General features: G+C 37.8%; 9 protein-coding genes, 1 long non-coding RNA gene, 9 other non-coding genes and 1 pseudogene across 24 annotated transcripts; 15 read left to right on the forward strand and 5 right to left on the reverse strand.

The window, feature by feature from the left end:
- The first annotated feature begins 25,519 nt into the window (after positions 1–25,519).
- On the forward strand, positions 25,520–28,817 carry LOC103933696 (3-phosphoshikimate 1-carboxyvinyltransferase 2-like). 2 transcript variants are annotated; one of them, XM_048575576.1, is made up of 8 exons: positions 25,520–25,894; positions 26,406–26,650; positions 26,774–26,927; positions 27,028–27,242; positions 27,325–27,442; positions 27,641–27,851; positions 28,212–28,273; positions 28,364–28,817. In XM_048575576.1, exons 1-8 carry the CDS (start codon positions 25,541–25,543, stop codon positions 28,580–28,582), a joined length of 1,578 nt encoding a protein of 525 aa, XP_048431533.1. In that variant the 5' UTR covers positions 25,520–25,540; the 3' UTR covers positions 28,583–28,817. The 2 variants fall into 2 exon arrangements, with proteins under 2 accessions (XP_048431533.1, XP_048431532.1); XM_048575575.1 differs by having other exon boundaries at positions 28,212–28,817.
- Positions 28,818–29,781: 964 nt separating this feature from the next.
- LOC125473156 lies at positions 29,782–32,342 on the forward strand (annotated as a pseudogene).
- Positions 32,343–36,796: 4,454 nt separating this feature from the next.
- On the reverse strand, positions 36,797–37,417 carry LOC125473141 (defensin-like protein 2). Its single transcript, XM_048575547.1, has 2 exons — positions 37,270–37,417; positions 36,797–37,186 (listed from the first exon to the last, which is right to left on the reverse strand). Exons 1-2 carry the CDS (start codon positions 37,331–37,333, stop codon positions 36,987–36,989), a joined length of 264 nt encoding a protein of 87 aa, XP_048431504.1. The 5' UTR covers positions 37,334–37,417; the 3' UTR covers positions 36,797–36,986.
- Positions 37,418–38,921: 1,504 nt separating this feature from the next.
- LOC103934729 (UDP-glucuronate 4-epimerase 3) lies at positions 38,922–41,276 on the forward strand. The gene has a single exon (XM_009344477.3). It carries the CDS (start codon positions 39,605–39,607, stop codon positions 40,901–40,903), a length of 1,299 nt encoding a protein of 432 aa, XP_009342752.2. The 5' UTR covers positions 38,922–39,604; the 3' UTR covers positions 40,904–41,276.
- Positions 41,277–45,916: 4,640 nt separating this feature from the next.
- LOC125473252 lies at positions 45,917–46,034 on the forward strand. Its single transcript, XR_007255131.1, has one exon. It is a non-coding gene; the product is annotated as a U5 spliceosomal RNA (small nuclear RNA).
- A 2,579-nt stretch (positions 46,035–48,613) lies between these two features.
- On the forward strand, positions 48,614–48,732 carry LOC125473249. The gene has a single exon (XR_007255128.1). It is a non-coding gene; the product is annotated as a U5 spliceosomal RNA (small nuclear RNA).
- Positions 48,733–49,963: 1,231 nt separating this feature from the next.
- On the forward strand, positions 49,964–50,080 carry LOC125473247. The gene has a single exon (XR_007255126.1). It is a non-coding gene; the product is annotated as a U5 spliceosomal RNA (small nuclear RNA).
- A 151-nt stretch (positions 50,081–50,231) lies between these two features.
- On the reverse strand, positions 50,232–79,076 carry LOC125473093 (tRNA 2'-phosphotransferase 1-like). 4 transcript variants are annotated; one of them, XM_048575413.1, is made up of 8 exons: positions 68,173–68,400; positions 67,770–67,886; positions 67,543–67,690; positions 67,369–67,458; positions 66,758–66,812; positions 66,499–66,621; positions 50,628–50,684; positions 50,232–50,529 (listed from the first exon to the last, which is right to left on the reverse strand). In XM_048575413.1, the coding sequence occupies exons 1-8, from the start codon at positions 68,217–68,219 to the stop codon at positions 50,399–50,401; spliced, it is 768 nt and encodes a 255-aa protein (XP_048431370.1). In that variant the 5' UTR covers positions 68,220–68,400; the 3' UTR covers positions 50,232–50,398. The 4 variants fall into 4 exon arrangements, with proteins under 4 accessions (XP_048431370.1, XP_048431369.1, XP_048431367.1 ...); XM_048575412.1 differs by lacking the exons at positions 50,232–50,529; positions 50,628–50,684; positions 68,173–68,400 and adding exons at positions 65,478–65,775; positions 65,874–65,930; positions 78,851–79,076; XM_048575410.1 differs by lacking the exons at positions 50,232–50,529; positions 50,628–50,684 and adding exons at positions 65,478–65,775; positions 65,874–65,930 and having other exon boundaries at positions 68,173–68,395.
- On the forward strand, positions 50,877–50,990 carry LOC125473254. The gene has a single exon (XR_007255133.1). It is a non-coding gene; the product is annotated as a U5 spliceosomal RNA (small nuclear RNA).
- Positions 59,013–59,130, forward strand: LOC125473253. Its single transcript, XR_007255132.1, has one exon. It is a non-coding gene; the product is annotated as a U5 spliceosomal RNA (small nuclear RNA).
- On the forward strand, positions 61,551–61,669 carry LOC125473250. The gene has a single exon (XR_007255129.1). It is a non-coding gene; the product is annotated as a U5 spliceosomal RNA (small nuclear RNA).
- Positions 61,564–63,341, forward strand: LOC125473096. The gene is made up of 4 exons (XR_007255013.1): positions 61,564–62,120; positions 62,535–62,642; positions 62,753–62,866; positions 62,964–63,341. It is a non-coding gene; the product is annotated as an uncharacterized LOC125473096 (long non-coding RNA).
- On the forward strand, positions 65,214–65,331 carry LOC125473246. The gene has a single exon (XR_007255125.1). It is a non-coding gene; the product is annotated as a U5 spliceosomal RNA (small nuclear RNA).
- On the reverse strand, positions 69,561–71,104 carry LOC125473101 (eukaryotic translation initiation factor 3 subunit I-like). Its single transcript, XM_048575423.1, has 6 exons — positions 70,705–71,104; positions 70,415–70,542; positions 70,200–70,319; positions 70,010–70,099; positions 69,739–69,825; positions 69,561–69,641 (listed from the first exon to the last, which is right to left on the reverse strand). Exons 1-6 carry the CDS (start codon positions 71,102–71,104, stop codon positions 69,561–69,563), a joined length of 906 nt encoding a protein of 301 aa, XP_048431380.1.
- LOC125473095 (40S ribosomal protein S13-like) lies at positions 72,122–106,595 on the reverse strand. Of its 2 annotated transcripts, none has more exons than XM_048575415.1 (5): positions 106,442–106,595; positions 106,243–106,315; positions 73,189–73,327; positions 72,909–73,095; positions 72,122–72,330 (listed from the first exon to the last, which is right to left on the reverse strand). In XM_048575415.1, the coding sequence occupies exons 1-5, from the start codon at positions 106,462–106,464 to the stop codon at positions 72,297–72,299; spliced, it is 456 nt and encodes a 151-aa protein (XP_048431372.1). In that variant the 5' UTR covers positions 106,465–106,595; the 3' UTR covers positions 72,122–72,296. The 2 variants fall into 2 exon arrangements, with proteins under 2 accessions (XP_048431372.1, XP_048431371.1); XM_048575414.1 differs by lacking the exons at positions 72,122–72,330; positions 72,909–73,095; positions 73,189–73,327 and adding exons at positions 104,191–104,437; positions 105,016–105,202; positions 105,296–105,434.
- On the forward strand, positions 74,336–74,454 carry LOC125473251. The gene has a single exon (XR_007255130.1). It is a non-coding gene; the product is annotated as a U5 spliceosomal RNA (small nuclear RNA).
- Positions 75,835–75,951, forward strand: LOC125473248. The gene has a single exon (XR_007255127.1). It is a non-coding gene; the product is annotated as a U5 spliceosomal RNA (small nuclear RNA).
- LOC125473130 (eukaryotic translation initiation factor 3 subunit I-like) lies at positions 101,694–103,231 on the reverse strand. Its single transcript, XM_048575528.1, has 6 exons — positions 102,838–103,231; positions 102,548–102,675; positions 102,333–102,452; positions 102,143–102,232; positions 101,872–101,958; positions 101,694–101,774 (listed from the first exon to the last, which is right to left on the reverse strand). The coding sequence occupies exons 1-6, from the start codon at positions 103,220–103,222 to the stop codon at positions 101,694–101,696; spliced, it is 891 nt and encodes a 296-aa protein (XP_048431485.1). The 5' UTR covers positions 103,223–103,231.
- A 13,535-nt stretch (positions 106,596–120,130) lies between the features above and the next one.
- On the forward strand, positions 120,131–123,940 carry LOC103930486 (LRR receptor-like serine/threonine-protein kinase RGI5). The gene is made up of 4 exons (XM_048575578.1): positions 120,131–121,006; positions 121,613–121,873; positions 121,969–122,853; positions 123,052–123,940. Exons 1-4 carry the CDS (start codon positions 120,586–120,588, stop codon positions 123,528–123,530), a joined length of 2,046 nt encoding a protein of 681 aa, XP_048431535.1. The 5' UTR covers positions 120,131–120,585; the 3' UTR covers positions 123,531–123,940.
- Positions 123,941–136,286: 12,346 nt separating this feature from the next.
- LOC125473074 (60S ribosomal protein L22-3) lies at positions 136,287–138,061 on the forward strand. Its single transcript, XM_048575352.1, has 3 exons — positions 136,287–136,444; positions 137,013–137,255; positions 137,687–138,061. The coding sequence occupies exons 2-3, from the start codon at positions 137,026–137,028 to the stop codon at positions 137,829–137,831; spliced, it is 375 nt and encodes a 124-aa protein (XP_048431309.1). The 5' UTR covers positions 136,287–136,444; positions 137,013–137,025; the 3' UTR covers positions 137,832–138,061.
- Positions 138,062–143,099: the final 5,038 nt, after the last annotated feature.

Genomic DNA, 143,099 nt, shown 5'->3' on the forward strand with positions numbered 1-143,099 from the left:
TCTTTGTTTTGTACGCATAAGGAATGGAAGAGAAGAGTGCTTAAACGTTCATACAATTCAAGTTTTGAGTTGTTGGAATGTTTAGGTGTTTCTTTGATTTCAAAGTTATGAGGAACTAAACCCCCTTTAGCTAGGGGGTGATTCGAAACTATGTTTATATTTGCAATATGAATTTATTAACTTTCGTTGGAATTTCATAAGTTGTGGATTCAATTTGTTTAACCGTTTGATTGATAACTTATTTATGAATGTTTATTAAGAATGCGCGCTTAATTTTCATGCATAAATATGACGCTAGAATATAAGTGAATTTCACCGAATCGTTATGAACTTATATTCACAAGTAGTGGAGGTTGCTTATAAACAATCGCGTTAAATGAATTCTTGGCACGAGTTTCATGCTCATCATAGTAACGAATGCCTCGTCAACACTTATAGTTTTCATAATGCTTAATGATCTTTGATTGTATCTTTATTGTGCTGTTCACGTAAAGGACTTTTGGAGAATGTTGTGAATTGCGTTGCGCAAACCCATCCAATTCATTAACTTAAGGAAAACTTGACGGTTAATTTAAGCGGACCTAATTAATCCGGAGTGTTGAGTTTCATAATTTATCGAAAGACCAACTGAGAATCAATCTTGTATGCAAGTATAACATGTGTGAAGAAGAACCCCTTAGCTAGCCTTCATCCCATTCATTCCATCACAAATTCATATTTACATTCCGCTTAGTTTATTAACTTGTTTTGTTATTTCAATTTTCGTCAAATCAAAACTTTCCCCCCCCCCCCTTTACTTTCTTGTTCTTTAGTGCTTAGAATCTGTTTAGTTTATGTTTTAAAGTATTTTGAATCAAGCCATAATCTTAAATTCGTCCAAAATTAGTTTTGAGTCTTTTGGTTTGTCTTAATGTTTTAAATTTTAGTTTTGCATTCTTTGAGTCTAGTTTAGTGTTTTATATTGTTTTTACGTTCTTAAGTCAATTTAGAAGGTTTTAGCAAGCCCTCCTAATCCCCGGTCTAGAACGATCCCTCACTTATCCATTCTACTACAATTGTCAAACGAGGGTTTAATTTGAGTGTCAAGTAATTCTCGCATCACATATTGTTCAACAACATTGTGGTCGCATACTAGTGCATATTAATACTCGGGTTAGATAGATCAAATTTTTAAACTAAATTTTGTAAATCAAATGACGTGGATTTGATGATTAAATTATTACTTAAGTATTAATTAACGGATTTATTTCATATTGGTTGACACATCATTTGGTTTAAAAATTTAATCTCTCTCGCATTATCCTTAATATTTAATTATTCAACAGTAGGCGGTAAGTATCCTTGTCACATTGCAAAGGCCTCAACAATATCTACTCTCTTTGTTTCAATGCTATGAGGAATCTCTAATTTGAATATCCTTTGAAAAATGGAAAGAAAAAAAAAATACTAGTATTACGATTTAGTAGTATTACTAAATTCGACTTCAATGAATGAGGAGTTTGATATCAAATTAAGATTGACCTATTAGAATGTCACGTGATCCTTCATGAAGTTGATACCAAATTATGATCAATCTATCATGTTTTTTTTTTTTTTTTGGTTAACAATGGTAAATAAGCGCTAAAGAGAATAAAAGATTATTTAAGAATATCACGTGACCAGGAGATATTAGCTATATCTATTACTAACATCCAACTAGAAGGAGGAACTTGCTCAAAATAGACTGGACCTAAACTGCATGACATATCCAAACGAGCCAAATCATCAACAACAAAATTCCACAAGGCCTACTTTGAGCACGACAATTCAATACTAAACTTACCAAAAGGTGATTATCCATTTTTGCATTTAAAATCAATTGAACTGTAAGTGCAAAATTTGGTTCCACCGTAAGCTTCTTAATTCCATGCCTATCTATCATGTTTTTTAAGCTCAATTCTTAGTCTCAATATCGTTTTTTTTTTTTTTGAACAAACGATATTATCTACACTAAGGAGGTGGTGGAGTGGGTTAAGCCTTACAATTAGCTAACAATAATGTGGTTCAAATTCGCATTCAACAAGAATCAAACCTAAAACATCTCACGTACAAATTAAGAAGAATGCCAGTAAACTGTCATACTAAGTAATGTCTCAATATCGTCATTGTATATGAAAGAAAAATTATGAAGTGAAACTCTTATAATCCCCCGCTAATAAAAGGGGTCGGTGAGAATGGTAAGGATTTCGGTCATACGAGTGAGAAAAGTGTTCTTTAGGAGAGAGATGAGAGTCGAGAGGGGGAAAGGGGAAAAGGGGAAAAGGGGGAAAATTTTCCATGGTTAGGGTTTTTACCCAATTATTTCAATTAGTTTTGCTAATTGGTGGTTGCAGGCATGTTTTATCTCTTTAATTGGAGTTAATTTAACTAGTTTGCTAATTAAATGGCTGAAAATTCCTCTAAGTGACAATTGCAGTAAGAAATTAGGGCTTGAAGGTGACTTGAGTGTTTGCTTTAGGGTGATACTTAGAGTAAGCAATCATCATCGTTGCAGAATAAGTGATTATATGTGCGTGAAGGAACGGATCACGAGTATGCCGAGGCTGAGGAAGTGTCCAAGAAGTTATTTATGGTGGGTGACGCCATTTTTTGACAGCTGCTGCAAGGTGGGGGGTTTCCCAGGATAGGCGTGCGAGATAACCTTTCTCTTTGGGTTTCTTGTGGCGGCAGTAATTATTGTGCTAAGGGGAAGCTAAAGGGTTGCTATTACTTGTCTAAATTTTCGATTGCTAGCTCAAATCATGATTTCTTGGAGTTAATTAATAGGGTTAACGTTTTTGTAAGATTTGCTTTTATGATTTTTAAGGTCGAGCATGCTAAGTTTGTTGGTTGGATTGGCTTAATACGATACCTGTTAATTATGTTGTCTTGGTGTTTGTGTGAGTCTGTTGATCTTCAACCTTTGGTTGGCCCTTTGTATTAGGATTGCTTGAACAACTTGTGTTCTAGTATTTATAAACAGTGGATTTTGTGTGTTAAATCTATTTATAAACAGTGGATTTTGTGTGTTAAATCTATCCAAACTTCTGACCTCCTCTGCCTGAATTTCTCCACTTCAAGAATGATGGTCATTTCCCAACTAGAAGCATCTTCCTCTAAGTAAGCCCATATCCCCACCAGCCTAATAATTCATTCTTAGGCAAACAAATTTGCTAACCCTTTCCTTGGTCATCCCCCGATGATGGTGGAAGGTGCTCGTGGCACCTTCACTCTGGAAAATGGGGTTACTAGGGTTTCTACCAACCTCTACTCTAACCTTAATGTTGAGTGCATAGAGAGCAAGGTCCTTATGGGCAAGCTTGTGGGTAAACAGCTTGATGCTAGGACGATTAAGTGAAAGCTTGGTTTAACATAGGGTGATAGAGTTAAGAACTTGTTTTAACTTGATCATTTTAGGCATATGTGGTATGCAATTGAGTTTATTGATGAGAAGGAATTTGAGTTTACGCTGTATAATAGGCCTAGGTATATCAGAGGGCAAATCTTTCATATGGAGATGTGGAATGTCCATTTTTGTGACATTAATTTTATTTCCAATCTTAGAGTGTGGATAAGGATTCCAAGAATGCTGGTACAATATAGGGATGTTGAGATTCTTGAAGTGATCACCCAACTTGTGGGTAGTTTTATTAGAGCGGGTGAAACCACTATCTATGGTCTGAATGGTTTATTTGTTAGAGTTTTACTTGAAGTGTATTTGAGGTTGCCACTTAAGAGGCTTTCTGATAGTGAATGATGATGAGGAGTGTCCCCTCTTGTGGAGTTATGAAAAGCTACTTGAAGTATGTTTTTATTGTGGAAGAAAGCGCATTGAGAGGCACTTTTGCCCAACGGATTTTGATAATGATGGATGTGTTCTAGTTGATAGGATTTTTGAGGATAGGCCATTGGTATGTCTTGTTGATTTCCCAATTAGTGAGGAGACTAAGGAGGAGCTTCATGATGAAGTTATGTTGTTGTTCCCACAGCCCACTTTAGTTGATGAGTTTAGCTCCGCTGAAGGAAAGGTTCATGCTCGTGGTGATAGCACTCAGGAGCAACTTAAGGAAGAGAAAGGATGGACTTCGGTGCTTGTGAGGAGAGGTAGAAATGCAAACATGGGAAGAAATTCAGCTAGCAGAGATGGTTGAAACTATAATAATGTGGTTAGAGGTAATAGAATTTGGGTGTTGCGTTCTGATCTTGTGTCTAAATGGTGTCTTACAACTTACGAAAGTTCTGATACTGGGATTGCCGGTATGAAGAATGGTGTTACTGATCAAGCTAATGTGAGTGAAAGTAAGGGTAAAGGTATTAAGGAGGTAATGGATCTTGAAATTGGAGAAGAAATGTTCATGGAAACTAAAGAGGGAGTGATTAAACAAGTGCAGATTGGAGGTAATAAAGAGAGGATAAGAAGTGAGGCTAAAGGAGAAGCGGGTCCGAGTTGTTCACTAATGAAGTTGATGCTTTGGAGCTGTAGGGGTTGGGGTAAACTTGATTTTGCCAATCAGTTTAATTTTCTTCATTGTTTAAATGCTTTAGATGTTTTTTGATTATTGAACCAAAGTTTGAACTGGATAGTGGTCTAGGTGCGTTTTTGTCTAAGCGGTTCTCTAAAATGTTTTTTTTGCTATAGGTGATGGTAGGGTTGGAGGCCTTTGTTTGTGCTGGAATTATCTTAATATTAATTTAAATGTGCTTGCCCATTGTTCTAGATTTATTCATTGTGAAGTCATGGAAAAAAGTTATGAGAATCATTTCTTGTTTACTTGTGTGTATGCTTGTTCGCAAAAGAATCTTTGTGACAGCCCGTCCCGAAAATATCAAAACGTACGCGTAAAAAGACAGTTTTGCCCCTACTTTGTTTTCTTTACGTTTGTTGGTTGTTTTGTGTGGTGTTGGCATGTTTTGGGCCACACACACACTTCCCACACACCACAGCCCTTCTGCCCCTTTCCCTGTCTCTGTCCCGAGCCCCATTCCTTCCCTTTTTCTTTGAAAACGTACGGACACACACACAGGCACACTAAACACCCACAGATCGAAGGAACTGAGTACATATTCCAGCTTGTGAGGCTCGTGGGAGCCCAACCGTACCATTTTCAGGTGAGAACTCCATCGTTTTCATGTCGATTCGACGATGTCCGATTTGGGTACTATTCATGCAAACGTAATTTCTCACGTTTTAGGGAAAATGAAGCTTGTAGGTAGCTTGGTGAGGTCCCAAGGAGTCTCGGAGTAGTTCGTTTGAAGGAATTGGACGTCGGGATCACCGTATTCGAAGTTGGCCGGAATTGGATTGTGTGGACAAGTGAGATCTCGTGGTTCCTAACCCTTAAAAGTGGTATATTGGTGTTCTCCTAGGTCTAAGCTTCAATTTGGTAGTAATTTTATGAAATTTGGACGAAAAACGAACGAGATATCGAAGTTTGAAAATTTTCCAGTTTTCCAGCGTCGGCGACGTCGCTGGAGGTTAGCCGGGGAAGAAGACGGAATATTCCGTCAAATCTGACGGAATATTCCTGACGCCGTTGACGGAATCCGTTAGAACTAACGGAATATTCCCTACTGCGTCAGTTGACGCCGTCAGCGTGCCAGGCACGTGCCTGCGCGTGGTCGGCGCGTGTGGCCGTGCCTTGGCCGGTGCGTGGGGGCGCGTGAGGCGGTGGAAAATTTTTCTAAAAATTTGGGTGTGATCCTGAGGTTGTGTAGAGCACGTTGGTATATTCAATTGTCCAATTTGAGCAATGTATGAGAAGTTATTACGAAGGGAAAGTTATGTACTTTAAAATTAACGTTTTTATAGTATTTTCGCATATAGGTGAGACGTATCCCGAGGACGAGCGTGGTCACTCGAGGCAGGGGGGCTACGACCCTTCCACTTATCAGTGAGTGGGCTTTTGGTTTTCCGTATATACCGATATACTTATATTTTCCCATAAATTGATTTAAATACTTATTAGTTATATGCCATGTGTTATATTATCGTTACTTATGCATCATTAGTTGCTTTATTAGTCATATATATATACGTATGCATAATGGGTGCTGTGGACGCACAGGTAAGTGCCAGGTAAGTGTTATTTGTGTTTATATTCAGTAGTGATTCGAGATGCTTAGAGAGCTCATAACCTGCACCCCCGGTGTTAGTGCTCCCGCCCAGAGTAGGGCACAGTCCTTCATGTGTTGTTCACCTCCCGCACCACACGCTCAGCTTGGATCCAAGTTAGGTGCACAGTCCTGTCGTACAGACCACTTTAGGTGGTTCCAACTAGTAGGTGACCCGCGATTATTCGCACAGCCTTCACGTGATCGTAGCACTAGAGCGTTTATATGTATTACACCCAGGCCTGTCGTACAGACCACTTTAGGTAGTTCCGACTCGTGGGCAGGTTTAGTTATTGAGATTGAGATTTGAGCTCTAGATGCAGCTGTACAGGTCACGTTAGGTGACTCCGGCTGCCAGACTATATGTTATTGATGTGATTTATACCTGAGCACTTGCATTTCATTCTGAGGTTCCGACATGGCATATTCTTGAGCATGATTGGCATATCTATATATACGTACATATGTTTACTTTCTGGGAAGTATACAGGTTTTACGGCAAGAGGTTAGAACTTGTTTATTAAATGGTTTTCGAAAAGCTTTGTTTTTGCCCACTCATGCTTTTGTTTTGCGCCCCTCCAGGTTCTAGCTAGCTAGCAGTTTTGGTGGTTCCCCAGAGGGCTTTCCCGGCATTTCTGACAGACGATCACCAGCGTAGGGCCACCTTCGGGTGTATTATTGTCACATCTTTTCCTTTTGGACTGCTTTAGACGTTTTGGCTCTGAACTTAGCGTCTCACTTACGCTAGCACTTATTACTATTACCTTGTATGCTAGTTTTTATTTATTCGTACTTTTACGTTACTACTTTATTAGCTTCCGCACCGTGCACATGGCTACGTCACTTCCACGTGATGGCCAGCACGCCCTGGCCTCGGTCGGGGTGTGTCAATCTTCAACCTCAACCGTGGAATGAAATTATTAATCTAATTTCAAGTAATGATTTTAACTAGTCTTGGATGCTTCTTGGTGCTTTCAATAATATTATGAATATTGGAGAAAAGGTGGGAGGTGACAAAAATGCCAATAATCACATGATAAATTTCAATAGCTTCCTTAGTGATGGAAATTTAATCTTTATCCCTGCCTCTGGTGTGCCATTTACTTGGTACAATGGTCATAAGAATAGTACTATTATCTTCAAGCGGCTTGATAGGGTGGTTGCTAATATGAGCTGGCTTAACTTGTTCCCTAATAACTATCATGTTTTTTGGGTCTGATCATAGTCCAATCTTACTTGACACCAATAACTATAGTAGTGTTAATAACCTGGGTATTAGTACCTTTAAGTTTAAAGCTATGTGGCTCTTCCATCCGAATTTTAAAACCATTGTAAGTAAAGCTTGAGAGTCAAAACATCTCTGGTAATCCTTGTGATAAGATTATAGGATATTTTGGGACTTATAAATTTCTGGTTAGAAATTGGAATAAGAAAGTGTTTGGGAATTTATTTGAAAAGAAGAAAGGTCTCATTTGGGACCTGAATAAGGTTTAGCATGAAATTATGAATGTTTCTTATCTGAGTAATCTTTTTGATAAAGGGCTTGCAACAAAAAATTAGCTTAGTGAAGTTTTAAAGAATGAGGAGATTTTTTGGGCACAAAAAGCTAAAACTAATTGACTACAACTTGGTGACAAGACTAAGTATTTCCAAACGGTGGCCAACATAAGAAGGAAAAGAAATGAAATTAATAAAATAAAGGATAACCTAGGAATTTGGTGGTGGAAAGGAGATGGTTTAGAGAGAGCATTTGTTGATGATTTTAAAAATAGGTTATCTGCTTCTAACATGCCTTCCCCAATAGTGCTAGATAATTTTGTTGATATCATTGAATCTTGTATAAGTGCTAAACAAAATAGTTATTTAAATAGCCCTATCCTTGAAAGTGAGGTTTTTGATGCTGTTAAAAGCATTGGTGCTTTGAAAGAGTCGAGACCAGATGGAATTCATGCTCCCTTCTATCAAACTATTGGGATCTTGTTGGGTCCTTGGTGTTTAACTTAGTTAAGGATTTTTTCGACAATGGATCAAGTCTTAGGTTGTTTAAGTCTAACTTTAGACCAATTAGCCTTTGTAATGTCACATACAAGATTATCACTGAAATATTGGTGAATAGACTTAAACCTTTATTAAATAGTAACATCTCCAGAAACTAGGGAGCTTTTGCTTCAGGAAGATCCATCCAGGATAATATTTTCATTGCTCATGAGATGTTTTCCTCTTTCAAAGGCAAAAAGGGTAAAAAGTGGTGCAATGGCTATTAAACTTGACCTTGAAAAGGCCTATGATTTTCTCAACTGGGGTTATATCAAAGTTGTGCTTATTGAATATGGTTTTAATGTTCATTGGATCAAGCTTATCATGGAGTATTACTTTTACATCATTTTCTATACTTATTAATGATAAGTCTTATCTTTAGTTCTATCCTTTAGAGGTATCAGGCAAGGAGATCCTCAATCTCCATATATCTTCATCCTTTGTATGGAACCCTTGATTAAACATTTAGATAAGATGGGAGAATGTTCTAGAAGTAATGTTGGCTTGTTAACTGCCCTAGAGGTTTTAGAATCACAAATCTTATGTTTGCAAAAGATTGTCTTATTTTTGTAGATGATTGCTAATGTGTTAGATAAGTTTTCTCATGCTTCAAGTCAAAAGCTAAATTTTCATAAATCTTCTATATATTTCACAAATAACACACTTAATCATATTATAAATGAAATTGTTAATATTCTTCAGATTCAACATAAAACCACCATTGGTAGGTATCTAGGTATTCACAATGTCATATTCTGGAAAGACCAGGTTAATGCTAAGGAGCTTATAATCAAGATTAAAAATAAACTTTCTGGCTGGAAGGCAAATACCCTCTCTAAAGTCGGAAAGCTAACTCTTATAAAAGCTAATTTGTTAGGTGTTCCCAACCATACTATGTCATGTTTTAAATATCCTGAGAAGATTACTAATGCTATAGATAAGGAAAGTAGGGAGTTTTTTTGGGGAAAAAAATTGCAAGTTGGTCCCTGTGACTTGTAATAAAGTTTGTTGTCCCAAGGAGAATGGGAGTTTAAGTGTTACGAAAAGTATTCATTTTAACAATGCTTGTTTAGCAATGTTAGGTTGGAAAGTCCTTACTGATAACCAGAATTTGAGGGTTCAAATTGTCAAGAACAAATACTTAAATCAGGAGGATATCCTTCACACCAAGATAAGACAGAACCATTCATGTCCCTGGAAAGGTATACTTAAAGCTAGAGATGTCATTAAACTGGGTTGATGTGAGTTGTGGGTGATAGGAGCAAATTTAGCCAACTTAGTTGGCTTGTTCTTGTGCATTTACGTTGTTATTTCTTAGTTCTTTAAGTCTTTTAAGTTATTTTCGCATGTTTTCAGGTTCTAAGGGCTAAAAGAGCAAAGAAGTGCATTTTGGAGCCTTTTGGAGCACTTTTGGGCTAAGGATGGATAGCTTATGCTTGGAGCCAAAGTGTTGGACGAAATTGAAGGCCTTGTATGCACTTTAGAACATAAAACAAAGGGCCTAGCCCATTCTAACACCATTGCCATGCATTCCCCTTCCAATTACAGCTTTCCCATTTCAATCATTCACCCTAGTTGGCAGCCACATGCTTTCCCATTTCAATATCATTCTTCCAAAAACAATCAGCCACATTCTCTCTTAAATCTATCATTTGCCGTGCATTCCCCTTGCATTTCCAGCTTTCCCACTTCATCATTGCAGCACATTCTCTTCCATATTCCCTCTTTAATCCATTGTAGCCACCAATCACCTTAGCTGTCACTCACATGCTTTCCCATTCTATAATTCAGCCACATGCACCCATAATCATTCACTCCCCTAGCCGTGACACTCTTCATCATTCAGCAACTTTTCCTAGCTGCTTTTCCATTCATTCCCTTCATTATTTCAGCCACATGCACTCTTAATCATTCAGCCACATATTCTCCCATTCTCCCTATAAAACCCGTGCATAACCCTCCATTCCATTCACTTCCCTGGTGTGCCGTGCATTCCCCTACCATTCCACACATCCACATACCTTTCCACCACCTTCCAACCATCAAACACTCATCCACACCGAACCTACACCCCTTGCCGTGCCTCTACACCCCCCAAAACCCATTCTACATCATCAAAACAGCCCAGAAACCATCACAACCCAATCTGCCGCAAGCAATGGAAAGGAGACAGTTTCACACAATTGTTTGGCTCTTCATTCTGAGTTGTTGAACAATTTTAGGTGTATTCTATCTTATATTTCAATGTCAAATTCATGTAATCTTTGTTTTGCCTTAAGAATGATTGGCTAAATTCGTTTTGGCTAAGGGTGTATTCGAAACCATGATTATATATGTGAAATAAGTTGATTACTTTCAGTTATCGTTGCATAAGTCGTGAATACAATTTGCTTAACCGTTTGATTTAGAACTTATTCTTGTATGTTGATTGAGAGTGCACGCTTAATTTGCATGCTTGAATTTGGTGCTAGGATATAAGTTTGTTTCACCTAATCATTATGAATTTATATTCACAAGTAGTGAAGGTCGCTAGTCACGATCATGTTAAGTAGATTCCTGGCAAGAGTATCATGCTTTTCATAGTTACAAATGCCTTGTCGATGCTTATGATTTCCAAAGAACGTAATGATTCTAACTTGTATCTTTATCATGATGTTCATATAGAGAACTTGTTAGGAATAATTTGTTTGCGATGCATATTCATCCAATTCAATGATTCTAGGGAAATCTGAAGGTTAATTTAAGCGGACCTAATTAACTTGGAGTGTCGAGGTTCATAACTTATTGAATTGATAACTGGAAATTGATTTACGTTGCATATATTTCATGTGTGGAGAAGAACCCCTTAGTTATTCCATCATCCTTTGGTCTATCACAATTTGTCTTACAATCTGTTTTCTTTACAATCTGTCCATTTAATTTAATTTCGTCCAAACACAATCCCCCCATATTTTGTTAAGTCTTAGTTATTACAATCTATCTTATTTTGTGTTTTTAAGTATTTGGAGTCTTGTGGACTTGTTTTGAGTTTTTGTTAAGTGAGTTAAGTGTTTTAAAGGTTAGTTTTATTTATTTGAGTCAGTTTAAAGTGTTTAGCACCCCTAGTTAATCCCCGGTTAGAACGATCCCTACTTACATCATTACTACAATTGTCACAAATAGGGTTTAATTTGTGTGTCACATTCGTAACGCATCAAATTTTGGCGCCGTTGCCGGGGATTAGCAAAGTTGCTAATCCCTTGTCTTGAGTCTTGTTTAAATTGTTTGGTTTCTGTTTCGTTTTAATTTTTGCACCGTGTGTATGTGTTTTGTTTTTGTGCCGTGTGTGGCAACTTATTTTCTTACTTGTGCCGAGTCTATTAAGTTGGTTACTTATCTTGTTTGCTCTTGTGTGTAGGTACTAGTTTATGACCCGTAGCTCACAACCTGTTCGTGAGCATATCTCTGACTTTGACGGCGATTTCGAGAGGACTTTGAGAAGGAACAAGAAATTGCAAGAGTCTAATCCTCCTAGTCCCGAACCTGAAGTAGAAAAGCAAGAAGTTGAGGTTGAAGAGGAGGCCACGGCAAGGTGTGAAGAGGAAGTACCAACCATGGCAGCGGACAATCGAACCATTAAGGAGCTTTCTGCCTCGGGTTTGGCCAATGCAGCCCCTATTTGCATCCAATACCCTAAGGCAGCCCCTGAGAAAACCGATGAGTTTGAGTTAAAGTCTAGTTTGCTACATCATATACCCAAGTTCCATGGTTTATCAATGGAGGACCCCAATAAGCATTTAAAGGAGTTCGAAGTAGTATGCTCAAGTATGACACCGATGAATGTGGACAGCAACATATTGAAGATGAAGGCTTTTCCTTTTTCTTTGTTGGAGAAGGCCAAGGATTGGTTGTATGAGTTGGCTCCCGGAACTGTCACATCATGGGAGAGTATGAAGCGAGCCTTCTTGGAGAAGTTCTTTCCGACATCACGAGTCATTCTTCTTCGCAAGAAGATTAGTGGAATTCAACAAAGCCAAGGTGAATCTTTTCCAACTTATTATGAACGTTTTAAAACTCTTGTTGCTTCATGTCCACAACACCAAATGAAGGAGGAGCTACTTCTTCAATATTTTTACGAAGGTCTTTTACCACTTGAACGGCAAATGTTGGATGCATCCGCGGGAGGAGCTCTAGTGGACAAGACACCCAAGGATGCCAAAACTCTCATTGCTAATCGAGCACTCAATGCACAACAATATGAAGGTGTTAGGCAGAGAGACACCCCACGGCCACATCATGTAAATGAGGTAAGTTCTATTTCTGAGTTACAATCCCAAATGGCTAACTTTACGTCTATGTTGTCGCAGTTTGTTGAAGGCCCCAAAGCGCAAGGAGCTACAATCTGTGGTGTATGCTCCATTCAAGGACACCAATCTAATCAATGCCCTCAATTAATTGAGAATGGAGGGTGGGAATCTGCCAATGTCGTGGGTTATGGGAATCAAAACCAACCAAGGGGTGATCCTTTCTCCAATACTTATAATCAAGGATGGCGTGACCACCCAAATTTCAGATGGAGAGATGCACAACAACCTGCCCAACAAAGTGGATTCCGACAACCCCCGGGTTTCTTTCCAAGGCCAATGCACCACAACCACCTCCTCAAGCACAATCATCCCAAACCAACTCAGGTACGTCTATGAATGATGATAAAACATATCAATTATTAGCCACAATGGCACAGGGAATGCAGAACCAAGCAAAGGAGGTTAATGAGCTAAAGAAGCAAATGGGACAAATGGCCGAATTTTTAGGACAATTTCGTGAAAATGGTAAGTTACCAAGCACTATGGTGGTCAATCCAAAGGGTGGCTTTGAAACCACCAATGCAATCACCTTAAGAAGTGGCAAGGAAGTTGGAACCACCTCAGAACCACCAAAATCAATCCTAGACGAGGAGGAAAAGCTGTTGCAAGAGGAAGAGAGGAAGGGCAAAGCCACGGCAAGGGTGGAGCAACCCTTGCCGCAACCACTTCAAGCTCCTAGGCCATCCAACAAATGTAAGGTAGGTCCAAACTCAATTGTTTCTAATGTGATTCCACCAAATGTGCCCTTTCCTAGCAGGTTTATGCAAGCCAAGATAGAGGAGGATGAAAAAGACATCCTGGAGACGTTTAGGAAGGTGCATGTCAATATCCCGCTCCTTGATGCAATAAAGCAAATTCCGAAGTATGCGAAGTTTTTGAAAAAGATTTGTACAACAAGGAAACGGATTCGAGAAAAAGAGGTGGTACATGTAAGTGAGAATGTCTCTGCCATATTGCAAAGAAAGCTGCCACCTAAATGCAAAGATCCAGGTAGTTTCACTATCCCTTGTGTAATTGGTAATACAAAGTTCGAACATGCTATGCTAGATTTAGGTGCATCAATTAATGCCATGTCATACTCTATTTATGCATCTATGAATCCAGGAGAGCTTAAAAATGATGGGGTCATTATACAATTAGCCGATCGATCTAATGCATACCCGAGAGGAGTTTTGGAAGATGTTTTGGTGCAGGTAGACCACTTGATTTTTCCTGCAGATTTCTATGTGCTTGACATGGATGATTCAACCCACTCTCCACCATCGCCACTCTTACTTGTGTTGGAAGTATGCTCACAAAGCCACTTATTTGATGTAATAGCTTTTTGGAATACTTAATGTATTAAACTTTTATATGTTTAATGGAGGGCAAAGCTTATTGTTAATCACTATTTATTGTATCTTGTGTTTAAGCAATAAGGGAATCCAAGGAATGTATTTGATCTAAGAGATAAGTGATCTAAGTAAGTTAGATTTTCGAGACCTTTCTCTTATGTTCATTCCTAAAACGTTCCTAGCCATAGGGTTGCCAATTGGGCATTGACAATCCGCTAAGGTTAGTATGTGTTATGTCGACTCAAGTATGGATATGACAAGTCTCAAGTCATTTAGTGTTGGACACTAAGACAAACACATAGGTGCTCGAAAGAGTAATCGAGTACACTGAACTATGATCAAAAGAGAGTTCAAACATACATGTCATGTAAGAACTCGATGGTTACAATATGCAAAGTAGTCCTTTGACCTGAGGCATCATAGATGTCTAATGGTTAGGTCCTTGATCTTTGATCGTGTCAAATGGCATTCCTTTGGAGTGTCCATGGCATGGTTGGGGTCAAGCTATCTAGTCATGTAGGCATATGAATGCACAACAAGGGATCTCTAACCTTCCATGGTGGAAGGAGAATACTCTAAGATATGATTCGAGAGTCTTTGGCCAAAGCATATGAATATGACTTAGGAAGTTTGTTCCAAATCTTATTCAAGCGAATCATATAGGGAAGTATCACATTGGATAGTAGACATGAAACAAACTATCACTTCAACAATGTGATTAAGAGTATTGTATTAGAAAAGGACCGTATTGCATTGTAGTTGTAACCGGATAGGTTCTCCAACCACTTCTACTTAGCTTGGGTAACCATGACATGGTGCTAGGTGTCACTCATGGTTTGTGGAAGCCCTAAAGATTAGCAAACACTAATCTTAAGGGAGAATTGAAATATGGTTTAAATTCACAATCGATAGTTAAGAGTAACATCGCCCACTGCCTCGCTAATTGGAACCTAATGGATCGTACACCGAGTAAGGATGAAAGTGAGGTAATTAAATGAAATGGATAAGCAATTAAATGGTTAATTGAAGTATGGTCAAAGTTAATTAATTAGTTAATTAATTATACGAAACGTTCGTATTGGACTTCTAAGTTGGTTTTGGGTTTAGGGGCCCTAAAGTGTTTTGGTCCACAAGGCCCATTATGTTTAAGTTGTATGACAACTAAAACAAAATGGGCAATTAGGCCAAACACTTAAGAGAGGCCGGCCATGAATAGTGAGGGATACCAAACTTGTGTTAATTACAAGTTTGCCACTCACAAGAAATGAAGTATAAATTCAAAATTATACCTTTATTTTGTTAAGGGGTTTTTCTTGATGAAATTATTCTCTCTATTTCAACAAGGGAGGCCGGCCACTTAGGGAGGGAGATCTAGCAATTTCCTCTCCCCTAAGTCATCCATTTTTTATCTTCACAATTAATCTTTGGTGTAGAGACTTGGAGACATCAAGCTTTTGGTGTTTTGGAGAACATATCCTCAAATCCTCAAGGAAGCAAAGGAGGTGACTTGAAGGCCCTCCACTTGGGTGAATCCCTTGTGTAATCAAGGATGAGCTACAAGGGTAATGATTCTCTAAATCCTTTCTTCTCTTTAATGTTGTTAAAGAGTTATGGTTCACCATATACTAGGCTTTGAAAGTCATGGGTTTTATGAATTGTTTTTGGATGCATGCCTACTTTAATTTGTTAATAGTTTGCCTATGTATTCAAATGTTCTTTACATGTTCTTAGTAAGGACATAAATTTTCCTTCAACTTGGACGACCTTTCATGAAAACAGCCCACACCAAGATTGATGTGGCCAAGGGAGCCTTAACTATGGAGTTTGGTGGTGATACGATTAACTTTAAAGTTTCTGAATCTATTAAGAATACTAATGCTGTTCATTCTTGTTTTGTCATAGATGTGCATAAGGACATAGGGTCGAAAGGACCCGCACAAATCAAGAAGGATGCATCTAGAATCACCATCGAGGAAAGAATTGGATTGGAGCACAACGAGCATGCCACTACCCTAAAAACATCCAATATGGCCGTGCCGTGTGCTAAAATTGGCAAGAAGGTGGCTGCCCTTGGGGCATTGCCACAACATCCTAGTAAGTCTCCAATCCCAATTCCGATTCCCATTTCAACTAATAGGTTGTTTCCTTCTTTGGTTCAGGTACCCAATCAATTTCAAGGTGGTGGGATCAGTTACAGGGAATTTAGGAATCCAAACGCCAGAATCAGGGAGGATCATTATCCCCGCCCATTCAGTGAGCCATATTATGAAAGTGTTGAAGAACATGATGTGGAGGAGACAACCCACTATGCCGTGGGTTCCCATGAAGGTTGATCAATGTGGCATCGTCCGGCTGCAAGACTTAAAAGAAAGCGCTACTTGGGAGGCAACCCAATACACTGAATAAAACAAAGCATGTTCATTGATCTCCGAGAAATTACAAGTTGATTAAAAAAAAAAAAAAAAAAAAAGAGAAAGATGGAGCCTTCACAAAGGTTGTTTACGTGAAGCCCCACTACTTGGCAAAACTCCAGGAGCGGGAGGCATCGAAGATAGATCATTCGAGGCCTCAATACTTGGTGGAACGCTAGATGACGCAGGAAAAATGTGCCTCTGGAAGAAAGCCGCAAGCCTTTGACGGTCACTTTGAATTCGACCTTCAGATTCTTGCAGCTGATCAAGCTTCCTCTTCATACTTATCGAATAATTATTTGCAAGCACGTGCAAACCTCTATTCTCGTGCTTAAGCTGTTTGATCTCTTGCTTAAGATTTTCCACCTCTACTATCAATGATTTAACTTGACGGGATCGAGCAAGTAGGCGTTGGCCCATGTTGGACACAGAGCCCGCACACTGAACACTGAGAGCTAGGGACTCTTGAACGGCCAACTCATCGGACCATCCTGAAAGCAGCCTACTATCTTTAGGAGTGAGGAGGTTCCTAGCTACTATCGTAGCTGTTGTTGCATCCTTCATCACGCAGTCTTCACCTGTAAGAGGGCCATTAGAAGATAAGAAAGACGGGCACCATACATTACCCTGACGCGGCGCACCCGGATCACTGCTGAGACTCAAATCTAAGCAAATATTAGATGGGTTAACCATTTTCAAAGATGTTAAAAGAGAAGGGTTGGATGGAGTAAAATCTCAAAGGGCCGGAGACGATTTTCACGAATGGGCAATCTTCAAAGTGTGCATGTTAGAGGTGATCGATACCTCTATAAAAGGAGAGGCGACATAACCACCGATTCAAAAAAAAAAAATTGAAGAGACACCACTCTTCAAATCTTAAAAGCCGGATTTTCCTGCGTAAAGTTCGTCAATACTCTTCAGACACAATCTCGGCTTTTCAGATAACGCGTGCAACTTTGTCAAAAGATCTCTGACAAAGTTGAAAACGCGTGGAGGTCATTATCCCAACTACACACTTTTGCCGACAAGCGTGGGTGAAAAAGCCGCAATCTCGGTTTTTCAGATAACGCATGCAACTTTGTCAAAGATCTCACACTTTTGCCGACAAGCGTGGGTGACAAAGCCGCATCCGCACTACTACTTGCCATTACAATTCCTATATACGTCAACATTCATGGCAAGGCATACATCCAAAAATGCATGACTTTTCTTCTCGGCCAAGAATGTAGCTGCAACCAAACCTCTCAACATGCTCAGTTTTCTCCTTCCCTCAAGTACTCATCTTCAACCAATGATGTACCCCCAAAGAAGATACCAGATGCATGGAGTACAGATGAGGCAGGAGGAAAAGGTAGATCGAAGCATGTGGAGACAAGCGCAACAAATATATGTGCTGATTCATTCGCTGCTTCTTCAAAAGCAAAAGTATCTCATATCATCAAGGGCGAAAGCAAAGGTATCTCATATCATGCTCTGTCCCTGTCTTTTCCTTTGTCCTTGTTCTTACTCGCATGTCAAAGTGAAAAAGAGCAATCAGCCGGCACTTGGAGTCAGTCTTCCGATCTGGAACCGACTACCTGGAATCTATTCCCTGGTTGCTTACCTAGCGTTGCTCTCGAGTAGTCATCTTCAACGGTTGATACACTTCCAGAGAAGGGACCACATCTGCTTGGAGAACAGCTAAGACGAGTGACAATGAAACATCAATCTTGTGGATAGTCAGCAAACGCTACAACTGCATATGCTGAGTTATCCTCTAACCCTCTTCAATACGAATTGGAAAGATTAAACAAAGAAACAGGTCATCACCTCCACCTCGTGCTTGCCTGCCATGTGTCTGAATCCTGAAACCGCTCATGGTCCTATTTTCACTCAAGATCAAGCCTCGATGGCCCTTGAAGAAATCACAAGTCCGATTCAAAATCAAGTGTTCACCACCCTTGAATCAAATTCAACTCCAAATAGAAGGAGTAAGTTCAGACCTTCGGGGGAAACCAAAAGAATCCTCCAGCCCAGTTCAAGATTAAGCCTGTGGAAAATCAACGATTTGAGGAAACCAGAAAATCTTCCAGTCAAACTCAAGATCAAGCCTCAATGCAATCACCAAGGAGAAGATGGAATTTACACTCCATAACCAGATTTGCGTCCCTAAACTCTTCTCTTTGTTAGTTACATTCTGCCATGTTTAGGATGTTTAGATGCTGTTTATGTGTTTACTTTTGTTTGGTGTGATTTTAGGCTTAAAACATTGAGGACAATGTTTGATTGAAGTGTGGGGGGGGTAACTAAGTATGTTGAGGCAAATTCGTGGGATTTTATCACCCATAACTTCCAATGGTGTTCCTTGCTGTTTTTAAGTGTTTTTAAGCTATTTTAGAGTGTTTTAGAGTGTGTTGACTTAAAAATCCAAAAATACCGTAAAAATTTGAAAAAATTGTTTTGAAAAACTCAAAAAGAGTTGTTTTTGTGTGTTTGTTTGTGTCGTAGGTCACCTTCCAACACAATGATGAGGATTTGGTTTTTAATTGCATGATGCTGTGAAAGAGAGTTATAAACATGGATGGAAGTTTGATATATTCTTGGTTTATACTTGGTTATAGTTGTTGTTTATGAATTCATGTTTAATCCCAAAGAAAAAAAAAAAAAAAAAAAGAAGTTTTTGTAATATGCTTGAAGGAAGGAACTTAGAATAACATTACAACCCTGAGAGACTTGAGCTTTAAACATTCTTTGGAGAGTATTAATCTGTGATTCTTGTTTTCAAACTCGTTGCATGATCTCATTATTCTTGCTTGGTTGCTAATTAGAAGGCGTTTCATCATTTAGTTCCAAATGCTAGAACTTGCATCCATTCCAGTCAAAGCATGATTGCATAATATATATCAAGATGAAGTGTGTAGTGAAGCCATCAACCAAACAGCCAACCCATGCACTATATATATATTGTAGGTCATAACCCCCATTGAGCCATTGTTAGCCTTTGTTCTTTGTTTACCCATATCATCCCCACCTAGCCTAGATTAGGACCACCCATACCCTTGTTCTTGAAGCATAGTAAGCATGACTTAGAGGGAATCCTTTCGAATATGCAAAACAACAAGTGTGGGGGAATTTGTGTGTGTGTGTTGATATGCCACGAAAAGAAATAAGGCATAAAAAAAAAATTCTTGGAAAAAGAAAAAGAAAAGAAAAAGTTGTGAAAAGAAAGAAAAAGAGGATGAAATAAGTGAAAATAAGCTCACATGTCTGTGGTAGTTGAAGAAAGGTTCCAAAACGTTGAATATGGCCCTAAGAGTTGTGTGAATTTTCCCCTTTTGTGTCTAAGTGAGTTTCTGCAATCATAAGTGATTCTAAGTGTCAAATTTCATTACTTTGCTTGCTATTGCTTAAAGAACGTTTGTTATCCTTACCTTTCATTGTTAGCCAATCACCCTTACCCCGTTACAATCCTTATGCTTCAATCTTGATCATTATGTTTTCAATAATGTGGAGTTTGGAATTGATGTAAGCATATGGTGTCCCTGGTTCTCGCATCTAATTGGTAGCATTCCTTTCATGAGATCTTATTCATATACATTCCAGAAAAATACTTTCCTTGTTATAAACATATGTGAGTGTTTAGTTTCATATTTACATCAATCTTCTCACATATACTTAGTGTAGGGTGTGTAATCAGAAAGTCTGTGTGAAAATAAGAGAGTATCTTGTAAGGAATTAAGTGATTTCTCTAAGGCATGTTACTACATTCAAATGTTGTTTTAAATTGATTAAATGAGAACTAGTAAGGAGTGATTATGATTACGTATGTGCCTAAGCATAAGGATGACTAAAATCTATGTGAGTAATGTTCTTGAACATGTCATGTGCATTAAGAATCCCTGAGACCATTTTTGGAAGGTTTAGGTTTTGTTTTGTTTTTCTGTTTTGCTCGAGGACTAGCAAAAGCTAAGTGTGGGGGAATTTGATAGGAGCATATTTAGGCAACTTAGTTGGCTTGTTCTTGTGCATTTACGTTGTTATTTCTTAGTTCTTTAAGTCTTTTAAGTTATTTTCGCATGTTTTCAGGTTCTAAGGGCTAAAAGAGCAAAGAAGTGCATTTTGGAGCCTTTTGGAGCACTTTTGGGCTAAGGATGGATAGCTTATGCTTGGAGCCAAAGTGTTGGACGAAATTGAAGGCCTTGTATGCACTTTAGAACATAAAACAAAGGGCCTAGCCCATTCTAACACCATTGCCATGCATTCCCCTTCCAATTACAGCTTTCCCATTTCAATCATTCACCCTAGTTGGCAGCCACATGCTTTCCCATTTCAATATCATTCTTCCAAAAACAATCAGCCACATTCTCTCTTAAATCTATCATTTGCCGTGCATTCCCCTTGCATTTCCAGCTTTCCCACTTCATCATTGCAGCCACCAATCACCCTAGCTGTCACTCACATGCTTTCCCATTCTATAATTCAGCCACATGCACCCATAATCATTCACTCCCCTAGCCGTGACACTCTTCATCATTCAGCAACTTTTCCTAGCTGCTTTTCCATTCATTCCCTTCATTATTTCAGCCACATGCACTCTTAATCATTCAGCCACATATTCTCCCATTCTCCCTATAAAACCCGTGCATAACCCTCCATTCCATTCACTTCCCTGGTGTGCCGTGCATTCCCCTACCATTCCACACATCCACATACCTTTCCACCACCTTCCAACCATCAAACACTCATCCACACCGAACCTACACCCCTTGCCGTGCCTCTACACCCCCCAAAACCCATTCTACATCATCAAAACAGCCCAGAAACCATCACAACCCAATCTGCCGCAAGCAATGGAAAGGAGACAGTTTCACACAATTGTTTGGCTCTTCATTCTGAGTTGTTGAACAATTTTAGGTGTATTCTATCTTATATTACAATGTCGAATTCATGTAATCTTTGTTTTGCCTTGAGAATGATTGGCTAAATTCGTTTTGGCTAAGGGTGTATTCGAAACCATGATTATATATGTGAAATAAGTTGATTACTTCCAGTTATCGTTGCATAAGTCGTGAATACAATTTGCTTAACCGTTTGATTTAGAACTTATTCTTGTATGTTGATTGAGAGTGCACGCTTAATTTGCATGCTTGAATTTGGTGCTAGGATATAAGTTTGTTTCACCTAATCGTTATGAATTTATATTCACAAGTAGTGAAGGTCGCTAGTCACGATCATGTTAAGTAGATTCCTGGCAAGAGTATCATGCTTTTCATAGTTACAAATGCCTTGTCGATGCTTATGATTTCCAAAGAACATAATGATTCTAACTTGTATCTTTATCATGATGTTCATATAGAGAACTTGTTAGGAATAATTTGTTTGCGATGCATATTCATCCAATTCAATGATTCTAGGGAAATCTGAAGGTTAATTTAAGCGGACCTAATTAACTTGGAGTGTCGAGGTTCATAACTTATTGAATTGATAACTGGAAATTGATTTACGTTGCATATATTTCATGTGTGGAGAAGAACCCCTTAGTTATTCCATCATCCTTTGGTCTATCACAATTTGTCTTACAATCTGTTTTCTTTACAATCTGTCCATTTAATTTAAATTCGTCCAAACACAATCCCCCCATATTTTGTTAAGTCTTAGTTATTACAATCTATGTTATTTTGTGTTTTTAAGTATTTGGAGTCTTGTGGACTTGTTTTGAGTTTTTGTTAAGTGAGTTAAGTGTTTTAAAGGTTAGTTTTATTTATTTGAGTCAGTTTAAAGTGTTTAGCACCCCTAGTTAATCCCCGGTTAGAACGATCCCTACTTACATCATTACTACAATTGTCACAAATAGGGTTTAATTTGTGTGTCACATTCGTAACGCATCAGTGGGAAATGGAGATAATATCTACTTTTGGACCCATAATTGGGTTTTTCCTTTCCTGCTTTCCAGCCTTGTTGCCACCAATCAAGTTAATGATCTGGATAAGAACTTAAAAGTAAATCAGTTCATTAATAATGGCCAATGGGACAGAGACCAACTACGGTTCATGGTAGAGGAAGACATTGTAAATAAAATATGTAATATCCCTCTCCCCTTGATTCCCTAAGATGATTCTTGTTGTTGGAGGCCAAATGGTAATGGTAAGTTCTTAATTAAGTCGGTAACTTGGATCACAAAATGTGATAATAATAATGTGAATGCTAGAGAGCTTTTAAAGAAAATGTGGAATCTTAAGCTGCCTCATAAAGTCAAAATTTTTAGTTGGCTACTTATCCTAGGAAGGCTCCATATAAAAGACAGATTAACAATAATATTCCAACTATCTGCCCTATGTATGTGTAACTTGGAGCATGAAAGCAAATCCCAATTATTCATAAATTATAGTTTTCTTAGACTTGTTGGAATGGTCAAGCTGTCTCCAATAACTTAAGGCTAAATCAGTCTCTCTTATTTAATGACTGGTTTAATGCTCTAGCTCACAGAACTGACGAAGGATTATGTGATCTCAGTAAAGCTTTACTAATTTGCTGGCAAATTTGGAAAGAGTGGAATCTAGCTGTGTTTCAAAACAAAAATCCAAGCTTTGTAAGGATTGTTAAGGTTGCTCTTAACTTTAAACGAGATTTCATCACTGGCAACGATAATAATCCTGATGATTATGATGGAATAAGGCATCAATCTTCATCTTCTATTCGGTAGTCCCCTCCAAAAGTTGGCGTTGTTAAACTTAATTTTGATGGCTCCGTTGTGAATCAAAGTGCGTCTGCTGGATTTGTGATTAGAAATGAGAAATGGGATCCCATTGTTGCTGGAGCAAGGTTTATTGGTCAGAATACTATCTCTATGGCAGAATGTCTAGCTCTTCGGGATGGCTTGTGGATGGCAAAGTTTAAAGGTTTATCTCGTATTATAGTTGAGGGAGATTCGAAGTTGGTGATTGACTTCATACGTGGCATTTATAACCCCCCTTCAAGACTGAAGCTCATTCTGGAGGATATTCGTTGGTTTGTGGGGTTTTTTTAAGACATTTGTTGGAAGCATGTCTTCAGGGAGGCCAACTTTCTAGCAAGTGCAATAACTAGTGTTGGTTACTCTGTTTTTGATTTTCATGTTTGGGATAGAACTCTTCCTAGGGCTGTTCATTATGCCTTCTTCTTTGATTGTACCCAAATTGATTGCCTTAAGTAGACCTAACATTCGTGTTGTACTTTCCGTGTTCGTGTCATTTTCATGTCATACCCGATATTTTAATGGGTTGTGTTGTGTAACACCCGTTAAAGTAAACGGATATTATGACCTGACACGAAATTGACCCGTTAATATTATCAAGTAATATAAGTTGACCTGTTATTTGTTAACGAAAATATATTTTAAATCAATAAATAATGAAAATATAAAAAATGAAATTCGGTGAGTAGAATAAAACATAAACGACAATCGATGGTTAAATTTTAAATCTAAGGTTTATGGATTATGGTGTCGGATTTCTGAGTTATCCCCTTCACGAAAGTTGTAGAGCTTGTCATTACGTATGATTGTGTGTGTGTGTGTGTGTGTGTGTGTGTATTTTTTTTTCTTTTTTTTTTTTTTTTACATTTTTCACACTCCTACAATAGTTATTATTAAATTTATGAAATTTCACTCATATAAAAATACTATTCATGAGATTTGGAGGGTTTTAAAAATCTAAATGACCGGCGGATATACCACATAAGGGGTTTGTCATGCTCTTAGCGCGAAAGGGCTAGCACTCAAGGTAAGAGTGGGCTAACCACACTTGAAAAAGCGTGTTCCTTCGGCTCAATGTTTGCTTTAGTAGGAGGAAGGGAAGATAGGCGATAGCAAGTCCGTGGTAGGCCGCTTGTTTAAGGAATGCCCAAATAGAGTCTACGGGGAGGGGGTTCGACCTAAATGAGAATGGATACGGCACGAGAGACGATACGGACGAGTTGGCAAAGGTTCAATTTCTGATTCCTTTACAATGGTTAACTCAAGGGATTCGATTCTCTTTTACACTAGATGAGACCGAGATACGGACAAGTTGCCAAGGGTTCAATTTTTTATTCCTTTACAACGGTTAACTCAAGGGATTCGATTCTCTTTTACATTAGTTAATCCATAATGAAAGCACAAGTGCTAAACAATCTGTCGCTAGCTTTACGAATGATGGTATAGGTTACATATTTTATACGATATGCCACTACCCCCTATCCAATCTAGTAATGATAATGCCGTTTTGTGAAATGTATTATTCCATAGTTAAATATCCCTTTGGCGTCTAGATTTCGGTGCCAGACCGACACAGGTGAACTTTCTTGGCAAGAACATATGCTAAACTTTTTGCTTTTACTATTTCACCCAAGAGAGCGCTCCAATCGAGTAATGTAGGACAACCTCTACCCAATGTAACCATCGTCTAAGCGTAGACGATGCAATCACGAGCGTTTGCATATTTTTTTCACATTTTTCATGCTTGTAAATTAATTATTATAATTTTTTTTACTGTGTATTTTATTTTTAAATTATTCGATATTTTTTTATTTTTAATGTGTTTTTATAATTTTTAATCTTACTCTTTGCCTATAATATACTATAAAAATACAATAATACATATTTAACATACAATATGGCTTGTAATTTATAGTAAGTTTCTTTAGTAGTTTAAAAAATTAAAATCATCAAAATAAGTTTTTTTTTTTTTTAATGTGTCGAAACTGGTTATTCACGTGTTACGTTCGTGTAAACTTGTTAATGATCCATTATTAACAGGTTCTTATTGTGCAACCTGATAATGACTTCGATTAATTATCATATTGACCCAAAATTCATTATTTTGTATTATTTACGTATTGTGTTTAACAGATCGGATGAAAAATTACCTGCCATAGCCCTGGAGGCTTTTCTCTTTAACGAAGTTCTTTTCTATGAAAAAAAAAGGGTCCGTGAGTTTCCAAAAAAAAAAAAATAGGGGGTCGGTGAGAGACTCTGACACTATCTATAGCAGCCCCTACCAACCCAACTAGCGTACAAATCCTTTCAAAGCACAACGTACAACCCTTCCAAGCACAAAGGCAAGCACACCTACCACCCTCGTCTCCATCTCCCCATCTCTTTTTCAAACTTCTGGTGGCAGAATTGGTTGGTGAATTGTTAGAGAGCAGAGAGAGAGAGAGTCCATCAATCCCTACCTACGACCATTCTCACCAAAACCCCCAACTTTCCCTTCCGCCAAGCTCCCACAATTGTAGAGACACCAATTTAGACAACTCTCAAACGTGATTTTTTGAGAGAGAGAGAGAGATGGCCCAAGTGAGCAAAATCTGCAGCAATGGAGCTCAAAGCATCAATCTTTTGCCCAATGTTTCCAAACCCCAAATGCCCAGATCATCAAATTTTCTCCCATTGAAGTCCCAGTTTCTGGGTTCCTCAAATTCTTTGAGTTTGAAGCTGAAAAATGGGTTTGTGGGCAGTTGGACCGTCGGTAAAGTCAGGGTCGATCCGCTTACAGTTGCTGCTTCAGTTGCCACGGCAGAGAAGCCGTCCACGGTTCCGGAGATTGTGCTGCAACCCATCCAAGAAATCTCGGGCACCATAAAGTTGCCGGGTTCCAAGTCGTTGTCGAATCGAATTCTGCTGATTGCTGCTCTCTCTGAGGTATGTAAAGATTGTTGCTTTGCAACTAATTGTTGCTTTGCAACTAATTTGGAGTTTTTGTTGTAGTAGTGTGATCAGTAGTAGTTGCTGAAAGTGAAAGGTTTGGGGGAAGAAATTGGAGAGATTTTTGTGGATTTGGGTTCGTGTGTTTGTTTTTCGATTTCGAGGACCCTGAGTGCTTTGGTATCTCAAATTTACTTGAGGAGATCGAATGATCAGGAATGTTTCGTTCACTAATTAGACATGGTTCGATCTCGGGAATGTTTCGTCCGCTAATTAGACATGGTTCTGTTTGGCTGATAAGAAATCTCAAAAGAAAATTCAGTTATTAGGGTGATGTTATCGAAGTTGCATTATTAGAGAGAATGAAATATATTGCTCCTTAGACTGATTGATGATACTTCTTATCACTTCATACATGTGTTTCAAGATTTCCTTATGTATTAAAGCATCCCGGTTACATGATTGTTTTTTTTTTTTTTTTTAATTTTTTTTTTTATGCTATTGTCAGGGAACAACTGTTGTTGACAACTTGTTAGATAGTGAAGATATTCATTATATGCTTGGTGCATTGAAAACCCTTGGGCTGAATGTTGAAGAGGACAAGGAAAACAGGCGAGCAGTCGTGGAGGGTTGTGGTGGTCGGTTTCCTTTGAGTAATGAATCCGTAGATGAAGTGCAACTATTCCTTGGAAATGCTGGAACAGCAATGCGGCCATTGACCGCTGCAGTTGTTGCTGCTGGTGGACATGCTAGGTTTGTCCTATTTCCATATTGACTAGAAGTGTGATGTTAAATGATTTTAGTAACCTTGAATATGGTAGTCCAGACTGATATTGTATTTTAAAAGGTTTTCCTATAATATTGATTCTGTTTCAGGTATGTACTTGATGGGGTGCCCCGAATGAGGGAGAGACCAATCGGAGACTTAGTTGATGGTCTTAAGCAGCTTGGTGTGGATGCTGATTGTTTTCTTGGAACAAACTGCCCTCCTGTCCGTGTGATTGGAAAGGGAGGCCTTCCAGGGGGGAAGGTGTGGTTTGCATTGTCTTGTACATTTATGGTTGTTCTGTAATGCCTGCAGTTTTGATGCACTTAATCAATTCAATCCACACTTTATCTGTTGTTTTCAGGTGAAGCTCTCTGGATCAATTAGTAGTCAGTACTTGACTGCTTTGCTTATGGCAGCTCCTTTGGCCCTTCAAGATGTTGAAATAGAGATTATTGATAAACTAATTTCCATTCCGTATGTGGAAATGACTTTGAAGTTGATGGAACGCTTTGGGGTCTCAGTGGAACACAGTGATAGTTGGGATCGGTTTTTGATCCGAGGAGGTCAAAAGTACAAGTATGTTTTATTCAATGTATTGGTGAACCACTATGTGATATATGATTGCATTGTGTAACAAAATGAAAAATATATCTATCAGGTCTCCTGGAAATGCTTTTGTTGAAGGCGATGCTTCAAGTGCTAGTTACTTTCTAGCTGGTGCTGCTGTCACTGGTGGGACTGTCACTGTTGAAGGCTGTGGGACAAGCAGTTTACAGGTAATTTCTGGGACCAATATCTTTTCTTATTCTGTTCACTTCCCAGTGTATGAATGATAGATTTCCAGATTGATGGGCCAACCTATTTCCCGATCGTAATTACACATTTACAACCATCGCTTGGATGGTTTTTGAAAAAGAGTTATCACTTCGAGAAAATATGACATCTTACAACCTTTTTGGTTTCTCTTAATCAAGGGAGATGTAAAGTTCGCTGAAGTTCTTGAAAAGATGGGTGCTAAAGTTACGTGGACAGAGAATTCTGTCACAGTTACAGGACCTCAACGACTTTCTTCTGGAGGAAAACACTTGAAAGCTGTTGACGTCAACATGAACAAAATGCCAGATGTTGCCATGACTCTTGCTGTAGTTGCTCTTTTTGCTGATGGACCAACTGCCATAAGAGATGGTATGGTCTATGTCTTTTTCCTGTGAATGGCTTGTGCTCACTATTTTCGTTGTTAGTAGACAATAAAGGAAAGGGGTGGGTGGAGTCCGCATAGGTGTTTAGAACTGGTAAATAGACAAGTAACAAATCAATCTCGTGGTTAATGGATCCATGCTAAAAATCTTTTTCTTAACAGTTAGAAGTGAGGATGAATATTTTCCGGGTTGAGGCCTTTGCTGATACATATATCATTCAAGATTAATCTTTTTGCGTATCTGAGCAGAATGCTTATGGTTTTAAAAGTAGTTCATATTATTAAAAAAATAACATGTGAAAACAATTACAAAGGCCTGCTTTGACTTCTTGAGTTCTTATCATCAGTGGCAAGTTGGAGAGTGAAGGAGACAGAAAGGATGATCGCCATATGCACTGAACTAAGAAAGGTTCGTTTTAGTTGGCTGCCCTCACACTTGATATTCCCACACCTTCATATGCTTATTACTTCTCTAACATTTTTCGGACCTAAATTTCAGCTGGGAGCAACTGTTGAAGAGGGACCAGATTACTGCATAATCACACCGCCAGAAAAATTAAACGTGACAGCAATAGACACATATGATGACCACCGAATGGCCATGGCTTTCTCTCTTGCTGCCTGTGGAGACGTTCCAGTTACTATCAAGGATCCCGGTTGTACCAGAAAAACATTCCCCGATTACTTTGAAGTCCTCAGGAAGTTTACCAAGCATTGAACAGCGGTTATAAGATATATTTATCTGTAGATAGGGAGAGAGAGGGATCGTCCTTGTGCCTCTACAGCCAAAGCAGTGCAGATGGAAGCCACACTTGTTTCGGTTTCTCTTTATTCCCCTGTAATTTTGGATGATTTGTATTTGCAAGTTGAGCTCGTTATTGTTTCTAATATTTGTGATGCGATTCTACTCAATAATAGTGATTCATGATTTGGTTCGTGGATCTTCTTTTGTACCTCTCTTTGGGACAAACTGGATGTCAAGAAATGCATACATTGCTAGGTTTGTTAAGTATTTGGTTCAAAGAATTTGCATCACTTGTAAATTTGCGATGCAGTTCTGCTGTTTCCGTTCAAGAGTCTTTCTTTACATAATGCAGTGTCTGCATTTCTTAATCTGAACATTTCGAAATTGAACAACATTCATGGCTGTTCGGTCATCGCTTCCACCCTTCTTATTTTGTTGCGAGATTGTGAAACTATATTGCTGTATCAGATGTACATTTCATTACCTTTTCTGTCACAGAGAGAGAGAGAGAGATGGCCAAATCCTTGTTACTCCCATTGAAGTCAGTTTCTGGGTTGCTCAGGTTCTTTGAGTTTGAAGCTGAAAAACAGGTTGGCGGATAGTTGGATGGTTCGTTCGGTTAGAGCTTCAGCTTGCACAGCAGAGAAGCCGTCAACAGTGACAGATAGTGTTGCAGCCCACCAGAGAAATCTCGGGCACCATAAAGATTGTGGCGGTTTAATTAGCTGATTTTAGTTAATTTAGGGTTGCAAGTTTAAATTCATTTTTTGTTTGTATAATTATTCCATTAGCACCTTTCTTCGAATCCGTATGAGGCAAAATGCCTTCTAATTAGAAGACACAGATACGTAACATTGAGTGGTATGAAAAATTAATGTTTTAAGATTGAAAATTTAATATTTGTGGAAGTCAAATCTAATAGCTAAAACACTCGACACTGAGTGTTACGTAGCATTAAAAGACTCGACATTTCTTTCACTAAGGATGTAGTTGTCAACCATTTCTTTCTTGATGACAACTTAAAAGGAGGCTGAACTAGAAGGGATACAAGGTAAACCGGTATCTTGAGTGTTTTGGCATCTGAAATTACTTAGGGATCAAGTAATTGGACAGAAGACGATATTATCCTGGTAGACATAACTGTTGTTGTATAGTTCAGGGAACAACTTGTTGACAACTTGCTAGATAGTGATGATATTCATTATATGATTGGTGCACTGAAAATCATTGGGATAAATGTGGAAGAAGATAAGGCACACAAACGAGCGTTCGTGGAGGGTTGTGGTGGTCGGTTTCCCTCAGGGAATGAATCAAGAGATTGAGTTCAAGTGTTCAACTTTTTCTTGGAACTGCTGGAACAGCAATCGGTCATTGACTGCTGTACTTGGAAACACAAACTGGAAAAGAAAAAAAACAGTCATCACCCACCTTCGATGCTCGAAAAGAAGGCAGCATATATCCAAACACCACCAATTTGGATCTTCTTGTACCCTGCAAATCGTGCTCAAGCACCAACACTTCAAGCATGCGTTTTCTCTAATCTCAATCTGCTTGCATTTTTTTTTTCATTACCGTTGTTTTTATATCCGGTTTTATAATTCACTACAGACTTTGGATGTTAAACATATTTCAGGCATGTACTTGATAGGGTGCCCCAAATGAGGGAGAGGCCAATTGGATATATGGTCGCTGGTCTTAAGCAGCTTGGTGCGGACGTTGATTGTTTTCTTGGAACAAACTGCCCTCCTGTCCGTGTGATTGGAAAGGGAGGCATTCCAGGGGGAAAGGTGTGGTTTGCTCGTCTTGTATATTAATGGTTGTTGTTTAACTGGTAAGTTTTTGATCGAATGCGATGTAAAACCATAAAAATAAAAATAAAAATTTGCTGCTTGCATGCCAAAATCCTGATTTTCCTATCCGAATCCACTCCTATTTTGGCCTGCAGCCGCGATGAGATTCATCAGTTTAATTCAAACTTTATTATATATTGTTTTCAGGTGAAGCTCTCTGGGTCAGTTAGTAGCGTATACTTCACTTCTTTGCTTATGGCGTCTCCTTTGGCTCTTGGAGACATCGAAATTGACATTGTCGAGAGACTCGTTTCTAGTCCTTTTGTGGAGATGACTTTGAAAGTGATGGAAAACTTTGGTGTCACAGTGCAACATAGTGATATTTTAGATTGATTTTTCGTCCAAGGAGGTCTAAAGTGCAAAGTATTTTTTATTTAGCCGAACGGCCGTGAGAAATATTGTTTAATTGTGCGTAACAAAATGAAAAGAATACATCGGGTCTCCTGGAAATGCTTTTGTCGAAGGTGATGCTTCGAGTGCAAGTTACTTCCCAGCTGGTGCTGCTATCACCAGGGGAACTGTCACAGTTGAGGGCTGTGGTGTTTTGCACACACCAATATATTTTTGTTTAATTCAGCGCATGCATAAAACAAATTTCAGATTGAACATATGTAGTAGTTTTCGGACAATTTATTTCCAAATTCGTAGTTACAAGTATCTATTAGACGATTTGTGAAAATAGTTGTGAATTATGCATACAAAATTCAAGTAATCTTTACAATTTTTTTCGGTCATTTTTACTAATCAAGGGAGATGCATAGTTTGCAGAAGTTCTTGAAAAATGGGTGCTAAAGTTACCTCGGCGACAATCATCTAGAAGAAAACACTTGAAAGCTATTGATGTCAACATGAACAAAATACCAGATGTTGCCATAACTCTCTCTGCAGTTTCTCTTTTCGCCGAAGGACCAACTACCATAAGAGATGGTATGGTCTAGTCCAAGTATTTTTTTTCACAAAGACATGAACCGTGAACGTAATGCACCTAGGTTTAAGCCCTTATTGATGTTTTATGACTAAACTGTTAATATTTTGATTACCAGAACAAAGCATCGCAATTTTTCAAAATTCTGCATGTTTCGGAATTCCCATGTGAAAAATGTCCCTAGAAGGTCTGCCTTGATTTGTTGAGTTTGTATTCTTCAGTGGCAAGCTGCAGAGTGAAGGAAACAGAAAGGATGACTGCCATTTGCACACAACTTAGAAAGGCTAGGGTCTTATCTAATGACTTTCGTTGTACTTGATATTCCTAAACCTTTTCTCTAAAATTTTTGGACGTAAAAATTTCAGCTGGAGCAGCGGTTGAAGAAGAATCAGATTACTGCATGATCATACCGCCGGAAAAACTAAATGCGACATGAATGAACATGTACAACGACCACAGACTGGCCATTCTCTCTTGCTGCCTGTGGAGATGTTCCGGTTACCTTCAAGGATCCCGGGTACCAGTAAAACATTCCCTGGTTGCTTTCAAGTCCTTGGGAAGTTTACCAAGCATTGGACAATGCAATGGAGATGTAATTTTGGATGCTTACATTTTTCAAGTAGAGCACATTAATTAGTTTTTCTAAGATTGTGATCTTATTCTACTCGATATTATTGGATTAGCAAGTGGTTCTTGGATCTGCTGACCCTTTTTTATTTTTTATTTTTTATACAAGTTGACATTAGGGGAAAGCAGAGTTTTTTGTTCAATTCTTGAGTGTATGATGAATGATCATAACTAGTTGAGTTACAAGTTTTTTACAATCTTCAAACTACTCTTTCTTTCTTGTATTTGACTTCCGAACGTATGGATGAATATTCTTGACAAGTTGAGCTAGTAGCTCTTTACAATTTGCAAACCACCATTTCTTTCTTTTTATAAAAAGGTAACTGGAAAAGTGAATCCTGTGTTTGATTATCGAGCACATAATTGAATGCTCTTAATCAATTTAGTTATAAGCTTCTCACGATCTACGAACTACCATTTGTTTTAATACAGGTGCCGAACAAAATCTCGTATTGACTCTCGAGCGTATAAATAAATATTTTTAACCAGTTAAGATACACGTTGGTTATGGATTTGTAAACCCTTTCTTTGGTCTACCTTTACATGTGATAAATGACGGATCAAGATCATCTCCTGAGCAAAGGATGAGGATCCTCCTAACCAAGTTCATCGGACTGTTGAAATTTTATCTAACGGCTACAATTATTATAATTTTTAGAAGAACCTTCTGTTTGTAGTCGTTAAGTAAAATTTCAACGGTTTGATGGGCTTGATCAAGAGTATCTTCATCTTTTGCTTAGGAGGGAATCCTGGTCCATAAATGGCATCAGATTTGTCTTGGGGCAAACTCTAAACCGACAGTCCACCCAAAAGCACATTTTGTTAGGCCGTGCATGGTACAAAGGTTTGTAGGGGCACCGTCCAGGATCCACATATCCACTAAATTACGAGGGTGTATCATTAAACTACAAGTTGGGGCGGGGTAGATTTAATCACGTGTCCGTGTCCGTGTCCGTGTCCGTGTCTGTCCAGCTAGCTGCTGAGATTAAATTGCAGGGCATGGAGCACGATGCCAGCTTATTAAACAAAAAGGACTAACAAGACGTGTTCCTCTGTCTTCTTTTGCATCAGTTTCACATGGAGACGGTGGTGATTGTCAGATGCGGCAAATCATTCTACTGAATTGTTAACGATTATTTGTTAAGATTCGTTTGATTTGATATTATCATAATATAAATGTAAAGTTGGTAATGAAGATGATGGTATAAAATGATATCAAACTAAATAAGTCTTAATAAGTACTCATTAACAATTTAATAAGTTAATTTACCATGATGACCGAGTAACTATTTCACGTTTTTCAATAAAGAAGAGATTCTTTCCGGATCACTTCTATCGAGGTTATCGAATTAAGTGATCCAGACCTTTAAAATTTCATTCAACGGTTCACCTGTTTTGATCTCTTAAAAACTATAATAATTTTTTACCATTTGATGAAATTTTAAAGATCCAGATCAGATGAATCAATGAACTTGATGGAAGAGATCATGAAAGAATCACTTCTCTTTTCAATAATGCACACTGAATCCTGAGGATCAAAAGTACTTCAATTTGCAGTGCTCTTGGCATATTTTGGTTGTTGTGCTACGATTTATGATCGACTCATTCGCATCTTGTTTTACACATTCTTCTTGGTTATACGATGCGACGTGAGATTGATGACAATAGTACTTCGGGTTTACGGATTATTTTACGATTTTAGTGGTTTTGAGTTGTTTGGACTTGACTAATTTTACGATTTAAGTGTTGATATTATATCAAACTTGATCACATGTGCAATTTTATAGGTGTGGAGGGTTTTACAAAAGCCCTCGATTCATTTAGTGGTGATTCAACAGTCTTCCTATGTGCAATTTTAACTTCATGAATTTGTCCGATGTGAGACATATGCTTCAACAGTTTTTCATTTCGAACTTTTTGTTTTTAATATCTGGTTAGACCTGACGGATGATTTAATGTTGAACTTTATCTAATGAAGTTATTTCTTTTGATAAAAAAAAAATTACTCGGAATTATTGTGTAAATGGTGTATGGATAAGTAACGAGGGGTTTATTGAGAAAAAATTGAATGATCCTTTGACATAACACTTGTTAAAGAACTTAGGTGAATCACAAGTAGAAACTTTTAACACGTAATAAATTTCAACTCGACAATGTATGTTGCTCATCTTGTCACGTGACATAGAAGTTTTCACCTAAAAGTTCTTCTCAAGATTTTATTCTTTACATAATGGCTAACAAAGGTATAAAGAAAAGAAGGGAAAAATGTTATTCCCTAGTAGCAAATAGCAATAGCCAAGAAAAAAGGCAGACAAAAAGGGGTTGGAAATGGTTGTTATCTTTTCAAAATGTAAGAGTATGTATGCAATCTATTATCATAATTAAAGAGTATATTGTTGTAGGGAAGGTGGGGCACAAATATAGGTGTGATTTCTTCACCATCACTATTCCTACATTTTGAGTTGAGATTGTTATCAACCCACATGATACATGCTAGCCTTGGCATGCCATAAATTGCACTTTAAGATACCAATAATACTTCTTGGAAAGATGCTTTTGCCTTCATTTCTAAGTAAGTCCTTTCATTACTAGTACTAGTCACATTTTACTCTCTCTCCTTGCATTTTCTCTTCCTACAAGTAAAAAAAAAAAAAAATTCGAGCAAATCGCAGTATCTTATGTACACAAAAACAACTCGTTATAAGCACAAAAGAAAAGGATTGTGCACTGAAACTATTAGGGACGGATGGAAATAGGAACCAAGGTAGTCCCAGGACCACCTGAGTTTGGAAAACATACACGTTTCGGTCTTCCGAGGACCCTCTAAATGTTATATTGAAATTTTTTTGTATTTTTATAAAAACTTGTTGAGAATTTTGAAATTATTTTAACATCTCTTGAAATTTAAAATTGATTTCCCAAAACTCCGTCTTTAAAATTTCATCCAAAAATTTATCATATCATAGAAAGTTATTGACATGATAATTTTACCCTTAGAGGTAATAACACGGCCTACTCAATATTTGATGTAATGTATGTTAGATATATCCCGACATGTTGCTTCAACATCACTCGACAAGTTCTTTGTATATCACTTATTAGATTGCTTCAGCATATTCTAATATTTGTTAACACGTGCACAACAAGCCAACTAAGTGAATAAACTGATTTTTTTCTGTTTGCGTTTTGCGCTTTATTCCTATCTAAAAAACTTGTGTTTAACAATGAGACCCTAAGATTCAAATCTTGGATCCACTTCTGGAACCGTAATGTGTCTTAAAAAGAATGTGTTCGTTTAAGTAAGAGCAAAGTATACTTCGAACAATTTGGCATAAGAATGAAAATGATAAACCTATGACGAGGTTGAAATACGCATCTACCATAATATGTATCATTTGTGTCTATTTCACTTCTCAGTTTTCACGCGAGTCCGTGTGTCATGATAACGATAAGGATAGAAAAGCTTCTTTGCCACATCAATGTGCAATTGCATATAAAAGCGTTGAACAATCACACATGACAATCACAATCTGCTTAAGATTGAATTTTAAGCTCGCCTACCACAAAATCGAAAATTTAAATAAATATGTGAAACAATATATATTTTTTTTCTTTTAACAATCGATATCATCTACACTAAATACAGGGAGTGGGTTTAGCCTCACAATGAGCTAGCAATAATATGGTTCAAATTCGTCTTTGGCGATAATTGAATATAAGACCTCTCACTTATAAGTGAAGAAAAATACCAATAGATTGTAGTACTAAATGATTGTAGAAAAATGCTTTGAAATACAAATTACAATCATTATGTATTTATATGACCCAACACAATTATGATAAACTAAATAATCCAAGGAAAAAAGACATTAAAATTAAAACATTGGACAAGGTTGTAGAGGAACATTAAAATTAAAATATTGGACCACTCTCCCTTTGAAATTCTTTAATTTGTTAGTTTTATTATTTTTGTTTATTTTTGTAATATGTTAATAGAAGATAGATAGAGACCTGATCTTTTTTTTTTTTTTTTTTTTTTTGTTACAAGTGACCACTGACCACATTGGCACATTACATGTACCAATTGCTTTCACTCTTAGGACAAATTTTGGTACATGATGTGATGTAAATGACGCGTGATATGTTGATTTAACTACAATTTTACTCAAATTATAATATATAGAACAAATTTTAGGCTTACAATTCTCTGTGTTTGAAGTTTAATAATTAGTAATTGTATAAATTATATAGTTTGGGTGAAATTTGTAATATCTAGGCAAGAATATGACATAGTGTTAGGAAACTCACGATTTCATTGAAAATTCCGATGGAGTCAATATGAAGAATTGTAGAGAAACTCCCATGGTTGATTCAATTATTGTAGTGATTGATTGCAGATTACTCTATGTAATTGTTACCGTAACTCTCCCTTTTATGAGAAAATTGCAATTTCTCATCCCAAAATTTGCATATTTTAAGCGAAATTTCACACTGTTTTTTTTTTTTGTCGTCATATTATTCTTTAATTTTGTCGTTAAGACATTGTGAGATGTCGAGTGCAATAAAAATAATTTCATTTTTTTTGCTTTTCGGGGCTAGAGCATCTCCTCAATTGAAGATGCAAATTGCCTTGGAATGGCATTTCACATTTTTTGTTGGTGGGAAAGCTCTCTAGTGGGAGATATTTCTCAATTTTCCTTGAACACGGGTGATACACCACGTAAGGTGATTAAAAGAAGAGTTGGTGGCTATTTGGAATGTTAATAATAACCTTGAAGAAAAACATACAGGATAATAGGTGATTAAAAGTACGTGAGGCGTGGTGAAAACACTACACTGGACATATGAATAATGATCCATGCAGGGTCATTCAATTTATTAGCAAAAGCAACCATGTGGATACATGGTCATATCAATCCATCACATTATACAAGCACAGTCTCTACACAGATTACATTTCTTTTTAACAAATTAATTAGCACTTTTTGGTGCACACGCATTTACGGGTGAGGAGACTACATTTACCTCTGGTGAATTGCTCCTTTCTACAGGTGTGTTTACAGTTGTTAGACGAAAAGCACAACCCCTTGAACAGTGTGCTCGGAAACTCACAGATCTTTCCCTCAACTGCCTTGCTTGACTCAGTCCTTGCCTCAACACCCATTGGCCCCATCTCTAAAGATCAAATTTTTTTGTTGAATAAGATGCTTTAATCGAAACATCATAAAAAATTAATTATTAAAAAGAGGTATAATTACCGGTAGCGGCCAAAAGCAGGACAAGAACGAAGGCAGCTGAAACAAGACGCATTGAACGCTCCATTTGAATCTATGTGTATGTGAGTGTGTGCTTGATCTGTGTGTTTCTGTGTGTGTGCTTGTGTATGATAAGAGAGATCTCAGACGCTGATGCAAAGAACAATAACCATGCAAAGCTTATTATATAGGGATCTAGTGCATATTAATGAGAATCAGTCTCCGTAAAGCGGGGTAGCTCCATACCCAAAATATAAAGTTGAAATTTCCAACTTAAGAGACACCATAAACCAAATTCCTATTTTTGTTGACTGAGTTCTCCGCCATACATTTTCTATGCACATTAAGGTTTCTTTTTCAAGCACATTTAATTTTTGCTTTTAAAAGAATATTTAAGTTTTAAGCACATTTGACTTATTATTCATATTTTATATGTAAATGAAGCGGCATGTATATATATCTCACATAAAATACCATAGTTCTTATAACAATATATTACTGCATTAAGATATTGTGAGATGTCGAGTGCAATAAAATTGTTTTTAATTAATTCTATTCAAATCTAGAAAATAAACATAGGCGTCAAAGGATTTGGTTTATTTTGCAGTTAGGAGCCAAGAACATCTCCAATGAAAGATGTAAATTGCTTTGGAACGGGCATTTTACATTTTTTTGTTGGTCGGAAAGCTCTCTAGTGGGAGAGATTTTTTAGTGTACCTAAAATACGAAGTGGTACACTATGTGTTACTATACAACTGGTGAGATACTTGTGTTAAAAAATTAACAACTTGAAAAATAAAACTCCCTCCACTTATAAAATGATACATGGTGTACCACTCGCGTTCTCGACACAACGAAAATTTTCTCTTATAATGGGAGAGGTGGTTAACACCCATCTTGACTAGAAGATGTAAATAAAAATTCATATATCTTTTGGAGGTGAATTCCGCCAAATGAGACCAAATTTGCATATCTCCCGTTAGAGTTTGACAAATGTAAAAATGAAATGTAAGTATAATTTTTACATTTGCATCTTTGATGCCTTAAGGCTCCGTTTGGTAGGCTGGATGGGATAGGTTGTGGCCAATTAAAATGGACTTGAGTTTAGTCCGTTCTTTGTTGTGTCAAAATGTGAGAGGGACAGCCACTTAGTACTACGATATAGTGATATCTTTCTTCACTTCTAAGTGAAAAATCTTAGGTTCGATTATTGCCAAAGGCGACTTTAAACCACACTATTATTAAGTCATTGTGAGGCTAAGCATCCCCTCTCTCTTACTCGAGATAATATTGTTTGTTAAAAAAAAAAAAAAAAACGTGAGATGAACATAATTGAACATGATAAGTTATGAATTCACAATAGAATGGATTGCATAATCCATCTTTATACATAGGTTATAAGTCTCTATTAATCCTACCCTAGCCCTAGCTAAGGCGCAATGCCATCCAACACAACAACCGGACCCTAAAAACCTGTTTATAATTAGCCTCAATGAATCAAAATCCCAAGTGAGCAAACAGAGAGTAAAAAATGTCATCCACACCATCTCCAACCCAAATATAGAGACAACTCCCACACAAAAATGCGCCCCCACCCCCCACAAAAAAATGGGGGCAAAAATTTAGAGGTGTTTCTATCCAATCAAATGTTAAACTTCCATCTTTAAATTTGGGTAAACGACCCTTCTCCTTCCTCCATTAAACTGATCTTTGAATTTTAACAGCCTAAAAACAAACAAACGAACAAACTAAAAAACCATAATGTTTGAAATTTCTTTCTTTTGATTCAAAACAACAAACAATCTCTGAATTGTTTGCAAAAATGAAGCCCCAAAACTATCAACTGAAAAATAAAACCAAAACAAGCTATCTTTTGTAGGAAACCACCATCAGATTAACCGATTTTAATTAAATTTATACACTTGTTTTGTCTTGTTTGATCTCCATTAAATATTGCAGTTCTTTGTCATCTGTTCTCCATCTCTCTCTCTCCTCCCCTCTTTCTCTCTCTAAACCGGGATTAAACAAAAATCATTACCCAAATCAAAATCTTTGAACTTTATTTTTTACTCTTTCTGCATAAAAGAAGAGAAACTGCTGCCACCGCCACCAACCCATCTCTCCAAGAAACCAGAAATTCCTCCTTTACCAAATCACAACATGGAAAGGAGCTGAAAGGAGCTTACTTTTTCTTATCTGCAACCGCCGCCGCCGCCATATTCAGAAGAAATCTCGACGACTCGAGTTCGTCGAACCCTGAAGAGGACCTGAATCCCAAGCTTCCCGGCCGAAATTCAGTAATCCGAGACCTGGGTTTTGCTCGCATTCGCCATTGAAGATGACCCATCTCGACAACAGTCCGCCGACGCCCGGAAAGTTCAAGATGGACAAGTCGCCGTACATTCACCGCCTCCGTTGGCACGGCTCGCTCGCCAAGCTCACGTTCTGGTCCTTCGTCTTCCTCGGCATGATATTGATCTTCTTCTTCCGCTCGCCGTCCTCTAATTCTCTGCCATCCGATCCCTCCCGCCGCTCTCTCAGAACCTACAACTGGGGCGGACCCGCCTGGGAAAAACGGGTTAGGTCATCCGCCAGAGTCCGTTCCCGCCACGGAATCTCGGTCCTCGTCACCGGCGCGGCGGGCTTTGTCGGGACTCACGTGTCGGCGGCGCTCAAACGCCGCGGAGACGGGGTCCTTGGTCTGGATTGCTTCAATGACTACTACGACCCTTCGTTGAAGAGAGCTCGGCAAGCGCTTTTGGAGCGGAGTGGGGTGTTCATTGTGGAAGGCGACATAAACGACGCCACTTTGCTGAGCAAGCTCTTCGAGGTGGTGGCGTTCACCCATGTGATGCATTTGGCAGCCCAAGCCGGTGTGAGGTATGCCATGGAAAACCCAGGCTCATATGTTCATAGTAATATAGCTGGTCTTGTTAATCTTCTTGAAGTTTGTAAAAATGCAAATCCACAACCTGCAATTGTTTGGGCAAGTTCTAGTTCTGTTTATGGTTTGAATACTAAGGTACCCTTTTCGGAAAGAGACCGGACTGACCAGCCGGCTAGTCTCTATGCCGCTACCAAGAAAGCCGGTGAGGAAATTGCGCACACTTACAACCATATCTATGGCCTTTCCCTTACCGGGTTGCGGTTCTTTACTGTTTATGGCCCCTGGGGAAGGCCTGATATGGCATACTTCTTTTTCACGAGGGATATATTGAAGGGGAAAACTATTCCAATCTTTGAGGCGGCTAATCATGGAACCGTTGCGAGGGATTTTACCTACATTGATGATATTGTGAAGGGATGCTTGGCGTCATTGGATACCGCTGAGAAGAGTACTGGGAGTGGGGGAAAGAAGAAGGGGCCTGCCCAATTGCGGGTTTTCAATTTGGGGAACACATCGCCTGTGCCAGTTACAGATCTTGTGACCATTTTGGAGAGGCTTTTGAAGGTAAAGGCTAAGAGAAATATAATGAAGTTGCCGCGTAATGGGGATGTTCAGTTTACGCACGCAAACATCAGTTCGGCTCAGAGGGAACTTGGGTATAAGCCCACAACAGATCTGCAGACAGGGCTGAAGAAATTTGTTCGGTGGTACCTCAGTTACTACTCTGGTGGGAAGAAGGCTTCTGGATGATAAAATTCTTTTGATTGTGTGGTGGACCCCTTTGAATTCTTGTTCATTATAATTCATATGATTGTTTTTAACATTTCTGTCATTGCCCCTGTATCGTTTTTCCATATATCATAATGATGTAATGCCATATGAGGAGGAACCTTGTGAACTACGGTGAAGAAGTTTTGTGGCTAGGGGACATTGTTTTCTAAGCACTCGCATGCTGTATTGAGCGAAAACGAGGACCATCTCTTTATTTTTTTCTTGGAATGTAATTGTTGGAGCTACGGCGTTGTAGAATTCATGACTGATAGAATATATGCTAATTGGTGAACGTGTATTATTGCCATGCAATCAATAAAATACCACAGGATAGTTTGGTTCCTTACTGCTATATGAAGTGAATCACAGTTTGTTTTTGTGTAATAACTTATTAGTATTTCATAAAATGCATTGTGTAGAATTGATATCCGTCAAATTCTTCTGCTGCAGTTTTATGGTTAATTTTGCAGCTCCCTGCCATCTGACCATTTAGAACCAGCTTAAGTGCGTCACGCAGCTCAACGGCAAGACTAACCCTGCATGCCGTTTTGTTGCTTAGAGTCAATGACTGATCATTCTTGCATATCAGGTTCGCTTTTCAGTTTTCTTTGACTTTCTGGTTTATATTGTCATTAATACACATGACAAGCGAGGTGCTCAAGTTATATGTTCTGCCGGGCTTTACATTCCATGTTTGAATCTTCAAGGAATGAATGAAAAATCATAACACAAATTTTTATATGAATCTCTCTAGCATTTTGTTTTCTCCCCTTTTCGGGTCCTTATTAACTGTTTGGTTTTCTTCTTTTGTTGAAAGACGATGAATATAGAAGTACTTAATAAAGCGGAAACTGAAAAACTTGTAGACATGTATTCATATATCTTCCTTTTGTTGTCAATTTCTGTTGTTACAGACTTTACCTGTCCGCTTTTTGCTCCTTCCTCCGATTTTGAAAGACCTGCTTGTCTTTATACGTATTTTAAAACTTAAAACTATCTCAAGTGACTCTTTCATCTTTTATGACACATTTCCTTGTGCATGATATAGTTTTGGAACACTGTAGATTGTCTTTGTTTAGTAAGTGAATTATGACATAGATGACGATTTCATAAGTAGAATTTATTCCGGTATGCAGGTAGCGTAAGTAAAGATTGATAGCATTTGCATAAGTAGAATGTATAACAGCAGTGCTCTGGTAGAAACTAGTTGATTTGCTTTTCATGACAATTCATTTATTTCCTGTAATCATTCTCATGCCCTGCCAAATTAACTTCTACACGAAGGCAAGAATACTCTTTAAATGCTTGGGGAAGAATGCATTCTGTTATAAACTTTTAGTTTGTGTCTTGGCTAATAAGTTGCAGGAACATTGAATCGTTAAGATTATTTTGCAAGAAGTTCGAGAAAGGTAATATTCTTTTCTCAGATATCTGGCACGTTATGTTATCTACACTGTTAATCGGAGCACAAATTCAACAAGAAACTGTAATTCATAGTCCAGATTGACAGTACGGCAACATAACATACGTTAGGTAAGAAAAAAATCATCAAGCTTTGGCGGAGCATGCAGAAAGGAAAAAGTGGGAAAGCGTCAAGCATACAGTTGTCTTCGGTCTTGTCCTGGATCATTTGACAAGTAGAACGGAACAAGCTGGGAAAGCTTCAAAGTGTAAGGAGTTTTCTTCTATGCCGATTTGACGTATGTTTTATTTGTGGTGTTAGTTTGTTTTGCATCTTAGACGTTTATTGCCTGTCATTATGTGTTCTTTGGAGTGGGGCCGTCCTCCTTAACAACTAAATTATTTGATGCGCCTCAATATTGGCTTCCTATTTGGACACTTCTGAGAAATTGTGTTTGGTGTATGCCTGATTTAACTTGTCATAAATGCGTCCGTAGACGGTATTGAATAATTGATTGTTAGGAATAATGTTCTAAAAATCCCTGCCTAGGCGCCAAGCGGCTGGTCATTACCACGATTAATCCCTAGTGTTTGAAAACTAAAAAATGACGTCTAGACCTACTTAGGCGTCCTCTTAGCCCACCTAGGTGCCTGACTAGACTGCCTAGACCCACCTAGGCACTTGTTTAAGTTGTGATTCTCACTTAGGCTCATGCCCGCCTAAGCGCTAGGTTCTAACCCACCATCCGACTAGCGCCTAACGTTTTCTAGAACCTTGGTTAGGAGACAAACAATACTTAAGACGACTGCCGCTAACATAATTCGTGGCATGGCATTAGTCTGTCTTTCTATTTATTCAAAACCAAAAGAAGCCTAGTAATTTCGTGTCCTTTTTCCCGTGGTATGAATTATCAAAACCAGATTGAACTGTACAGTCAATTTTCTCATCAACCAAACAGAAGGTCTCTCTGTTTCCTAAAAAAAAAAAAAAAAAGAAAACTAATGAAAAGGGCTTGAAAACTTTGAGTTTTAACGATAAGGACAAAATAAAGGGTAAAGTGAATAGTATTAAGATTGACTTTTTAGTGTGAAAATATGGTTTTTCGTTAAAGTGAACAGTACCGTTTGCTTTTCGTTAAAACTTCCAAAAAAAAATGGGGAGATAAATGATATCATTGTTTGTTTGTTGACGATGATCTTGCCAAACTGAACTTTGATTTTTCTCACCAAGGAAATCACAGGAGAGCAAATTAGCCGTCTCAATATAGTAAAAGCAATATTATTTTGGGAAATTATTATTGGCACGTCCACTTCTGGTTCAAGATTGCAAGTTAGTGACTCGTTTCTGCTCACTCAACTCAAGCATATGTCATTAAACTAAAAGCCTATTAAGATAGAATTGAATAATATTAGAGACGGTAAATAGAGACACTTTTAGCGATGAATAATATTATTCCAAAATAAAATATGAGAATTCCAGTAGGCATTTGTTAGAGATGACTGCTTGGATAGTATAGCTCCCTAGTTTCAAAGCATACTGAAAAAAATGGATGATAACTCTAAAATATTGTCTAATTGAAAGCATATGATGAAATAGTTAGGAAGAGAAATACTATATCTTCTACTTTCAAACCTATACGGTGCTTGGAACTTATCCTCTATTTCTTTCTTTAATATACATTATTCTATGTTAGTGTAGCAGTGAGTGTGAGTAAAATAATGAGTAAGAGTATGCTAGATTCAGGAAAACCTGTTAATAATAAAAAAAAATTACAGCACAAAAGGATACTAAAAATCAACCAAACCAACACGTGAGCTTGAAAATTACAGTCAAACCAATTAAAAAAAAAAAGCCTTAATTGATTGTTAGTTAAAAATTATTACAATGAACTTAACCAGGCTACTACAAAACAAAAGCAAATGGCAGACTTGCTGATGATGAATGAGTAATCCCACATCGACGAGGAACTGGACGAATCCTCAGAAGAAAGGCGTATAAAACCAGACCCTTTCCGTACGGACAACGCACGCAGCAGCACGGCTGTGTTGCACGCCCGCCTGTGTTGCACGCGCCAACAAAACAGACCGGCTCCTGGGTTTGTTCATTTTGGGCTGGGCTGTTGACTGGCACAGGCTGGGTGCCAGTCAATTGTGCGGGCTGGAGCTCTTTCCTTGCAAGTCGGGCTATTTTCTTCACTAGGTGTCAGTCAAACCCGTTGGGCTGGAGTTGCTCTAAAGAATGCTGTGTGTTCGCCACATTAAGCAGCGTACGCCAATTTTTTTTTTAGGGATTTGTCGTACAAGAGAAGCCCTACGATCTCAGTTCAACTCTATGGTTCTCCTTCACAAGTTTTCGATTCTATCTGCACTATGAAATAATGAAAGTGCCAAGTGTCTTCTTTTTGTTTAACGAATTTAGTGACGTGGATACTAGAAACACCATTAATTTTTCTTATAAGGACTATATAAAATAAAGCTTCTTGATATTGACGAGACTTGTTGGAAACATTTAATAAGTTAGCAATTTGGTTTATTTTTATGTTACGCTATTTTTCATATGTTATGCACGAGCGATTTGTAGTGGGATGGATTAGGGTTATGATTCTTTTTCTATTAGGGCCATAACCCTTAGGTTTTCATAATACTCGTCTCGCGACACATTATAATTAAGTTTGATAAGTTGTAATCTTTTTGAGTTATGTATAGGATGTAGCCTTTTTGAAATTTTGTAGTGTTGTTCTTTATTTTTGTCTATAACTAAGATTTAGAGTTGCAATTTCTATTCAAAGAAGGAATTTCGCACTCAAAATCAAGTATTTAGCGATAAATTGTAGCAAAGTGAAATATTGCTTCATTATGATATGGTCTTTGTCCGGCCAACTTTATGTAAAATAATTAAGAAAGAGTAAATATTACAATTTAGGCGAATGATGTGACTAGTACAAGGGCCGCGTTGAGGGTGTGCAAAGGGTGCACTAACACAGAGCCCCTAATTTACGAGAGTTTCCCAAAACAATTTCATCCTCCCCTATATATTACATTGAGAATTAACTTGGCTTCTCAATGAATTAAGATGAGTTCCTCCTTAATTCACTATGTAGCTAATTCACGGAACTTCATGCTTATGATCAAAACCGTTCACATTATAAATCATTGTGAAGATCATCTTTGCAAAAAAATAAATTAAATATGAAATCGTTTGATCATTGAATTGTATTAAAACAGATAGACGGATTCGTTGAATAAATTACGAACCGTCTATCTATTTGCTACAATTAATTGACTAAGCAACCTTAGTTTTAATTGATTTTTTTTTGTAGAGATGATATTTACATAGAAATTTATAACATGAACGGTTTCAGTTAGAATCTCGAAGTCATGTGATTCTTCATCCTTCAACTTGGCTAGTAGTAATGATATGGCTGTTGAACTTAATGCCCTTTAGCATGTGATGTGATTAAATGGAGAAATGCTACTACCTCAAATCTCAACTTTAAACGTCATTAGTTAGCAAGCAAATCCCAGCATACAAAACAGTCCCTGCGAGAATGCGCCTACAAAAGAAGAGATCGTCGAAATTTGCAAACCAAGCAGCCGGGTGGTGAGTACAGAACGAACTTTTCTTTCACTTTTTACTAAAGAATACCGTGTGCGCACCACATTAAGTGGCATGTGCCAATTTTTTGGAGGGTCTCTCACAAAAGAAGCCCTACAATTTGGTACAACATAATGGTTCTCTTTGCGAAAGCTTAACTACATTTCTAGCAACTTTGCAATATACATATTAACTACATTTGATAACTTAGATTCCTCACCTGAAACAACCATTGAATGGGTCGAAAAGGGAGAGGAAAACTCGAATGCTCGTGCCTTTCTGGATCCATGTTCAAAGAGGTGCCTGCCTTCTGTGAGGCCGTAATTCTATTTCCTCGAAGTACTTGACTGTAACAACGTTGTTGAAACCTACAGTCAAGATCATCTTGTTGTCTACGATGTACATAACTTCATCCCCTCCGTAATGAATGTTAAACAAAAAAGAACCTACCAAAGTAGGCTTAAACAAGTCCTGTGTGTTTCTTGCACTACCATGATATAGAAGTGATAATCCGCACTGCAAGCTTCTAAGAGAGTAGATGTGATTCTTCCACTAAATTCTTCATCTGAAAGGCTATCTATCCAAACAGTAGAGACGCGTAAAGTAGATTCTATTTCCTTTTGATTCCATTCGGATGAGCAACTTGGAGTAACTCAAAGAGATTCTCTGCGTACTCCTTTTCTTGTACACCAAGCGATGCAGGTTTGACATCCGCAAGAATCAAAGAAGCACCAAGATGAGATGAGGTAATGGAGCCTCCAATTTAAACTGATTCATGATCCTGACCAACAACTTTATTTGAAGCACTAAAAAACTTTATGAATGTAGGGGAAACAAAAAAAAAAAAAAGAATATGATCGGGACTACAGAAGGATATGGGAACCAGGTTTAAAGCACGTTGTGTAGAAAAATTCTGCTCATATATTACCTTAATATGATGATAAAATCACAATTGAAATCCAGGAACTGTTCACTGGTTTACTATTTCTGCATATGGAAGTAGAAATCTGTGACATCCTCCAAATCATAAGCAGCATCTCTAATCTCTGCAACCCAAATGCGAATTGTTTCCTCGTCTTGTTGTCTTGCATCTGCATCTCTTCGGGATCCCTGCACTAACTAGAGTTGAGTTTGAGCAATCTTCACTTTATCTCTGATTCCACACGAGAATCTCCCGTCCTGAATGATAAATCCTCCTAAGATTTGCACCGCATAGGACACGACGCCTCAACCATATCTCTCTCTGCCAAAATGTAAACAACTCAAAACGATCGAGTTTCCTTTTTCCTTTTCTCTTCCTTCTACTCGACATTATTGGAATCACACTCAAAACCCCAATGAGGATAAAAACTAAAAGTGAAACGAAACCTAAAAGTTGAGATAAAAACCGCTAAGATCATTACTCATACTCATAACATATGCTTGTTTACTTGCACTTGGTTGATCGTGCGCTTATGTCTAAAACTAAGTTGTCTTTTTTTCTCGATCAAGATTACTTGAAGCTTGATGATCCTAATGTAATTGGCTACTGTTGTCTCCAATTAGATTACACTTTAAGTATGTTTAGTGGTAATGTTTTGAAAGTTGTACTTGAGTCAAGTTTTCTTTCTGAATTGCAAGCAAAACTTCGACAAACTCCTTTCAATTCGTCATGATATCCAGTCTTTGAACTAGAAAGTCATCAAACTGCTTAGTCACCTTGTCTATCTTGGCCTCCAAACCATTGAAATGGCTCAACCAAGAAAGCCACGGGATATATAGTCCCCGATATTGATTATTCCCAGTAACTCTACATACTTCCCCAAAAGCTCCTTAAATGTCCTCCCGCCTTCTCCACCATCGCACTTCCTCTCAAAAGCCGTTCGACATACCACATCATTAGTAAGTCTAATAAACATTTCGCTTAAATTCAAAACTGATTACGACGATTGCTTCATGTTGCTGACCATAGATTTTGTTTCCTCTTCTCTCACAGAACGAAAAGACACATATGCTTTTAATATTCCTCAATTACTCACCATAAGGAGAAATGCAACCCCGGTGCAGTTGTATTTAGTAGTTTCTTTACGATGGTGGACTTTGGTCGACCAGAAAATGTGAGGTCATGGATTTTCATGATCTCACGGGCAGCCTAGCTGAAGAGACAACAAGGATGGGGACACTTCCAAAGTGTAGAAGCATGAGAGGGCCATGACGTTGAAATAAAGCTTGAAACGAGCGGTAAGGGTAAAACCCTAGTTGGTGCAAGTTTCCGATGATAGGGAGCTTGGGTGGAGAAGGCGGTGACGGGGTTTTGTTTGTGGTTGTGGCGGAGGAGTAATCCACATGTATAGAAGGATGAGGAAAATAGCCAGCAGTGTGAAGGCCAAAGGCTGCAGAGAGGAGGAGGTTACATTCACCAGCGTCTATCTAGGAAAAGAAATTGTGTGGTACGTGTGTGCTTCGTTTGTGTGTATATTTGTAAGTTTTCAAATTGGTGACTGCTACACATGACAAGCTAAAATATCTTGGTCTAAAATAATAATGATATGGCTGTTAATCTTGATGTCCTTTAGCATGTGATGTGATTATATGTAAATGGAGAAATGTGAAAACGTCATTAATTAGCAAGGAATCCCACATCGGAGGATGCAAAACAGTCTCTGCGAGAATGCGCATACAAGAGGAGAGAATGTCAACTATGGCAATCACGCAGCCATGCGGTGAGCACAAAGCGAACTATTCTTTCGCCTTTTACTAAAGAATACCGTGTGTGCACCGCATTCAGTGGCATACGCCAATTTTTTAAAGGGATTTCTCTTACAAGGGAAGCCCTGCAAATTTCAGTTACTTAAAGTTTTATGTTCGGAACGTTCCTTGCAGATTACAAATGAAGAGATTCATGGCTTGTTTGATTTGTTTTTGGAGGTTAGACAATCAAATTCTAACGTTGTTCTGCTCGAAATTTAGGGTTAGGTTTCGTTTTTAGTTTTTGCTTTTCAATTTTGTGCTTGAGATACGAGGTAAATGATGTGGGAGAGCAGGGCCAAGCTAGAACGTTAGTTCACGGGGCACAATTAAGTAGATGAGGATGCAGAACTCCATCCTCATTGCATCCAACAATAGTGTGCACAATGCCAAAAAAAAAAAAAAAAAAAATTCCAGTTTTTCGGTGAGACACTTTGTCGAGCACTTAGCCAACCCATATCATTGTATGCTTAAAGTACATCCCTGCTCTTTAATATTCTTTTATTTGTGTCTTTATGTCAATATTGTTATAGTTAATAAAATAACATGCATAGAGCCGTGAGCTCCAATTTATGAGACGATTGGGAGGAGAGAGGATTAATGAGCCTTTATTACCCTTCAGCTTTTTTTCAAAAACAGTGTCGTGAGTTGCAATAATCAACTCTAGTATCCCACCATGTGTCATTCACTCTTTTTCATACCTCATTCCTTTGCGTTCCCTCTATCTATAAAACTAAAAAATTAAAAATAAAAAATGAAATGGTTATCAAGGACATTCAAATACTTATTGGTCATGAAAATAGTTTTTAGTGCTTTTTGGATAAATATTTTATGGTGGAGCACATCTTCATGAAACACTTTCAAGTGTTTTTCATGAAGCGTATTTTTAAGAAAATTTTTAACATGCTACTAATAAAAGTACTTGTCACAAAATGTCTATAGCCAGAAGTGCTTCTTGCATAATCCATTCCAAATGTGGAGTCAATTGTCACCTATTATTTGCTCTGTCGAAACCTTGTTCTTCATGTTCTGTGTTGTTTTGATGTCCACCTATTTACACTTCAAATGAGAACCTTAAAATGTTTAAAGGGTTATCCTAAAATGTTAGTGTGCTATTAAGGTATTGGATAATTGAAGATCCAGTAAAATTTGAAATCATTAGATCTAAAGGGAACGTTAGTAATGGGATTTTGAGGTAAAGCCAAATCGGCAACACTTTGTTGTTGTTTCTCAGAATCCCACATGGGACAGAAGCAAAACCATCACGATGGGAACTGATATAAAAATAGAGGAAATGGAAAATTTAGCATCCATGCAGCCATGCGGTGAGCGCAGAGCGAACTATTCTTTCGCCTTTTACTAAAGAATACCGTGTGCTCGCCTCAAATAATGGCATACACTAATTTTTGGAGGAGTTTCTCTTCACAGAGAAGCCCCTAAAAACTAGTTTTCCATTATATTTCATTGGCTTTTCATGATCTCACGGGGCATTGACACGATGCCCGTGTCCATAAGTCTCTTCACTCCACTTTGATTACATAAGAAAAGCAGTCTTCTAGTTGTGTAGACATACAGACATCAATCTAACATCAAAAACATCAAATTTGATTTCCATTGATAAGAAAATTGCTGACTACAACCGGCTTTACATATGTTCCGAACAACAGAATCGTTGCATCTCATATAGTTGCTACAATCCTCCAACGGGTAGGAAATGAAATAGAGAAATGGAACGATTGCATCCAACCGATTTAGGTTGAGAAAGGTATCGGCTTTCTATCGGGCCATGATTCTATTTTCTCAAAGTACTTGACTGGAATAACACCATCAAAGCCTTCGGTCAAGATCACCTTGTTCTCTGAAATGTAAAACTTCATTCCCTCTGCAATGAAAATTACAAGAAATCATAGGTGCTTGGGTTCATGACAAATGTAAAAGAAAATTCTGAACTTCGATAATGAATGGTTTGTAAAACTATACCTTCTAAGGCTTTTTTAACATCGAGATAGATCAAAACATTAGCATTGCACCTCATACCTACAAGAATACAAATCAAACAAGTTATTACAGTAAGACGAAAAATGTGTCTTGGATTCAAACGAATAACTTTTGTATATTTTCAGAATCATTGCCACTATGGCTCATTAAGTCATGATAGTTATTACCAGTTAAAACACTAGAGAATGTGCCTACAAAAGAAGAGATCGTCGAAATTTGCAAACCAAGCAGCCGGGTGGTGAGTACAGAACGAACTTTTCTTTCACTTTTTACTAAAGAATACCGTGTGCACACAAATTAAAACCCTCTTGTGACAATTGTAGTAAAGATGCAAGTAGGGATCGTTCTAGACCGGGGATTAGGAGGGATTACTAAATCACTTGGACACTGACTCAAAAACGTAAAATAAAGTTTGAAACACTAAACTAGACTCAAAGAATGCAAAACTAACAATAAAAACACTCAAACAAATCAACAGACTCAAAGAATACAAAACGCTTATAAACACAAACTAAGACACTTTCTAACTAAATTGGACACTAAAGTAAAGGGGGATTGAGGTTTTGACGAAATTAAACTAAATGCAACGATTGTAATTTAAAGGCAGAATGTAAATATGAATGTGATGAAAATATGGATGAATGCTAGCTAGAAGGTTCTTCTCCACACATGTCACACTTGCATACAATTTGATTTTCAGTTGGTCTTTCGATAAATTATGAAACTCAACACCCCAAATTAACCGTGAATTGCACTAATTAACCCTCAGTTTTTCCACAAGTTATTAAGTTGGATGATTGCATACGACAACCCAAAACATTCCCTACAAGTTCCCTACATGAATTGCATAATAGAGATACAAGCAAGAATCATTAAGTTCTATGAAAAACATAAGCATTGACGAAGCATTCGTTACTATGAATTGCATGAAACTTATGCTAAGAATTCATTCAACGCGATCGTTTTCAAGCGATCTTCACTACTTGTGATTATAAGATTGTAACTATTAGGTGAAACTCCCTCATAATCTAGCATCATATTCATGCATGAAAACTAAGCGTGCACTCTCAATCAACATACCCAAATAAGTTATCAATCAAATAGATGAACAAATTGAATCCACAACTTATGAAATTCCAACCGAAAGTAATCAATTCATATTGCAAGCATAAACATGGTTTCGAATCACCCCCTAGCTAACTAGGGGGATTTAGCCTCTCATGTTCACAAAAAGAGAATTACAAATGAATTTAAACATAAAGCACAAAGGATTGATTACACCTAGAACGCCCAACGAATCCACGTGAATTGGTGCGCGTCGAAGCTCCTCTTTCCTCTTCTCCTTCTGCGGCAGATTGGTTGTGAATGATTTTTGGATGTGTTTCTGGTTTAGGGATGGTTTAATGGTGGTTTAATGGTGCGGCAAGGTTGTGAGGTGGTGTAGGAAGGTGTGGAAAGTGGCTGGGAAGGTGGAGGAAGCTGCGGCAGAGAAGAAAAACTGGGTGAAGGTGTTGCGGCTGGATGGGGAAAAATGGAATGTCTTGCGGCTATTTTGGAATGTTAGGTTTAGAGTGAATGGGGTGTAAAGGTTAATGGCTGAATAAAATAATGGAAAAATGGGATATGCGGCTGAATGTGTTAGGGTGAAAAATGGAATGCACCGCTTGGGAATTATGGTGAATGTTGATTATGGAATGCACGGCAGGTAAGGAAATAAAAATGGGATGGTGGCTTGCGGCTGCAAGGGTTTTTAGGTTATGGAATGCATGGCTTGGATGAATAATGGGAAAGAATTTGTGAATGAATAAATATATGGAATGGTGGCTCCGCTAAAAGACAAAGAAAAATGGGATTTGCGGCTAGGTTCAAAATCAAAGGATTAATGGCTGAATAATTATGGGATGCACGGCTTTGTTGTACAAATGTAGGGAAATGAATAATGGGATGGTGGATCTAGGGTGAAAATTAGCTATGGCCTTGATTTATTTTTGGTTTATTAAAATTAAGTTAAAAGCTTCCAAAACTAGGAAATAAAATCAGAAAATAAAAGGGATGGCTGCAAGGTATTGCTAGGGTTAGGTTAGGAGGGGAAATAGGGTTTAAGTGAATGACAATGGACCTAAATACCCCCCCTTGCACGGCAAGGGAAGGAAAGAAAGGCTTGGGCACGGCAAAAGGGTTGTGTTTGGGCTAGGGCCTTCGTTTTGTGTCCTAAAGCGCCTACAAGGACTTCAAAGTGGCTAGAAAATATGGACGTTTAAGATTAGGAAAGGTTACCAAAACAGGAAACTTTGGGTTAACTTTCCTAAAGTAGGAAACCTTGTTTGAGTAGGATTCTTCGTTTTGGTAAGAATTCATCGTTGGAGTAGGAATTCGTCGTTTCTTCACGTCTTCAACTCATTCATTCCTCTTTCGCTCCAAAAGGCTCCAATTTGCATCTTCTTGCACACTTTAGCCTTATAATCTGAAAATACACAAAAGTGGCCTTAAACACTAAAACAACTAAGTAAACACAACGTAAATGCACGAGAACAAGCTAATTAAGTCGCATGAATATGCTCCTATCAAATTCCCCCACACTTAACTTTTGCTAGTCCTCGAGCAAAACAAAACAACTGAAGTAAACAAAACACAACAAAACAAACAAAACATAACCTAAACCTTCCAACGTTTGCCTCAGGGATTTCCAATGAAACATGACATGTCAAAAATCATTACTCACATAGCTTTTAGTCTTCCTTCCCCTCGAGCACATACTTAATTATAGTCACCATTCACTAGTTCGCATTTAATCAATTAAAACACATTTTGAATGTAGTAACATGCCTTAGAGAATTCCCTCAATTCCTCACTAGTTATGCACTCAATTTTCACTCAGATTTTCTGACTACACACCTTACACTAGTTATATGTGAGAAGATTGATGTAAACATGAAAGACTAGTACTCACATACGTTATAACAAAGAAAGCAATTTCTGGAGTAATTAAACGTGTTTAGATACGATCTCATGAATGGAATGTTACTACTTAGATGCGAGAACCAGTGACACCATATGCTCATACCAAATTCAAACTCCACAATTGAAATGCACAACACTCAAGATAGAAGTCAAGGGTTGTAACAGGGCTTGGGGTATTGGCTAACAAGGAAAGGTAGGGAAAAACAAAAGTTCTTTAAGCAATAGCAAGTAAAGTAATGAAATTAAGACCTAGAATTCCCTTAGAATGCAGAAATCAACTTTTAGACAAACAGGGGAGATTTAAACAACTCTTGGGGCCTAATTCATTGTTCTGGGCCCTTACTTCAACAACCCCTACTTTTCAACTCTTTTTTTTTTTTTTTTTTTTTTTTTTTTTTCTTTTCTAACCGTGCCTATGGCACATAAACTCACATCCATCATTCTTCCCCCACACTTATTTCCTGCAACACATTAATCAAAAGGAATTCATTGCTTACTATGCTTCAAGAACAAGGGTACGGATGGTCCTAATCTAGGCTAGGTGAGGATGATATGGGTTAACAAAGAACATGGGCTAACATAGATCAATGGGGTTAAACTTAAACACAAAATGAATGAAGGGCACATGGTTGTTTGGCTTTGATGGTGGTCACTACACAACTTCATCTTGAATATGTGTTATGCAAATCAATGACATGCTTTGAATGAAATGGGCATGAGTTCTAGCATTTGGAACTAAGTGATAAAACGCCTTCTAAGTAGTAACCAAGCAAAGAATAATGAGATCATGCAACGACTTAGAAAACATTAATGCACAGATTTTAACTCTCCAAATAACGTTTAGGCTCAAGTCTCACAGGGATGTAGCGTTTGTTTAAGTTCCTTCCTTCAAGCATGTTACAAAAACTAATTTTTTTCTTTTGTGATTACATGTGAATTCGTAAACTATAACTACAACCAAGCATAAACCAGAGAGTATATCAAACGTTCATCCATGTTTGTAACTTTCTTTAACCGTCATGCAATTAAAAACCAAATCCTCATCATTGTGTTGGAAGGTGACCTACGACACAAACAAACACACAAAAACAACTCTTTTTGGGTTTTTAAAAACAATTTTTCAAATTTTTATGGTATTTTCGGATTTTTAAGTCAACACACACTAAAACACTCTAAAATAGCTTAAAAACACTTAAAAACAGCAAAGAACAAGTTTAAACATGTTAGGTGGTAATACCCTACGAATTTCATGCACAAAGTCTCAAAACAGAATGCTACCCCCCCCCCCACACTTAAACTAAACATTGTCCTCAATGTTTTAGACACAATAAAAAAAAAACATTACACAAAACATAAAGTAAGCAACAAAGGAAAGGGTTTAGGGACGCAAATCTGAGTGTGGAGCGATTCCCAAGTTCTTCCTTTGTTGATTGCATGGGTTGCCTCCCACGAAGCGCTTGCTTTAACGTCTTCCAGCCGGACGAAACCTTCTTTTAATCTCCACTAGGGCTCACGGCATAGAATGGATCCTTGAATGGAAGGTGATACTTGAAGTGAACCGGCATTGGTTTGAATTCTAGTGTAGGTGCCTGATTCATCAAAATCAGCCAGTTAGTATAAAATGTAATGGAATTTGGAGAAGATGACTTACTTGTTTTGTCCGACAAGAACTCAATGACAAACACCACTCCTTTGACAGTTTCAGGGATATTGGACTTGGCCAGATTGCATGTGATGGTTGTGACTTGTCCAATGTCATCAAATTCAACTTCTTTGGATTTTGTGGTTTCAAATATGTCCTCTTTGATGCCTTGTACATCTTCTCCCGCCACTACCTTCTCTTGAATCATTCTTCTTGGTGTACAAAGTCCTTTGAAGAATTCAACACCATCTAAAACTTGCTGTGTTGCACCAAGAATTGGAATAGCATTATGCACCTTTGGGAAGGCTTCCACGATGTCCTTTTTACTCTCTTCTTGGTTGGGAATCAAAAACCTGCTAGGAAAATGGACATTGGGTGGAATAACATCAGAATAACATGGAATTGGGACGTCCTTACTTGTGGTGGGTGGTTTAGAGGGCTTAGGGGGCTGCGGCAAAGGTTGTTCTACCCTTGCCGTGTGCATGTCTTCTTCCTCCTCCTCAATTAGCAGCTCCTCATCCACTTCTTGGTCACGAAATTGTCGTACGAATTCCGCTATCTGCCCAATTTGCTTTTCCAAGTGGTTCAACCTTTTGTCTCGATTTTGCATTGCTTTCTTTTGATTTTCTTGCCCCTGAGACAAATTGGTGAGTAACTTAATAAGCATATCATTATACAAAGACGCACCTGAATTTGTTTGGACAGGTTGTATATGAGGTTGTGGTGGCTGCATAGGGCTTGAATAGAACTCCTCATATGGCTGCCAATATCCTTCTTGTTGAGCCTCATTGGCTTGATTTTGTGACCCCTGCACCAAAGAATTTAATTCATTAAGAATTTGATTATAATCTATTGACGAACTTGAATTTAATTGAGCATATTGCATATAAAGTTGTGGTGGCTGCATAGGTCTTGAATAGAACTCCTCATATGGCTGCCAATATGCTTCACGTTGAACTTGTTGAGCTTCCCACCACATAGAGTTTGAATGATCCCTCCAATCTCTTTGTGGACATTGATTGGCTTGAAATCCTTGCCTATATGAAGCACCAAATGTAGGGACACTCTGCATTGTGGTCCTTTCGGCATACGGCGACAATTGAGAAGTAAGATTTGCCAATTGAGCTTGAATGCTAGCAAAATCCATATCTTACTTCTCTAGTACCTAAAATCAAAGAAAGATAACTAAATCAAAAGAAAAAGAAAAATAAACAAAGTCCAAGATATGTTCACGAATCGGATGAGAACTCCGAGTCATAAACTAGTACCTAAAACAAGAAACAAAACAAGATTAAGAATCTGGAATAAAATAAAACAAACGAAAATAAAACAATCCAAGGGATTAGCAAAGTTGCTAATCCCCGGCAACGGCGCCAAAAATTTGATGCGAACTAAGTAAGCACACAAATTAAAACCCTCTTGTGACAATTGTAGTAAAGATGCAAGTAGGGATCGTTCTAGACCGGGGATTAGGAGGGATTACTAAATCACTTGGACACTGACTCAAAAACGTAAAATAAAGTTTGAAACACTAAACTAGACTCAAAGAATGCAAAACTAACAATAAAAACACTCAAACAAATCAACAGACTCAAAGAATACAAAACGCTTATAAACACAAACTAAGACACTTTCTAACTAAATTGGACACTAAAGTAAAGGGGGATTGAGGTTTTGACGAAATTAAACTAAATGCAACGATTGTAATTTAAAGGCAGAATGTAAATATGAATGTGATGAAAATATGGATGAATGCTAGCTAGAAGGTTCTTCTCCACACATGTCACACTTGCATACAATTTGATTTTCAGTTGGTCTTTCGATAAATTATGAAACTCAACACCCCAAATTAACCGTGAATTGCACTAATTAACCCTCAGTTTTTCCACAAGTTATTAAGTTGGATGATTGCATACGACAACCCAAAACATTCCCTACAAGTTCCCTACATGAATTGCATAATAGAGATACAAGCAAGAATCATTAAGTTCTATGAAAAACATAAGCATTGACGAAGCATTCATTACTATGAATTGCATGAAACTTATGCTAAGAATTCATTCAACGCGATCGTTTTCAAGCGATCTTCACTACTTGTGATTATAAGATTGTAACTATTAGGTGAAACTCCCTCATAATCTAGCATCATATTCATGCATGAAAACTAAGCGTGCACTCTCAATCAACATACACAAATAAGTTATCAATCAAATAGATGAACAAATTGAATCCACAACTTATGAAATTCCAACCGAAAGTAATCAATTCATATTGCAAGCATAAACATGGTTTCGAATCACCCCCTAGCTAACTAGGGGGATTTAGCCTCTCATGTTCACAAAAAGAGAATTACAAATGAATTTAAACATAAAGCACAAAGGATTGATTACACCTAGAACGCCCAACGAATCCACGTGAATTGGTGCGCGTCGAAGCTCCTCTTTCCTCTTCTCCTTCTGCGGCAGATTGGTTGTGAATGATTTTTGGATGTGTTTCTGGTTTAGGGATGGTTTAATGGTGGTTTAATGGTGCGGCAAGGTTGTGAGGTGGTGTAGGAAGGTGTGGAAAGTGGCTGGGAAGGTGGAGGAAGCTGCGGCAGAGAAGAAAAACTGGGTGAAGGTGTTGCGGCTGGATGGGGAAAAATGGAATGTCTTGCGGCTATTTTGGAATGTTAGGTTTAGAGTGAATGGGGTGTAAAGGTTAATGGCTGAATAAAATAATGGAAAAATGGGATATGCGGCTGAATGTGTTAGGGTGAAAAATGGAATGCACCGCTTGGGAATTATGGTGAATGTTGATTATGGAATGCACGGCAGGTAAGGAAATAAAAATGGGATGGTGGCTTGCGGCTGCAAGGGTTTTTAGGTTATGGAATGCATGGCTTGGATGAATAATGGGAAAGAATTTGTGAATGAATAAATATATGGAATGGTGGCTCCGCTAAAAGACAAAGAAAAATGGGATTTGCGGCTAGGTTCAAAATCAAAGGATTAATGGCTGAATAATTATGGGATGCACGGCTTTGTTGTACAAATGTAGGGAAATGAATAATGGGATGGTGGATCTAGGGTGAAAATTAGCTATGGCCTTGATTTATTTTTGGTTTATTAAAATTAAGTTAAAAGCTTCCAAAACTAGGAAATAAAATCAGAAAATAAAAGGGATGGCTGCAAGGTATTGCTAGGGTTAGGTTAGGAGGGGAAATAGGGTTTAAGTGAATGACAATGGACCTAAATACCCCCCCTTGCACGGCAAGGGAAGGAAAGAAAGGCTTGGGCACGGCAAAAGGGTTGTGTTTGGGCTAGGGCCTTCGTTTTGTGTCCTAAAGCGCCTACAAGGACTTCAAAGTGGCTAGAAAATATGGACGTTTAAGATTAGGAAAGGTTACCAAAACAGGAAACTTTGGGTTAACTTTCCTAAAGTAGGAAACCTTGTTTGAGTAGGATTCTTCGTTTTGGTAAGAATTCATCGTTGGAGTAGGAATTCGTCGTTTCTTCACGTCTTCAACTCATTCATTCCTCTTTCGCTCCAAAAGGCTCCAATTTGCATCTTCTTGCACACTTTAGCCTTATAATCTGAAAATACACAAAAGTGGCCTTAAACACTAAAACAACTAAGTAAACACAACGTAAATGCACGAGAACAAGCTAATTAAGTCGCATGAATATGCTCCTATCACTCATTAAGTCATGATAGTTATTACCAGTTAAAACACTAGAGAATGTGCCTACAAAAGAAGAGATCGTCGAAATTTGCAAACCAAGCAGCCGGGTGGTGAGTACAGAACGAACTTTTCTTTCACTTTTTACTAAAGAATACCGTGTGCACACCACATAAAGTGGCATGTGCCAATTTTTTCGAGGGTTTTCTCTCACAAAAGAAGCCCTACAATTTGGTACAACATAATGGTTCTCTTTGCCAAAGCTTAACTACATTTCTGGCACCCTTGCAATATACACATTAACTACATTTGATAACTTAGATTCCTCACCTGAAACAACCATTGAATGGGTCGAAAAGGGAAAGGAAAACTCGAATGCTTGTGCCTCTCTGGATCCATGTTCAAAGACGTGCCTGCCTTCTGTGAGGCCGTAATTCTATTTCCTCGAAGTACTTGACTGTAACAACGTTGCTGAAACCTACAGTCAAGATCATCTTGTTGTCTACGATGTACATAACTTCATCCCCTCCGTAATGAATGTTAAACAAAAAAGAACCTACCAAAGTAGGCTTAAACAAGTCCTGTGTGTTTCTTGCACTACCATGATGTAGAAGTGCATTCGGATGAGCAACTTGGAGTAACTCAAAGAGATTCTCTGCATACTCCTTTTCTTGTACACCAAGCGATGCAGGTTTGACATCCGCAAGAATCAAAGAAGCACTAAGATGAGATGAGGTATATGGAGCCTCCAATTTAAACCGATTCATGATCCTGACCAACAACTTTATTTGAAGCACTAAAAAACTTTATGAATGTAGGGGAAAAAAAAGAAAAAAGAATATGATCGGGACTACAGAAGGATATGGGAACCAGGTTTAAAGCACGTTGTGTAGAAAAATTCTGCTCATATATTACCTTAATATGATGATAAAATCACAATTGAAATCCAGGAACTGTTCACTGGTTTACTACTTCTGCATATGGAAGTAGAAATCTGTGACATCCTCCAAATCATAAGCAGCATCTCTAATCTCTGCAACCCAAATGCGAATTGTTTCCTCGTCTTGTTGTCTTGCATCTGCATCTCTTCGGGATCCCCACATTAACTAGAGTTGAGTTTGAGCAATCTTCACTGTATCTCTGATTCCACACGAGAATCTCCCGTCCTGAATGATAAATCCTCCTAAGATTTGCACCGCATAGGACACGACGCCTCAACCATATCTCTCTCTGCCAAAATGTAAACAACTCAAAACGATCGAGTTTCCTTTTTCCTTTTCTCTTCCTTCTACTCGACATTATTGGAATCACACTCAAAACCCCAATGAGGATAAAAACTAAAAGTGAAATGAAACCTAAAAGTTGAGATACAAACCGCTAAGATCATTACTCATAACATATGCTTGTTTACTTGCACTTGGTTGATCGTGCGCTTATGTCTAAAACTAAGTTGTCTTTTTTTTTCTCGATCAAGATTACTTGAAGCTTGATGATCCTAATGTAATTGGCTACTGTTGTCTCCAATTAGATTACACTTTAAGTATGTTTAGTGGTAATGTTTTGAAAGTTGTACTTGAGTCAAGTTTTCTTTCTGAATTGCATGCAAAACTTCGACAAAATCCTTTCAATTCGTCATGATAACCAGTCTTTGAACTATAAAGTCATCAAACTGCTTAGTCACCTTGTCTATCTTGGCCTCCAAACCATTGAAATGGCTCAACCAAGAAAGCCACGGGATATATAGTCCCCGATATTGATTATTCCCAGTAACTCTACATACTTCCCCAAAAGCTCCTTAAACGTCCTCCCGCCTTCTCCACCATTGCACTTCCTCTCAAAAGCCGTTCGACATACCACATCATTAGTAAGTCTAATAAACATTTCGCTTAAATTCAAAACTGATTACGACGATTGCTTCATGTTGCTGACCATAGATTTTGTTTCCTCTTCTCTCACAGAAAGAAAAGACACATATGCTTTTAATATTCCTCAATTGCTCACCATAAGGAGAAATGCAACCCCGGTGCAGTTGTATTTAGTAGTTTCTTTACGATGGTGGACTTTGGTCGACCAGAAAATGTGAGGTCATGGATTTTCATGATCTCACGGGCAGCCTAGCTGAAGAGACAACAAGGATGGGGACACTTCCAAAGTGTAGAAGCATGAGAGGGCCATGACGTTGAAATAAAGCTTGAAACGAGCAATAAGGGTACAACCCTGGTTGGTGCAAGTTTCCGATGATAGGGAGCTTGAGTGGAGAAGGCGGTGACGGGGTTTTGTTTGTGGATGTGGCGGCGGAATAATCCACATGTATAGAAGGATGAGGAAAATAGCCAGCAGTGTGAAGGCCAAAGGCTGCAGAGAGGAGGAGGTTACATTCACCAGCGTCTATCTAGGAAAAGAAAATGTGTGGTACGTGTTGATTGCTACACATGACAAGCTAAAACCTAATATCTTGGTCTAAAATAATAATGATATGGCTGTAAATCTTGATGTCCTTTAGCATGTGATGTGATTATATGTAAATGGAGAAATGTGAAAACGTCATTAATTAGCAAGGAATCCCACATCGGAGGATGCAAAACAGTCTCTGCGAGAATGCGCATACAAGAGGAGAGAATGTCAACTATGGCAATCACGCAGCCATGCGGTGAGCACAAAGCGAACTATTCTTTCGCCTTTTACTAAAGAATACCGTGTGTGCACCGCATTCAGTGGCATACGCCAATTTTTTCAAGGGATTTCTCTTACAAGGGAAGCCCTGCAAATTTCAGTTACTTAAGGTAGCGTTTGGTACGCGGAATGGGACAGAACGGAGTGGGATAAGATGTTCCGTCCCATGTTTGGTGAGCTTAAAATGGGTGGAACACGCTGTTTCACGGGACAAGTTTTGGGTGATTTTTGGTTCCACCTCTTTCTTCTGGAACGATTTGATTTGGGTGATTTTTGGTTCCACCTCTTCCTCCTGGAACGATTTGTTTCATCGTGGGACACAAATTTATAACATTTTAAGACAAAAATACCCCTCGTCTTTTTCAATATTTACACCATCCAAATCCTAAATCCATTCTCTGTTGCTGCTCTCTCGTCCCGTAGACTTCCTCCTCATCCTTCCTCCTCATCCTTCTTCATCATCTTCTCCCATAGCCGTCGACTGCAGCCAGCACGCAGCAGCACGGAGCCACTAGCGTCGCACTGCAGATTGACCCAAGTATGCGATTAATGTCTTTTGTTGCTGATTTGGGTTGTGTTAATTACCGGGTTTTGTTAATTATCAGATTTGATTTGTTAATTACTGGGTTTTGTTAAGATTTGTGCAACTGGGAGTGCGAGTGCATTCTTCGCTGGGTTTTAGGTTGGACGGGCCATGCTGGGGTTTAGGCAATGAAAACCGTGGATGGGGTTTGGGCGGAAACAAGGTTGTTTTTCTGCTGGGGATTTTGGGGCGATTGATGGTGATGATATCCATGGATTTTCAAAAGAAATTGATGAATAAATAATATTATTAATTAGGTTCTTGAAAAAAAAAAATGGAAAAAAAAAAAAACAAGAAAGAAATGGATTGAAAGTTCCTATGATTGTATTGGGTTTTGATTGAAATAATTGAGATGTTGATCTTAATTAGGTGGAGGTTCAAGTGGGGAAGTTGTATTGTGTGAGTAAGGCTGCTGTTTTACCTATTAACATTGAGGATGCTGCTCGGAGTGATGTCGAAATCGAAAAGGCTTTGCAGGTACATTTAGATGATTTATTTTGAAATGGATTATTGAAGCTTTGTTAAGCTTTCTGGGACTTTCTCTCTTAGTACATGTATATTCGTTGGGTGGTATGATGGGTTTATAGGCCGGAGAAACACTTGTTCGAGTTAATCAGGATACCTGCTTGAATAACCGAGTTCTTGATTTGCGAACACCTGCGAATCAGGGGATATTCCGCATTCAGAGTCAAGTTGGCAATGTAAGTAGTCTTTCCACCATTTGCAGTATTTATCTTTTTAAAGCTAGAGAAAATCGTTAAGAGTTTAGTTCTATATGTCGGTTGCATTGTTGTGTAGATCTTTGGGCAGTTCTTGATATCCGAAGGCTCTTTTGCCAAAGCTGATTGCTGGTTCAAGTGAAGGTGGAGCTGCAGTTTTTAGACTCAACTACAAGGGTCAAGATGCCTGCCTTGCCCAGTCACCTCAGCTTCACAAGCAAATGGCTATACGTGGTGACTTCGGTCGTATTTTTGAGATTGGTCCTGTTTTTAGAGCTGAGGACTCCTTTACCCATAGGCATTTGTGTGAGTTCACTGGCCTTGATGTTGAGATGGAGATCAAGAGGCACTACTTTGAGGTAGAATTAGTAATTTTTTAGGCATTTGTTTACCTTTACCGCCCTATATGACGATGTATGTTAACTTATGGTGCAATTATATGCTTGTTTGTTCTGGACATGCATGATCATTAAACTTATATATTTTTCAACATTGCATGGCAACCATGACCATATAGACAGAACCAGCCATCTCATTCATGCTACACATCTCATCACTTCCAATATTTACTGGCTCAAGGAAGTTTGACTTCATCCTAAATCATAGAAGAATTACAAATTTTAAAGGGGTTTGCAAGTGGAACACAACATATACCTAATAAAATTTGGACCAAGAAAAACAAATAATGGATAAGCATATAGTGTTAAAATTTGAACAAGTTAAAAAAAAAAAAAAAAAAGTCTCATCCCGTTCCACGCATAAATATTGTACCAAACAACAAATGGAACATGGGTATTTTAGTCATTTTTATCTTTTGGTTTCGTTCTGTCCATGCGCTACCAAACGTAGAACGGAACAATCGTCCCGTTCCGTCTTGCGTGTACCAAACATAACACGGAACATCCGTTCCGTCCCGTCCTGTCCCGTCCCGTCCCGTCTGCGTACCAAACGGTACCTAAAGTTTTATGTTCGGAACGTTCCTTGCAGATTACAAATGAAGCTCACTCAATATGCAAACACTACCTATTCTTTTGTCGGATAATATGTTTAGAAGAGATTCATGGCTTGTTTGATTTGTTTTTGGAGGTTAGACAATCAAATTCTAACGTTGTTCTGCTCGAAATTTAGGGTTAGGTTTCGTTTTTAGTTTTTGCTTTTCAATTTTGTGCTTGAGATACGAGGTAAATGATGTGGGAGAGCAGGGCCAAGCTAGAACGTTAGTTCACCGGGGCACAATTAAGTAGATGAGGATGCAGAACTCTATCCTCATTGTATCCAACAGTAGTGTGCACAATGCCAAAAAAAAAAAAAAAAAATCCAGTTTTTCGGTGAGACACTTTGTCGAGCACTTAGCCAACCCATATCATTGTATGCTTAAAGTACATCCCTGCTCTTTAATATTCTTTTATTTGTGTCTTTATGTCAATATTGTTATAGTTAATAAAATAACATGCATAGAGCCGTGAGCTCTAATTTATGAGACGATTGGGAGGAGAGAGGATTAATGAGCCTTTATTACCCTTAAGCTTTTTTCAGAAACAGTGTCGTGAGTTGAAATAATCAACTCTAATATCCACTTCCGGTGGTCTTGGATGAGAATCGAGTTATAAGGTGCATTGAAGAGATGATGATGTTGTTTAGCTTTTGGTGGTAGTTTTGTCTGCACCTCTCCCACCATGTGTCATTCACTCTTTTTCATACCTCATTCCTTTGCGTTCCATCTATCTATAAAACTATAAAAAAAAAAAAAAAAAAAATTTGAAATGGTTATCAAGGACATTCAAATACTTATTGGTCATGAAAATAGTTTTTAGTGCTTTTTGGATAAATATTTTATGGCGGAGGACATCTTCATGAAACACTTTCAAGTGTTTTTCATGAAGCGTATTTTTAAGAAATTTTTTAACATGCTACTAATAAAAGTACTTGTCACAAGATGTCTATAGCCAGAAGTGCTTCTTGCATAATCCATTCCAAATGTGCCTTTATTGGAGTCAATTGTCACCAATTATTTGCTCTATCGAAACCTTGTTCTTCATGTTCTGTGTTGTTTTGATGTCCACCTATTTACACTTCAAATGAGAACCTTAAAATGTTTAAAGGGTTATACTAAAAAGTTAGTGTGCTATTAAGGTATTGGATAATTGAAGATCCAGTAAAATTTGAAATCATTAGATCTAAAGGGAACGTTAGTAATGGGATTTTGAGGTAAAGCCAAATGGGCAACACTTTGTTGTTGTTTCTCAAAATCCCACATGGAACAGAAGCAAAACCATCACGATGGGAACTGCTATAAAAATAGAGGAAATGGAAAATTTAGTATTCATGCAGCCATGCGGTGAGCACAGAGCGAACTATTCTTTCGCCTTTTACTAAAGAATACCGTGTGCTCGCCTCAAATAGTGGCATACACCAATTTTTGGGGGAGTTTCTCTCCACAGAGAAGCCCCTATAAACTAGTTTTCCAGTATATTTCATTGGCTTTTCATGATCTCACGGGGCATTAACACGATGCCCGTGTCCATAAATCTCTTCACTCCACTTTGATTACATAAGAAAAGCAGTCTTCTAGTTGTTTACGGACATCAATCTATAACATCAAAAACATAAAATTTGATTTCCATTGATAAGAAAATTGCTGACTACAACCGGCTTTACGTATGTTCCGAACAACAGAATCGTTGCATCTCATATCGTTGCTACAATCCTCCAACGGGTAGGAAATGAAATAGAGAAATGGAACGATTGCATCCAACCGATTTAGGTTGAGAAAGGTATCGGCTTTCTATCGGGCCATGATTCTATTTTCTCAAAGTACTTGACTGGAATAACACCATCAAAGCCTTCGGTCAAGATCACCTTGTTCTCTGAAATGTAAAACTTCATTCCCTCTGCAATGAAAATTACAAGAAATCATAGGTGCTTGGGTTCATGACAAATGTAAAAGAAAATTCTGAACTTCGATAATGAATGGTTTGTAAAACTATACCTTCTAAAGCCTTTTTAACATCGAGATAGATCAAAACATTAGCATTGCACCTCATACCTACAAGAATACAAATCAAACAAGTTATTACAGTAAGATGAAAAATGTGTCTAGGATTCAAATGAATAACTTTTGTATATTTTCAGAATCATTGCCACTATAGCTCATTAAGTCATGATAGTTATTACCAGTTAAAACACTAGAGAATGACTAAAAACTTTTGAGAAATCTAAAATTCTGAAAAAGTCGGTGACCACAAAATGCAGAATTCATCGAGGTTAGACACAAAGGTGGAGAACTTGTATCACATACTTTAATGGGTTCACCACCTGTGAACAGTATTACTTCATTTGTTCCTTCACTAAAGTAAACTTTGTATACAACTTGCAACAGAGTTGATGAACTAAGAGAAAAATTTAAACCTTTAAAAATGGCAAACATATGTAAAACTTTCAGGTCTACAAAAAATTGCATAGATAAGTGCTAAGTTTTAGAAATTGGGTCTGCAAATGGTCCTCCCCAGACAAGTGTTGTTATTCATGTGCGATTATAAATGAAAGACGGTTCATCATCACAGGTTCATGAAAAGAAAAATTTGCTAATCAATAATCCTAATCAAACACAGTACCGCTAATCACTTGCCCATCTGTTGGCAAGCCACGTGAGAAGTGAACATGCAATCTTTTCATGGTCTTTAGACCGGAGCCTAATATGGATTCCAAATTCTTCCTGTAGGTCCCATGCACGCAAACTGCAAATCAAAGGGAAAGAAAAACAGTGAGACAAACAAAGAGGTAAAATTTCCATAGAAACACGCACAACTCTTCATTCTTGACTGAGAAATTATGTGCTAAGAATGCAATAAGATTGCACACTAAAAGATAAACCTGGAACTTCTTCAGATGAAAGGATTGGCGTCAACAATCTTTCAGATTCAACTATCTGTCAATATACACGCAGAGTAGATATTAACATATAATGTATAGCCAGCAAGTATAGATGGATGCACAATCCAAAAACGCACAACGCAAAAAATGGTAAATACAATGCCATTCTTAAGCTAGCATTTTAGGCAGATCCATAATCTAAAAATGCACAGGACAAATAAACTGGATAACTAAATTCTGATTTGTTAAGTATTCCATAAGTATCTACATAATGATCTGAAACTCAGAGCACAAGGAAAAATAATGTAAGGACATCCAGTCTTAGAGTGTAAGGTAACAATTCTCCAGCTTAACCAAATTTTCAAGTCTCAACAAAGATTCCACTTACAGAAAGACTCTACCCTGGCCGTGCTTTCACAAGATTGTGCAAAGAGAAACGAGTTAATACCTTGCTGTGATTTCACAAGATTACACAGACAAAAACTACTTGGATAGCGTGTGACTAAAGCAGTAAAACAGTAATCTACGGAAACAGTTGACAATTCAAGCAATTAACAGAAGGTCTCGCATCTCCATGAAGCGACTCCAAACAGATATTCAAGATAAACTACCGTTGTTGTGTGGCCTTGGTTTGCACGTATCAAAAGTTCCCCATTTTCTTCCGAGAGGCCAAAGCGCTGCTTATTATCCTTTCTGACAGCCTAACAAGACGCAGCACATAATTAAGCATCCTATTTACGCAGTTCATCTAACAAATAAAGGACTATCGAGAACTGATCACTAACCTCCTTAATCTCATCAATAGTATGTGATCTCAACGGAATATTAGCAAATGTCTTTATGTTTAGCTTTAATAGATCATTAACCTTCACATATCCATCGCTTCGCATATTCAAACTCAACTCACCCGCCATATGGCGCAATATACGCGTCCTAAATAAGTAACAGAGAGGCACCATTACCCTAACAATAATTAACAAATAATTAACAGATCGGCTAGTGTAGTGCTTACAATAATCTACCAAGTGCGTCAATTTTATCTTTGCCGGAGCCACCACCTCCGCTGCCACCTCGTCCTCTCGATGTTTCTCTATGATTTTTCACCTCCCAATCTCTTCCTCCTCCACCACTGCCCACAAAAATACACAATCAGACTTTCACAGTATTTGTTGTACGTAAGCACAAACTCCATTATTCCTCTGCCGTTAAATGGAAAAAAAAAAAAAAAAATTCCCAACTTTTATCGAGAAATTCCCAAAAGAAGGGTGAATTGATTGAAACAATGAAAAAATCGAATAAATTTCTCAGAAAACAAAGGAAAGTCACAATTCTGATTTTGTTAAATCTGAACTCGTTCCCCATTTTCTCAGCAACCAAACAGGATAGGAGAGGAAATGGGAGGGGGAAGAAACTACCTTCTGGAGGTACTGCTGCTGCTGACGTTGCGATTGTTGTTGTCCATGAAAACCAGAGCAGGAAAGCTGGAAGGGTGGAGGAGATTTAGGGCTACGTGGAAGGAGAACACGGTAGTAGCGTAGAACTCAAATGTTATTTTGGGTGACAGACGCCCACATGAATGTCACGAGATTTTGCGATTCCCCGAGAGTCTGAGAGAGATGGAATGATGATGAATGCAACGTTATCCCATGTAAGGAATTTGACCTAAATGTCCTAAACTAACGTAAAACAAGTGATCTGAAGGATGAGGTAAAACCCCACACTTTTGACACTTTTTTTTAACACACACACGCGTGCGCGCGCGCGCGCATATATATATATATATATATATATATATATATATATTATTTATAAAGGATCAACGGGTAGCTTCGTCCTGGCAGTTCATTCTTTTTTAGGCCAAGAAGATGACATAAGCATTTCAGTCTTCTTCTAACTATCATCAGGCATTTTGTGTTATAGAGAAAATGTCCAACGCTAATTTAGCTAATTAAAGGCATATCAATTAAGTAGAATAGTATGGCATTAGCACCCCCATTAAATATTAAACATATATAATAACACATTTCTTAGTAAAAACGACGGCTTCATTATTTAGTCATAGTTCATACGGTCTTTAGTTGAATAACTCATCATATTTCTTCATATACCATTTATTTAAGAGGTATTAGCCGACTCATCCTCCATCATTTCCACAATTTTGGTCATGAGAATCCAGCAGATTGCAGTTTTAGCTCCTTCAAGCTCTTCCTGCTAAATCTCCCACTAGTTTTTCCTTGATGACCAATTAGGTACGGTAAGTTCTTCATACACCAATTCTCAAGGATCGAATGTTTTTATGCACACTCCAAGGGCAATTTTTCTTTGGAGCTTCGCTGCACTGAGAGCAAACAATGGTACTCCACGTTTCTCGTGTTTGGAGTGGCAGTGTGCGCTACGAGCGGTAGGGTTTGTGCTTGGATGTAGGGGAGTGGTCGTGTAACAGATTCAAGTTACTGATGCAAACTATATAAATACAATCTTCTACTCAACTGTTTTAGAACCGGTGAACTGCATTTCACGTGATGGGGTTCCTTCACAGATGCTCGTAAGCCATAGTGAATTGCTTTGTAAATGTGCAGCTGTGGATGATGTAGCGGAATAGAAGCTACATTGTTCATAGCCAGTGAACTGGGAAGATGGCATAGCCAGATGAATATATGAGCCTACTTGCATGTTGCTTATAAACACAGTACTCTTTTCCAATTAACCGTATGAACATTTTTTATTTTATAGAAGCGATATTGTGAGAGGAGGGAATCATTGCTCGGGACCTCAAATGCAAAGGGTGAACGCTTATAATCAACTAAGCTATAAGCCCGTTGAAAGCCAAAGCATTTAAAGGTCCAAAATGCCCTTTAACACCTCCAATCTCTTCTTCAAGAATCTATAGGATCCGGAAAAAGAATTAAAAACCATGTACTGAAGAGACAACAACAAAGAACATTCATTCTACAAAACATAAACAAAGTCGAATGGTTTACCTTGTCGTAGAATTTGGCTTCGAATTTCCCAGCACGATGATCAGTTCTGGTGACATCTCCTGCATACTGACCACCACCAAGTACCACCTGGACAGCAACAAAAAGCATTTTGTTTTGATTAATTGCGCGTAAATGAGAGATGCGATGGAACTAAGTGTGTTGATTAAGTATAATCAAATCGTCAAACTTAGAACTTATGCCGGAAACTTTTTGACTTGAAACAAGTTGGCAAGAAGATATTGCAAACCCATTTGAGATGAAATTTACATACATGATCAAGAAGAGGAGACATTGCAACAGCATTGACTGGACGCTCTGTCACATAGGTCTTGATAAGTGTCAACTCTCTAGTATCCCAAAGCTAAAAAATACGCAACAGAAAACCCAGTTCAGTAAAGAGTACAGAGCCGGCAACAACTCAATACGAACAAAAGAAAGGCGGCGAGTATGAGATGCATTGCCTTGGCAGATTGATCAAGGGAACCAGTTAGGAAATGTGAACCATCGGCGGATTTTGTAAGTGAAGTTATCGTCTTTTTGTGACCCACTTCCTGGTCGTTCTCCTTAAGTAATTTACCGGTCTGCAATACAACAACACAACGCTCATTGCCAACAAAGTTAACGAAGAGTTTCGAAATTTCAAATGCAAGAATTGAACAAGCCAACAATAACTCACCTCTGCATCCCAAATGCGAATAACTGCGTCTTCTCCGGCGCTTACGATGGTTCTGTTCGAAGGCCCCCAAACAGCTCTATTAATTCGTCCCTTAGGTCCCTTGAGAATCAAAATCGATTCACCAACCTCTGAAAAATCGAAACCAACGAATTATATACTACATTCAAAATTGCACTTGAATTAGTTTAGCTTAAAGTAGTAATATCACTCGTAATAAAAAAAACATCGTATTCAATTTCGTTTTATAAACTAAAAACAGGGCAAAGCAAATAAGAGGAGATTATTGTTACGATCTTCGGGGTCTCTGTCAATGCGCTTGACGTGAATCGCGGACGTGACCCCCATGAAGGGGTCGGTGGTGATAACAGCCAGCCGATCGCCGACGGATAAGTCAACAGCCCTGGTCGGGGAGTCAAAGTTGAAGGTGAAGAGCAGTCGGCCGGTCCGAACGTCCCAGAGCTTGGCGGTCTGATCAGCGCTGCCAGTGATGAGGCGGGAGGAGTCCCGGGAAACGTCGCAGCACCAAACGGCGCCATTGTGGCCGCGGTAGGTGCCGAGGTGCTCGCCATTGTCGGCGAACCAGACGGTGGGTTTGTGATCCTTGGCGCAAGAGAAGAGGAGGTCGCTGTCCCTGTTGTACTTGAGGAAGGTCAAGGGCCTCTCGTGCCCCTTCATCAGTATTGGCCTCATGTTTGGATACAGCGGGAAAATCTAGAGGAATTTGGGGAACTAGGGTTTACAGTTTCCTAAGTCCTAATCCCAGCTATTTGTACCAGAAAAACTCCAAAACCCAGTTGGGACTCGGAGTTCATATCCTCCTTCCCGCCAAAAAAAAGTATTGTATTAAGAGAGTTTCTTGTCAACAATTATTTATTTTATTTTATTTTTTTGAGCTGTTGCGTTAGTGAATTAAATACTTAGGAGGGTGCATCTAATTGAAATTTTAAGAGTTTTTAATTCTTATAATAGATTTAGGGATATCTAATCAGGATTTTAAACGATCATGTATAATTTAAAATGTATTCAATCATAATTTTAAGTGATTCAAAATATATTTAATTCAGATTTTAAGATAGTTTATTAAAACTGTATTCAATTAAAAATTTATTTTAAAGAATTTGAAAAAATTGAGGAATAGGAGAGAACTGAAGATATTTCGTAATGTATTTTAAATATCCACAAATCTCATATTTGCTCATGAGATTGTAAGGGAATTGAATTAAAATTTTATCTGGAATCTCTCCAAATCTTTTAAATTCCATAAAAAGCATTAAAATCTCACAAATCCCCAATTGAATACTCTCCTTAGTTGTTAGAGGCGAGGAAGATCAAACTCAAACCATGGTATAGATGCATGATTACTTTCCGTTATTGTGGTTAAGTATCATGCGTCTTGTCAACAAAAATAAAAAAAATCATCCATCTCTCTTACATTACACTAAATACAACACAAGCTAATTATATAGCATGGATAAAATAGTGATTAACGAGGATTAAATAATAGAGGATAAATTGAAATCTACGTGAAAATTAGGAGGAAAATCAACAGTTTACTCTTTCAAGTAAATCGAATATGGCGACACCCAATTGAAGAATTTGAATAGAAAACCCAGGTGTGGGTGTAGGCAGAGAACTCTGATAGCTTTTGTTTGATTTTTCATATATGGTGACCAAAATCAACTCCCCATGGAAAACTAAACAGCTGCATATGAGAAAAATATCCAAAACGCGCATCGACAACGAAGGAGTGTTCCACAGGATTCTGAATTAAGTCATCCAACTTGAAGCAAATGAAAGAAAATAAGACATTAAAGCATAAGTACTACTCTCTTAAAAAGTACATTAACAGGAGCACCCAAAACTGTTGCCAATCATATCCTTCCTAAGCCACAAGAGTGCTGGCGGTGGTCGATTCACTGCAAACAACAGAACAAAGGAGTAAGCATTCAAGGTAGCCGCTACAATTTCATTGCAAATGACACGACAGTTGACATGTAAACTTATAGTACAAGACACGGAACAACAACGATTTCATGGTGAGACCCGCTTCAGCCTAACAATGATTTATTACTTATATAACAAGCATAAACATGAATTAGGAGGAAAGCCAACACACTTTGACATGACTCAAATTTCATTCTTCAAGGGAACAAATATTAGATTACCACGTTTAATAAGGTATTCCGATTTTGGATACGTAAGAACACCAGAAAACGAATTAGTTTACATAATACAGTACACAATTTGGTTAGGGCAGTGGTTTATTACTTATAGAATACATGAACTAAATCCAAGATTTGTAAAACCGCATCAAAGATTAAACTGCTGGGACCCATATCCAAAGTTTGATTTAGCAGACCTATGGCAGTGTTTATTACTTAACTATTCTGATAAAATTCTCAAGTGTTTTTTAGGCAATGACCCATCTGCGCATCTTCAAGTAAGATTAATGAAATCTATGACTACTTAAAATGAAATACAAAAAGGTACTTACTACTTCCAGACTGGTGGAAGCTTCTTTGTCTTCTTGTAGTAACGAGCAAGGCGATGGATTCTGCTCTCAACCAGAATCAGTCTAAATTTAGAATCCTTGTCCTTCCTGTTCCTCTCCAAATGCTTCCTGATTGAGACAGCCTTCTTGATCAGGTGGTAAAGATCCTCAGGAATTTCAGGGGCAAGACCTAACCACGCGAAAAGGAAAGTATAAGATATAATTTTCAAGATTTCTCCTAAGGACAAAGAGGTTATTATGAAAACAAATTCAAGATACGCACCATGAGCCTTGAGAATACGCAAGATCTTGCTGCCAGTGACACTCTTCACCTGAGCAATACCGTGAGAATCACGAAGAATAACACCAATTTGAGAGGGTGTCAGACCCTTCTTGGCAAACTTACAGATGTTCTCCTCAACCTAGAAGGCAAAAAACAACCTGATAAGCTATTAAACCATAATGCACAAAATACAAATAGAAATAGAAATTTTTGGTCTACTGCAGCAAGAGTGATACCTCTGGAACAATCAGGAGTTAAAAATAACCAAACTTCCATTTAGTCAATGGAGATTAAATGGAAAAAGGCATGCAGTAGACACAAAGTTGTGTCACCATTCATTGTGTATAAAACTGATTGAGTGAACACAGAACACAGAAACAAACAATTGAAGATTGGGTTAATATAAAATGGAAAGGAAAAAAAACACGGGAACTACAACCCAACAACATAAAACGATAACAAGGTAACATAACATAGAAACTAAAAGTTAACTGCATCACAAAGACGTAGCGGAATATAAGAAACAAAACTATACGTTCGTTGCTAATTCAATTATCATTTATTACATAAGACAGCGATATCAAACTCCATGTTTTATTAGCTTCAACAAGATCAATTGTAGATCTTCATCAGTCAATCAATACAGACAGCACATCAAAAACAGATTAAACAACGAAGTGCGGCCTGGTTGCCAAAATTATAAAATACTACCCATAAAATGAAATCATAGAATCAGTTAAAATCTTTTAACATCCGAAACCAAATGGCAATGAACCTAGATTTTCCAACAATGGGGAACAAAATTGAGCTAAATATTCGAACTTTAGTCCATTTTCTCATCAGCCAAACAAATCTAAACACAACCCATATTCTCATCAACCAAACAAATTGGTGATTCGTTTGTGTGTATATTTGTAAGTTTTCAAATTGGTGATTGCTACACATGACAAGCTAAAATATCTTGGTCTAAAATAATAATGATATGGCTGTTAATCTTGATGTCCTTTAGCATGTGATGTGATTATATGTAAATGGAGAAATGTGAAAACTTCATTAATTAGCAAGGAATCCCACATCGGAGGATGCAAAACAATCTCTGCGAGAATGCGCCTACAAGAGGAGAGAATGTCAGCTATGGCAACCACGCAGCCATGCGGTGAGCGCAAAGCGAACTATTCTTTCGCCTTTTACTAAAGAATACTGTGTGTGCACCGCATTCAGTGGCATACGCCAATTTTTTCAAGGGATTTCTCTTACAAAGGAAGCCCTGCAAATTTCAGTTACTTAAAGTTTTATGTTCGGAACGTTCCTTGCAGATTACAAATGAAGCCCACTCAATATGCAAGCACTACCTATTCTTTTGTCGGATAATATGTTTAGAAGAGATTCATGGCTTGTTTGATTTGTTTTTGGAGGTTAGACAATCAAATTCTAACGTTGTTCTGCTCGAAATTTAGGGTTAGGTTTCGTTTTTAGTTTTTGCTTTTCAATTTAGTGCTTGAGATACGAGGTAAATGATGTGGGAGAGCAGGGCCAAGCTAGAACGTTAGTTCACCGGGGCACAATTAAGTAGATGAGGATGCAGAACTCTATCCTCATTGCATCCTACAATAGTGTGCACAATGCCAAAAAAAAAAAAAAAAAAAATTCCAGTTTTTCGGTGAGACACTTCGTCAAGCACTTAGCCAACTCATACCATTGTATGCTTAAAGTACATCCCTGTTCTTTAGTATTCTTTTATTTGTGTCTTTATGTCAATATTGTTATAGTTAATAAAATAACATGCATAGAGCCGTGAGCTCCAATTTATAAGACGATTGGGAGGAGAGAGGATTAATGAGCCTTTATTAACTTTAAGCTTTTTTTCAGAAACAGTGTCATGAGTTGCAATAACCAACTGTAATATCCACTTCCGGTGGTCTTGGACGAGAATCGAGTTATAAGGTGCATTGAAGAGATGTCGATGTTGTTTAGCTTTTGGTGGTAGTTTTGTCTGCAACTCTCCCACCATGTGTCATTCACTCTTTTTCATACCTCATTTCCTTTGCGTCCCCTCTATCTATAAAACTAAAAATAAAATAAAAAAATGAAATGGTTATCAAGGACATTCAAATACTTATTAGTCATGAAAATAGTTTTTAGTGCTTTTTGGATAAATGTTTTATGGTGAAGCACATCTTCATGAAACACTTTCAAGTATTTTTCATGAAGCGTATTTTTAAGAAATTTTTTAACATGCTACTAATAAAAGTACTTGTCACAAAATGTCTATAGCCAGAAGTGCTTCTTGCAAAATCCATTCTAAATGTGCCTTTATTGGAGTCAATTGTCACCTATTATTTGCTCTGTCGAAACCTTGTTCTTCATCTTCTGTGTTGTTTTGATGTCCACCTATTTACACTTCAAATGAGAACCTTAAAATGTTTAAAGGATTATCCTAAAATATTAAGGTATTGGATAATTGAAGATCCAGTAAAATTTGAAATCATTAGATCTAAAGGGAACGTTAGTAATGGGATTTTGAGGTAAAGCCAAATCGGCAACACTTTGTTGTTGTTTCTCAGAATCCCACATGGGACAGAAGCAAAACCATCACGATGGGAACTGCTATAAAAATAGAGGAAATGGAAAATTTAGTATCCATGCAGCCATGCGGTGAGCACAGAGCGAACTATTCTTTCGCCTTTTACTAAAGAATACTGTGTGCTCGCCTCATATAATGGCATACACTAATTTTTGGAGGAGTTTCTCTTCACAGAGAAGCCCCTATAAACTAGTTTTCCAGTATATTTCATTGGCTTTTCATGTTCTCACGGGGCATTGACATGATGCCCGTGTCCATAAAAGTCACTTCACTCCACTTTGATTACATAAGAAAAGCAGTCTTCTAGTTGTGTAGACATAAAGACATCAATCTAACATCAAAAACATCAAATTTGATTTCCATTGATAAGAAAATTGCTGACTACAATCGGCTTTACATATGTTCCGAACAACAGAATCGTTGCATCTCATATAGTTGCTACAATCCTCCAACGGGTCGGAAATGAAATAGAGAAATGGAACGATTGCATCCAACCGATTTAGGTTGAGAAAGGTATCGGCTTTCGATCGGGCCATGATTCTATTTTCTCAAAGTACTTGACTGGAATAACACCATCAAAACCTTCAGTCAAGATCACCTTGTTCTCTGAAATGTAAAACTTCATTCCCTCTGCAATGAAAATTACAAGAAATCATAGGTGCTTGGGTTCACGACAAATGTAAAAGAAAATTCTGAACTTCGATAATGAATGGTTTGCAAAACTATACCTTCTAAAGCCTTTTTAACATCGAGATAGATCAAAACATTAGCATTGCACCTCACACCTACAAGAATAGAAATCAAACAAGTTATTACAGTAAGACGAAAAATGTGTCTTGGATTCAAATGAATAACTTTTGTATATTTTCAGAATCATTGCCACTATAGCTCATTAAGTCATGATAGTTATTACCAGTTAAAACACTAGACAATGACTAAAAACTTTTAAGAAATCTAAAATTCTGAAATAGTCGGTGACCATAAAATGCAGAATTCATCGAGGTTAGACACAAATGTGGAGAACTTGTATCACATACTTTAATAGGTTCACCACCTGTGAACAGTATTACTTCATTTGTTCCTTCACTAAAGTAAACTTTGTATACAACTTGCAACAGAGTTGATGAACTAAGAGAAAAATTTAAACCTTTAAAAATGGCAAACATATGTAAAACTTTCAGGTCTACAAAAAATTGCATAGATAAGTGCTAAGTTTGAGAAATTGGGTCTACAAATGGTCCTCCCCAGACAAGTGTTGTTATTCATGTGCGTGTTGTTATTCATGTGCGATTATAAATGAAAGACGGTTCATCATCACAGGTTCATGAAAAGAAAAATTTACTAATCAATAATCCTAATCAAACACATTACCGCTAATCACTTGCCCATCTGTTGGCAAGCCACGTGAGAAGTGAACATGCAATCTTTTCATGGTCTTTAGACCGGAGCCTAATATGGATTCCAAATTCTTCCTGTAGGTCCCATGCACGCAAACTGCAAATCAAAGGGAAAGAAAAACAGTGAGACAAACAAAGAGGTAAAATTTCCATAGAAACACGCACAACTCTTCATTCTTGACTGAGAAATTATGTGCTAAGAATGCAATAAGATTGCACACTAAAAGATAAACCTGGAACTTCTTCAGATGAAAGGATTGGCGTCAACAATCTTTCAGATTCAACTATCTGTCAATATACACGCAGAGTAGATATTAACATATAATGTTAAAGCCAACAAGTATAGATGGATGCTCAATCCAAAAACGCACAACGCAAAAAATGGTAAATACAATGCCATTCTTAAGCTAGCATTTTAGGCAGATCCATAATCTAAAAATGCACAGGACAAATAAACTGGATAACTAAATTCTGATTTGTTAAGTATTCCATAAGTATCTACATAATGATCTGAAACTCAGAGCTCAAGAAAAAATAATGAAAGGACATCCAGTCTTAGAGTGTAAGGAAACAATTCTCGAGCTTAACCAAATTTTCAAGTCTCAACAAAGATTCCACTTACAGAAAGACTCTAACCTGGCCGTGCTTTCACAAGATTATGCAAAGAGAAACGAGTTAATACATTGCTGTGATTTCACAAGATTACACAGACAAAAACTACTTGGATAGCGTGTGACTAAAGCAGTAAAACAGTAATCTACGGAAACAGTTGACAATTCAAGCAATTAACAGAAGGTCTCGCATCTCCATGAAGCGACTCAAAACTGATATTCAAGATAAATTACCGTTGTTGTGTGGCCTTGGTTTGCACGTATCAAAAGTTCCCCATTTTCTTCCAAGAGGCCAAAGCGCTGCTTATTATCCTTTCTGACAGCCTAACAAGACGCAGCACATAATTAAGCATCCTATTTACGCAGTTCATCTAACAAATAAAGGACTATCGAGAACTGATCACTAACCTCCTTAATCTCATCAATAGTATGTGATCTCAACGGAATATTAGCAAATGTCTTTATGTTTAGCTTTAATAGATCATTAACCTTCACATATCCATCGCTTCGCATATTCAAACTCAACTCACCCGCCATATGGCGCAATATACGCGTCCTAAATAAGTAACAGAGAGGCTAGAGTTTAAATAAACTATGCCATTAAGCTGCATTACCCTTACCCTAACAATGATTAACAAATAATTAACGATAGGCTAGTGTAGTGCTTACAATAATCTACCAAGTGCGTCAATTTTATCTTTGCCGGAGCCACCACCTCCGCCGCCACCGCGCCCTTTCGATGTTTCTCTATGATTTTTCACCTCCCAATCTCTTCCTCCTCCACCACTGCCCACAAAAATACACAATCAGACTTTCACAGTATTTGTTATAGGTAAGCACAAACTCCATTATTCCTCTGCCGTTAAATGGAAAAAAAATAAAAATTTCCCAACTTTTATCGAGAAATTCCCAAAAGAAGGGTGAATTGATTGAGAAAATGAAAAAATGGAATAAATTTCTCAGAAAACAAAGGAAAGTCACAATTCTGATTTTGTTTAATCTGAACTCGTTCCCCATTTTCTCAGCAACCAAACAGGATAGGAGAGGAAATGGGAGGGGGAAGAAACTACCTTCTGGAGGTACTGCTGCTGCTGACGTTGCGATTGTTGTTGTCCATGAAAACCAGAGCTGGAAAGCTGGAAAGGGTGAGGGAGGTGGAGGAGATTTAGGGCTACGTGGAAGGAGAACACGGTAGTAGCGTAGAACTCAAATGTTATTTTCGGTGACAGACGCCCACATGAATGTCACGAGATTTTGCGATGCCCCGAGAGTCTGAGAGAGATGGAATGATGATGAATGCAACATTATCCCGTATAAGGAATTTGACCTAAATGTCCTATACTAACGTAAAACAAGTGATCTGAAGGATAAGGTAAAACCCCACACTTTTGACACCTTTTTTTTAAACATATATATATATATATATATATATATATGAAGAGTCTAGTAGTAATTGTATAGTTGGAGTTAGTTAGACAAGGGTAGATGTGTAATTAATTGATGTATGTTGAGGTCAGTTTTGTCAATAAAATTGTATCTATATATCCTGATGTAAATGTATTGATTACTGTTTTTTTTGTGAAATGAGAAGAAGATATTTTTTACATCTCTGAGTTCTTGAAAGCTAAGATTCAATATGGTATCAATCGCCACCGCCTCACGGCCATGGTGAATCTTCGATCGTTCTTGTCACCGCCTCACGGTTCTTTGCTTGTTCTCGTCACTGTAGTCATCGTCTCAAGGTTTTGGTGACTCTTCGATTCTCGCAGTCTTGGTGGATCTTCGATTTCCACCGCCTCACAGATTCTCTGCTCCGATCTCTGGTGTTTCTTCTCCCATCGCCTCACGGCTTCTCCGCTCCGATCTCTGGTGCTTCTTCTTTTCTGTCTCTGTAATTTGTGTGGTTCTTTGGTTGCATCTTGCTTTTTGCATCCATCATGGCGTCTGATTCGTCATCTTCTCTCCCAACTTCTTCAAACCCTAATTTGGTGCAAAGCTATACCTCTCTCACAATTCAGAATATTGGCAATATGGTCTCGATCAAAGTTAAGAGCTCGAATTATCTTCCATGGCGAGCACTCTTTGATCCAATTTTTCGTCGTTATAAACTTCTCGGTATTATTGATGGATCTGAACCTTGTCTATCTCCTCTTTTGTCTGATCGTTCTGTCAATCCTGCGTTTGAACAGTGGTATGAAAAAGATCAAAATCTCTTGATTTGGTTGAATTCAACTCTCTCTGAGGAGATTATTCCTTTCACAGTTGGGGTTTCTTCTTCTCGTGATCTCTGGCTTAAATTGGAACAACGTTTTGGTGGAATCTCCGATGCTCATATTCATCAGCTTAGATCTCGTCTTCAATCTCTTCAGAAAGGTTCTCAATCGATCTCTGAGTACCTCCAGCAAATTAAAGCCATTTCTGATTCTTTAACCGCTGCTGGTGCCTCTGTGTCTGATCGTGATTTGATTGCTGCTACATTACATGGTTTACCAGAGGAATTTGACTCATTTGTTGATTCTATTACTCTTTGTCTCTCATATACTACCTTGGATGAACTGCATGGTCTTCTTCTTACAAAGGAATTGTCAATGGCTCGTCGAAAGAAATCGGTTGCTACTGAACCGTTTCATGCTTATGCAGCTCAAAATCAACCACCTCTCCTTCCTACACCACATTCTTCTCAGGCTTATACAGCTCAGAATCAACCTATGCCGCATCAACCTATGCAGAATTCTTCTCGCTACAACTCTAATCGTGGTCGGAACAATAATCGTTTTCCCAACAACAGAGGCAATCGCAACTATCATGGCAACAATCGGGGTTCTCACTCTAATTCTGGTTTCCAAAGGTCATCAAGGCTTTCGTTCTCCTAATACTTCTGGTGGTCGTACAAATTGTCAAATCTGCGGATCATCAAGTCATGAAGCTATTGATTGCTATGACCGAATAAATCCAGATATCTTTGGGAAAGTACCTCCTACTAAACTTGCTGCTATGTACACTCATTATGCTTCCAAGCATTCTCCTTCCTGGATTTTAGATTCTGGTGCTACCTCCCATATTACTCATGACATCTCCAATCTCTCTTCTCCTACTCCTTACACTGGTGAAGACAAGGTGTATATCGGCGATGGTAAAGGTTTGTCCATTCATCATACTAGCAGTACATTGTTAAATACTACTCATGCTTCTTTTAAATTGAACAATGTGTTACATGTTCCGACGATGAAGCACAATTTACTCTCTGCATACCAATTTCTCAAGGATAACTACTGCTCTTTGACTTTGCATTCCGATGGTTCTGTTGTTAAGGATCGTTCTATGGGGAAGATGCTTTTGCAGGGACCGGTTAATAATGGTTTCTACACCTTTCAAGGTATCCCTGCTTCTTTATCTCCATCTTGTTCCTCCCCTCATGCTTTAGTCGGTACTAAAGCCCCTATGACCATTTGGCACAGTCGCTTGGGGCATCCTTCTACTACTATCTTCAGGCGCGTTCTGTCTGCCAATAAACTTGCACTGCAAGGAAAGCACTATGTTGATTTCTTCTGCTCGGACTGTGCAATTGCTAAGAATCACAAGCTACCATTTAAGCACTCTAGTTCTGTTTCTCCTACTAGTCTCCATTTGTTACATTGTGATGTTTGGGGCCCTGCTCCCGTCGTTTCTGCTTGTGGCTATAAGTACTATCTTTTAATAGTTGATGATTACAGCAAGTACTCTTGGTTCTTTCCTTTAAAGGCCAAATCTGATGTATTTTCCACTTTTGTTGTATTCAAGAACTATGTTGAAAATTCTGTTGGTAATAAAATCAAATGTTTGAGGTCCGATTCAAGGGGTGAATTTACAAGTAATCAGTTTAAATCCTTTCTTCAAGGTCATGGTATCTCTCATCAACTCAGCTGTCCACATACACCGGAACAAAATGGTTGTGTTGAACGGAAACATAGGCATTTGGTTGAGACCGCACGGACTCTCTTAGTTGCTTCCAAAGTCCCTCATCTGTATTGGGTCGAAGCCTTCTCTACTGCTGTTTATCTGATAAATCGCCTGCCTATTTCCAACTTGCATCACTCTCCATGGGAAATCTTATTCAAATCCATTCCTGATTACTCCAAGCTGAAGGTTTTTGGTTGCTCCTGTTATCCCTGGTTAAAGTCGTATATTCACTCCAAGTTAGAAGGGAAGAGTACAGAATGTGTGTTTTTGGGCTATAGTTTGCAGCATAAGGGCTATCGGTGCCTTGATCCTACTAATCAGCGTATATATATATTTCACGCCATGTCCAATTCAATGAGACACAGTTCCCATTTCTTCGTTCTTCCTCTGAGGTTGTTTCTCCGGACTCTCATTCTCCACCTTCCCCTATTGATTTGCACTTCTCCATTCCACAGATTCCTATTTCACCTTCTCCGGCCTCCACTTCTCCTATGAATCCTACAGTACAATCCTCTGCACCTTCCAATGAGCATGTTTCCTTTCCACCTTTATTATCCGCTTCTGCATCCAATTCTACAGCCCCTAACACCCATCCTATGCTTACTCGATCCAAAGCAGGTATTTTTAAACCCAAAGCCTATTCTGCCACAAAACATCCCTTACCTGTTGATGTTGATTTTGTCCCTTCCACATACTTACAAGCCTCTAAGTATGCACATTGGCGACAGGCTATGCAGGAAGAGTTTAATGCTCTTCAACTTACTGGTACTTGGACATTGGTTCCCCACTCTCCGTCTCAAAACATTGTTGGCTGCAAATGGGTGTTTCGCATTAAGAGGAAACCTGATGGTACAGTGGATCGGTACAAGGCTTGGTTAGTGGCCAAAGGATTTCATCAAAAAGAGGGCGTTGACTATCAAGACACTTTCAGTCCCGTAGCTAAGCCAGTCACCATTCGAGTTTTATTAACCTTGGTTGTTCAGTATGACTGGTTTCTGCATCAATTGGACATCAGTAATGCCTTCTTACATGGAGATCTCAAGGAAGATGTTTTTATGACTCAGCCACCTGGTTTCACTGATTCCAATCTGCCTAGTTATGTCTGCCAACTCAAGAAATCTCTGTATGGCTTAAAACAAGCTCCTCGGGCTTGGTTTGATAAACTGTTCCAAGTTCTGTGCACTCTTGGGTTCAAGCAGTCCTCATCCGATGCTTCTCTCTTTGTTCTTCAAGCTTCGGTTCCTGTTCTTGTTTTGGTCTATGTCGATGACATTCTTGTCACCGGACCTAATGCCACTGTCTGTCAACGTTTTATTCACAAACTCCGTTAAGCTTTTCCTGTTAAGGATTTGGGGCCCCTCCATTACTTCTTGGGATTGGAGGTGCAAAGAACTTCTGATGGTCTCTTCTGAAGGAAAAATTTTGTCCTAGCTAAGAACATGTAAGAACATTTGAATACATATGCAAACTAATAACTCTTTAAAGTAGGCATGCATTCAAAAACAATTCATAAAACCCATGACTTTCAAAGCCTAGTATATGGTGAACCATAAGACTCTTTAACAAAATTAAAGAGAATAAGAATTTAGAGATTCTTTACCCTTGAAGCTCATCCTTGATTACACAAGGGATTCACCCAAGTGGAGGGCCTTCAAGTCACCTCCTTGCTCCTTGAATCTTCCTTGTGATTTCCTCCCTTTTAGTGCTCCTTTTCTTCTTTGAGGATTTGATCTCCAAAACACCAAAAGTTTGGTGTCTCTAAGTCTCCACACCAAAGATATTGTGTGAAGATGAAATGGATGACTTAGGTAAGAAAGATTGCTAGATGTTCCTCACCTAAGGTAATGAGAGAATAGGTTTCACCCAAATTCAATTAGAAACCCCTTTTTAGGGTGAAATGGCTATAAAGATGTATTTATACCACCTCACAATGGAGTGGCAAACTTGCAATTAAGCCAAGTTCACTACCCTTAAGGTTATGGCCGGCCATTTAGTGTTTTTGGGCTTAATTGCCCATTTTGTTTTAGTTGTCATACAATCTTAAACATAATGGGCCTTGTGGGCCAAAACGTTTTTGTGCCCCGAAGCCCAAAACTAACTTAAACGCCCAATACGAACGTTTCGTATAATTAATTAACTATTTAATTAATCTTGACCATTCTTCAATTAAACCATTTAATTGCTTATCCATTTCATATAATTTCTTCACTTATATCTTTACTCGGTGTACGATCCATTAGGTTCCAATTAGCGAGGTAGTGGGCGATGTTACTCTTAACGATCGATTGTGAATTGAAACCACATTTCAATTCTCCCTTAAATTAGTGTTTGCTAATCTTTAGGGCTTCCACAAACCATGGGTGACGCCTAGCAGCATGTCATGGTTACCCAAGCTAAGTAGAAGTGGTTGGAGAACCTATCCAGTTACAACTACAATGCAATACGGTCCTTCTCTAATACAATACTCTTAATCACATTGTTTGAGTGATAGTTTGTTTCATGTCTTCTATCCAATGTGATACTTCTTTATATGATTCAATCGAATAAGATTTGGAACATCTTCCTTAGTCATATTCATATGCTTTGGCCAAAGACTCTCGAATCATATCTTAGAGTATTCTCCTTCCATCATGGAAGGTTAGAGATCCCTTGTTGTACATTCATATGCCTACATGACTAGATAGCTTGACCCCAACAATGCCGTGGACACTCCAATGGAATGCCGTTGACATAATCAAAGATCAAGGACCTAACCATTAGACATCAATGATGCCTCAGGTCAAAGGACTACTTTGCATATTGCAACTATTGAGTTCTTACATGACATGTATGTTCGAACTCTTATTTGATCGTAGTTCAGTGTACTCGATTACTCTTTCGAGCACCTATGTGTTTGCCTTAGTGTCCAACACCAAATGACTTGAGACTAGTTCATACTCACGCTTGAGTCGACATAACACATACTAACCTTAGCGGATTGTCAATGCCCAATTGGCAATCCTATGGCTAGGAACGTTTTAGGAATGAACATAAGAGAAAGGTCTCGTTAATTTAACTAACTTAAATCACTTGTCTCTTAGATCAAATACATTCCTTGGATTCCCTTATTGCTTAAACACAAGATACTATAAATAGTGATTAACAATAAGCTTTGCCCTTCTATTAAAGATATAAAAGTTTAACACAATAAGTATTCCAAAAAGCTATTACATCAAATGAGTGGCTTTGTGGGCATACTTCCAACAATCTCCCACTTGCACTCAAAGCCATCCTCCCATGTATCTAATACCCATCTTTTCCATATGGCGGTCAAGTTGGATTTGAGACATTGGCTTCGTTAGTGGATCTGCTACGTTATCGGCCGAAGCAACTTTGAGGATGTTGACTTTCCCCTCGGCAGCATATCTTCTAATGATATTGAAGCGCCTATCAAAATGCTTGTTCTTTTGATGTGCCCTGGGTTCCTTGGCTTGAGCTATCGCCCCATTATTATCACAGTACAAAGTTACTGGTGACGTAATGGTTGGAACCACTCCAAGTTCAGTGATGAACTTCTGCATCCAGAACGCTTCTTTGCCGGCTTCAGCTGCAGCGACATATTCAGCCTCTGTCGTGGAATCAGCAATTACACTTTGTTTCTTGCTTTTCCAGCTGACAGCCCCACCATTCAGAGTGAATACATATCCGGAGTTGGAACTTCTATCATCGACGTCAGATTGGAAATCTGCGTCTGTATAACCTTCCACTCGCAACTCTGATGCTCCTCCATAAACGAGGAACATGTCCTTAGTTCTTCTTAAGTACTTAAGGACCGTCTTGACAGCTGCCCAGTGTTCTGATCCTGGGTTAGATTGATATCGACTAGTAATGCTCACAGCATATGCGATATCAGGCCTTGTGCATATCATGGCATACATGAGACTTCCTATGGCGGAAGCATAAGGAATAATATTCATTTGCCGTATCTCTTCAGGAGTTTTAGGTCCCATGGACTTAGAAAGGTGAATTCCATGTCTCACAGGAAGAAAACCTTTCTTAGATTGTTCCATCTGGAACCTATTTAGCACCTTATCAATGTACATAGATTGGGATAATCCAATTAATTTTCTGGATCTATCACGATAGAGCTTTATCCCAAGTACATAAGATGCATCTCCTAAATCTTTCATGTGGAAGGTTTTGGACAACCACACTTTTACAGAAGAAAGTACTGCAGTGTCATTCCCGAATAGTAATATGTCATCTACATATAACACTAGGAATACAACTGCTTCCCCAACGACTTTTTGATAAACACAATTGTCGTCTTCGTTTTGAGTAAAACCAAACGATTTGATTTCAGTATCAAAACGAATGTTCCAGCTCCTGGAGGCTTGCTTAAGTCCATAAATGGACCTCTGAAGCTTGCATACCTTAGTCTTTTCAGACTTGGACACGAAACCTTCGGGTTGAGCCATATAAAGCTCTTCCTCTAGGTAGCCGTTCAGAAAGGCTGTCTTCACGTCCATTTGCCAGATTTCATAATCATGGTACGCAGCTATAGCAAGCAAAATCCGAATGGACTTAATCATGGCTACAGGAGAGAAAGTTTCTTCATAGTCAATCCCTTCTCGTTGCCTGTAATCCTTGGCTACTAGTCTAGCCTTATAAGTCTCCACGTTCCCATCAACGCCTATCTTCCTCTTGAATACCCATTTATTTCCAACAGGTACTATACCTTCCGGAGGGTCTACAAGAGTCCAGACTTGATTTTGATACATGGAATCCATCTCGGATTTCATGGCCTCATGCCATCTCTTTGAATCAATGTCGAACATTGCTTCATTGTAGTCTCTAGGGTCCTCCTTTGTGTCATTGTCACCTAGAAGGTGCAATTCCGCAAAGTCATTGTCTAAGCCATACCTCCTAGGTTGCTTACTAACTCGTTCAGATCTACGTGGAGCTAGGGGTTCAGGAACAGGGTTGTCAACTTGTCGAGTGCTTGTTTGTGGTTCATCATTAATCTCATTAATTTCCTTCAATTCTATCTTGCTAGTTCCTTTAAGAACTAATTCATCCTCCATGAATATAGCAGTTCTGGCGACAAAGACTTTCTGGTCGTCAGGGTGATAGAATTCGTATCCATAGGTTTGTTTAGGATACCCCACAAAATAGCATTTAACGGATCTCGCTTCAAGCTTTCCAGCATCTTGTTTCTTAACGTATGCTGGACAACCCCAAATCTTAAGATGTTTAAGACTTGGCTTCTTTCCATACCATATCTCATATGGTGTTTGTGGAACAGATTTAGAAGGCACTGCATTTAGCAAATAAGCTGCTGTGTGTAGTGCATATCCCCAGAATGATATTGGTAGATCAGCGGAACTCATCATAGAACGAACCATGTTCATCAAGGTTCGGTTTCTCCTCTCAGAAACTCCGTTATGTTGAGGAGTTCCTGGTGGAGTCCACTGTGATACAATTCCACACTCTTTGAGATAATCTAGGAATTCGTCACTCAGATATTCACCCCCTCGATCCGATCTTAAGGTCTTTATCTGTTTCCCAGTTTGCTTCTCAACTTCATTCTTGAATTCTTTGAACCTTTCAAAGGACTCTGACTTGTACTTCATAAGATACAAATAGCCAAACCGAGAGTGATCGTCGGTGAATGTGATATAGTAGGAGAAGCCTCCTCTCGACGTAGTAGACATAGGTCCACATACGTCAGTGTGGATTAACCCTAGAATTTCAGTGGCACGCTCTCCTTTCCCAGTGAATGGAGATTTGGTCATCTTCCCCAGTAGACAAGGTTCACAAGTTCCCATAAGGTCATTACCTAATGGGCTAAGATATCCATCTTGCGAATCTTATCCTGGTTTACATGTCCAAGTTTAAGATGCCAAAGTCTAACTTGGTTAACTTCTTCTCTAGCCCTTTTGGGTTTTGAGGTATTCCCGCTTTCAATACAGTGCATCCCACTATTCGTCTCTAGGTGAAAAAGTCCCTCTATCATATTACCATGAGAGATAATACGACCGTTCAAGTATAAAGTGCAACTCATTTTGTCAAACAATACTGAGTGCCATCTCGTAAAAGCTTAGAGATAGAAATCAAATTCTTTATACATGAAGGAAAATATAAACAATTTTTAAGTTCCAGGACTTCCCCAGAGGGTAGGTTAAGCATGTAGGTGCCTATTGCTTTTGCAGAGATTTTGGCGCCGTTCCCAACTCGCACAACTATCTCCCCATTGCGCAGTGTCTTGCTCCCTACTAGTCCCTGCATCGTATTACAGATATGTTGACTAGCTCCTGAATCAAATATCCAGGAATTGGAGCTCACTGTAAAAGCACTTTCTATGACCGAAATAGTCTCTTCAAAAGTTCGTGTCATAAGGCTCGCAATGCGCACCCTGTATTTCTTCTTCCAACGTTCATCCCTTCCACAATGAAAGCATGTTCCTTTGGATTTCTTTGCCTTCTTCTTAAGAAACCTTTTCCTTGTTTTTGCATTCTTACTCCCACTGTCCTTTTTGAAACCTTTTTCAAATTTACAGCACATGTCAATCATCTCGTTAAAAGTATGATCGAATCTATTCACTTTATAGTTTACAATAAACTTAGTGAAATCATCCGAGAGATATGCAAGGAAAAAGTCTTGGGCCATTTTGTCAAGTATAATGGTGGGTAGTATTTTAGGCATGTCGTTAACTACATAACATAACAGAAATCGTATTAGATTGTTGATTAATCTACTTGATTGGGTCTTGAATCAAATAGTATCACCCACTATTTTTGGCAAACTCCACATCCCTCAATGGAATTCGAGAGTTATTTTGAACTCTTAGCGGGTTATGGGAGACTCACCATTACCAAGCCCACCTCACGATTATACGATGTTGGTTAGCAAAAATAATGATGAGAGAATAACGCATTATTCATTTACAACGTTTGTAATTACCCATCTTGTTTAGCCTCTAGAGAATGAATGCCTCAGAATTATATCATGTTGGCACCATTGCACTTAGTTAAGTTATTCCCACCATGCTTAGTTTATGTAGAGGTTCAAGCACAACCTCAGAATTATATCATGTTGGCATACTCGTTGTCTACACTCACCTCATCATATGTTTATGGACTCCTCCTGAATGTAAGCCCATACTTTGTACCTCCCCATTATAGGGTGAAGCCGGTGCATGAGTCACAAACGATTGGAGCCCACCACGGTGGAAGGCCTACGAAGAAATGTTCAAAACATCTCTCGTTTATCAACTTAATATTCGTTTGAGGGAGTAGTTTTGGGCTACATCAAAACATTTTAATCATATTAAAAGAACATGGCCCTATCATAACTATTGGTCCAAGTTAATATGATTTAGTAGCATATAATACTCCCACTGTTTCGTTGAAATAAGCGAGACTATATGGAACTACTAACGAACGCATTGCATCCTCATATGGACTATATAGTCATATTAGGTTTTAGGATGATTATGAACCGTTTGATTTGATCCAACACGAGCCTTGTGTTGGACCTTGGGTTTAAGGTAGATAGTTGTTGATTTTAGTTACGCGTTTAATTCAATTAAACCGTTATTTCCTATTGGGCGTTGGACCCAACTATTCCAATTTGCATACATATAATCAAAGAGGAATACATGAAATAATAAGAAGGGCTTATGCCCTTTTACAACACAAATAATGGACTTATGCCCTTTACAACAACTTGAACTAATCAAATTACATTCATATCTACATTACTTAAAACCCAAGCATTCATAATGTAAATCGGCCAATCACATAGCTCAATTATCGAGGCCTTTGGTTCATAATCACCCTTTTCTCAATTAACTAAATTAACTAAGAAAGCAACTTTAAACAATTGGTTTTTGGATCCATAGAATTGATTTAAATGGAACTAAATATAATGAAAATCCAATTCTCATTAAAGAGACAAAACAATTTTTGTTCTCATTCTATTTGGGCCATTTTGCAAATACACAAACTTTTGGGCCATAATACAAATACACAAAAGTATCAAAACTTTATTTAATTGCACAAAAGCCCCCCACTAGAGGGGTGGCCGGCCATTCATAGATATATTGAGTTTTTGATACAATAAAATTTTGTAAGTGGATTTTGGTGGGTGAGATTAAAGATAGTGGGGATGGTTTGAAAAGAAAATATACCTTTGATATAATTAAAACCATTTAATCATTTCTTACCAACAAACATCATCCATTAACTAATATTCAAAAATATATCTTTGACATAATCATCACCCATCAACTAATAATCAAAACTTTATGTAAAACATAAAACTTTTGAATCAAAACTTCAAAACTTTTTGTTCTTGATAAGAACTTCAAGAAATATGAAGAACATACATGAAAACTCATAATAGCTCCATGGATGTTTTCTTTCATCAAAACTCAAATTTTCACAACTCAAAAGAGGGTTAATATCCTAGGGTACTTAGGGGTTCCAAAAAGCACTTTAAAACCATTTTAACAAGCCTAACATGAACCCAAAAAATCACCCTTTGGATTTGGCCGAAATTCCCAAAACACTTGGCACCAACTTTTAGTTCCATTATTCATGCTTTAATGAAATACATCTACAACATTTGAGATGCTAAATTTTCAAGTAAAATTTATATTCAAAGCAAGAACAAAGCTTGTAACATTTACAACACTTAAATCACAAAATATGAAAAATCACAAAACCCAAAAGGATCCACCATAAACTAGGCCTAGGCTCTGATACCACTTGAAGGAAAAATTTTGTCCTAGCTAAGAACATGTAAGAACATTTGAATACATATGCAAACTAATAACTCTTTAAAGTAGGCATGCATTCAAAAACAATTCATAAAACCCATGACTTTCAAAGCCTAGTATATGGTGAACCATAAGACTCTTTAACAAAATTAAAGAGAATAAGAATTTAGAGATTCTTTACCCTTGAAGCTCATCCTTGATTACACAAGGGATTCACCCAAGTGGAGGGCCTTCAAGTCACCTCCTTGCTCCTTGAATCTTCCTTGTGATTTCCTCCCTTTTAGTGCTCCTTTTCTTCTTTGAGGATTTGATCTCCAAAACACCAAAAGTTTGGTGTCTCTAAGTCTCCACACCAAAGATATTGTGTGAAGATGAAATGGATGACTTAGGTAAGAAAGATTGCTAGATGTTCCTCACCTAAGGTAATGAGAGAATAGGTTTCACCCAAATTCAATTAGAAACCCCTTTTTAGGGTGAAATGGCTATAAAGATGTATTTATACCACCTCACAATGGAGTGGCAAACTTGCAATTAAGCCAAGTTCACTACCCTTAAGGTTATGGCCGGCCATTTAGTGTTTTTGGGCTTAATTGCCCATTTTGTTTTAGTTGTCATACAATCTTAAACATAATGGGCCTTGTGGGCCAAAACGTTTTTGTGCCCCGAAGCCCAAAACTAACTTAAACGCCCAATACGAACGTTTCGTATAATTAATTAACTATTTAATTAATCTTGACCATTCTTCAATTAAACCATTTAATTGCTTATCCATTTCATATAATTTCTTCACTTATATCTTTACTCGGTGTACGATCCATTAGGTTCCAATTAGCGAGGTAGTGGGCGATGTTACTCTTAACGATCGATTGTGAATTGAAACCACATTTCAATTCTCCCTTAAATTAGTGTTTGCTAATCTTTAGGGCTTCCACAAACCATGGGTGACGCCTAGCAGCATGTCATGGTTACCCAAGCTAAGTAGAAGTGGTTGGAGAACCTATCCAGTTACAACTACAATGCAATACGGTCCTTCTCTAATACAATACTCTTAATCACATTGTTTGAGTGATAGTTTGTTTCATGTCTTCTATCCAATGTGATACTTCTTTATATGATTCAATCGAATAAGATTTGGAACATCTTCCTTAGTCATATTCATATGCTTTGGCCAAAGACTCTCGAATCATATCTTAGAGTATTCTCCTTCCATCATGGAAGGTTAGAGATCCCTTGTTGTACATTCATATGCCTACATGACTAGATAGCTTGACCCCAACAATGCCGTGGACACTCCAATGGAATGCCGTTGACATAATCAAAGATCAAGGACCTAACCATTAGACATCAATGATGCCTCAGGTCAAAGGACTACTTTGCATATTGCAACTATTAAGTTCTTACATGACATGTATGTTCGAACTCTTATTTGATCGTAGTTCAGTGTACTCGATTACTCTTTCGAGCACCTATGTGTTTGCCTTAGTGTCCAACACCAAATGACTTGAGACTAGTTCATACTCACGCTTGAGTCGACATAACACATACTAACCTTAGCGGATTGTCAATGCCCAATTGGCAATCCTATGGCTAGGAACGTTTTAGGAATGAACATAAGAGAAAGGTCTCGTTAATTTAACTAACTTAAATCACTTGTCTCTTAGATCAAATACATTCCTTGGATTCCCTTATTGCTTAAACACAAGATACTATAAATAGTGATTAACAATAAGCTTTGCCCTTCTATTAAACATATAAAAGTTTAACACAATAAGTATTCCAAAAAGCTATTACATCAAATGAGTGGCTTTGTGGGCATACTTCCAACAATCTCCCACTTGCACTCAAAGCCATCCTCCCATGTATCTAATACCCATCTTTTCCATATGGCGGTCAAGTTGGATTTGAGACATTGGCTTCGTTAGTGGATCTGCTACGTTATCGGCCGAAGCAACTTTGAGGATGTTGACTTTCCCCTCGGCAGCATATCTTCTAATGATATTGAAGCGCCTATCAAAATGCTTGTTCTTTTGATGTGCCCTGGGTTCCTTGGCTTGAGCTATCGCCCCATTATTATCACAGTACAAAGTTACTGGTGACGTAATGGTTGGAACCACTCCAAGTTCAGTGATGAACTTCTGCATCCAGAACGCTTCTTTGCCGGCTTCAGCTGCAGCGACATATTCAGCCTCTGTCGTGGAATCAGCAATTACACTTTGTTTCTTGCTTTTCCAGCTGACAGCCCCACCATTCAGAGTGAATACATATCCGGAGTTGGAACTTCTATCATCGACGTCAGATTGGAAATCTGCGTCTGTATAACCTTCCACTCGCAACTCTGATGCTCCTCCATAAACGAGGAACATGTCCTTAGTTCTTCTTAAGTACTTAAGGACCGTCTTGACAGCTGCCCAGTGTTCTGATCCTGGGTTAGATTGATATCGACTAGTAATGCTCACAGCATATGCGATATCAGGCCTTGTGCATATCATGGCATACATGAGACTTCCTATGGCGGAAGCATAAGGAATAATATTCATTTGCCGTATCTCTTCAGGAGTTTTAGGTCCCATGGACTTAGAAAGGTGAATTCCATGTCTCACAGGAAGAAAACCTTTCTTAGATTGTTCCATCTGGAACCTATTTAGCACCTTATCAATGTACATAGATTGGGATAATCCAATTAATTTTCTGGATCTATCACGATAGAGCTTTATCCCAAGTACATAAGATGCATCTCCTAAATCTTTCATGTGGAAGGTTTTGGACAACCACACTTTTACAGAAGAAAGTACTGCAGTGTCATTCCCGAATAGTAATATGTCATCTACATATAACACTAGGAATACAACTGCTTCCCCAACGACTTTTTGATAAACACAATTGTCGTCTTCGTTTTGAGTAAAACCAAACGATTTGATTTCAGTATCAAAACGAATGTTCCAGCTCCTGGAGGCTTGCTTAAGTCCATAAATGGACCTCTGAAGCTTGCATACCTTAGTCTTTTCAGACTTGGACACGAAACCTTCGGGTTGAGCCATATAAAGCTCTTCCTCTAGGTAGCCGTTCAGAAAGGCTGTCTTCACGTCCATTTGCCAGATTTCATAATCATGGTACGCAGCTATAGCAAGCAAAATCCGAATGGACTTAATCATGGCTACAGGAGAGAAAGTTTCTTCATAGTCAATCCCTTCTCGTTGCCTGTAATCCTTGGCTACTAGTCTAGCCTTATAAGTCTCCACGTTCCCATCAACGCCTATCTTCCTCTTGAATACCCATTTATTTCCAACAGGTACTATACCTTCCGGAGGGTCTACAAGAGTCCAGACTTGATTTTGATACATGGAATCCATCTCGGATTTCATGGCCTCATGCCATCTCTTTGAATCAATGTCGAACATTGCTTCATTGTAGTCTCTAGGGTCCTCCTTTGTGTCATTGTCACCTAGAAGGTGCAATTCCGCAAAGTCATTGTCTAAGCCATACCTCCTAGGTTGCTTACTAACCCGTTCAGATCTACGTGGAGCTAGGGGTTCAGGAACAGGGTTGTCAACTTGTCGAGTGCTTGTTTGTGGTTCATCATTAATCTCATTAATTTCCTTCAATTCTATCTTGCTAGTTCCTTTAAGAACTAATTCATCCTCCATGAATATAGCAGTTCTGGCGACAAAGACTTTCTGGTCGTCAGGGTGATAGAATTCGTATCCATAGGTTTGTTTAGGATACCCCACAAAATAGCATTTAACGGATCTCGCTTCAAGCTTTCCAGCATCTTGTTTCTTAACGTATGCTGGACAACCCCAAATCTTAAGATGTTTAAGACTTGGCTTCTTTCCATACCATATCTCATATGGTGTTTGTGGAACAGATTTAGAAGGCACTGCATTTAGCAAATAAGCTGCTGTGTGTAGTGCATATCCCCAGAATGATATTGGTAGATCAGCGGAACTCATCATAGAACGAACCATGTTCATCAAGGTTCGGTTTCTCCTCTCAGAAACTCCGTTATGTTGAGGAGTTCCTGGTGGAGTCCACTGTGATACAATTCCACACTCTTTGAGATAATCTAGGAATTCGTCACTCAGATATTCACCCCCTCGATCCGATCTTAAGGTCTTTATCTGTTTCCCAGTTTGCTTCTCAACTTCATTCTTGAATTCTTTGAACCTTTCAAAGGACTCTGACTTGTACTTCATAAGATACAAATAGCCAAACCGAGAGTGATCGTCGGTGAATGTGATATAGTAGGAGAAGCCTCCTCTCGACGTAGTAGACATAGGTCCACATACGTCAGTGTGGATTAACCCTAGAATTTCAGTGGCACGCTCTCCTTTCCCAGTGAATGGAGATTTGGTCATCTTCCCCAGTAGACAAGGTTCACAAGTTCCCATAAGGTCATTACCTAATGGGCTAAGATATCCATCTTGCGAATCTTATCCTGGTTTACATGTCCAAGTTTAAGATGCCAAAGTCTAACTTGGTTAACTTCTTCTCTAGCCCTTTTGGGTTTTGAGGTATTCCCGCTTTCAATACAGTGCATCCCACTATTCGTCTCTAGGTGAAAAAGTCCCTCTATCATATTACCATGAGAGATAATACGACCGTTCAAGTATAAAGTGCAACTCATTTTGTCAAACAATACTGAGTGCCATCTCGTAAAAGCTTAGAGATAGAAATCAAATTCTTTATACATGAAGGAAAATATAAACAATTTTTAAGTTCCAGGACTTCCCCAGAGGGTAGGTTAAGCATGTAGGTGCCTATTGCTTTTGCAGAGATTTTGGCGCCGTTCCCAACTCGCACAACTATCTCCCCATTGCGCAGTGTCTTGCTCCCTACTAGTCCCTGCATCGTATTACAGATATGTTGACTAGCTCCTGAATCAAATATCCAGGAATTGGAGCTCACTGTAAAAGCACTTTCTATGACCGAAATAGTCTCTTCAAAAGTTCGTGTCATAAGGCTCGCAATGCGCACCCTGTATTTCTTCTTCCAACGTTCATCCCTTCCACAATGAAAGCATGTTCCTTTGGATTTCTTTGCCTTCTTCTTAAGAAACCTTTTCCTTGTTTTTGCATTCTTACTCCCACTGTCCTTTTTGAAACCTTTTTCAAATTTACAGCACATGTCAATCATCTCGTTAAAAGTATGATCGAATCTATTCACTTTATAGTTTACAATAAACTTAGTGAAATCATCCGAGAGATATGCAAGGAAAAAGTCTTGGGCCATTTTGTCAAGTATAATGGTGGGTAGTATTTTAGGCATGTCGTTAACTACATAACATAACAGAAATCGTATTAGATTGTTGATTAATCTACTTGATTGGGTCTTGAATCAAATAGTATCACCCACTATTTTTGGCAAACTCCACATCCCTCAATGGAATTCGAGAGTTATTTTGAACTCTTAGCGGGTTATGGGAGACTCACCATTACCAAGCCCACCTCACGATTATACGATGTTGGTTAGCAAAAATAATGATGAGAGAATAACGCATTATTCATTTACAACGTTTGTAATTACCCATCTTGTTTAGCCTCTAGAGAATGAATGCCTCAGAATTATATCATGTTGGCACCATTGCACTTAGTTAAGTTATTCCCACCATGCTTAGTTTATGTAGAGGTTCAAGCACAACCTCAGAATTATATCATGTTGGCATACTCGTTGTCTACACTCACCTCATCATATGTTTATGGACTCCTCCTGAATGTAAGCCCATACTTTGTACCTCCCCATTATAGGGTGAAGCCGGTGCATGAGTCACAAACGATTGGAGCCCACCACGGTGGAAGGCCTACGAAGAAATGTTCAAAACATCTCTCGTTTATCAACTTAATATTCGTTTGAGGGAGTAGTTTTGGGCTACATCAAAACATTTTAATCATATTAAAAGAACATGGCCCTATCATAACTATTGGTCCAAGTTAATATGATTTAGTAGCATATAATACTCCCACTGTTTCGTTGAAATAAGCGAGACTATATGGAACTACTAACGAACGCATTGCATCCTCATATGGACTATATAGTCATATTAGGTTTTAGGATGATTATGAACCGTTTGATTTGATCCAACACGAGCCTTGTGTTGGACCTTGGGTTTAAGGTAGATAGTTGTTGATTTTAGTTACGCGTTTAATTCAATTAAACCGTTATTTCCTATTGGGCGTTGGACCCAACTATTCCAATTTGCATACATATAATCAAAGAGGAATACATGAAATAATAAGAAGGGCTTATGCCCTTTTACAACACAAATAATGGACTTATGCCCTTTACAACAACTTGAACTAATCAAATTACATTCATATCTACATTACTTAAAACCCAAGCATTCATAATGTAAATCGGCCAATCACATAGCTCAATTATCGAGGCCTTTGGTTCATAATCACCCTTTTCTCAATTAACTAAATTAACTAAGAAAGCAACTTTAAACAATTGGTTTTTGGATCCATAGAATTGATTTAAATGGAACTAAATATAATGAAAATCCAATTCTCATTAAAGAGACAAAACAATTTTTGTTCTCATTCTATTTGGGCCATTTTGCAAATACACAAACTTTTGGGCCATAATACAAATACACAAAAGTATCAAAACTTTATTTAATTGCACAAAAGCCCCCCACTAGAGGGGTGGCCGGCCATTCATAGATATATTGAGTTTTTGATACAATAAAATTTTGTAAGTGGATTTTGGTGGGTGAGATTAAAGATAGAGGGGATGGTTTGAAAAGAAAATATACCTTTGATATAATTAAAACCATTTAATCATTTCTTACCAACAAACATCATCCATTAACTAATATTCAAAAATATATCTTTGACATAATCATCACCCATCAACTAATAATCAAAACTTTATGTAAAACATAAAACTTTTGAATCAAAACTTCAAAACTTTTTGTTCTTGATAAGAACTTCAAGAAATATGAAGAACATACATGAAAACTCATAATAGCTCCATGGATGTTTTCTTTCATCAAAACTCAAATTTTCACAACTCAAAAGAGGGTTAATATCCTAGGGTACTTAGGGGTTCCAAAAAGCACTTTAAAACCATTTTAACAAGCCTAACATGAACCCAAAAAATCACCCTTTGGATTTGGCCGAAATTCCCAAAACACTTGGCACCAACTTTTAGTTCCATTATTCATGCTTTAATGAAATACATCTACAACATTTGAGATGCTAAATTTTCAAGTAAAATTTATATTCAAAGCAAGAACAAAGCTTGTAACATTTACAACACTTAAATCACAAAATATGAAAAATCACAAAACCCAAAAGGATCCACCATAAACTAGGCCTAGGCTCTGATACCACTTGAAGGAAAAATTTTGTCCTAGCTAAGAACATGTAAGAACATTTGAATACATATGCAAACTAATAACTCTTTAAAGTAGGCATGCATTCAAAAACAATTCATAAAACCCATGACTTTCAAAGCCTAGTATATGGTGAACCATAAGACTCTTTAACAAAATTAAAGAGAACAAGAATTTAGAGATTCTTTACCCTTGAAGCTCATCCTTGATTACACAAGGGATTCACCCAAGTGGAGGGCCTTCAAGTCACCTCCTTGCTCCTTGAATCTTCCTTGTGATTTCCTCCCTTTTAGTGCTCCTTTTCTTCTTTGAGGATTTGATCTCCAAAACACCAAAAGTTTGGTGTCTCTAAGTCTCCACACCAAAGATATTGTGTGAAGATGAAATGGATGACTTAGGTAAGAAAGATTGCTAGATGTTCCTCACCTAAGGTAATGAGAGAATAGGTTTCACCCAAATTCAATTAGAAACCCCTTTTTAGGGTGAAATGGCTATAAAGATGTATTTATACCACCTCACAATGGAGTGGCAAACTTGCAATTAAGCCAAGTTCACTACCCTTAAGGTTATGGCCGGCCATTTAGTGTTTTTGGGCTTAATTGCCCATTTTGTTTTAGTTGTCATACAATCTTAAACATAATGGGCCTTGTGGGCCAAAACGTTTTTGTGCCCCGAAGCCCAAAACTAACTTAAACGCCCAATACGAACGTTTCGTATAATTAATTAACTATTTAATTAATCTTGACCATTCTTCAATTAAACCATTTAATTGCTTATCCATTTCATATAATTTCTTCACTTATATCTTTACTCGGTGTACGATCCATTAGGTTCCAATTAGCGAGGTAGTGGGCGATGTTACTCTTAACGATCGATTGTGAATTGAAACCACATTTCAATTCTCCCTTAAATTAGTGTTTGCTAATCTTTAGGGCTTCCACAAACCATGGGCGACGCCTAGCAGCATGTCATGGTTACCCAAGCTAAGTAGAAGTGGTTGGAGAACCTATCCAGTTACAACTACAATGCAATACGGTCCTTCTCTAATACAATACTCTTAATCACATTGTTTGAGTGATAGTTTGTTTCATGTCTTCTATCCAATGTGATACTTCTTTATATGATTCAATCGAATAAGATTTGGAACATCTTCCTTAGTCATATTCATATGCTTTGGCCAAAGACTCTCGAATCATATCTTAGAGTATTCTCCTTCCATCATGGAAGGTTAGAGATCCCTTGTTGTACATTCATATGCCTACATGACTAGATAGCTTGACCCCAACAATGCCGTGGACACTCCAATGGAATGCCGTTGACATAATCAAAGATCAAGGACCTAACCATTAGACATCAATGATGCCTCAGGTCAAAGGACTACTTTGCATATTGCAACTATTAAGTTCTTACATGACATGTATGTTCGAACTCTTATTTGATCGTAGTTCAGTGTACTCGATTACTCTTTCGAGCACCTATGTGTTTGCCTTAGTGTCCAACACCAAATGACTTGAGACTAGTTCATACTCACGCTTGAGTCGACATAACACATACTAACCTTAGCGGATTGTCAATGCCCAATTGGCAATCCTATGGCTAGGAACGTTTTAGGAATGAACATAAGAGAAAGGTCTCGTTAATTTAACTAACTTAAATCACTTGTCTCTTAGATCAAATACATTCCTTGGATTCCCTTATTGCTTAAACACAAGATACTATAAATAGTGATTAACAATAAGCTTTGCCCTTCTATTAAACATATAAAAGTTTAACACAATAAGTATTCCAAAAAGCTATTACATCAAATGAGTGGCTTTGTGGGCATACTTCCAACATCTTCATGCATCAAAGTAAATACTTCCTTGATCTTCTTAACAAGGCAAACATGGCAGGTGCCAAACCGTGTGTCACTCCACTTGGTACCACTAAACTTGATCACAGTGGTTCTTTACTCTCTGACCCCACTGAATATCGATCTCTGGTGGGTGGCTTACAGTATCTTACTTGGACAAGGCCTGATCTCTCTTTTGCTGTAAACCAAGTGTGTCAGTTTATGCATTCCCCACGGGCCCAACACATGCAGGCTGTCAAACGCATTCTTCGGTTTTTAAAAGGCACCCTTACACAAGGTCTTTGGTTTAAAAAGGGTTCTCTTGACCTCACGGTTTACTCTGATGCTGACTGGGCCGTTTGTACCTTTGATAGAAGGTCTACTACTGGTTTCTGTGTTTTTCTGGGTCCAAATCTGGTTAGTTGGAATGCTAAAAAGCAACCCACTGTTGCCAGATCTTCTATCGAAGCTGAATATCGAGCTTTAGCCCACACTGCAGCTGAAATCACTTGGATTTGCAAAGTGTTTTCTGATATCAACTTTCCTTTGTCTAAAGTTCCCACTCTTTGGTGTGATAACATTTCAGCTATTTCTCTTGCCTCCAATCCTGTGTTTCATGCTCGGACAAAGCATGTCGAAGTGGATTATCATTACATTCGGGAGCTAGTCTTGGCACATTTGATTAAAGTTCTTTATGTCTGCAGCCAAGATCAATTAGCTGATATTCATACCAAATCTCTATCAAAACACAGATTCTGTTTTTTGCAATCCAAGCTTCCTCTTGGCACTTTTCCTGTCCCCAGTCTCAGCTTGAGGGGGTGTAAAGAGTCTAGTGGTAATTGTATAGTTGGAGTTAGTTAGACAAGGGTAGATGTGTAATTAATTGATGTATGTTGAGGTCAGTTTTGTCAATAGAATTGTATCTATATATCCTGATGTAAATGTATTGATTACTGTTTTTTTGTGAAATGAGAAGAAGATATTTTTTACATCTCTGAGTTCTTGAAAGCAAAGATTCAATAATATATACATTTTTTTTAATAAAGAACCAACGGGTAGCTTCGTCCTAGCAGTTCATTCTTTCGGAGACCAAGAAGATGACATAAACATTTCAGTCTTCTTCTAACTACAATCAGACATTTTGTGTTATATAGAAAATGTCCAACGCTAATTTGGCTAATTAAATGCTTATCAAATAAGTAGAATAATATGGCATTAGCATTAGCATTAGCATAACCCCATTAAATATTAAACATATATACTAACACATTTCTTGGTAAAAACGGCGGCCTCATTATTTAGTTGTAGTTCATACGGTCTTTAGTTGAATAACTCATCATATTTCTTCATATACCATTTATTTAAGAGGTATAAGCGGACTCATCCTCCATCATTTCCACAATTTTGGTCATGAGAATCCAGCAGATTGCAGTTTTAGCTCCTTCAAGCTCTTCCTGCTAAATCTCCCACTAGTTTTTTCTTGATGACCAATTAGGTACGGTAAGTTCTTCATACACCAATTCTCAAGGATCGAATGTTTTTATGCACACTCCAAGGGCAATTTTTCTTTGGAGCTTCGCTGCACTTAGAGCAAACAATGGTACTCCACGTTTCTCGTGTTTGGAGTGGCAGTGTGCGCTACGAGCGGTAGGGTTTGTGCTCGGATGTAGGGGAGTGGTAGTGTAACAGATTCAAGTTACTGATACAAACTTTATAAATACAATCTTCTACTCAATTGTTTTAGAACCAGTGAACTGCATTTCACGTGATGGGGTTCCTTCACAGATGCTCGTAAGCCATAGTGAATTGCTTTGTAAATGTGCAGCTGTGGATGACGTAGCGGAATAGAAGCTACATTGTTCATAGCCAGTGAACTGGGAAGATGGCATAGCCAGATGAATATATGAGCCTACTTGCATGTTGCTTATAAACACAGTACTCTTTTCCAATTAACCGTATGAACATTTTTTATTTTATAGAAGCGATATTGTGAGAGGAGGGAATCATTGCTCGGGACCTCAAATGCAAAGGGTGAACGCTTATAATCAACTAAGCTATAAGCCCGTTGAAAGCCAAAGCATTTAAAGGTCCAAAATGCCCTTTAACACCTCCAATCTCTTCTTCAAGAATCTATAGGATCCGGAAAAAGAATTAAAAACCATGTACTGAAGAGACAACAACAAAGAACATTCATTCTACAAAACATAAACAAAGTCGAATGGTTTACCTTGTCGTAGAATTTGGCTTTGAATTTCCCAGCACGATGATCAGTTCTGGTGACATCTCCTGCATACTGACCACCACCAAGTACCACCTGGACAGCAACAAAAAGCATTTTGTTTTGATTAATTGCGCGTAAATGAGAGATGCGATGGAACTAAGTGTGTTGATTAAGTATAATCAAATCGTCAAACTTAGAACTTATGCAGGAAACTTTTTGACTTGAAACAAGTTGGCAAGAAGATAATGCAAACCCATTTGAGATGAAATGTACTTACATGATCAAGAAGAGGAGACATTGCAACAGCATTGACTGGACGCTCTGTCACATAGGTCTTGATAAGTGTCAACTCTCTAGTATCCCAAAGCTAAAAAATACGCAACAGAAAACCCAGTTCAGTAAAGAGTACAGAGCCGGCAACAACTCAATACGAACAAAAGAAAGGCGGCGAGTATGAGATGCATTGCCTTGGCAGATTGATCAAGGGAACCAGTTAGGAAATGTGAACCATCGGCGGATTTTGTAAGTGAAGTTATCGTCTTTTTGTGACCCACTTCCTGGTCGTTCTCCTTAAGTAATTTACCGGTCTGCAATACAACAACACAACGCTCATTGCCAACAAAGTTAACGAAGAGTTTCGAAATTTCAAATGCAAGAATTGAACAAGCCAACAATAACTCACCTCTGCATCCCAAATGCGAATAACTGCGTCTTCTCCGGCGCTTACGATGGTTCTGTTCGAAGGCCCCCAAACAGCTCTATTAATTCGTCCCTTAGGTCCCTTGAGAAACAAAATCGATTCACCAACCTCTGAAAAATCGAAACCAACGAATTATATATTACATTCAAAATTACATTCGAATTAGTTTAGCTTAAAGTAGTAATATCGCTCGTAATAAAAAAAACATCGTATTCAATTTCGTTTTATAAACTAAAAACAGGGCAAAGCAAATAAGAGGAGATTATTGTTACGATCTTCGGGGTCTCTGTCAATGCGCTTGACGTGAATCGCGGAAGTGACCCCCATGAAGGGGTCGGTGGTGATAACAGCCAGCCGATCGCCGACGGATAAGTCAACAGCCCTGGCCGGGGAGTCAAAGTTGAAGGTGAAGAGCAGTCGGCCGGTCTGAACGTCCCAAAGCTTGGCGGTCTGATCAGCGCTGCCAGTGATAAGGCGGGAGGAGTCCCGGGAAACGTCGCAGCACCAAACGGCGCCATTGTGGCCGCGATAGGTGCCGAGGTGCTCGCCATTGTCGGCGAACCAGACGGTGGGTTTGTGATCCTTGGCGCAGGAGAAGAGGAGGTCGCCGTCCCTGTTGTACTTGAGGAAGGTCAAGGGCCTCTCGTGCCCCTTCATCAGTATTGGCCTCAGGTTTGAATACAGCGGGAAAATCTAGAGGAATTTGGGGAACTAGGGTTTACAGTTTCCTAAGTCCTAATCCCAGCTATTTGTACCAGAAAAACTCCAAAACCCAATTGGGACTCGGAGTTCATATCCTCCTTCCCGCCAAAAAAAAAGTACTGTATTAAGAGAGTTTCTTGTCAACAATTATTTATTTATTATTATTATTTTTTGAGCTGTTGCGTTAGTGAATTAAATACTTAGGATGGTGCATCCAATTGAAATTTTAAGAGTTTTTAATTCTTATAATAGATTTAGGGATATCTAATCAGGCTTTTAAACGATCCTCTATAATTTAAAATGTATTAAATCATAATTTTAAGTGATTCAAAATGTATTTAATTCGGATTTTAAAGTTTATTAAAATTGTATTCAATTAGAAATTTATTTTAAAGAATTTGAAAAAGTTGAAGAATAAGAGAGAACTGAAGATATTTCGTAATGTATTTTAAGCATCCACAAATCTCACATTTGCTCATGAGATTGTAAGGGAATTGAATTAAAATTTTATCTGAAATCTCTCCAAATCTTTTAAATTCCATAAAAATGAATTAAAATCTCACAAATTCCCAATTGAATACTCTCCTTAGTTGAAGATCAAACTCAAACCATGGTATAAATGCATGATTACTTTCCATTATTGTGGTTAAGTATCATGCGTCTTGTCAACAAAAAAACACAAGCTAATTATATAGCATGGAAAAAATAGTGATTAACGAGGATTAAATAATAGAGGGTAAATTGAAAGCTACGTGAAAATTAGGAGGAAAATCAATAGTTTACTCTTTTAAGTATATCGAATATGGCGACACCCAATTGAAGAATTTGAATAGAAAACCCAGGTGTGGGTGTAGCAGAGAACTCTGATCGCTTTTGTTTGATTTTTCATATATGGCGACCAAAATCAACTCCCCATGGAAAACTAAACAAACACGAGAGATAGCACAGTTATGCAGCTGAATATGAGAAAAATATCCAAAACGCGCATCGACAACGAAGGAGTGTTCCACAGGATTCTGAATTAAGTCATCCAACTTGAAGCAAATGAAAGAAAATAAGACATTAAAGCATAAGTACTACTCTCTTAAAAAGTACATTAACAGGAGCAAACAAAACTGTTGCCAATCATATCCTTCCTAAGCCACAAGAGTGCTGGCGGTGGTCGATTCACTGCAAACAACAGAACCAAGGAGTAAGCATTCAAGGTAGCCGCTACAATTTCATTGCAAATGACACGACAGTTGACATGTAAACTTATAGTACAAGACACGGAACAACAACGATTTCATGGTGAGACCCGCTTCAGCCTAACAATGATTTATTACTTGTACAACAAGCATAACTATGAATTAGGAGGAAAGCCAACACACTTTGACATGACTCAAATTTCATTCTTCAAGGGAACAAATATTAGATTACCACGTTTAATAAGGTATTCCGATTTTGGATACGTAAGAACACCAGAAAACGAATTAGTTTACATAATACAGTACACAATTTGGTTAGGGCAGTGGTTTATGACTTATAGAATACATGAACTAAATCCAAGATTTGTAAAACCGCATCAAAGATTAAACTGCTGGGACCCATATCCAAAGTTTGATTTAGCAGACCTATGGCAGTGTTTATTACTTAACTATTCTGATAAAATTCTCAAGTGTTTTTTAGGCAATGACCCATCTGCGCATCTTCAAGTAAGATTAATGAAATCTATGACTACTTAAAATGAAATACAAAAAGGTACTTACTACTTCCAGACTGGTGGAAGCTTCTTTGTCTTCTTGTAGTAACGAGCAAGGCGATGGATTCTGCTCTCAACCAGAATCAGTCTAAATTTAGAATCCTTGTCCTTCCTGTTCCTCTCCAAATGCTTCCTGATTGAGACAGCCTTCTTGATCAGGTGGTAAAGATCCTCAGGAATTTCAGGGGCAAGACCTAACCACGCGAAAAGGAAAGTATAAGATATAATTTTCAAGATTTCTCCTATGAACAAAGAGGTTATTATGAAAACAAATTCAAGATACGCACCATGAGCCTTCAGAATACGCAAGATCTTGCTGCCAGTGACACTCTTCACCTGAGCAATACCGTGAGAATCACGAAGAATAACACCAATTTGAGAGGGTGTCAGACCCTTCTTGGCAAACTTGCAGATGTTCTCCTCAACCTAAAAGGCAAAAAACAACCTGATAAGCTATTAAACCATAATGCACAAAACACAAATAGAAATTTTGGTCTACTGCAGCAAGAGTGATACCTCTGGAACAATCAGGAGTTAAAAATAACCAAACTTCCATTTAGTCAATGGAGATTAAATGGAAAAAGGCATGCAGTAGACACAAAATCGTGTCACCATTCATTGTGTATTAACAGACCATATAAAACTTATTGAGTGAACACAGACCACAGAAACAAACAATTGAAGATTGGGTGAATATAAAATGGAAAGGAAAAAAAACACGGGAACTACTACCCAACAACATAAAAAGATAACAAGGTAACATAACATAGAAACTAAAAGTTAACTGCATCGCAAAGATGTAGCGGAATATAAGAAACAAAACTATAAGTTCGTTGCTAATTAAATTATCATTTATTACATAAGACAGCGATATCAAACTCCATGTTTTATTAGCTTCAACAAGATCAATTGTAGATCTTCATCAGTCAATCAATACAGACAGCACATCAAAAACAGATTAAACAACAAAGTGCGGCCTGGTTGCCAAAATTATAAAATACTACCCATAAAATGAAATCATAAAATCAGTTTAAATCTTTTAACATCCGAAACCAAATGGCAATGAACCTAGATTTTCCAACAATGGGGAACAAAATTGAGCTAAATATTCGAACTTTAGTCCATTTTCTCATCAGCCAAACAAATCTAAACACAACCCATATTCTCATCAACCAAACAAAAACCTAAAACAACCCAAATTAATTCAAGAGCTAAAGAGTTGGGGTTTTCTCACATCCTGTGTAGTGGTCTTCAACCAGCTAGGTGGGGTCCTCTTGTACGGCAAAGCCGAAGCTGAAATACCCTTTCTGCAAAACACCACAAAACACAAAAGCCACCATGAAAAACGGATCAATCCCAGTCAAATCAACGGCTCAAAGAGCACAAATCATCGGCTCACAGAACTTTGTTCAAAGAATGAGAAGAGAACGAACCCTCTGCTGTGCATACGCCCCATGATTGCCGGCTTGTAGTAGTGTATATGCAGCTGCTGGTGACTTTAGCTCCGCCGCTCCCTCTCTCTCTGTTGGTCGACCAGAAACGCTAGGTCCTATCAGTAACAACGAATATAAGCAAGGTGGTGGCTAGGGTTTTTAATAATTTTTGTTTATTGCTGTTCAGTCCTTGGGCTAGGGTTTTTAAGAATCTTTGTTTATTACTTCGGCCCGTGGGCTTAACTAATTAAATATTTGGGCCTACTTTCTTATGATTGTACTTATTTGGCCCTTGGGCCAACATAAGACTCAATAGTCATTTGGCAAACATACCAAAACTTCGATCTCAAAATCGTCAACCAAAATTTTATGAAATTACCATTTTAACTCTCCAATTAAAATTGAACATGAATAAGAAATATAGGCAAAAATGTAATTTTCTACACCTAAAATTTTGCTTTTTGTTTTTTCCTTTTCAAATCGTCACCTACATGTGGTTCTAACATATCTTTAATTAAAAATAAAAAATTAAAATTAAAGCTCTCTCCGTAGTCCCACATTCTCTCTCACTCTTCTCATCTCTCCTTTTATTTAAAAATAAAATAAAAAAATTTACACACACGCGCTCTGTGTGTGGCCATTTGCTAAGTCTCAGACCACGATTCATTTTGGCGTAAAAATTATTATTTTCCTAGTAAAGATTCATTGCCTACATATAGATTGATTCGGATCGACCTAGAGGCAAGGTAAACAAGGCAATGTATCTTGGGTCTCACTTTGAATCAAGCCTCATATTTTATGTTTCTTCATACCCTTCTATACATGTCTTGAAAATTTTCTTGTTCAATTATTATTGACAAAAGAGAAGAAAAAACAAAAACAAAAAAAAAATCTTTATTCTCCTAATCTTATGGCTAAACTAAGATCTATTAGTAGGACAAAGTTCAGTTGAACTGTGAATTATATCCACCAACTCCACAACCTAAATCATATGATCAAATGGACAAATGTAAGATATGTTAAGAGGGAGAAACATCTTTCACTTCATTTTTCATTGGCAATTGTACACACACATTTGTCTTTTGCGTTTGCATCCCTTTTGCATATACTACTGTATGAGCTTGTGAATGAATAGAGACTAATCTTTATCACTTTCCCAATTTAATTTGATCCGAGATATTCCCTAATGTAATCACACACTAAAAATGTTGTTAAGTCACCCCGAGCCTGCTTATGACTTTGTACATGATTGTTATGGAAGACAATCAAACCATTCTATGTCGATAATCGGGTTTCATTTGTGATACAAATACAAAAACTATATGACATAAGCAAAATGTTCTTGTTGGAAGACAATAAACAAATTCAGAAGGATGTGTGTACTTTTTATGCAGAAACTTGAATCTCAACACGCTTCTACAAATATGAACAACTGCTCTAACCCTTCGTGCACGTCTGGAACCTCACAGGTCGTCGGGTTGGCTATGGTATGTCGAGTTGCCCTTTGGTTTTTGCCTCCCAGACCTAGGGCCGAAAGTGATAGCCCTAAAGATCTAACTAGAGTATTTGAACTATGGAAAAGCTTGTGTTTCTTTTTGTATTATCTCTCTTTCACAAAGCCTCCTTATATAGTGGTTGGGAAGAGCGTACAAAGACTGAAAATCCCATGATAATCCCAAGTATATTCTAATATGAATATCTCTTGATTTTCATCTAATTATCACATAGATAATTAAGAGGTTAATATCCTCATGTGGGTGGAATATCCTTTGATATTTATTTATCCCATAAGATAAATCCTACATCTCTCACTCAACCACATAAGGTGTGGCATAGTCTCAATCAACACACTTAAGTCACTTCATTCTAGTCTATCTCCTTATTGAAGGGAAAATATGAGATTTATGTGGGATTTCTAGTGACTAGCATGCATATACAATTCAAAATTTATATACGAAAGCAACGGAAGCATGTCATACATTTTATCAAAGCTATAGTCATGCAAATCCCCTTCAAGATGCATAGGTTTATATATGATGCATCAAAAACAATTTATTGAAGAACAAAGTTTAGGAGTAGTTTTATACCTCTTGATCTAGATCTAAGACCAAGGATTGACCACCTCCAAGCTCTTTGCTCCTTGAACTCCTTGAGCCTAGCCTCCCTCATTGCCTCCTCCACTTTGTTGAGAATGAGTGCTCCTAGGTCCTCTTCAAGTTTCCAAAGATATGAAAACCTCTAAAGATCCTCACCCACTTTGTAATGAGAAAGATGAAGGAATAACCAAAAAGGGTGACAAGATGATTAGCTAATTCTTCCCCTTGGTGGCCGGCCTTTGAAGTTAGAGAGAGAGAGATTTTATTTTTTCTTTTGTGTTTTATGAACCACCTAACACACTCACTCATGTTTCATCATAATGTTCCTTTTATTACATAAAGAAACAAGTCAACAATTGACCTACTCTCTCCCTTCTCTTTGGGCGGCCCTTTGTGTTTAGTTTGGGTTTTGGGCTTTTAATTATTTCAAGTCATCCAATGCTTGAATAAATGCCCAATGGGTTTTGGCCCAATGGGCCCAATTAAACCCGAACGTTTCTTTAAGCCCAAAACGATCTTTATCGCTTTTATGATTTCAAAACACTTAATTAATCCAATTAATTATTTCCTTCATCCATTAGTTACTCACTACAAGAGTGTATTGGTGAACAATCTTTTAGGTTCTAATTAGCAAGGCAGTGAGGTGATTGGCACCAATCCAATTGATTATCCAATCACTTAGTGAATTAAAACTTACTTTTAATTCACCTTCCTTTTAATGACTACATTTAATCATCTAGAAGAACTCACAAGCCATGAGTGACATCTAACCATATATCATGGCTACCCAAGCTAATGTAGAAGTTATTCGGAGAACCTATTCAGTTGGAATTACAATGTAATTCGATCCTTCTCTAAAACAATACTCTCAATCACATTACTAGGGTATGGATTTATAATGTCAAACCCCTAATGTGATTATTCCTTCTTATACGATTCATTTGAGACGTATAGGAACGCTTTCCTTTATTACGCTCGATACTTCGGCCGAAGATTCCCGAATCATATCTTGGAGTATTCATCCTCTCTTATCGAGGATTAGAGATTCCTTGTTGCGCATTCACTTGCCTTCATGGCTAAGTGGCTTAACCCCAATGATGCCTTGGACATTCGCGAATGGAATGACTTTAACATAATCAAAGATTAAGTACTTAACCACAAGACAACGACGATGCCTCAGGTCAAAGGATTACTTACATTATTCCAACCATTAGAGTTACTTGCTTGACATGTGAGTAGACCTCCATGCAAGTACTCTCGTTCGATTGTGTTCAGTGAACTCATTCCCTTAATGAGCACCTACATGCTTGTCTTAGTGTCGCTACACGAATGGGATGAGACTTTCCATCCTTCCAATTGAAGCGGACATAGTATGTACTAGTCTATGGATTGTCAGTATCCCTCCGACAATCCTTATGACCAGGAACCTTTTTGGACATGATGGTTATGAGAAGAAGGTCTCTGTAATCTAACATCATTAGGTTACTTCTTCCATCGATCCATTGTCCATGGATTCACTATTTAGGACATATTTCGTTCATTGAGATAGTCCTAATTAGTATCTTTGCCTTCCGATGTATAAGAGTCATATATATACATCAATTCATTGTCCTGAAAGGTTTCTTCCAAAGATTGACTTTCAGGGCATATTTCCAACACTTATATAGGAAATGGGACGTGCGACCTCGCGAGAAAGAACGTACATAACCAGAAGCACTGCCATTAAGCTATCACTAAACTAACAACAGTGCATCACTCAGAAGTTCATCGCTTTATACACTAAACTGTTCGTCACACACCAGACTTGACATTCTTTATCCCTCGTTATGAAATAAAAAACAATGTCATGTCTCACAAGTATCATTTATCCATGTCTTATGTTTGATAACAAATATCAAAAGACGCCGCGTAGCTAATGAATCGCATGACATGGTGTTATCTTCGAACTATTTTCCTTAAGCTCTCATTTCAGTCTAATTTGGTTTAACTGCTTGCCTAGACACACCTCTTGGGACAGTAGCAACTTGACTGTCTTAGATAAATGTGCTAAAGTGGCGATCATCAAACCTCATCTTTTTGACATAAACTTTAGTTCAAAGGGCATAAAGGTGGAATCATATAGATTCCTTGTAGTTCACATAGTGATTAAAGCAAGTATCAATTCATCACTCTCATTATCAGTCAGTTATAGCACATACAGTATGATTTGTATGTTATGGTGTATCCTTATTTTAGTGAGTGTGTCACATGTCCATTGGACATACACCATACAGATCTTAGTCTAGTCACTACACAAGCGCCTAACCTGAGTTTGCTAGCCTAGTCGCCTTCTTGGTGCCCATTTAGATACTCATATCTAGCTTTACAAACTTCAACATAAAATAAATTTCATGTTCGACTTCTGTTAAGTCTCATCTCAGACATTTCTAAGGTGACGTTTACCTTGTGCATATTGGTACATTCAACATACACATGTCCAGTCTTGCAGTCCAATGTAATGAGGACACAAATGTCACATCCTACTCACTATCTCAGGGCCAGGGTGAATTGTTCATGTAAAAAATCGATTCTAACTTGGTGACACTTGTAAAGATGTGTAAACAAACATTTCAAAAATAAACAAATATGAAATGAAAAACTTCAATGCCTTTTTACTCAATAATAATGTCAAATACAAAGAAAAAACACATCAAACCCTACATAAACCCATATTCTTTACATGAGTCATAATTGACTTTCTAATTATGGGTTTAGTCATGGGATCAGCAAGCATATTACTGGTCGAGATATGTTTCAACACTACTTGACCCTTGGTAACCTTGTTCCTAAAGAAATGATATCGTGTATCTATGTGCTTAGATTTTCCATGATCCTTAGGATCTTTAGTGTATGCTAAGGCTGAAGTACTATCATAGTAGACAAGTACAACTTCTTGAGCATAAGCTATAACTCTCATCTGTCGTAGAAACCTCCTAAGCCAAACAGCTTCTTGAACAGTTGATCCAAGGGCAACATATTTTGACTTCATTGTAGACAGAGCAAAACAAGTTTGTTTCTTGCTACACCAAGAAACAATTCCACCTCCAAGGACAAAAGCATAACCTGAGGTGGACTTACGTTCATCTCTATCATTTGCCCCAGTCTGGATCACTATATCCTCTCAACTTCAAATCTCCTCCTTAGTAACATAGGTCCAAGTCTTTTGTTCCTTGCAGGAATTTGATAATCCTCTTGATGGCTTGCTAGTGAGCTCGTCTAGGATTACTTTGATAGCGGCTTACCATGCCTACGACATGACAAATGTCTGGGCGCGTGCAAAGCATCACGTACATCAGACTTCCTATTGTAGAGGCATAGTGGATGTTTGCCATTTATTATTTCTCTTTCTTAGTCTTTGGACACTGTTCTAAGGAAAATATCGCGCCTTTTTCCATAGGAGTGTCTATGGGTTTGGAGTTCTCCATCTTAAATCATTCAAGTACCTTCTTAATGTAAGTTTCTTAAAACAAACGTAGAAGTTTCCTTGAGTGATATCTCGACATCTTAACTCCAAGTACATAATGTGCTTCACCCATATCTGTCATCTCAAAATGGGATGACAACCATGCTTTCGTGGTTTCTATGGAGGTTTTGTCATTTCCCGCTATTAGGATATCGTCAACATATAGAGAAAGTATGAGAATACTTTTCCCGGATTTCTTAAGATACACATAGTGGTCTTCCTCAATCATCACAAAACCAAATGAAATGATTGAATTATGGAATCTAATGTTCCATTGTCTAGACGTTTTCCTGAGGCCATATATGGAACGTTTTAGGCGGCAAACTTTGCGCTCTTGTCCCTTGGCCTCGAAGCCTAGAGGTTGATCTATGTATATCTCTTCGTCTAGTTCTTCTTTGAGAAATGCTGTCTTAACATCCATTTTGTAAAGTTCCAAATCTAGTTGAGCAACAATAGCTAAAATGAGGCGAATAGAGGCAAACCTCACCACAGGGGAGAATGTCTCTTCATAGTCTACACCCAAGTGTTGAGTGTATCCTTTCGTCACAAGGCATGCCTTACATTTGTCAATTGAACCATCAAGTCTTCCCTTTTTTTATTCTCAACTTCCGCTGCGAAGCATTTGAAACAATCTAAAGCTTCATAGCGATGAGCGATCAAGTACACATAACCATATCACGTGTAATCGTCAATCAAATTCAAAAAATAAAAGGTTCCATGACGGGCCTTCACACTCGTTGGTCCATATATGTTAGAGTGGATTAATTCTAACAGTTAAGTAGCTCGAACAACCTTTTCAAAAGGCTTTCTAACTGCTTTGCCAGCTAAACAAGGCTCAAGTACAGGCAGACTAACATTAGTGAGTGACGGCAACAAGCCTTCTCTAACTAACCTTGTCATTCTATCTTGCCCTATATGCCCTAGTCTAGCATGCCATGTTTCATAATTAACATGTTTAATAACAGTTACTAAAGAAGTACAAGAACAAGAATCAATTAAATCCAAGCAAACAAAATCGTTCTTTATTGAACCATATCCAATTTTAACTTGATCCAAATAGATCACAAGTCTAGACGGGCTTAAGTAAAAACAATATCCCTCATATAAAAGTGCAGTAACTGAAAGTAAATTAAATTGCATTCCAAGGGCTTGCAAGACATCATGCAGAAGTAGTTGGCACCCAATGCTTAGTTAAAGTCGATACGAACCAACTCCTAAAGCTTATGTATGACTTCCTTCACCCACGTACACCCAGCGTGACTTTGTTGGAAATTGTTGATAATTTTCGAACCCCCCTTTATCTCGCGTCACATGTTTTGTTGCTTTGATGTCTACAATCCAATTATCATACGTGTGAGCAACATGTATATGCGAACATACATAAGCAATGACAGAATTGGGGTTAGGGATTACCTTTCTATTCGGCTCAGTGCAATTACGAGCGAAGTGTCCCTTCTTTTTACAGTTAAAGCTTGTTGACTTGGATTCGTCTTTCTTGCCACGTTTACCTCTATGAGCCTTAATCTTAGTAGAATTAGGAGAAAGCTTTGCATCTTTTTTCTCAGCCTTGGTCTTACCCTTTTCTTTGAACTATTTACCCTTTTTGGACGCACCTTAAGTAAAAAAGGCAGTACTCTAGGTTGCCACTCGGTGCTCACCTTTCAATTCAACATGATGTGAGATGTCATGAAAGTTCTTAATTTGATCATTGTGTGTCATGATCTGTTTAAGGGCATCCAATAGCTTTCAAATCTCATACCATGCTGGACATCTTCCTAAGATGTTCATATACAGAGTGCTTAAGATCTACCTTGTAAACCTCAAACTTCAGCACTAGACTTCTCAGCCTAGTAGTTGAGGTTCCATCGAAAGAAAATTTCAGTTGATCCCACATCTCCTTAGCAGTCGAGTACCCTTTATACTCACCAATAAGATCATCATGCACGTTGCTTAACATAGTAAAGTGCGCACTTCGATCTTTCTTGAACCAAGATTCATAAGACCTTACTCTAGTAGTATGCTGAGCCGCATTGGTTCCACCTCTCTTAAGATCAGGCTCATCCATCGAAGCCTCCAAAGGCTCCAAGAGCTCTTGTTCATTGAGAAGATATTGGATCTTTCTATGCCAAATATCATAGTTGGTTCCAACCAGTTTTTCTCCTTTGGTCAAATCAGCGATAGCATTTTTGGCAGCCATTTCTTTTTACAAGGGTGAAACAATTTTGACATTATTAATTACACATCTTACATTTATTTATTTCAAAATACTCATTAGAAAATATTTCACTTTTTCTCCTAGGTTGAGATTGAAAAATCCGCTAAGTTACTCGTAATTATCATTCAATTCTAAGAGTCAAGATCATATTTTCTAATTATTTTTGAAATAAATCTTATTTAAACATTATTATGTTTTAAGCTTATCCATTTTTTTTGCAACATCCAATTGAGTGCACAACGATTAGGGTTTTAAGACAATGGACTCGACATGTGGGCCCTTGTAAGTGTGGCTAGGTCAAATCCAAGAGGGGTGGCAGCGCAAATCTTTTAAAAACCGAACCTCTTTGACACCCAAAGTATCTCCTTAAAGATTTTTCACAGACTATTAGTGAACCTCAGTATAATTTTTTATTTTTTTTATTTTTATTAATTAGGTAATCATTTTTAAATATTCTCCTAAAGAATATTCCTTTCTAATTTAAAATGCTCAATCAACATGAGCAAATTTGATCGACATTATCTCTTTTTGATTTTCCTAAAATCTTGGCATGTGTTGGATATTTTTAAAGGTTAAATAAGAATGTTTCCTTAATTTTAGTAAATTAAAAACGTCTTTATTACCAAACCTAAATATACACCTACGTAGGTTAGTAAACCACAATAATTCACTCGCCAGCCGTGTCCCAAAAACATGGCCCACACGCCGCCCAAAGTGGCGGTGCAAAATTTAATTTTTTTAATTAATTAATTTATTTAATGTTGCGTGAACCCACTTGCTGTGGGTGCCACGTGACATACACGCGCCGCCTACTATCGGTCCGATGCCATGCTTTTGACCTCCGTTGGATTGAACTCCCTAAGATGAATTCAATAGTGTAGCTAACATCCACGAAAGCCTAGTGTTGTAGTTGTACTCGCTTAGGTCGTGAGTGGAAGAGATGAAACACTGTTCATCATCTTCCTCCAAGAAATTTGGATTTTCCAGATTTTTCACTTTCACGAGGCCTGTTCACAGAGGCCATAACTTAGCGACTATGCATCCGTTTTATGTGTATTTTATGTTGTTAGAAAGATCAGATTACTAGCTACAATTAAGTCTTCTTTGGCGAATTCCAAAAGCAACTCTAACTGCACGAAAAAAAGGGTTGCAAAAACCTTAAAAAAATTCGTTTTTCATTCTATTACGAAACTAGGGTTTCAATCTCTAACCACGGTTTTTCTTTACCAAATTTTAAACATAGTCTCATATGAATGTAAAGAACATAACCCGAACATTAAAACCCAGAAAAAAATAAGCATGGCAAAAACAAAAATTTTAAAGACAAGCATTCATGGCATATTCATATATATCTCATGCTTTCATGGTTTTTATACATGACATATTCATATATATCTCATGCTTTCGTGTAAGCAGTGTATGAATGGCTCTGATCCCACTGTTGGAAGACTATAAATAAATTCGAAAGGACGTGTGTACCTTGTATGCGGAAGCTTGAATCTCGACATGCTCCTACAAACACGAACAACTGCTCTGACCATTTGTGCACGTCTAGAACCTTGCAGGTCTTTGGGTTGGCTACGGTATGTTGAGTTGTCCCTTGGTTTTCGCCTGCCAAGACCTAGGGTTGAAAGTGATAGCCCTAAAGACCTAACTAGAATATTTGAACTGTGGAAAAGTTTGTGTTTTTTTTGTGTGTTTTCTCTTTTCCCCAAAGCCTCCTTATATAGTGGTTGAGAAGAACGTACAAAGACAAAAAAGCCCATGAAAATCCCAAGTATATTTTAATATGAATATCTCTTGATTTTCATCTAATTATCACATAGAGAATTCGGAGGTTAATATCCTCATATGGGTGGAATATCCTCTGATATTTATTTATCCCATAAAATAAATCCTACAATTCTCTCATCAGATTGTCTGGTGCGTGAATGTTATATGTATTGTCAATACATTGTGAAAAAGAAACTGACTTTTCTATATGAAAATTTACAAGTTCAACCTTGTACTACTAGGTAAATATATTTCAGATCGGAGTAGGTATAGATTAATCATGGTCCATTGAATTGTAGCCCTTACGAATTTGGAAAGCTCTAAAAATGTGCACGTTACTTTCATAGTATTGTCCTACGAATGAAGTAGGTGCCGAGGAAAAGCTTTCGATTGATCACGAGCTAGCTCTAGTAACTTATATATGACAGTATGTCACATTATTATGCAAAATATATTATTACCGATGACAGCTGGTTGCAATTATCAGTGGTACTCAGTAATCCAAATGCGAGTGATATGTCTTACCAATTACCACAAATTACAGAACTGGCTAGTCAGCGAGTCAGCGAGCCTGTGAATAAAATCTGTCCTCTACGAAAAATGGCCTTTACCATTGGAGCTGGGGAAAAAAAGACAAGGAATAAAAAAGTTCACATGTATTGCATATTAGCTAGCTAGCAAGAGTACTATTGCATGCATGCACGCACAGGTGAAAAAGGGAGTTCACATGCAAGAAGCTGTAGAGAATAATGGGTCCATATATATATATATATATATATATAAATAATATGCTTATGTAATCCTCTCCATCATTGACAACTGATGTCACATCCAGTATCAGTTTTGATATATATGATTTATTTTATACGTATATGGGGAGAAAGAAAAAGAAAACAAGTTTATCTTCAAGCTGCAGGAATACAAGGTTCTACACTTCTACTTGAATTTGACAGGAGGGACATTGGCAGAAGCCCTCAAGTATTACATATTCAATTATTTCCAACATTCTGGTGAACTGTTTAAGAGCATCTTCAGCAATGCCAAGCTAAATATTTAGTTAAATTTGACTTTTAATTAATGACTATGACTTATAGCTAACCACTTTTATAATGTTTATTAAGAAAGTATGACTTTACTCCTACTTTTATAATGTTCATTTCATATCTCACATTATCTATCAAATTAACTATTGTACTATATCCAATTTTGGTCCATTGGCTATTATCTTTGCTCTATGATATCGACTCGACGTAATATCAATAATATTGATGACATATTGAGTATCATTTACTCAAAAGTTAATAATTCAATGAACAAAGTTGACGAATTAATTACAAAATATAGGGTATAGAGATGCTTAGTGTATTATTTGAGAGCATCTTGATAAATATGCCTTTTGAACTTGTCATTTTTCCGTGTACTTGGGTTTGGAATTGTATCAGCTTTGAGGGATTCAAAGCAGATAGTTTAGTATTGAGTATTCACCTCACATTCACCAATGAAAGTTTGATAACCAAAACAAGAGAGTATAACTATAACTATAAGATAAGATAAAACATTATCGTCTACCTGCATGAGTTAAATCAGTAGTTTGCCAACACATATCGGAGTGACAATGTTACCCAAATGAGAATTTAAAGGGAAGGTACCTTCAATAGATTCAAGGACACCAGTCACATGTGTTGGAATGAATAATGAAAACAGTGGGGAATGGTGAGAACCAGTAGAGAGAAGCAGCATGGGATTTGTCTACTCATCTCACTTCATTCCCTTTCAATTGATAGAGACCACAATGAATCCAAAGGACTGTCATCCTTGTTTGTGCCATTCTTTCTTTGCTTTTACCTTTTAAGCTTTTAGGCTTTTTTCAAGGAATGGGATCCAATCCGGATCCGATTTCGGATGTCAATTCATCGTGTCCGTTTATCTATCATCATATGGTCAGAAATTATTTTGAATTTTTTAATTTAAAATTGAACACAAACAGTACTTGACAAAAATTAACTGCACGATGTACGATGAACGAACACGATAAAGTGATCCTGAAAATCCTCACAAAGAGAACCCTCCTTTTTTCCTAATTCCATTCCATGATCCATTTTAAAAGGGATGTCATGATTATTTTTTTTTTAAATTTCCTTTTTCATATATAGATGATTTTTTCTTATTCCCAATTATTATTTACAGCTTCCACTAACCACTGTTATTTTCATAATGTTTATTTGTGCATCAAGTGAAGCTATTGTTGCAATAGATTTATGCTCCTCAAGTGTATTTTGCTGCTTTTGCAAGAATAATCAAATACATCATTTATAGTTTTAGAAGAGAGATTCATAGGAATTTTTTAAGAAGCACATTAAAGTAGGCATTTGGCATTGCTTAATTGCCAACGTTAAACATATTTAGACATTCTACAAAACAATTTAAGTTAGACTGATCGACACTTTGTTTTTTGTTTTTTTTGTTTTTTGAATTCAAGTTGTAGCTTGAATTCATTATAATATGATAAAAAGGAAATGTTACAGATGTAGCAAGCCCCACTTAAACTTGGTTTAGAGAGTTTGAATAAGATATGCCTTAGATGTAACAATCTAAATGTGACAACTTCGGTACATATTTTTTCTTCGAAAATAAACTTCAATTTTATTATTTAGTCTTAAAAACATATTAACTTAACTAGGGATGATAATTATATTAAATTTCTTATGTAGGCATGCGGCAAAGACTTCAATAGGACAAGTTAGTTAAAATTTCAAAGTTGGAAAACTCATATAGGGGTCATATCTCCATTCCAAGAGAACGGTGCCGTATGAGAAATTTGATGAAAAGGAGCAAGCCTTTTGTTACGCAGTGCGTCCCCTCCCAACAGTCATGCTCATTTTGTTTGAAGACTCGCACTCCGAATTTAAAGGTATTCTATAGGAAGGCAATAAGGCCGGCGATGGTTTATGGTACAAAATGTTAGGCGGTTAAAAAGCAATACGTGGAAAAAATGAGTGTAGTAGAGTTAAGAATGCTTCGTTCGGTGTGTAGGCACACAAGAAATGATTAGGATTAAGAACAAGGATATCCAATTTAAAGTAGAAGTGGCCGCAATTGCAAAAAAGATGAGAGAAAATTGGTTAAGATGATTTGGAAATATGAATCGAAGACCTATGGATGCTTCAGTTAGAAGATGCGACTATGGGACGAAGACTCATTGCAAAAGAGGTAGAAAAATATCTAAGGAGATTTTTAAAGAGACTATAATAAAAGATATACAGTACTTTGAGCTAACGGAAGGTTTGAAGCCAAACAGAGCGTGACGTTTTAGGATTCATAGTGGAATAAAGCTTGATTGTTGTTATTCTATATCTATAAATAGATGGTTTATCTAGCAGTCAAATAATTCAAAATTAATCGGTCTATATAGGAAGCCTCCTAAAAATTCATGTGTTAATTCTTGAGTCAATGAGAGAGAGTTTCTACATAGTTAAAGTTTGCTTGTTCTTGTAGTTTGGGGTGTTATTGTCACAAGAGTGGAATATCGTATCTGAAGACGAGCGTTAGAAGATCATGAGTACCCTGTAATTTGCCAACCCTAACCTCAACCAAGTTACGTTTCTTTACAATTCTCTCATTTCTTAGGTAAACAAAAAGGGAAATGACGTTTGGTAATCGATAACCGACGCTCAATTTTTATATCGAATTTTTATGATAATGAATCCCAAAAACAACAATGAAATACTTGAACAAAATGTGTTAATGGGATCACAAAATGTGTTAATAGGATCACAAAATGTGTTAATAGGATCAATACTGTAGGACCTTATGAACAAAACTGCAAGGGCCCATTAATTCAAAATTCAAGGGGGAGGGTCCCATAGTTTTCATATACTTTTGCTTCCAAATGAACCATATAAAGTATAAGCCACTCATATATGCATGCATCGAGCAAATCATTCTCACACCTAAATACTGTAACTGAAGAGTGTGTGACAGTGCAGCTCTGTTTTCACCTGCAGAGTCCACTCATCTCCTTCTCAAACCGAGCCACTCTCTATCTCCATTCAAAAAAAAAAAAAAAAAACAAAAGAAGGAAAATTAAAAAACCAACAGTCCTCTCGCTCTCGCCTAGAAGTTCCAAATCCCACATTTTCCCACACATCCATAACAAAATTAAGAAAGTCCCACGTTTTCTACCCATTTTCTCTCATTTTCCCACTAACCAAACAGCGTATATTATCTTGTCAGTCATTGTGCAGAGCCTAAACCACCCATTTCACTTCAAATCCTCAAAAACCCAGAAAAACCCAGATGCCAAAAACTGAAAAAGTTCAAAAATTCCCCACCCTCCAAACAGAAAGAGAGAAATCCCGACGTTTTCCTACCCATTTTCTCTCATTTTCCTCTAACCAAACACACCCTGTTATCTTCCCAGACAACATGCAAGGCCTAAACCACCGATTCCACTACAAATACTCAAAAACACAGCAAACCCCCGAAACCAAAAACTAAAAAAATCCAAAATTTCCCACACTTTCCCTCTCATTTTCCCACACTTCCCCACTAACCAAACATGCATTGTTTCCCTCTCTCCATTCTCCTCGTCCTCCTTCTCCTCCCCCTCTCTCTTTCCTCGCTCACCGAGCTCCCTGCTCTCATGGCAATGAAGGCTTCGTTGGACCCACAAAACCAGTTCTTGACGTCATGGACGGATCACGCCGACCCTTGCGGCGGCGCTTTCGAAGGGGTGGCTTGCAACGAGCAGGGCCGTGTGACCAACATCTCTCTGCAGGGGAAGGGCCTGTGGGGCCAGATTCCCCCGGCCGTTGGCGGCCTCAAGAGCCTCACTGGCCTCTATCTTCACTTCAATGCCTTGAGTGGGAAAATCCCGAAGCAGATTGCTGGTTTAAACCAGCTCACTGATTTGTACCTCAACGTGAACAATCTTTCTGGTGCAATTCCTCGTGAGATTGGTAAAATGCCCAATTTGCAAGGTGGGTTTTTATATTTTTTGTTATAAATTTGCATTTTTGTGCTTTTTTTGAGATTGAATGTTCACATATTTGTTTTGACGAACGATATTCTAAACTAGTCTGATTTACGAGGAGGGGGATTTGAACTTGGCCACGCTTTTTGATAAATGCATAAAGAGGCACTCAAAGCTTTCTGCTGTGCATCTCATGTGGTGAAAAGTGGGTGCATTAAAAGTTTTTGCTCATTGAATTATTGCATAAGGATTTCTGGGTCATTTTTAAATTCTGAAATCTAGATGTTGAAGCGGGTGCATCGATCAATTTGATCCCGTATTTGATGCGAATGTCCCTGGTTCAAATCCCCCCTCCTAGTTCGCCATTGATCTTAGTATTTTCCAACATATTTATTTGTAGTTTGATACGGAAAAGAGAATCTACGAAAAGAGCTTTATTTTTTTATTTTTTTTGAGATCTCTTTGAATAAACGAATTGCTTTGTCCAATGAATCATTTGGTATTAAAGAATGCTTCTATAGTTTTATTAGCATGCAACTCTCAGGGTTATTGTCAGAAATTGGGGATTAAACATATTACTCCGACCTGAGTACTCTTTGTTTGGACCTTGCAGTTTTGCAGTTGTGTTACAACAAGTTGACTGGGGGGATACCTACACAATTAGGGCAGCTTAAAAGGCTTAGTGTTCTTGCTGTGCAATCCAATCAGTTAACTGGGGCAATTCCTGCAAGTTTGGGCGAGTTGGGGACGCTAACAAGGTTAGACTTGAGCTTTAATAGCTTTTTTGGTCCTATTCCAGCAAGATTAGCCAATGCTCCGATGCTACAAGTCCTTGACGTTCGAAGCAACATTCTCTCAGGAAATGTACCTCCAGGTAATATGGTGCTACACTTCTGCTTTGCTTTCTTCCTCGTTTTTCTCTGTTCGAATTTTAATTTGACCCTTTTGCATTTTCGGATGAAAATGCAGCTCTAAAGAGACTTAATGAAGGATTCCTATACAAAAACAACCCGAGCTTATGTGGGGTTGGGTTTTCTGGCTTAGAATTGTGCACAGCTACTAATACTCGGAACCCAAACATGCCACAACCATTTGAACCTAGTAACCTTTCGGCAAAAGATCCAGACTCATCTACTGCAAAAGAAATCCCCAAGTCTGCAAATATCCATTCCAATTGTAGCAGAACCCGCTGTTCAGAGGCATCAAAATCCCCACAAATTGGTATAGTTTTTGGGGTGATTGGAGTTATTGTTGCATTAACTGTATCTGGGCTCTTCTTGTTCTTCTGGTGTCGTCGACGAAAGCAGAAGATTGGGAGTACTTTTGACTCTTCCGATAGCAGGCTTAGTACCGACCAGGCAAAGGAAGTTTATAAGAAGAGTGTGTCTCCTCTTATCAATCTGGAGTATTCTAATGGGTGGGATCCGTTGGCTAAAGGTAGCAGTGGGTACTCTCAAGAAGTTCTTGAGAGTTTTATGATTAATTTAGAAGAAGTGGAGCGTGCAACTCAAAGCTTTTCTGAAGTCAATCTGTTGCGGAAGAGCAATTTTTATGCCATCTACAAGGGTATCCTAAGAGACGGCTCAGTTGTTGCTATAAACTGCATTAGCAAGACTAGTTGTAAGCCCGACGAAGCTGAGTTTTTGAAGGGAATGAAGATATTGACATCATTAAAACATGAGAATCTTGTTAGGTTGAGAGGCTTTTGCTGCTCAAAAGGCAGGGGAGAGTGGTTTCTTATCTATGACTTTATCCCAAATGATAGTCTGTTACAGTATCTTGACATTAAGGATGGGAGTGGGGAGGTTCTTGAATGGTCAACCAGAGTATCTATAATCTATGGGATCGCTAAAGGTTAGTGTATATATTGCTCAGTAAAGTAATTGTCATTGTTATTTTTCGATTTTGCTTTTTCGTTTCTCTTCTACTTTGGAGACACCAAAACTCCTTACCGTGCAATTTACTTGGTGTGTGCTGAAATTTGACATGATATTATTCCCTTCTAATACTTGACGTTTATTACTAAATATTTAACATGTTTTTTGGAAGCAGGTGTTGGATATTTGCATGGAAACGTGGGCAATAAACCTGCTATTGTTCACCAGACTATATCAGCTGAGAAGGTGCTTATTGACTCCCACTACAACCCCTTACTCTCAGATTCGGGCTTGCACAAACTCCTCGCAGATGATATCGTCTTCTCCATGCTCAAAGCAAGTGCTGCCATGGGGTACCTGGCTCCCGAGTACACAACCACTGGACGCTTCACTGCAAACAGTGACATTTATGCGTTTGGTATGATTGTATTTCAAATCCTTTCTGGAAAACGTAAAATCACCCAGGTGGCTCGCCAAGGTGCTGAGGCCGGCAGATTTGAAGATTTTATGGATGCAAACCTTGACGGAAACTTTTCAGAATCAGAGGCAAGTAAACTTGGCAGACTTGCTCTTCTTTGCACGCACGAGTCTCCCATTTACAGGCCATCAATGGATAATGTGGTGAAAGAGCTAAGCGAGTTTATTTGCGCGTGATTCATACGGAGTTGCCACAATTTTCAAATGCTAGAGAGGTTAGATGAGTCAATTAAGTTATTAACTGCTAACTGGAACTGGAGTTGTGTTCTTCTTACCATCAATTCAGATTCTTGACTGAAGTTGTCGTGAACGGCATGTACGTATTATATGTACTGGTTGTGTTGTAATGTGTGACAGATGGTCATAAGTGTTTTTGATGGGAGGATGCATCATTTGATCAGCTGCCTTTGTTGAACTGAAGCCTTGCAAGGAGGCATGTTGCTTGAATTAGGAAATTAAGGTTATTTGTAATTTTCATGTGTAGCATTTGGAAGATGTTGTGTTGCAATGTCATTAGCTTGAACTTGTCAAAACTAATTTCTGTAAACCCCTTAAATAAACATGTTGCTCAGATGTTAGTTATGCCAGTTGGCCGGGGCATTGTGCTGCTCCTTTAGAGATAAGTTGGAATCCTTCTCCTATATTATAATATTCTAGAGTAGAATACTGCCTTATTAAAATTAATATGTTGCAATGGAAAGGGCTAAAGGTTCAAAAGCTAAAAAATAGTCTGATTGTCCAAAAACTCATTTTTAACCGATGACTAGACTATAATTTTGTGGAGCCCACCGGGCCATTATTTGGCCAAAGCGGCATCAGGTTGGCCATATATAGCCTCGCTCTTAGACCTTTTTTTGGAGCCTCAACCCCTTTTAACCTTCTCGGTTAGAGATTATATATGAGTATAATTTTGATGGGGTTATATTTGTTGGGGATGGCCAAATCTGTGAGACTGAGATCCACACACGTATGAGACTGAGATACACCCACACAGCTCCAAATATCTGAGACTGATATCACACACGCGTAGGTCCAAATCTGCTTTTGCTAAAAAGTGCCTGCGGGTGCTTCTTGTCGTTTTTGCCTATATATGTCGTCTTTGTTTTATTGCTTATCATTTTCTTCCTACTTTATGGAAAAGACAGAAAGAAACGAATATTGAAATGGCTGGCTCTCCATTCTTCCCAAGCGAGGGAATCTTCGGGTTCTGCTCATTTTTGTACAAAGAACAAATGCTAACATGTTTATGATAGTTCGTGTAACATCACATTCTGATCAAAGCCAATGTTATGAAATATAAGTTCAGAATTTAGCCAAATTGTTTAGAGTAGTGGACCCTTTCTTCTATATGAGTTGGATTATTCTTTGAGGAATGCTAAAATTAGGGGTTTGTATCAGTGTGGATGACGATTAATCATGAGTCGTTAATGTATGCGAGTCTCACCGACAATTGACTAAGCCGATTTAGAACCCTGCCCCCAAGCGAAATCCATAATGACATTATTGTGCTAAAAAAGCAATCTTCTAATTGAGAATCAAACCATGAAGTTCCTCAAAAGGAACTAGGTCAGATCCCAACCAAACAACAGGGTCACATCCGATACCAAATGGAGATGCAAATTAGGGTGTTGTAACTGACTAGCTTTTAGTCCAATGTTTTGCAAATTATATATGACCAGCTTAATTTCATAATTGTGTTGCATACAGTGGCAGATTCAGGAATTGGATCTTAGGGGTCCTAGTAATAAAGTACAAGTTTTTAAGATAGAAATAAAATGCTAAGTGCACGAAAAAAAAAAATCAGTTTATTCACTGAGGTAATTTGTCGAACACTTAGTAGACCTATTGTCGTCACGTCAAACCACGTTGTGTACATGTCAACAGATATCGACATATGTTGAAACAATCTAATGAGTAATATCGAGAGAAATTGTCGAGTATTGTTGACGCAATCTATCAAGATATGTCTAGTAGATATTACATTAAACACTTGATAGGCATAAAAAGGGACCCGTACAAACATTCGGAGGGTCCTCGAAAGACCTTCACATGTATATTTTCCGAATTCTAAATGATCCTAGGACCACCTTGGTCCCAATGCATATCCACCCTGATTGCATATGCTTGGTTCATTTGATGTGAATTGGAGTTGCAAATAAGGGTTTTAAAGAGACCCATGGTCGATTTTTTCCTTCCACGTTATCAAGCAAATCATATGACCATCTTCGATGTAGAGGTTTAAAAGAAATTGATCAAACGGCCTAAATTTAAATCTAAAGCCTACGGATAACATCTTAAATTGTTTCATGCTTGGAATGTGTTTGATGTGTATAGGAAGATATTGATGTGTGGTTAGACTGTGTTCAAGGGGGTTTCGTTGGGCAATCTTTCATACTTTGTTGATTACTTTTAACTAAGTTTAAATGTTCACAAAAATTATATTAACACAATCTATACAAATATTACTTCGAAATATGTTAATGAAAAAATAGCCTTGTTAGAGTCCTAAATTCATTAGAAGTGTAATTGTGTAAATCTTTATAGGATTGTATAGTATATTTTACATAGTTTGCTAGTTGTAATGTATTACTTGAAGTCTTGAAAGGCAAGAATTTTCCATTCCTTACTAATATAAATAAAAACACAGTGACGTGAGATAATACACAACATAGAATTCACCAATCCTTTCTTCTCTCTCTTTTCGCCGGCCTCCCTCACCCTTTTTATAATCCCTCAGTACAATAGGCCCATAATACGTTAACAGAACCCTCCCGCTGTTGCGCTAGGGAACTAAATTTTTTTGAAGGAGGTTCTTCTACAACTGGCATTCAAGGGCTTTCTTTGTTTTCATCCAATCCAAGTTCTTCTAAGACACGGAATCGATATTTTATAAGCCCTGATAGCATGAAAACATTCACTATGATGCATAAACCCTCAATTTATCTATGCTTTATATATTACCTTATACTGCATTTATCTTTCTAAAATATATATCTTGTTCATGCATATGCAATATTATGTTGATTTTGTAGAGGCATATTATGTTTTATTATGCTATTTTGCTATGTTCAATTTTGTGATTACAAAGAAAAACAAAAAATAGAAGCTAAAATAAGGAATTTTAAAACCTTGAAGACGCAACCCGCCGAGCTGAGCCTTCGGCTCCAGCTCCTAGAACAACATCATTTTGGGGATGAAAATTCAGTTATTGAGGATATGGGGAAAAATCGAAAATATTATTTGGTTATGGTTTCAGATATGGTTATAGGAGTCTCCGATCCATGTCCTTCTCCGAATCCGACATGAATATTACACATTATATATAATATACTTTATATATATATATATATATATAGTATTGTATAATATATATGTATATTCACAGAATCCATTGCCTTGAGAATTACAAGAAGTTGCATTTTGTGAGAAAGTTAAAAAGTTTTAAATCAAAACCAATAAGAATTCAATCATGCTTATGAGAGATCAAACATAAGCCAATATCATCAATGTATCTATTATATTATAATATGTCAATTGGAATATATTTTTGGTATTGATGAAGATGGATATAATTGTTTACTAATGGGGAAATCCCTATTCGGTGGGTATGGCTATGGATAATCCCGATGGTTAATTGGCAGTTATGGATATGATTAATTTTCATGGTTATAAGAATGAGTATAACATTTCTGTCTTCAAACCGAACCGTTGCCATCCCTATTGTTGGGCGTTCTATCTGCCTAGCCCACGTTCTGTTTGCTCTGGGTTATTCAGCCTGGACCCAGCTGGCTAGGTTGTTGCTTTTCGCGGTCTAAGCCAATTTTTGTTTCACAACCCGCATCTAGCTTTTTTGGGTGCGGACACCCCCAATTTTCAGCCTTTCTTATTTGTTTGGCTCGTAGCCATCCAAACCCAATATGACCCCAACGTTTATACTTTCTTGCTTCCACAACCGACTCATGTTTGGTTCTTGGCCTATTGAATTAATTTAGTGATCAACATTCCATTAATTTGAAAAAAAAAATTTCGACATGCAGTCCACTTTTCTAAATTAACGATTCAAGATTCTATTTTTTTTATTTGAACCGTTAACATCTTTTTGTAGTTTTGAGGCTACTCACACTGCTCAAATTCACTACACTAGTTGTACATTATATCTTGTGTTCTTGCAGGTACATTTTATGAACTGGAAGTTCATCTAAAATTGAACCTGTAGTTTCGAATTTAGTGTATTTGAAACCAATATTTTCATATAAAACATACACCCATGAAACCTAAAAATTTTCAAGTAATCTAAACCAAAACATGTCCATAGAACTTGAATGTTGTAGTTTATGTTGATGGATATTTACTTTTCCATAAGACTAACTACAATCTTGTTCCCTCCATTGTAGTGGCATGTTAAACTTGAACAAATTCGACTTGTCCGTTATGGATGTATGTAGCAGAAACTAGTTGAAGTGAGTTCAAGATGTGAAGTTCTATCTCATTGCCAAAAGTCTCAGAGCCACCATTGAAGAGGCTACTGACAAACCAGTTGGTGAAGCTAACAAAATAACTGCATGATCTTCATTCAAATATAAAAGCATGATGTATTGCAGATCGAATACCTCACCAAAAAGGATCCACACACTCTCTGGCTCAATCTGGCAGAACGCTTCGAACACCAGAAGGATATCTTCTTACCTAAATTAAGACACGATTGGCAACACTTATGCTTCTAAAACTTTAAGTATGTGAATGAGTACTTAGGAAATTTGTCTAATCCGATCACTTCTCAAGTGTTGTAATAAGGACTTGACTAAATAAGATATCCTGGACACCTATTCACTTTTCATGCCACCAATATTGTCCTGTAGCAACAATAAATGCATATAAGTTCACTAAGTTTTGGAATTTGATCTCTATCTTACTACTTGCTGAAATGAAAAACCAATTTTGATGCGGAATTATCAAGCTATACTTATTAGCTTGAATGTGCTTTTGAAGCGCATGCCACCACTTCTCGAGGCCCCTAAGTATCATGGCCATGGAAAAGGGTCTAACCTTTAGTCACAGGCCCAAGGTCGACAATGCAGAGGCCCACCCAAGGGAGGAAATCTGACCCCAAATTGCAATTCCCTAGGGCCCACTTCAAGAATAAGGGCAAAGCTCAAACCAATCAAGATTATACTAATCTTGATATATGTTACTATTGTGGTTCCAAAGAATATTGGTCCCGCATTTGCCGAGCTTCCTCTGACATTATTGGTAGGTATCATTCACGTCCTCAAAAGATTGAGACAAACTTTGCACAAATGAATAATCCCGAAGATACCACCACATAAATTTCTAATTTTCAAGAGGCATCCGCTCCGATGGAAGATTAGATTAATTTTTAGACATGTTGGCTTAGTTCCCACTAGTGGCCCAACCCCCTATCTTTTATCATTTAATTTTTCAAACAATTTCCTATGTATTTGGACTGTTTGTTTGGTGTTTTATTTTAAACTTTAGGATAATTATTTTATGAATATTATTTCTCAAATAATTAATTAAATGAGTGGATTTAGAATTGTATCATAAAAATGTGACCAATTCAATTAATTTATTTCTAGGTATGTCATGTGGAGAAGTTAGTTGTTTGGCAAATAGTGCAACCATGCACACCATTGTGCGTGACCGCCACTATTTTACTAATTCCATACCTAAAAACCCTTCCAAGCCCATCCAACCTGATTTAAGGGTATGGCAATGCCCATATCATGTTGTCCAATGGTATCGAAATAACTATTAAAGAGTCTCTTTACTCCCTCCGTTACAAAAGAACATTGTTGAGCTTTATGGATATATATTTGAGAGAATAATTATCATGCTAAAACTACTGAAGAGAATCATTTGGAATATCTTTCGAGCCATAAAAGCCCACCATGTGGCTTGATAAAAGTACGAGTTTTAGAGCAATTTCTTTCTTTGGCACAATCGTTTAGGACATCTGGGAATAGATATGAATCGTTGTATCTTCAAAACATCTCACGAGCATCCTTCAACTAGAAGTTTGAAACTCATTCCTAGACATGCGTCATGTTAAGCTTGCTTTTTGGAGAAACTGTCAACTCAACTCTAAAATACAAGGATCATCCATAACCCCTCAAAGTTTCTTTAGAGGACTTAAGGGGATATTTGTGGACCTATTCAACCAACATGTGGACGTTTTAAATATTTTATGGTGTTGGTTGATCCATCAACACTTTGTCACATGTTTGCCTACTGTCCCTACTCAGTGTTGAATTTACGAAGCTCCTAGCACAAATTCTTAAGGCTTGCATTGTTCGATTAAGTGATTCGACTTGATAATGCTGAACAAGTTTATGTCAAAGACTTTAGATGATTATTACAGTTCGTTGGCATTGAAGTTAAACATCCACTACCTTATATCCACACTTAAAATGGCCTAGTAGATTCATTCATCAAGCGCCTTCAATTGATCGCTCAGACCTTGGTCATGCACACCGGTCTTTGTTTAGGGCGATGCAATTTTGCTTGCAATTATATTGGTCTGTCTGAGGGCCACCGCTCCCTAATCCTTTTGGCTATTACACTTGGTTACTGGGTACGAGTATGACGCCTCACATATACATGTATTTGGGTGTGCAATTTATGTGTCAATATCCACACTTAAAATGGCCTAGCAAATTCATTCATCAAGCACCTTTAATTGATTGCTCAGACCTTGGTCATGCACACCAAATTTTCGGTCTTTGTTTAGGGCAATTCAATTTTGCTTGCAATTATATTGGTCTGTCTGAGGGCCACCGCTCCCTAATCCTTTTGGCTATTACACTTGGTTACTGGGTACGAGTATGACGCCTCACATATACATGTATTTGGGTGTGCAATTTATGTGTCAATAGTGTTGCCACTATGTACCAAAATGGGGCCTCAAAGAAGAATTGTCAGTTGTGATTTGCCATCTATTATTCACTATTCAGAGCCCTTGATAGGCAATCTCATTACCACACATTTTGCAGGTTGTCACTTCAATAAGATGGTTTTCCTGTTGTCAAGGGGAGATAAGAACGTTAGCATTCCTAAAGAACTCTGCAAATTGTCGTGAATTACTCCCACTATGTCATTTAGATCCCGCACTACACAATCTAAAACTAAAGTGTAACTTATTTTAAATCTCCCCAACATTGCTCAAACTATGCCTAATGCTTTTACCGATCTATCAAAAATGATGGGATCACATATATCAGCTACAAATGTGCCTACAAGGTTATATGTATTTAACGTATATCGAAACATCACCCATGAAGGACAGTTGGCCAATTATCTTCTCTTACCCTAAAGTGTGGCAGACCTGTTGGTTTTAAGGAGTCACAATCCTGGAAGAGGAAACCTATGGCACACCCTAGTGAAATTAGTTTGAATCTGACTATCGCCTACTGAACCACTCCAACGTAAAATATTATTCTAGATTACGAAAAAGTTTTGAAGAGATGAATTTGCTTCCCGAGAATTATGCAATTTCGGTCAATTATGCTAGCATGGATGAGGTTTGGAATTAGACTAAGATGATAGTTGACGATGCATTTCCATACATAGTGGCTACTGATGTCATACTGAGATGCCATTGAATCGCAGTCTATTGACGAATGTCAATGTAGAACTGATTAGTCAAACTAAAAAAAAAAAACAAACCAGATCGAACTTGATTCACTTGCAAAATGTAAGATGTTTGGGTTTGTAGTTCTTGCACCTCCACATGTGAAGCTCGTTTGTTCCAAGCAGGTTTTAGTAAGGAAACGTAATGAGAAAAATGAGATAGTGGGATATACGACACTCTTCATGGCGCAAGGCTTTTCTCAACGCCCTAATATTGATTACGAGGAGACATATTCCCCATAATGGATTTCATAATGTTTCGTTACCTTATCAGTTTTGTAGTTTCCAAAAAACTGAATATGCATCTTATGGATGTGATAATCGCGTATCTCTATATACATCTCGATATGAAAATCTATATGAAAGTTCCTGAAGAACTTATATTGAGTGAATCAAGTAGTTCTAGACCACGGATCACACTCTCCATTAGATTAAGGCAATTGAAGTGAGTATTTGATTAGTCAAGGATATGTGAATAATGAATTATGCCCATGTAAGTGATTATTTGATTAGTCAGCAAATAGAAAGTCGCATACTAGATTTGTGATAGTTGTAGTTGATGTCAATATCATGAATCTCATTAGGACTCTCAAAGAGCTTGAGAAAACTGTTGTGCACCTAAAGTTAGAATTTGAGATGTAAGGTCTTAGGAAACTCGATATGGTCTCAACCTAGAGCTTGAGCATTGTTGGATAAGATTCTGGTTCATCAATCGAACTGCACCTAGAAGGTGTTGAGACGGTCCAGTGAGGATAACATGAAACCTTCAAGTACTCTTATGGTCATTCGTATGCTAGATGCAAAATGAGATCCTTTCTGCCATAAAGACATCATAAAGACAACAAGGAAGAGGTTTTGGAGTCTGAAGTTCCATACCTGAGTGCAATTGACAATTTATTGTATTTAGCTCAGTGCACTAGACTGAACAAGTCATTCGTTATTAATCTTTTGGCAAGATATAACAACGTGCCTACGCGCATATACTAGACTGGTGTTAAAGACATTCTTAATTACCTTAAGGGTACTACAAGATTTGGGTTTTGTCTATCCCTACGCATCCTGGAGTGGAGATGTTGCACCTTTGTCATCGAGTTGATTTTGCCATGTTGGTTATGCTGATGCAGGTTATTTATCTGACCCGCACAAGGTACATTCTCAAATAGGTTATGTCCTTACTGTTGGAGGCACTGCAATATCTTGAAGGTTAACCAAGTAGACCTTAGTTGGGATTTCTTCAAACCATGATAAAATTCTTGCCCCACCAAAGCTGCGAGTGAATTCTTATGGATGTGAGCTGTTGTTGAGCATTTTCAAAGAAAGTGTGGACTTGCCTCCATCATTGACACCCTTATAACAATATATGAAGATAATGTAGCTTGTATCGACCAGATTAAGAAATGATACATCAAACAAGACAACATTAAATATAATGTGCTGAAATTCTTCTTCTCAAATCAGTAGCAAGAGTAGTAGAAGATGGAAATCAAACAAATTTGTTCCCAGGACAATCTGGCTAACCTCAGGGGTTTGGTTTCATTCGACTTGGTTTGATTTTCTTTCAGTTTTTTGGGTTCCAGTTTTTTTCGGTTTGGTTTTGTTTGGTTTGGCTTCAGTTTTATTTTATTTTATATAAGACTTGATCTTTTTATTTTTATTTTTTTAATATGCAATTTAGAAAAGAGGCTTGCATTGGTAGACTAATAATAAGAAAATGGAGAAAGTGGGAACGTAGTTGTAAATACACAAGATCATATAAACCAATCCTATTCTATCAACAACCTCAATTGCAAAAAAAAAATGATAATCGTATCCATTCCGAAAGCAAACAAATAGAGAAGTTCTTCCATGTTCCAAAGCCTTCCAAAACTTTGCCTCTATAACCAACTAAAGATCCTCCCTAATTGAACCAAGTGCTCCTTGAAAATGCACTAGACTCATGGAGCAGAGCACTTCTTGGAAGAAATGCGACATAGGAAAAGTAAACCCCAACACAAAATAGTAGTGGTGGAACTTGATGGCTTTCTGAGCCCCATCACATGGCTTACGGCTACTACTATCCTTAACACGCTTCATACACACTCCCGATGGAATGGTGTGCCAATATGCCTCGAGGAAGTCTCTAAACAAGTCATTGGAGCTAATCTTGAAGTGAGCAACCTTGAAGTAACCACCCTTGCTTAAAGACCCGCCATGACGATACAATGACGGCACACCATCATCATTCTTATGGCTCAAGGAAGACATGCTTGAAAAAAAATTCTACAAATATACAAGAGGTATTCGTTAGATAGCAACGCCAAAAATAAAAAAATAAAAAAATAAAAGGGCAAATCAGGCCTTTCGGCCCGCATGCTCCCTCTATCATTTTCTTCCTCTTAGCCCAAGAGCCCCACTTCTCCTGCCCTTTCTCATCCGCAGGCCTCATGGCCTAACCTGGCCTGCGCCAACCACACCAACCGTCGGCCCAAGTTGAGCCGAGCCGTCGCCATGACTCACCAACCATGGCTACAGTGCCGTGGCTTCCTCCCACCTATTTTTTCGCATCCTCGACCCCCCGTTGAGCCAAATTTCAAGCCCCAAGGCTCCCAAGAAATTTAGATGAAGTACAAGAAAATTAATTTTTTCTTACCTAGAAGCAATGAGAAGACAAAGCAAGCAACGAAAAACGATCCTTTGCACGGGCAAGATGTAAAAGATTGCTAGAGGAGGGGGAACAAATATCCTCTAAGCTTTCTCTCTCTTGTAGGGTAGAATAAATCGCTCTCCAAAGTTGATTTATTAACCCACTTAAGGTGGACTTCAATAGGCTTTGAGAGAAATTTATTTCCCGTTCCTAGAAGGATCTAATTTTCTATTAAAGAGGGAATCTACATCAAAATAGGAAACAATCCTATGTATTTCCCAAAGTAAGAAAATCTCTACACCTATTGTCTTTTTTTCTACAAGCAACCCAATAAATGTGGGGGCATTTGTGGTGCCAAAAAAAAATCAAGAGGCGACACGTGGATTTTTGGGTGGAAATGACAAAATTACCCTCGAGGCACACCGGCGTTCCTACGCGCAAGCAGTGGACAATCATCTCTCAATCAAGTCAAAAGTGCCCAAATAGGTATTTATATAACCTATTTCATCCATCCCTCATCATATCTTCTCCACAAGGTAACTGCTATATCATTCCTTTTTTATTATATTAATTAGCCAATTAATTGATTAATTAGCTAATTAAACATAAATCATGAACCTAACCCACAAATTCATCCATGTGGCTGGTTCCTCCTCTCCCAAGAGGGCCGGCCACACCCCTATATAATCCTCCACATTCTCTCCAAAACTCAATTCTAATTCTATTGCTAACTTCTCTAAATTCTCCAAACACTTTTCTCTCAAAATTCTAACTTTGGCATCGGAGGTTCTTCGACCAAAGCCCCCTCCCCCCTCCTCCCCCCACATCCAATTCATCGTGGGTGGGTGAGGCTCTTGGCCTTGACCTAAGGTGTTATTTGTTTTGTAGGTGCAATTTTGTCCAAGAACAAGTAGGAAGAAATTTGCATCCACTATTACCAATACATATTTTATCCATTTTTTGACTTTGATCTCCACAACAATTCTCAGTGTTTTGTCGCCTCTCACATTTTAAAAGTTTTCATATTTAATTTTTTTTTTTTCACTATATATTTGAGGGACTAAAAAATGCTCAACTTTAAGATTAATCTAGGTTGTGAAGTGTTGGGAACCCTAACTACATGACTAGGCTTACTTATGCCTCACTTTTGACACCGTATTACACATTAGATAAGATTATTCAATGCAGAATCGACGTTTGGTGCATTTATGTCCTAAATGAGTGCCAGACTAATTAAAAGGACAACTAATGAAAAAGACTTGAAAACTTTGAGTTTTAACGATAAGGACAAAATAAATGGTAAAGTGAATAGTACTAGGATTGACTTTTTAGTGTAAAAATATGGTTTTTCATTAAAATTAACGGTACCGGAAACTTTTCGTTAAAATTCCCCAATTTAAATGGGTGCAAGCCACTTATGTGCTTCACACCCGCTTGTATAACTCCAAAAAGTCGACTAAAATAGTTGGCCCTCAAGAAAGACAAACATGTTCGTACCTCTAGATCTCTAGCCCTGCCGCGACACCACCCTTCACCCAGGCACCAACTCCAACAAGCCGCCATCCTAGATTCAAAATTTATTTCGTCTCACGCTCTCCAACTCCTCTCTGTATCTTTGTATATCTTCCCAAATCTAATGTTACTCTCTCCCTCGTTTCTGCGAGAGATTTTTCAGTGTGATCGGCACATAAGGTGATACACCACGTGTCACTATACAAATGGTGAGATATGTGTGTTAAAAAGTTAATAACTTAACAAATAAAATTTGTCATCACTTACATAACAACACATAGTGTACCACCTGCATTCCCTTCACAATGAAAATTTTGTCCATTTCCACATCAAGCCTCTCCTAATCGGTTAGGATCTACTAATCCGTCTCCATTTTTACTCCAGCCGAACAAAAAGACAAGAACGTTGTAGAGATCTCCAAGCCATCTTCGTTAAGAGAGTGCTAGACAACCATGAAAATTATCTTCATTAAGAAAGTGCAAAACAACTATGACAACTATAGTCATTCTTCTGGTCTCCCATGAAGATCGAACAATAATAAGTAGAGGAATAAATATATTATAAATTATAATGTATTATTTAATACATACATGTGAAAATGGCATCTTCAACTACTTATGTGATAGCCACCATAAGGTGGCCTAATGGTTAGGTATTAATTCCTGCTCTGTATTTCACATGCACGTTTTGGGTTCGATTCCTAGCACTGGTGAATTGCATGATGGTAGTCAGAAGAGACTGAAATGCCTTTGCTTTGTAAGTCTTCCCAACCCTCGGATGGGTGGACTGGAAACCACCAGCTGGTCTCATTTTTAAGAAAAAGAAAAAAACTACTTATGTGATTCTTTGTATCTAAACAAATTTCGTTAAGGGTATTTAAGTTAATTATTTCTTTAACTACATTTCTATTAAGTGGTGGAAATGAGTTGAGCCCTTACATAACGACATGAGTTCAAACCCCGGTGGTGACTAATCTAACAAAATTTATCGTTTTATCCCAAAAAATAAAAAAAAAATGAAAAAAAAAAAAAAAAACTTCTATGTAATGATAAAATATAAAATTGGTTTGTCGCAATACTATGAATAAAGCCCACATCATTTTCTGAAGGCCCAAGGGAGAAAAGAGGACCAAATGCAATAAGGGTGTCCCGTAAAAACGGCCCGATAGCGCGCGAAGGCTGATAAACCCTAACTCATTTCTCCTCCTTTATATTATCACACTGGCGCCGCGATCTTTAACCTTCTTGGTCGTCTTCTGTTATCTCTCATTTCCTAACGAACCCATCACCCCCTTCTCTCTCGACTCCCGGTACGTTCTGGGTTTTCGTCTACTTGTTAATTTTTTTGTGTGGTTGCATCGCATTCTGCAGATAATATATTTTTTCCATGAACATTATTATTTTTTTGGTTTTTTATTGGATTTGTTTAGTTTTTCTAATTATTTTTGGGTTTAATTCAGATTTTCAGTTGGTTTTGTTTTTGGATTCGAAATTGCTAGATTGTTAGGTTCATAATTCAGAGATAGACTATTGTTTTTATTATATTTCAATGAATTAGTAGGTGGTATATGGTGCTTTTGGCTTGAAATTGCAATTGAAATATAAAATCTTCACCTCTCAGTTTGTATTTATGTTGAACGTATGAAATTTTATGCACATCAATGTAAGTTATCAGGTTTTACAAGAAAATAATTGAATGCTCGACTTTATTTTTTAGAGATATAATTGTTTGTGTGTAAATTTGAATGTGTAGGGTGTGTGGTGGTGCGTTGATTTGCTTCGTGTGATTTTTATTATAACACATAATGTGGCCTTTTTCTGTACAAAGATGTATGTACACATAATGTGGCTTATGTTTGATTTGTATCTGTGCTGCAGGAGATAACCGACAATGAGTAGAGGAACTGCAGCAGGTCCCAAGGGGAAAAGGAAGGGAGTGACTTTTACCATTGATTGTGGAAAGCCAGTGGAGGACAAGATCATGGACATTGCTTCCCTTGAGAAGTTTCTTCAGGAGAGGATTAAGGTTGGAGGTAAGGCTGGTGCACTTGGTGACACCGTCAGTGTGACCCGTGAGAAGAGCAAGATCACTGTCACCTCTGACAGTAACTTCTCAAAGAGGTAATTTTATTTCTCTTTTCATGATTGATACATGTAAGACTGATCGGAGGTTTGGTTAATTTATAGGATTTACGAGTTCTTATATGGTCGATGAGATTGTCTTTTTCTCCCTGTCGCATGCATGTGGCTTGAACTAGCCATTGATGTATAATGCACATTGAAATTTATTTAGTTTTCTTTCTATTCGCAAATGATTTATGGATGAAATCTAGCACCTTTTATGTAGAGCATCCTTTGGATTTTGTTCTGATCACTGGTATCTCTGTGATGATAGCTATTCTGCATTTTTTAACTTTTAAATTAGGGTTTTAATATGCATTTTATGCGAGTCTAGAGACTTGGTTAAACTAGTTCTTCTTCTGTAACTGTAACGGAAAAGTGGAGTACAGTTTTTGTGTAGTTTGAGTGTTTATGTTGTTTTTGTGGTTCAGGTATCTGAAGTACTTGACAAAGAAGTACCTAAAGAAACACAACGTGCGAGATTGGCTTCGTGTGATTGCTTCCAACAAGGATAGAAATGTCTACGAACTGAGGTACTTCAACATTGCCGAGAACGAAGGGGAGGAGGAAGATTAGGATGCTGGGGCATCTAAGCACCTTGTTCACTTATTCAACTTTTTCGTGTGGTACTCTGTCAAAATTAATGCTGTTTTGAAATTTTGTTTTTCTTTTCAGTTTGGTTGTTATGAGATATTTGCTACTAGTGGATGAGGATACAGATCTGGATTTGTAGGAAGTTGAACTAGTTATGTTTTGACAAATTGCGCCGGGTGATATTCTCAAGTTCGCGTCACTGCTATTGCTTCTCCCTGATTGTTGTTTTATCCCTTGTATAATTTATGATATCAAGCCTGCTGCCAAGTTGGTGGTGAATTTTGTTTATATTGCTATACACACACCTCTTTTTGCCTTCCACGTATTCCTTTCAACTTTTTGCCATTAGATCAAATGACAGAAATTAACATGAGGCATTGGCAATAAAAGGGAGTGTAGATAGCACTAGCCTTCAGATTTGATTCTGGTCACCCGATGCTAGGTTTTTCATTTTTCACCAACTTGGATCAAGAATTTAGAGCAAGTACAATGATTATATCTTAAATTTTCATTTTTCCTCTTTTTTGGGAGCTTTCTTTGTTGTGTGTGCTTTGCCCTTTTTGAATGAGTTTTTTAAGTGTAAATTTTGAATGGGATAAAAAAATGAGAGCATTTATTTTAACCCAAAAATCACGTTATATCTTTATTTAATGAAAAATAATTAAATATTAGGATAAAGTGCAAAAAAGCTACCTTAATTATTAATGTCACGATATTTTCATACCTCATCTTTTAAAATTGACAATGTCATATCTCATCTTTAGAATTTGGTTTAATATTATACATTCCGTTCCTTGGCCGTTTACTTTTCAGTTAAATGCTGACGTGGTTTGATTCGGGGCTTACTTTTTATTAAAAAAATCATTAAAATATTATTAAAAACTAAAAAAAATTATTTAATATTTTATAAATATTAAAATAATAATAAAAAGGGTAAAGTACAAAAAAACTACCTCAACTATTAGTGTCATGACACTTTCATAACTCATCTTTTAAAATTAACAATATCATACCTCATCTTACGAATTTGTGCCAATGTTGTACCTTCCGTTAGTCTGCCGTTAATTTGTTAGTTAAATGCTGACGTTGCTTGATCCAGACTCCACTTTCTATTAAAAATTAAAAAAAATCATTTAATATTTTTAAATATTAAAATAATAAAGAAAAGTTAAAACAAAAAAAATCAAAACCTTTCGTCCCATCCACCCCCCTCTTCATCTTCTTCTTCCCTGCATGATTCAACAAAAAAACAAAACAATTTGAAAACCCATCAACCCCCAACCCCCCGAAGAAGAAGAAAGAAGAAGGGAAAAAAAAAAAAAAAAAAAAAACCCCAACCCAGTTCGTCCCCCCCCCCCCCCCCCCCAAAACAAAAAAAAAAAAACCCAGTTCGTCCCCCCCTCCCAACCCCCTACCAACCCAGAAAGAAAAAGAAGGAGGAGGAAGAAAAAGAAGAAAAAGAAGAAAAAAAAAAAAAAACCCAAATCCCGTTCGCCGATTCTGCGAGGGATGGGTGCGAGGTTGGGTGGGTGTGGAGGGTGGATGCGAGGGGAAGACGAACTGGGATTTTTTTTTTCTAGGTTGCAGGTAGGGGCTCGGGTGAGGGAGAAGAGGGGTGGAGGGTGGGAAGGGATGAAGTTTTTTTTTTTTTTTTTTTTTTTTTTCTTTTTCTTCTTTTGTTTTCTGGGTTGCAGGCTTGCAGCAGGGGGTTGGGGGGGGGGGGGATGGAGGAGAAGGGAGAAGAAAGGACGCGCGCATGCGCGCAGGGGGGAAGGGATGAAGGTTTTTTTTTTTCCTTTTTCTTCTTTTGTTTTCTGGGTTGCAGGGGGGAGAGAGATGGAGGGAGGGAAAGGGTTGTTTTGTTTGTTTGTTTTCTGGGTTGCAGGTTTGCAGTAGAGGGCTGGGGGGGGGGGGGGGGAAGGGATGAAGTATTTTTTTTTTTTTTTTTTTTTTTTTTCTTTTTCTTCTTTTGTTTTTGGGTTGCAGGCTTGCAGCAGGGGGTTGGGGGGGGGGATGGGGAGAAGAAAGGACGCGTGCGCACTCGGGGGGGGGGGGGAGGGGGTGGGGAGGGTGGGAAGGAATGAAGTTTTTTTTTTTTTTTCCTTTTTCTTCTTTTGTTTTCTGGGTTGCAGGCTTGGGGGGGAGAGATGGAGGGAGGGAAAGGGTTGTTTTGTTTTGTTTTTGTTTGTTTGTTTTTTTTTCTTTTTTTTTATTATTTTAATGTTTAAAAAAATATTAAATGATTTTTTTAAGTTTTTAATAGTATTTTATTAATTTTTTTAATAGAAAGTGGTCATGAATCAAGCCACGTCAGCATTTAATTGAGAAATTTACGCCAAGCTAATAGAAGGTATAACATTGACACAAATTCGTAAGATGAGGTATGACATTGTCAATTTTAAAAGATGAGGTATGAAAGTGTCGTAACACTAATAGTTGGGGTAGTTTTTTGTACTTTACCCTAATAAAAAGTACACCAAAAAAAAAAAATAACCCTCAGTTCATCCCTCCTCTCCCCCTCCCCCCCTCCTCTCTCTTATGAGAAGGAGAAGGAGGAGGAAGAAAATTTTTTTTTTTATTTTTTCGAAAACCCATCAAACCCCAAATCCACCACTCTCATCCATTCTCCACATCCTCTTCCGCACCCATCCTCCACATTCTCTGCGCACTCATCTTCCCGCCGACAGGATCTGGTTTTTTTTTTTTTTTTTTTTTGGGTTGTAGGAGGGAGAAGAGGGGGGGGGGGGAACCAAGAGTGGGCGTGGGGGGAAGACAAATTGGAAATTTTTTTTTTTTACTTTTTATTATTATTTTAATATTTCAAAAATATTAAATAATTTTTTTAGTTTTTAATAATATTTTAATGATTTTTTTAATAGAAAGTGGGTCCCGAATCAAGCCACGTCAGCATTTAACTAAAAAGTAAACAGCTAAATAACGGAAGGTATAACATTGGACCAAATTCTAAAGATGAGGTATGACATTGTTAATTTTAAAAGATAAGGTATGAAAGTGTCGTGACACCAATAGTTGAGGTAATTTTTTGTACTTTATCCTGAATATTAATGAAAAATCATTAAAATTTAATTTAAAAAAAACAAGAAAACTTAAATTTTAATGAAAATGACCCAATTTTAATATAAAAAGTAGTGCCTAGTTATTGGTCGACTTTCATAAATAGTGCCTAATTCTTGGTCATGTTTCATAAATAGTGTCTAGTTTCATAAATAGCCTATAGTCCAGTTTCATAAATAGTTTCCACCTATTAGTTTAGTTTTAGAAATACTGCCTAATTATTGGTTTTGTTTCATAAATAGTGTATACTTATTGATCCAGCTTCATAATAGTGTCTACTTATTAGTCAAGTTTTATAAATGGTGTTTAATTCTTGGTTCTATTTCATAAGGTTTGGAACTTAGATCCTTTTTGGTCCTGTAAAAGTACCCATTGCGCCGAAAACAATGAACCCAGAAGTGATCATTTAAATCAAAACCTTGAGAAGATTATGTTCTCAGTAATTATATTTAAAAAAACTTTTTTCAATTACCAAATTAAAATTCCCTCACATTTTCTACATACCTTAAATGTAGCTCTCCATCCAATTTCTTGAGCTTGAGTGTCATCTTGGAGAAATTTTTCTTTGTGCCTGTATTACAAGTGGTACACCACATGTTATTATGTAATTGGTGGGAAATTTTACTTTTTTATGTTCTTAATTTTTTAACACAAGAATCTCACCACTTGAATACTATTGGAAAACAACACCACAAAAATAAAACTAGGAAATGTAATTCAATTTGTTATTCTAAGCAAAAAAAAAAAAATTTATATATATATATATAATAAATATAATATCTCTTAATAATAACTAACAATGTGAGAAAAAAAGAGTGAAAAAAGGGGTTTTTTTGGGGGTTGGGGGGGGGGGGGGGGGTCGCACGTTGCATTTTTATTATTTATTTATTTATTTTGTTTAAAATTCTTTTGTCTTTATCATTAAATAAAGTTAGAGGATGATTTTTGATTAAAATGCAAAGATTTAAAGTCCTTTTCATTAGTTTTCCTTAAAAAAAATTAAGACCCTAAAGGTGCGTTTGTTGCACCGGGCTTATCTCAAATTGGACTAGCTTCAAGGACTAAGTTGGAATGGCTTAGAATAGACTAAGTTGGACTGGCTTAGAATGGACTAAGCTGGACTAACATAGTAAAGTGTTTGGTGTAGTGTTAGACTAAGAAGCTAGATTAACTAAAAATGGAAACAAAAAACTACTTGTTAATACCTAAAAAATTACTTAATGAGCTCTCTGAGTCCTAATTCAATGGTAGGAATGCATTAGCACAATGATAATCCCTAATTTCTTCAAATTTACAACCAATAACCACAAAGAACGAAGCAAAATTGATGAGAACAAAAAGTTAAGGAAAAAGGGAAAATACTTGCAAATAATCGCCATTATCTAGATTCGAATTGGAGAGAGCTTTCCAATCTTTGACACAATTGCTAAAAACTTAGAAAAGAAGAAACCAAGAACACGCAGAGCGAAGGGAACATTCGTGGATTCGATCCAAGATGCCAAGTTTGTGGAACGGTGAAACTGGCCTGTGGCGAGGCCCAGCAAGTTGATTGGCAGGGAGTCAAGGTTTGTGGAGTCATGAGAATTGGCAGTGGCTTGGATTTGAGACGAACTTGGATTTGTTGGATTCGTTTCCATCAAACACAGTCGAAGGCGTTAAACCCAGTCTTGTAGACTTGGAGATCTTCTGAGATGGAGAAAAGGGAGGGGGAAAGAGTAGGAGGGCAAGTCATCATTTGAAGGTTCAGGTTTAGGGCGAAGCAAAGCGGGGAGACGAGATTAGAAATCCTCTCCTTTTCAAGAGTTCTCACAAAGCCCACCTAGCGAAGGATTTAGTCGGCACGAGTCCGACTTAGTCCCATTAAACTCAGCCTTTGCTTGCACTATACATGGACTATTAATCCTAACTAATCAATCCAATCCATTAAAAGTTAACGTGGCCAAACAAACACGCCCTTAAGGATTAGCTACAAAAGGGAAAATTTTGGAGGATTATGCTAAGGTCATCTCCAACCAAAAGGGCTAAACATAGTCTTGTCCAGAAAACAGTGTCAGATCATATTCATATACCATCTTCAACCGAAGTAGGGATGGTAACAATTTAGTTTGGGGGCAGAAATACTTTATCCATACCCATAACCATGAAAATTAACTATATCTATAACCGCAAATTAAC

This window comes from the organism of the source record quoted next, unplaced genomic scaffold (genome assembly GCF_019419815.1).
Source record: "Pyrus x bretschneideri cultivar Hongxiangsu unplaced genomic scaffold, Pyrus_bretschneideri_v1 Contig8, whole genome shotgun sequence".
Lineage (NCBI taxonomy): Eukaryota > Viridiplantae > Streptophyta > Magnoliopsida > Rosales > Rosaceae > Pyrus > Pyrus x bretschneideri.

Coding starts and splice junctions, on each gene's coding strand:
- LOC103933696 (XM_048575575.1), top strand. CDS start 25,541: ATGGCCCAAGTGAGCAAAATCTGCAGCAATGGAGCTCAAAGCATCAAT. Junction 27,243..27,324: donor CGAGGAGGTCAAAAGTACAA/GTATGTTTTATT, acceptor TATATCTATCAG/GTCTCCTGGAAATGCTTTTG. Junction 27,852..28,211: donor ACCAACTGCCATAAGAGATG/GTATGGTCTATG, acceptor TCTTATCATCAG/TGGCAAGTTGGAGAGTGAAG.
- LOC125473141 (XM_048575547.1), bottom strand. CDS start 37,333: ATGGAGCGTTCAATGCGTCTTGTTTCAGCTGCCTTCGTTCTTGTCCTG. Junction 37,187..37,269: donor CCTGCTTTTGGCCGCTACCG/GTAATTATACCT, acceptor TTTGATCTTTAG/AGATGGGGCCAATGGGTGTT.
- LOC103934729 (XM_009344477.3), top strand. CDS start 39,605: ATGACCCATCTCGACAACAGTCCGCCGACGCCCGGAAAGTTCAAGATG.
- LOC125473093 (XM_048575413.1), bottom strand. CDS start 68,219: ATGGACAACAACAATCGCAACGTCAGCAGCAGCAGTACCTCCAGAAG. Junction 67,887..68,172: donor AGCAGCAGTACCTCCAGAAG/GTAGTTTCTTCC, acceptor TTTTGTGGGCAG/TGGTGGAGGAGGAAGAGATT. Junction 67,459..67,542: donor CTATTGATGAGATTAAGGAG/GTTAGTGATCAG, acceptor GCGTCTTGTTAG/GCTGTCAGAAAGGATAATAA.
- LOC125473101 (XM_048575423.1), bottom strand. CDS start 71,104: ATGAGGCCAATACTGATGAAGGGGCACGAGAGGCCCTTGACCTTCCTC. Junction 69,826..70,009: donor TGTCTCCTCTTCTTGATCAT/GTATGTAAATTT, acceptor GTTGCTGTCCAG/GTGGTACTTGGTGGTGGTCA. Junction 69,642..69,738: donor AAGCCAAATTCTACGACAAG/GTAAACCATTCG, acceptor CGGATCCTATAG/ATTCTTGAAGAAGAGATTGG.
- LOC125473130 (XM_048575528.1), bottom strand. CDS start 103,222: ATGAAGGGGCACGAGAGGCCCTTGACCTTCCTCAAGTACAACAGGGAC. Junction 102,453..102,547: donor TTCGCATTTGGGATGCAGAG/GTGAGTTATTGT, acceptor GTTGTATTGCAG/ACCGGTAAATTACTTAAGGA. Junction 101,959..102,142: donor TGTCTCCTCTTCTTGATCAT/GTAAGTACATTT, acceptor GTTGCTGTCCAG/GTGGTACTTGGTGGTGGTCA.
- LOC125473095 (XM_048575415.1), bottom strand. CDS start 106,464: ATGGGGCGTATGCACAGCAGAGG. Junction 106,316..106,441: donor GGGCGTATGCACAGCAGAGG/GTTCGTTCTCTT, acceptor GGTGTTTTGCAG/AAAGGGTATTTCAGCTTCGG. Junction 73,328..106,242: donor TGAAGACCACTACACAGGAT/GTGAGAAAACCC, acceptor TTTGCCTTCTAG/GTTGAGGAGAACATCTGTAA.
- LOC103930486 (XM_048575578.1), top strand. CDS start 120,586: ATGCATTGTTTCCCTCTCTCCATTCTCCTCGTCCTCCTTCTCCTCCCC. Junction 121,874..121,968: donor CTCAGGAAATGTACCTCCAG/GTAATATGGTGC, acceptor ATGAAAATGCAG/CTCTAAAGAGACTTAATGAA. Junction 122,854..123,051: donor AATCTATGGGATCGCTAAAG/GTTAGTGTATAT, acceptor TTTTGGAAGCAG/GTGTTGGATATTTGCATGGA.
- LOC125473074 (XM_048575352.1), top strand. CDS start 137,026: ATGAGTAGAGGAACTGCAGCAGGTCCCAAGGGGAAAAGGAAGGGAGTG. Junction 137,256..137,686: donor GACAGTAACTTCTCAAAGAG/GTAATTTTATTT, acceptor TTTGTGGTTCAG/GTATCTGAAGTACTTGACAA.